The following is a 144179-nucleotide window of genomic DNA, read 5'->3' as shown; positions in this document are numbered from 1 at the left end:
TCCCCCTCTCTCCCTATTTATTCCAGTTCCCTCCCCCCATCCCCCTCTCTGATGAAGGGTCTAGGCCCGAAACGTCAGCTTTTGTGCTCCTGAGATGCTGCTTGGCCTGCTGTGTTCATCCAGCCTCACATTTTATTATCTTAAGATCATACCCGGCACACTTTGCAAGAAACGACATCATTCAATTCACTTTCCAAATCACTTGCAACATCTTCAGAACAATATTATATGATTTATGTACCAGGACGCACAAATCCCTCAATGGCACCGACCTCTGCGCTCCTTCTCCAGTCATATAATTTACTGCTGTTTTATCCTTTCGCCGAAATACAAACTTCCCAAAACCCACACTGTACTGTTTCATTTGCATTGCCGAAAGTTTGCTCATTCTCATCCCTTGTCTACAGCCCGTTTTAGATGCTCTGCCTCCACTTGACATCTTATTGGACGACACTGCTGGTGTACTAGCAAATTGAGCTCCAATCCTATCAGCCCTTGATCCAAAGCGGTAATCTAGTGTGTAAGCTGTTGTTGACCTCACACTGATCGCTGAGGAATTCCAGTAGTTGCAGATTTCCAAACTGAAAATAAATAATTATCTCTACTCTGCATTTCCTGTTAGCTAACCAGGACTCACTGTGTAGCAGCTGGGAAAGGTTGCAGGGCCTCTCCTGTGGTGTGCAGCTGGTTGTCCAGGTGTTTCTGTGCTCAGCAACACACCATTAGGGCTATTTGTTGTCAGATCATCAGGTAGAGGTTGTACTGTCAATGACTCTGATCCTTGAGCATTGAATAAACAAGCACAGAATATAGACTGACATTTGAGTAGAATGCTGCACAGTCAGAAATGCTGTCTTTCAGATGCAGCAATAAAACTAGTCTGCCCTCTCAATCAGGTGCCCAATTTTCCCCGGACATGTGTTGAGGAGGAGGGGAGATTTCCTATCATCTGGTCAACATTTGTCCCTTTAACAACACCATGAACACAGATAATCTTAATGATTAATTTTATTTTTGGCTGTGGGTGCTATGTGGAAAATTGCCACAATTGGTACCCAATAAAATTTTCAAAAATGTCTTTGATGAGTGATCTTCCAGATGTTTGCAAAATCATAAGGGGTACAGAAGTGGAAAGAATCAGGGTCTTTTCCCCGGGATGGGGGAGTACAAAACGAGGGGGCACAGCTTTAAGGGGAAAGGGGGAAGATTTAAAGGGACTTCAGGGGCAACATTTTCATGCAGAGGGTGGTGTGTTTATGGAATGAGCTGCCAGAGGAAGTGGTGGAGGCTGGTACAATTACAACATTTAAATGGCTTCATGATGAGTATACTTTTGGGAACAGTTGAGAGAGGTATGGACCAAATGCTGGCAAATGGGCCCAGATTTATTCAGGATATTTGGGCAGCGATGACGAGTTGGATCGAAGGGTCTGTTTGTGTACTGCGTATCTTTATGTCTCTCTGACTCCATGTCTGAATACGTTATTTTAATCCTGTGTAACTCCTGAGAGAGGAAAAATGATCTCCTATCTCATTGCCAGAACCATCTCATTGTTTGAATGGGGAAGTCCTTTCCCTCTGTAACAGCCTTGAGGGTTGGAGTGAGAGAGCAACACACAGGATACGAGCTGCAGTTGGCAAATTGGACCCTGAAGCCTGCTGCTTAATTCAGAAAGATCATGGCTGATCTGTTTGTGGCTGAACACCCCTTTCCTGTTTATTCCCAATAACGGACTCTCCTCTCCATGAAATGTCAGTTGATCTCTGCTTTGAATATCTTCACTAACCCAGTCTTCTCTGGTCCCTGGGGAGGAGAACACCACAGACTGCACAATATTAAAGAGAAAGATATATTCTTATCTCAATGTTAATTAGGAGATTCCTTAAAGTGTGTTAACCTCACAGCAGGTTAACTCCTCTTTCAAGAGCACAACAAGTAGGAGCAGATGTCGGCCATTCATCCCCCAAACCTATTCCGTATTCCAATTGACTCTGTTCTGTAAAGTATTTACCTATCTCAGCCATCACTGCTCTCTTAGGAAAATATTCCCGATACCTTCTGACCAGCCAATATAAGAAATTGGAGCAGAATTAGCCATTTGGCCCATCAAATCTGCTCTGCTATTTGATTATGCTTGACATGTTTGTCTTCTCACCGTAACCCTCGATCTGCTTATTGATCAAAACGTATCTATCCCTGTCTTAGAGACATGGCTGTGTGTGTGTGTGTGTGTGTGTGTGTGTGTGTGTGTGTGTGTATGTGTGTGTGTGTGTGTGTGTGTGTGAGAGAGAGAGAGAGAGAGAGAGAGAGAGAGAGTGAGAGATGGAGCAGAGAGAATACGGTGATACTTATCCTGGCAGAGCGGGGAAGGTTATTGTTGCTTGTCCTGTGTTGCTGGACTTTTCTTCAGACTGCAGATACTGCACTGAGCTGGCTGGTGAGCTCAGGTCATGTTCGGTGTGGCTTCCTCTGCTAAAAGAATGCTCCCCATTTGTACTAGGCCATCCATCAGGACCTCTGTGTCCCTTTCGACAAATCTTGGTGCAATTGCCCCTTATCTGTCAGGCTCGGGGTAAACTGTACAGGGTGGGTCGAACTGAGAAAGTTCAAATGTGTGCCCATTGGCTTTTTAAAGTTGGCACCTGCGCCAGGGGTCATGGGATACCTGGGCCATCCAGGCGATGGGAACTATTACCAGCCATGATGGTTGGGACAATCAGACTGGCATTGAATAGAAGGAATGGCATGTGCTGGGGTAGGTAGATACTGAGGGGAGTTTGATAAGATAACATCAGAAAACTAGCTCAGCCTCCTGCAGACTATCCCTCTGTCACACTCAATTAAAATATCAGTGAGAAAAATTATTGTTAGATTCAGCCCAATGAGCCAAAGACTGTGCTCACCACACTCTCAGTCACAAATGCAGAACAAAATGCTCATTCAAAACTCTCCATTATCTGAACTCACAGCAATATCCTATTCACACATCATTCCTGAAAAACTGACCCATGTTGCAAGATGCTACCAAAATGTCTACATGTCAGCATTCTATAACTTGTGAACACATCCTTCCATGGCACTGTCTCTCACCTCCCCCTCTCGTCTGGAGAGCAAACCCCTCCCATTTTTCATATTTAAACTGATGCCCCACCATCTCTCTCTGGCAGTGATTCTCACACCCATGGCACCCCTTGTCATGGCACATTCGAGATATTGAGCTGTAAATGGATGGGAGCCGCACATCCTGTCACTTCCAGCATGGGCTGCAAGTTTCCCCAGGCTGGGCAGCGATTTAACGCAGCGTTACCGGGCACTGCACTGGGGTGGTCTGTACAGATCTACACGCTGGGAGGGTAACTGCTCCAGGTTTACAGATCAGTTCAGTGGTGTTCACCTCACAGCCCCCCGTGCTGGAGGGATACCTGGTCCAGGTTTATAGATCGATGCACTGGGGTGGTCTGCACAGCTCCCCGTGCTGGACTGATATCTATTTGGCTGGTGAGGCCTGCACAGTGTCCCACTCTGGACAGATTGCCAGGTTGTATTGAGCAGGACACTAGCCTGGTCTGGACAGTGCTCAATGCTGAACAGATATTCCATCTGTGTTTGTGGTGACTGGGCTGGTTCCGTGAGGTGAATTGAGAATGTGAGATAACTGACCTCTTCAGCTGATCTGGCAATGCCTTTAATTTGTGTTTGCCAGTTGTGTTGAGTTTGGGGAGAGATTTCCACCGCGAGGCTGAGTGGGCCTCACCAAAACTGATGGGCAGAAGGGCCTTTGTGATGTGGATCTTTATGACACTATCACATTCTGTAACGGACATTCTCCGGAATGTTCTATAACTGACATTGTTTGTGAACGGTTGGATGCCAGTTAAATGAACAAAAAATAAGATCCCGAGGGAAAAGATCCCGTTCCAGTGAGATGGAGACTCTGTTCCAAAATCCCCTCAGGCAGTGAAAGGGGTGAATACATTTTCCCTGCGTTCATGTTTCTTCACAACCAAAAATTGGCCACAAATTAGACGAAGAGACACAAAATTCCAAAATTCCTTTTTGAATCCTTCAGGAAGGCAACGTCTTCAACCTTTATATCAGGAACTGTAAAGAAGTAACCTGTGCCTGTTCTCAACTGATCGAGTCTGTGGGAATGTTCTAGAAACCATCTGTTCCCTGGATGTTTATCTGTGTGTTTGGGGAGGGAGTGTTTCATGTGTTTTACGTTACGTTTCTTGTAAAAAAAAGAGACATTACTGTTTGTTATTTCAACTTCATCTTTTTTTTCAATAAATCAGTGATATGTTTGAAAATGTCACTGAGTCCTCAATCAAACTGGTAACTTTGCCTCCGGACTGATGTCTAATTTATTTATTTTCTTTCCTCACAGTTAACATAGTGACGATCTACGTCCTGCTTTATAAAGATTGTGGATTGTCTCCATGTGTCAGACGTTACCTGGGGGCCATGGCAGTGGCGGATCTACTGGTCATTATCCTCGACCTGATATTGAGACACATTCCCATTGTTTATGAGGAACAGTTTTATTTCGTGGAGTCCATCCCTGTGTGTAATATCCACGCCGTCCTGCTTTATGCAGCCACTGACTGTTCTGTCTGGTTCACCGTCACTTTCACCTTTGATCGATTTGTGGCCATTTGTTGCCAGAAGCTGAAAAGTAAATATTGCAGTGAGAAAACGGCGGCTGTGGTTCTGGGAACAGTGACTGTGCTGAGCTGTTTAAAGAACATTTTCTGGTATTTTAAGCTCACAGCTCGCTATTGGCTGGCGAACCTCCCCTGGTTTTGTAACGTAACAGCCGCTGTTCAATTCTCTCGTGCCTGGACCACAATCGAGTTCCTCCACCACATTCTAACTCCGGCTCTCCCATTTCTCCTGATTCTGCTGCTCAATGTTTTCACCGTCAGACACATTTTAGTGACCAGCAGAGCCCGCAGGAGACTCCGGGCTCACACCAATGGGGACGGTCAGTGTGACACAGAAATGAGAAATCGAAAAAAATCCATCATTTTACTGTTTGTGATCTCGGCCAATTTTATCCTGTTATGGTCAATATTAATGGTGTTTTCTATATGGTTTCGAATGTATTTGTTTGGGTATGACTCTGTGTATCTACATCCCTTTGTGCGGGAACTGGGCTTCATGCTGCAGCTCCTCAGTTGCTGCACAAACACCGCGATTTATGCCGTGACCCAGACTAAGTTCAGGCAGCAGCTGAAGAATGTGCTGAAATATCCCTTTACCCAAATTCATCAATCAATCAAATTCACTCATTAATCAATCCATCCAGGATTTTCTCATTTCAGTTCAATGTTTCAGCAATGAAGCAGCCTGTCGCTATGGTAACAGACTGAGGGTAGTGCTGGTTTATCCAACCTTATCCCACAGGGGGTTACAGGGAAACATGTCAATGTTTCTCTCAACTCACAGGCCAAAGAGAAAAGGCACCATCCCACTGACTGTAATTATTACTTCAAATTATAATTGATAAATATGTACATTAAAGACAGCCAAGCAGCAGAGTGAACTGTATCATTGTTGCTGTTCCTCCAGTTTCCGGTTGCCATCGATGTGGCACTGGAGGAGGCCTAGGATGGACATGTCGTCCAAGGGGTGGGAGGGGGAGTTGAAGTTGTTTGTGACTGGGAGGTGCAGTCATTTGTTGCGAGCCGATTGGAAGTCCTCCACAAAGCGGTCTCCGAGCCTCCGCTTGGTTTCCCCGATGTAGAGGAGCCCACATCGGGAACAGCAGATACAATAGACCGGATTAGGGGATGTGCGGTTGAACATCTGTTTGATGTGAAAGGCTTTTTTGGGGCCTGGGATATTGGTGAGGGGGCAGGTGAAGGGGCAGGTGTAGCACCTTCAGCGGTTGCAGGGAAATGTGCCGGTGCTGGTGGGGCTAGTGGGGAGTGTGAAGCAGACAAGGGAGTTGTGGAGAAAGCGGTCCCTCAAAGGGCAGTTGGGATAGAGAGGGAAATATATCCTTCGTATTCTCCACACTCCCCACTAGCTCTCATCCCAAGACCAGCGTACCCCCACCAATCCCTGCCTCCTTAATCTGCCCATCTTCCCTCCCACCTTTCTGTTCCTCCCACCTCACTGACCACCCCCACCACCACCTACCTATACTCACCTATACGAGCTTCACCCACTCCTCCTTGACCTGTCCGTCTTCTCTCCCACCCAATCAGCTCCACTATCTATCGTCTACCACCGCCGTCCCTCTCACTATTTATTTTAGAGCCTCCTTCCCCCTCACCCATTTCTGAAGAAGGGTCCCGACCCAAAGCATCATCTTTCCTGTTCCTCTGAAGCTGCCCGGCCTGCTGTGTTCCTCCAGCTCCACACTGTGTTATCTCAGACTCCAGCATCAGCGGCTCGTACTGTCTCTGAGTGAGTTATCTTCAATGTTCAGCGAAGTGATGGAAGGGAAGCGGACAGGGCTCTCAGGCATCACATTCTCAACAATAAGCTGCTCACAGACACTCACTATCTTCTAATGTTCACTGTCTTAGTTTGTCCATAGTCCCATTTTGCTTCTCGCATTAGATTTATCACCTTTCTTCGACACATTCTGGCAGGAAGGGGGCGTTCACCCACCATCACATCAAACATGAGCTTTCCTCATGGTGGGCCAAACTCGGGGGATGAGACAGTGAGAGGGAGAGAGGGTGGGGGAGGAGACAGATGGAGTGAGAGAGCAGGGGAGGCATTGAGAGAAGGGGGAGAGACAGAAGGAGGTGGGGGTTAGAGAGAGAGAGAGAGGGATCTGCGTCTCACTCCCGATTGTTCCCTCGCGTTTAAAATGAAACAATACCAGCCTCTGAGATAACAAGGCGCAGAGCTGGATGAACACAGCAGGCCAAACAGCATCAGACGAGCAGGGAGGCTGATGCTTTGGACTCGAACCTTCTTCAGAAAATGTCTAGGTGTCGGCCTGAAGCATCAGCTTTCCTGCTCCTCTGATGCTGCTTGGCCTGCTGTGTTCATCCAGCTCTGCACCTTGTTATCTCAGATCCTCCAGCACCTGCAGTTCCTCCTATCTCTGAACCAATGCCATCCTCTGCTGGTCTCCTGCCCCTACTGCACAGGGATGGGAGATGGTGAAAGCCAGCAGGGGTTCAGTCAGAGAGAGAGAGTAGCCCACAGCAGCATCAATACACACAGGCACAGACAGGCGCACACACACGCTTTCACACACACTCACAGTGTGCTGGTGTGGAGCGGATTGTAATTGTCCTAGGCTGGTCAGAGTGAAAATGCCAATGTTCAGAAATGTTTATGTTCCGTCTGCAATGTGATAATGATTGATCTTTTTGCAGTTTTCCGAGCATTATACACAATCATTGTAACTCTATTCAGGCACATCTGACTGAATCGTTTTGCCAGGAGACATGGTGAATGTTATTGCACTTGCTACAATTTGTAATGTTTTGTAATCTACTCTCTTAGATCCTCATTGGGAAAATAATTCAAAAGTGGAGGGGTGAGGCTAGCAGTGTGTTAATTTCTCATTCTGCTGATATCTCAGGGACAACACCGATAGATAAAAACTGCTCTCAGTCTCCAAAGACATTGTTTGAAGAAGGAAACATCAGTGTCACCTGAGAGATTTACAGGTTTTCTCCAAAATTATCTGCTGCTTGTGTAGTGGCCACCAGACAGTGGCATTGTATCACTTTAAACACAACAGGGAGAAAGAGACTCCGAGCTTTTAATTCATCACTTTTTAATTCATTCATTCAAACTTCCATCCAGTAAGTCCCACTCTGGCCAGGGATAGACACAGAGACACACATATGGCACACATCAACTTTGCAACTGTTTCACTTTAGCCGCAAGAGGGGCGGGCAGAGTAAAATGGGGGAAGGGTGATAACTCCATTTCAGAGGACTCACACCCCAAACAACAAAGAGCCCACTGCACAAAGGCACAGACGCAAGGACATGCACTAAAACACACACTTAGATGCACTAGCTCACACACACACAGAGATCCAAACACACAGATAGTTTGACAGAAATAGACACGCACAGTTACAGAGATATACACTTTTATACAGAGACATACACACAGATAGAGACAAACATAGTCACATATATACACCCATACACACACATTTATACACAGAAAAGCAGACACATACACACTTTAAACACATACTCACAAATAGACAAATATTCACATTTATACAAACACATACACACACAGGTACAGAGCCATACACACATACGCACAGACATGGCGACACACAGACGCATTTATGCACACACATGTCCACACATATACACTCAGACCCAGTCATGCAAAGACAGAAACACACAGATAGACACAGCCACACACAAACGCAAAAGCACACACCTCAAACACACAGAAGCACACAGACACAAAGCAACAAAATTACAAGGGTCTAGGCCCGAAACTTCAGATTTGTGCTCCTGAGATGCTGCTTGGCCTGCTGTGGTCATCCAGCTCCACACCTTTTTATCTTACACATACAGATTCCATGTGCAGTGACAGGCACTGCCCTGAGATTAACCATCTTTATGAAAGTTTTTGTCACTCAGATAATTCCCAGCTTTTATGAATGAAATGCCAATGAGAAATGTCCCTCGGCTACTGTCAGGGAGAAGGTGAATGTGTTTAAGAAACACATGAGCATTTGTGCAATGTACATACGCCCAATGGTGCAACAGATCCATGTCATCACTTGATGTCCATCTGTGAAACTGATTGATGTTCATTCTCAGAAAATCATTAAAAATAAACTTGCCAGCTGTACTGGTTAAGTTCAATCCCACTCACATCTTCTGTTTGTGTGAAAGTATTGTGTTCCCCTGTGGGATAAATCTGGCTTCCCTGGCTGCAGAAAACTCTGTTCGCTTGTCTGAATGAAAGGGTGTTGTAGCTAGTTTGAAACTGCAGCTTTGTATCCGTGTGGATTTCAGGCCTGGTGTGTGTGTGTGTGTGTGTGTGAGAGAGAGAGAGAGAGTGAAGGAGCGTGAGAGACAGAGTGGCTGTTTGAATGGGGAAGGGAGGGACAAACAGGAGCCATTGGATGGAACGTTTGAGTTGTTGCTTTCTCTCCCCCCTTTAATCTCACAAAGAAGCCTCTTACTCTGCTCCATACCGGAGGGAGGTGTATGTCAGGTAGAGAGAGCTGGGAACTGACTGGATGAACTGGGATAACAAAGTGTGAAGCTGGATGAACACAGCAGGTCAAGCAGCATCTTAGGAGCACAAAAGCTGACGTTTCGGGTCTAGATCCTTCATCAGATAAGTTGGATAGGGAGAGGGTTCCTTTCTGATGAAGGGTCTCGGCCCGAAACGTCAGCTTTTGTGGTCCTAAGAAGCTGCTTGGCCTGCTGTGTTCATCCAGCTCCACACTTTGTTATCTTGGATTCTCCAGCATCTGCAGTTCCCATGATCTCTGATACTATTTTAACCTCACTGCGAAGCCTCTTCCAGGGATGCCTAACCTGAAGAGGTTACCCTCCTCCCCTTGGACCAACCTCAGGGGCCACCTCCCCCTCTCTCCCGATTTATTTCAGAACCCACTCTCCATCCCCCTTTTCTGATAACGGGTCTAGGCTCGAAACATCAGCTTTTGTGCTCCTAAGATGCTGCTTGGCCTGTTGTGTCCATCCAGCTCTACACCTTGTTATCTCAGCCATACTTCCTGTTGCCATGTGGATGGAGCCAGGAGAGGTGTGTGTGCACACACGTGTGTACTGCTGGAAACTCATTGCCAGCTTTGAACCTTTACCACCCCCTCCCTGAAACAGCTTGAGGCTGAAGAAAGCCTGAGGAGCTGGGTCGGTCCCTCATGGGACAGAGGGAAAGCGTGAGAAACGATTGACAGAGAGAGAGAGCTGGGACTCACAGCAATGGGGAGGATCACTTCTTCAGATTCTGTCTTTCCTATCTCTGTCTCTGATTTTTCTGTCTCTCCCACTGTCTCTTAATCTGTCTCTCTTCTCGCTTTGTGTCTGTCACTTCCTCTTAAAGTCTCAGCAGTTGTCACTTTCCTGGTCCATTTCTCTCTCTCTCTCTTTCTCTTTCTCTTTCTCGCACCTCTGTTTCTGTCTCACACAGTCATCTCTTGTATTTCTTTATTTCATTCTCCCCTCCCTCACTGGTAACCTCTCATTTTTGTCACCTTTCCCCCGACCCCTGTTTTTCCCTTTATCTTTCTCTCTGTCTTTTTCCTCAGTCTTTCTCTGTGTCTTTTTTTCCCTCTGTCTGCATCAATGCCTCCCAGTTTTGCCTATCACTTTACACCCCCCACCCCAAGCGGTGTGTTCCCCATTCTGTCCTGCACTGTTTCCCTGGAATCTATCTCTTTCGCACTCTTCCCTGGGTTTCTCCCAATCTCTATCCTTCTCTCTCTCTCTCCCTGGGAGTTTCACTCTCTGTCTGCCTGTGTATCCCTATCCCTCTCTCACTCTCTCTGGGGTCAGATTTGGATTCAGTGCCAGAGTTGGGGGAGGGGGCTGAATAGTTTTTGAAGGGGGATGGTCCCTCTCTCCCATGTCTTTCCCCTTCCTCAGTCTGTCTCCCTCACCCTCACATTATTCCCAAATTTTGTGCCCGCAAAACAGTATCACCCCCTCAGATATTGCATTCACCCCGCAGATATATTTTGCCCCGACCTGCACAACATTGTTCCCGCAAATATTTTGTTTGCCCACTTCAATTGCCCCCAAAGTTTGCCCCCATTCCAATTCATCAACACCCCACGTTATGTCCTGTCAAATATTGACCCCCTCCAACAAATGTTTGCCCACTTTAAACATTCCCCACCCTGGCTTTTACCCCATAAATATGTTATCCCCCGCAAGACGGAGACAGAGTGAGATGAACAGAGAGGTAGGAAGAGAAACAGAGGGTTGGATAAAGGGGGACGGAAAGACCAGAGAGAGATGGAAGGAGAGGCACGAGAGGAACAGCGATAGAAAGAGTGTGAAACAGGTAGAGAGAAAGGACAGACTGAAATAGAGAAAGATATAGAAAGAGAGGGGGAAACAAGTCAGGGATAGAGACAGAGGGAGTAGAGAGCAAAAGAAACCAGCGAGAGAGACAAGACAAAACCCAAGGAAAGGAGGCAAGAGAGAACAATAAAGTCATGAGGTGAGAGAGAGAAGAGAGAGAAATTCCATACCGAACAAGGAAAAAGGCAGAGAGGTGGGAGTGGGGTATAAATCTGGAGTAGAAAGAGAAGGGCTGCAAGAGAGAGAGAAATCCCAGGGAGAGAACAATGAAGGACAGGTACAGAGAGAAATCGAAGGAGAGAGGAGCAAATAGATACCGCGGGCAGCGAGTGATGGAGAGAGGGGAGGGGGATGGTCACAGATAGAAGGAGCATCAGGCAGGAACAGTAAGATCCCATTGGGCAGAAAAAAAGGTGTGGAGGGAGGTGAAGAAGAAAAGTCGGAAACGGGAGAAGCTGAACGTTAAAACAGTTCCTGCAAAAACTGGGGGAAGGGGTGAGAGAGTTGGGGGAGGGATCTGAGGGGTGGGATGATGGTGAATGCTGAGCTATGAATTCTGTGGGGAGACAGAGACTTAGAGAAAGCTGTGGGAAGGACAGGCAACTGGGAATATGGAGGCAGAGAGAGAGAGGGAGACAGTGGGATCTGTGGGACCAGAGTGTGCAGCAGCCCCACATCATCCCAGGTTTCAGCTCCAAAATCAAATCTCCTCGGGGGCAGGTGTGGAAAGACACAGAAATGAAAATTGAGTAAATTAATAAAAGCATCAAAAGCACAGCAAGATCCCACAGAAGGTTGGACTTCACAACCTCACAGCTTCCCAGTCCCCCAGCAGAGCCCCTGATGTTAAACTGAGAGAACGGCGAACAGGAAGGTGTCTCAACCTGTCTCAGGCCTGTCCCAGTGTTTCTGGTTGGGGGGCGGGGTGGGGGGGGCGGGAGAAATGTTTACTCCAGAGGCTGGGATTCACACCCCCATCCCCACTCCCAGACTCTGTTTGTCTCCCTCTGTCTGTGCCCAAGCTTCAGTCTCTCTGAAATCCCCCAGGGAGAGAGAGAGGGGAAAATTGATCACATCAAAGCCAATCGCTTTTGAAACGAAAATAAAGAGGATCAAAACAAGAACCCATCACTGACTGTCTTCCAAAATCTCCCCAGTTTCTCAGCACTTTATCCCCATTTTAAATCCAGAGAATGGGAACAGATTTCATCTGGATTCGAGGGGCAAATGCTTTCTGACTGCCCCCAGGGTTGATTTTCTGAGAGGCTGGGCAATGACTCAGTGGGAGGAGTGAACCCACAGGGCCTGTGTCTCTCCCTCCCTCCGTGTTTAACCTGCCCCCTCCAGCTGGTTCCCTGACATTATGGGGTGGGGGCGTGTTGTAAAACAAAACCAATGCCCCCTCCCCCCCAGGCCACACCCATTCACCGGGCTCAGGCCCCGTGTCCATTCTGTCTGGGATTGGTGCTGTTTCTATGTGAAATATTAAAAATGAGCTTCCACTGGTACAGTCACCTCTCTGTTTCTCTTTCTCTCTTTCCCTTCTGCCCTGTGCTTTCTCTCTCTGTCCCTATCACTGTCTCTATCTCTGTTGAGCTTTCTCTGGCTCGATAATTGCTCAATGCCTCACTCTCTCTCTATTCCCTCTCTATTTGATAGTAATGCTCTCTCCTGCTTCACATTCACCACATGTCCCTGCAGATAGCCTGAGGGAGACATGGAGCCCAAAGGGATACACAGCAAGATCCCACAGACTACGGTATGCAGGATCCCTAATGGATTCCCTTAACAACCTGCAGGAGCCCACCCCACCACCACCACAGCACCCCCACAAAGGGAGGAGCAGACATAGGAATGAAGGACATTCTGTACAGCAGGATCCCACCTGCTGTCTCCTGCAGTGCCCCTGCACCGACCCCCCGCAGACTGAAGAAGCCTGAAAGTTTCAGTATCATTACCACCCACTTTCAGAAACCCTTTCCCCCACCGCCCCGTCTCATCTGAATTTGGAAAGTGTAGCCTCGCTACTGTACAGCAAACGGCTGCAGGCTGTTCCCACACAGCAAGATCCCACAGGCTGCATAGTGTGAAAAAAGGGCCTCCCCCACCAGCAAATACTAAACTCTCCCATTTCAACTTGGAGCTGGGCTCGGACTGAACATGGGAGTTAACTTCTCACCACCACCTCCCTCGATCCTGTACCTAGCCCTCCTAAACATGCCCACCATTTCTATCTGTTTCAGCTGTGATAACAAAGTGTGGGCCTGGATGAAGACAGCAGGCCAAGCAGCATCTTAGGAGCATAAAAGCTGCCGTTTTGAGCCTAGTCCCTTTTCTGATGAAGGGTCTAGGCCTGGAACATCAATGTTTTATGCTCCTAAGATGCTGCTTGGCCTGCTGTGTTCATCCACCCTACACTTTGTTATCTCGGATTCTCCAGCATCTGCAGTTCCCATATTCTCTGTTTCAGCTGTATTCCTTTTCCCTCCAACACTCCCGTCTTCACCCCACCCCCACCAACACACTCCCTGCTGTGCAATGTCCCACAAACAGCCAAATGTGAAAATGGCCACGCGTTGATGGAGGAGCTTAACTCGTCCTGAACACTGATGAAGAGGGAGTGGGGGTGGGTCATTAGACCCTGCAGTTTGTTACCCTTTCAAATGCTGAGCCTCTCCCCTGTCCCAGGCCCTGCACTGAGTGCCACCACCCACCCCCCACCCCGCCACACCTCCCAGAGATCAGAATAAGGTCCCAGTCAATGGGAACAATTCCCTCCATTCACCCCCAAAACTCACAGACAGGCCAAGAGGAGTCAAGAGGTGGGATTGGGATATGGGGCAGTGGGGCGAGGTCATGGGATCCTACTCTTGCTTTCCCACATCCTGGCATCCCCACCCTACCCACCCACCTCACCATTAAAATGATAATAAGTCCCAGCAGAGTTTCTCCCAGATATTCCAAGATGAAATGCAGGAGAGAAAACAGTTTGATGGATGGACAGCAGTATCCAGCTCACCCCTTCCCTCCCCTCTCTTATTGCCTTCAGCTCACCCATACACTTCATTCGAGTGGTGCCTGTACCTTCCATTTATTGATTGCTGCCTCGTGGCCCCATCTGAAACACAGAAATGACTCACAAAGCTTCACATAGGGTTAGGATTCCTGCTCTCCCCCAGCCCTCCCCTCTCCCCATCGCCATACACAACATCCAGAAGGGGTTAAAATTGGGATGAACAGACAACTGCACAGCAAGATCCCAACACAGTCTCACTGCTTTACAATAGAAGCACGTCAAAAACCCAGCTTTTGTGCTCCTAAGATGCTGCTTGGCCTGCTGTGTTCATCCAGCTCCACACTTTGTAACACTATTCCGTTATCGTCCGTATGTTTTTCCAACGGCCATTTAAACGCCTTTAAAGTTGGTGAGTCTACTACTATCGCAGGCAGGGCATTCCATGCCCTTATTACTCTCTGAGTAAAGAACCTACCTCCATCCTCTGTCCTACATCCATCACCCCTCAATTTAAAGCTATGTCCCCTCGTGCTAGCCATCATCATCTGAGGATAAAGGCTCTCACTGTCCACCCTATCTAATCGTCTGATCATCTTGTACGTCTCTGTTAGGTCACCTCCTCATCGTCTTCCTCTCTAAGAGACGGAAAAGAAACAAAATTTTGAAAGCCATGTTAGAAATGACTGCATGTGGTGCAGACCAGGGAGAGACAGGGGCAGAAGAGACTGAGAAAGAGAGTTTGATTCTGGGAGCCACACTGACGGCAGGAAAATCCCGAGAGATCCTCTGCAAATATCCCCACTATATTTCCATTCCTGCCTTTTGGGGCTTCTGCAGTCAGGTTCTTCGATGCTATTATGAGACCCGTGTTAAATATTTTCAAACTGCACTGACAGAACCAACAGGGCTTTAAAAAGGTTTCAAAGAACAAGGAATGGTAAAGCTTTGCTGCCCTAGAATTAACATCTCAATGACCAGGAAAATCCAACAAAAGACTCCAGTCCTGGGAATTACCATCTCTATCACACAGAGGCCTCCCTAATGAGCAGACTGAGGGACATTGCAATGTGTCAGAGGTGGAGTCTGCAAACCATTCACTGAGAAATGTATCAGGTTTACACTGTGTAGTGAGCAGCTCTCCCTGTTTGGTTGAGATTGTGCGTGTGTGTGTGTGTTTATTAATATTTTAAACCTTTGTTTTATCACCAGCTTATGATTTGTTTGGTAGTTTGATGTTGCTATGATGTTTTGTAACGCCGTGGAGGTGGGTTAGTGCAGATAGGCCTGGCCTCTGGTTGTGTAATTTTGCTGCAAAATGCTTTAGTTCGCCCTTTCAACTAATTTTTTCTCTTTTATCCCCAGGAATTTCTGGTTTGGAAAGCTACAATGTGAAGATCCAAAATGTCTGGGGCCAGGAAAGCTTTTAAAAAGAACTACTTCCTGAGGGATTAAGAGATAACACAATGTGCAGCTGGATGAACACAGCAGGCCAAGCAGCATCAGAGGAGCAGGAAAGCTGAAGTTTCGGGCCGAGACCTTTCTTCAAAAATGGGGGAGGGGGAGGACGTTCTGAAATAAATAGGGAAGCGGGGGAGATAGACAGAAGATGGATACAGGAGAAGATAGGTGGAGAGGAGACAGACTGGTCAAAGAAGAGGGGATGGAGCCAGTAAAGGTGAGTGTAGGTGGAGAGGTAGGGAGGGGATAGGTCACTCCAGGGAGGACAGACAGGTCAAGGGGGTGGGATGAGGTTAGTAGGTAGGAGATGGGGTGGGGCTTGAGGTGGGAGGAGGAGATAGGTTGAAAGACAGGTTAGGGAGGAGGGAAGGAGCTGGGCTGGTTTTGGGGTGCAGTGGGGGAGAGGAAATTTTGAAGCTTGTCAAATCCACATTGATACCATTGGGCTGCAGGGTTCCCAAGCAGAATATGAGTTGCTGTTCCTGCACCCTTCGGGTGGCATCTTTGTGACACTGCAGGAGGCCCAGGATGGACATGTTGTCTGCGGAATGTGACGGGGAGTTGAAATGGTTCACGACAGGGATGTGCAATTGTTTTATTGTGAACTGAGAGATGGCGTTCTGCAAAGCGGTCCCCAAGCCTCCGTTTGATTTCCCCGATGTAGAGGAGGCCACAATGGGAACAGCGGATACAGTATACCACATTGGCAGATGTGCAGGTGAACACCTGGTGATGTGGAGAGTCTTCTTGGGGCCTGGGATGGGGGTGAGGGAGGAGGTGTTGGGGCAGGTGTAGCACTTCCTGCGGTTGCAGGGTAAAGTGCTGGGTGTGGTGGGGAGTGTGGAGCAGACAAGGGAGTCACAGAGAGAGTGGTCCCTCCGGAAGGCAGATAAGGGTGGAGATGGAAAAATGTCTTTGGTGGTGGGTTCTGATTGCAGATGGCAGAAGTGTCGGAGGATGATATGTTGGATCGAGAGGTTGGTGGGGTGGTATGTGAGGAAGAGGGGGCTTCTCTTTTGGTAGTTATTGCGGGGACGCGATGAGGCGCAGGAAATGTGAGAGATACGGTCAAGGGCATTCTCAACTACTGTGGTGGGGGGAGTTGCTGTCCTTGAAAGACAAGGACATCTGAGATGTATGAAAGTGGAATGCCTCATCCGGAGCAGTTGTGGTAGAGGTGAAGGAATTGGGAATAGGGTGTGGCATTTTTGCAGGAAGGTGGGTGGGAGGAGGTTATTCTAGGTAGCTGTGGGAGTCAGTGGGCATGAAATGGATATCAGTTTCTAGGTGGCTGCCCGAGATGGAGACAGAGAGGCCCAGAAAGGAGAGAAAAGTATTAGAGATGGTGCAGGTGAACTTAAGTTTGGGGTGGAAGGTGTTGGTGAAGTGGATGAACTGTCCGTGCACCTCGTGGGAGCATGCGGTGGCGCTGATACAATCATCAAAGTAACAGAGGAAGAGGTGAGGTTTAGGGCCAGTGTAGCTTCGGGAGAGGGATTGTTCCACGTAACCGACAGAGAGGCAGGCATAGCTTGGCCAAAGCGGGTACGCACGGCCACCCCCTTTGCTTCCAGAGAGGGACAACATTGGCCAGATGCCTGTTCCCACTGCATCCCATGAGGGGCCTGCATGAGCCATATCTCTGTCTGACCCTGAGGTTTAATGTGGGTTATGCAGGAGGGCAACATGATAAAATGTGACAATGAGAGAAAGATTTGAAGAATGGAAAGAGTAGGACAAACAGGAGAGCCAGGGAGAGTATTTGAGATTGTGAATTAACTGTAATGTCAGATTCTGGGGTCACAGGAAATAATTAAACTGAGCCAGCATCACAGAAGGGAATAAAATCAGATTATCTGACTGCTGGGACACTGCTGCATGTGGGATCTTGTTGTGTATTATTGTCCCAGTGCCATTGTTACAGGCTGTGACTGTTTTAATCCGGTAACTCACCATTTCAAAGCTTTACAAAGGGACCGGCATGGAAACTCAACGCATCACCCGATATGTTTGTATTCAGATGTTGCCGAGAGACTGGCCGTGTGACAGAGAGGAAATCCCAGGATCTTGTTGCACTGTGTCTGCTTTGCCTTTCAACCATTCCTGTCTCTTTTTTTCTCCAAAGTGATTAGTAGATCCAAAGGGGAAGCGTTTTGGGCCCACAAAACATTGAACAAGGGCTTTCTCCAAAGCGGGAACATCATCCTGAGGCTTATTGGGCAGGCTGTGCCCCAGGGTTTGAAGCTTGGGGTTAAATTAATCGGGGCCTTGGAATTTGACACAAACATGGCTCCCCAAGGAGGAAATTAAAACTGTAAATGTGAAACCTCACAAAAAAATTGTTCTGATGTCAGGGTAATAATGTGTGAATGTGAAGTCGACATTGTGAGTGAGAGACAGGATTGCAACAGGGAGAAGGGCACGAGAGAAGAGAGAGGGAGGGAGAGGCATTTGAGATTCCTAAGTATCTGTCATCGTCGTGCCTGGGGATACAGAAAACATTTACCCTTTAACCAACATCATCTTGTTCGTGACACATTGCTGGCAGTGGGATCTTGCTGTGCCTCATTGGCCTGCAGCAATGTGACTGTCTCGATAATTTCCTCCTTGTAACCTTGCCTCATGGGTCAGGGATTGAAATTTCCCAAAGTTTTCCCCAATTTGAGCAGAGCCTGGCATTGATGAGGGATGGCTTGTGTGAAGGAGAGACATCAAATCCTAGCCTCTTGCTATGCGATTTCTTTAGCAGTGTCCTTCCTTCCCAGTTGCAATATTTTTTCCCCTCTTGCTCTGTCCATTTCTTTTGAAACTACAATGGGACAAGAAATCCTCTTGTACACAAGCTTCCTCCAGTGTGAGGAGCGGCAAGGGGGTCAGGTCTTGGCCAGAGGCCTGTTCAACAGGCTGCACACCGCGGGGCCCATGTGAGGTGTATTTATTTATTACTTCAAGATCTGAATTCCTCTGGTGTACCCTGGTTTTCTTTTAGGAGCCTCCAGGTAACTTTTAAAAACAAGTTTGAAGCCTGGGGTTAAAGTAACTGGAGCTTTGGGATTTGACAAAAACATGTTACTTCTCCTCCCAGTGAGTGTCTGACAGACAGGACTCCCCACAGAGGAAATTAAAACCATAAATGTGAAACTCTCTCCTAAGACTCATTCTCACGTCAGAGTAATGTGTGATGTGTGCAGGTCAGGATGAAACAAAACTGACAATGACATAAACAAAATATTGTTTGGCTATTTTACTTCATTCCCCTGAGTAACTGCGAAGGCATCTCTGTCTTTCTCTCTCTGTCTCCTCTCCTGAAACCTCTCCAGCTTCCTCTCATTGTTCTTTTTTTTGACAAACAAATAGAAACATCTCACACACAGCAACATGACCCATCATTATTTGAAATGGGGGAGTTAGAAATATTGTGCAATACAAGGTGATATTTTTCACGAAAAACACAGATGTAGACAAAAAACAGTGAGTGCGCGGGAGCGAGCGATAAAGGGACAAGATGTGTCTTTGTGGCTGTGCTGGAAAAGGGAGACAGGGTCTGGGGGAGGGGGCATGTTGTGGGGGAGAGAACTGGGGTCTCCAATATCTCTTCACTGCCCAGCTCCAATCACTTTGTTCTAGAAAGTGCCATCCACCAAATTACATCCTGGGATGGAGGGGGTGATTTTTGTCCCGAAGAAACTGATAGCCTCTTCCCTGAATGGAAATTGCAATTTCAGCACATTTTGGAGCAGGAAGGGGTGACCTGTAGGATCACACTGTGTATCAATGACCTGCAGCATTACTGGCACAGAATGCTGGGAAACAGTGCCCCGGTTTAGCAAAAACAGAATATTCTTAAATATCAAGGTCAAAAACTTTTTTAATGATAAAGATTGCAATGCACAAGATTCAATCTGGGACAGAGAGAGAGAGAGAAAAAGGATCAGGCATGAGGGGAGTGGGGAGGAACAAGTGAGAGAGGAAGAAATACAGAAAGATGAGATTTAGAAGGGAGTGAGAGAGAGCGGCATGAAAAGAGGTGGAGGGGGGAGAGACACAGAGAGAAGAGAGAAAGAAGCAAGTATTTTGAAGTAGCAGGATTGGTCCCTCTTTGTCAGCCTGGAGCCAGAATTGAGCCCTTAACCAGCATCAGTGAGACACACAATCTGTCTGCAGCCACACTGCTGCTTGTGGGATCTTGCTGTGTGTCAAATTACCTGCAGTGTGGCCTACATTGCAACAAGATGCCCAGTGTCCAAACGTTGTTTACAGAGCCTTCGCTATTACATTTTCTTTGTCTCTCTGTCTCACTCTGTCCATCTCCTTCTCCACACACCTTCCTCAGACTGGGGTCTTCCTCCCTTTCTCTCTGATCATATTCCAGCTCTTTCTTTCTCTCTTACTTTATCTCTTGCCCCGTTCCCTCTCGCCATTGCCATTCCTCAGTTTAGGCCTTCCCCATTCCCACCACTCTCTCCAGACCGTCCCACCATTTTAGACTGTCAATGCTGCAGTGTGACAGGCCAGCGTTACTAAATGGCAGGGGTGACAACATTTCAGTCACAGAGGTATAATTCAGAGACAGTGTTGGGGGGAAAGGGAGATGGAGACAGAGAGGAAAAGCTTAGAAAGGTGTGGATGGGAGTGAGATCGGAGGGCTGCGGGAGTGGGAGGTGGGGATGTATGGGAGGCAGGGAATAGATACAAGGGCTGTGGGTGGGGATCGCTAGTCATTGGGATCTTGCTGTGCAGTTGTTTGTTCATTCCAACTTTAGCCCCTTCTGGGTGTTGTATATGAAGATGGGGAGAGGGGAGGGCTGGGGGAGATCAGGAATCCTAACCCTACGTGAAGCTTTGTGAGTCATATCTGTGTTTCAGATGGGGCCACATGGCAGCAAGCAATCAATAGAAGATGCGGGTGTCAGGTTCGTTTTCGGAGACCCTCACGGACTTGCTGCAATAACAAGACACTGACCTGTTTAGAAAAACACAAATCCTTTTATTACCAAGCAAGTAAGCTGTGGAGAATTACTGTACTCAACCCAGCACAGAGTGCAGAGCCTCACAAGTAATTCTCCCCGAGCAGCGGACAGTCCCCGCTTTTTATACTTTACAAAGACATGATACATAAAACAGATGTAATGGGAGCTGCTTGGCCTGCTGTGTTCATCCAGCTTCACACTTTGTTACCCTGATACAGAAAACGATTTCACAACTTACAATGACATGATACATGAAACAATTACTACAACAGACAAAGACAGGATACCAAACAGTTATTACATCTACAACATAAAAGACCAGGATATAGTAACGATTGCTGGTGAAGTGGCTGCTAATGGCAGGAGGCGATTTTGAGTTGTTGTCTGGGACAGATTCTGATTTCTAGTGGCCAGTGTGTCTGGCTGGATCCAAATCAGTGCCCTGGCCCCTTTGCCAGCTACAGAAGTTACATGCTTCAGAGGTTTCACACCTTTACAAAATTTCCCCACCTAACCCTATTTCAAACAGTTTGATTTGGATTTTAATTCAGTCAGAAAGCTTAACACAGTGCCTGCATACCGATGTGTGAGAAGATAAGGAGTTACAAAAGCATTACACTGAATTCCGAGCTGGGCAGTAAGCTTCAGGGCAGTGTCTGCATAGCAATGTGTAGGTAGATAAAATACTTTAATTCATAGGAGTATAGACATCAATGGGATGTTATCCCAATAACATCTCACAGGCACCACTCGAATGAAGTGTATTGGCGAGCTGAAGGCAATAGGGGAGGGGAGGGGAGGGGAGGGGTGAGCTGGATATCCTGTCCATCCATCAAACTGTTTTCTCTCTTGCATTTCATCTTGGAATATCTGGGAGAAACTCCGCTGGGCCTTATTGTCATTTTAATGGAGAGGTGGGTGGGTAGGATGGGGATGCCAGGATGTGGGAAAGGAAGACTAGGATCCCATGACCTCCCCACACCACACCAAGTCCCAATCCCACCTCTTGGCCCCTCTCAGCCTGTCTGTGCGGTTTGGGGGTGAATGGAGGGAATTGTTCCCGTTGAGTGGGACCTTATTCTGATCTCTGGGAGGGGTGGGGGTGAGGGAGTGTGGGTCAGTGCAGGCTCTGGGACAGGGGAGGGGCTCAGTATTACAAAGGGGCAGAAACTGCAGGGTTTGACATCCCACACCCCCACACCACCCCCCAACTCCCTCTACGCCAGTGTTCAGGATGAGTTAAGCTCCTCCATCAACGTGTGGCCATTTTCACATTTTCCTGTTTGTGGGACCCTGCACAGCAGGGAGTGTGGGGGTGGGGTTGGGGTGATGATGGGAGTGTTGGGGTGAAAAGGAATACAGCTGAACAGGTAGAGGTGGGCATATTTGAGGGGGCTTGGTACAGGATGTAGGGAGGTGGTGGTGAGAGGCTAATTCCCGTGTTCAGTCCGACTCTGCTCAAAAGTTGAAATGGGGGAGTGTAATATTTGCAGGCGGGTTGAGTGGGGGAGGGGCCTGTTTACACATTGCAGCCTGTGGAGGCATTGGACCAGATTCTGACAAGGTATAGAGGGAGTCCCTCAGCAGTCCCACACATAGCTGCCGGTGGGATCTTACTGTGCACCACTGCAGCCTGCAGGTCACCCTCACGTGCAACACGAGGCTGTCCAAAGGGCCCTGGGCTGAGTCTGCTGATGGCCTGATAGTGAGTGTACTCAGTTGGTATGTCATCCTTCCTTTCCCCACCACTCCCGCAGCCCAGAGCCAATCCACGTCCCCTCACCCCTGCAACCTCCAAAATGTGACACTGACATTGCAAATGCCCACAAGGCACAGTGGGGAGATGGGAACACATGGCAAACGTGAGGCAGGAGAGGGCATTGCTACTGAAGCATGGAGGAAATGGAGAGAGTGAGGGACATTGATCGATTCTCGAGCAGGAGAAAGTCAACAGAGATGGATCCATGGATAGGGACAGAGACAGAGACGGGGAGGGAGAGAGACAGGCGACTGGACACTTTGGAAGGTTCATCACTAATATTTCATGTAGAAACAGCACCAATCCCAGGTGGAATGTGCATGGGGTTTGTGCCTGGTGAATGGGAGTGGGCAGAGGGGAAGATTGGTCATTTCTTTGTGTTTTTTTACTGCCTCGCCAGAGTGTCAGAGAACAAGCTGGTGGGGACAGGTTAAACACTGAGTGGGGAGATGGAGAGGGACAGAGACACAGGCTCTGGGGAGTGACTCCCCACCACTGAGCCACTGCCCAGCCTCTCAGGAAATAAACCCTGGGGGCAGTCAGAAAGCATCTGCCCCTTGTTCCCAGTCAAAATCTCTTCCATTTCTCTGGGTTCAAAACCAGGGGAAAGTACTGATAAAATGGGGAAATGTTGGAGGTCAGTCAGTGGTGGGATTGCCTTTGTTTCTGTTTATTTTGTTTCAAAACATCTTGGCTTTGATTTGATCAATTTCTGTCTGTTTGTTTCTCTCTCTCTCCCCCCTCCAACTCTCTCTCCGTCCCCCCCACCGCACCCCACACTCACCCATCTCTGACTCTGTCTCTTTCTTTCTGTGCTGGGGCAGGCGAGGAGATATCTGACACTGAAGCTTGCAGACAGAGTGAGGCACACAGATTCTGGCAGTGGGGATGGGGGATGTGTGAGGGGGTGTGAATCCCAGCCCTGGAGTAAATATCTCTCCTGCCCTTCCCCTCAAACAGAAACACTGGGACAGCCCTGAGGCAGTTTGAGACATCTTCCTGTTCCCCGTTCTCTGGGTTTAAAATCAGGAGCTGTGCTGTTGGTTGGGTGGGGAGGGTGGGGTGGGATGAGGTGAGGAGAGTGTGAGATTGTGGGTGTTCAGGCATGTTCAGCAGTGGGATCTTGCTGTGCTGGGTGGGGAATGTCTCAGATTGCTGAAGGCAGCAAGCGGTGAGATTTTGCTGTGCTTTCGGTGCTTTTTAAAAATGTTAATCCATTTTCATTTCTCTCTGTCTTACCTCCACCCCCAAGGAGATTTTATTCGGGAGCTGAAACTCGGGATCATGCAGAGACAGAGAGAATCAAATCATTCTGCAGTGAGGAATCGTCAGACAGGAGCTGGGACCAGAGAGAGAGAGACCGAGAGAATCATAATAAACCATCCTGTGTCCTTGTCATTCACTTACACAAACACATGCTCACAGGGGAAATGAATTATGGGGCTCAGGCAGTCTCTGGAGTTTGGACCACAAGGGGCTGAGCCCTGGGCTGGGGCTTGGGGGAGACAAAGGGGCAAAAATGGGGCTGCTGCACAGTCTGATCCCACAGATTTCACTGCCTTGCTCTCTGCCCCCATATTCCCATCTTCTTGTCTCTCTCACAGCTTTCTATAAATCTCCATCTCCCCCACATCCTTCAAATCTCCCACTATCCACTCTCCCCTTCAAATCACTTGCTCCCTTCCTGGGATTTTCAGGAACTGTTCCATGGTACAGTCTTTCTGAACTCTGACCTTCCCCATTCACCTCTCTATACACGTTCACTCTCTCGCTGTCCTGTGGGATCTTGCTGTTCCTCCCTGACGGTCATTCTATCTGCATGCCACCCCTCACTATCTGTCTGTTACCTACTCTCGATGGTATCTCTCTGCCTGCTCTACTTTCACTTGATTTCTCTCTGTCCCTCTGTCTCTCTCTCTTTCCCTATCCTTTCCTATTTTTTCCCAGGGATTTCTCTCCCTCGGATTTCCCCCTCTCTATCTGTCCTTTTCCATTCTATCCCTGGGTTTTCTCTCACTCTAAGCTGCTTTCTGTTTCTCTCCCTGAGTTTATTTCTCCCCTCTCTCCTACTCTCTGTCTGCCCTTTTTCTTGTTCTCAATGGGATTTCTCTCTCTGTCCTGTCTGCCCTTCTGTCTCTCCCTGTGGTATCCTTGCTCTGCCTCTGCCCCTGGGTTTTCTCTTCATGTCTCTCTCCCTGGGATCTTTCTCTCTCTACTCCCTCTGTCTCTCTCCCTTTCTATTTCACTGTCTCTCTCCTCAATCTTTCTTTGTCTGTCGTCTATTTCCCAGCCTCAGTCCATGTGTTTTTCTCACTTGTCTGTCCTTCTATCTTTCTCTGGGGTCATTCTGTCCCTTTCTATCTGACCCTCTGGTTCTCTCTCCCTATCTTTTCATCTCCCTCTGTCTCCGTCCTGCCCTTTCCACTCCCAGGGATCTTTCTCTGTCTCTCTCTCCTTCCCTCTCCCCACCCACCCTCACTGTCCCTCCCTCCCTGGGCTTTTCTGCCTGCCTGCACATTGGTCTCTCTCCCTCCCGGCGGGGTGTGCCACTCTGTCTGCCTGTATCTCTCTGTCTCTCTCCCTAGGGTGGATTTGTACCTTGAGCCACAGTGGAGAGGGGTGAGTAGTTATTGGAGTGGGGTCCTCCCTGTTTTCCTCTCTCCCTCTCTCTCTCCGTCTGTCCCTCTTTCTTTATCTGTCCCCCTCTCCCCATCACTTCACTATTCTTCTGTCACTCTATGCCTCTTTTCTCCTCTTGGATTTTCTCTCTCTCTCACTCCTCTCACTCCCTCTGTCGGTTCCCACCTCTCACTCCCCAGAGGCCCCTTCGCCTAACGGCACCTCTTTTCTCCTCTTGGGTTCGCTCTGCCCCTCTCTGTCTATGGCCCTCTCTCTCCATCACTTGTCTCACCCTCTGATCTTCCTGTTCCCTGCCCCACCTGAGTTTCACCTTTGCCTGCTCTCTCTAAACTGAAAGGGTGGGGGTTACCTGTCTCAATGAGGGGGGCAGGGTCTGCCTAGGGACCAGGATCTTGCTGTACTGTAAGGCAGTCAGTGAAAAGGCCCCTGAGTGTCTCGCCCTATGCCCTGTGACCTCTGCCCCCAGGGTGGGGGCAATGACTTGGTGATGTGGCGGGGGGATTGTCCACAGAAGGAAATGCAGAGGGCCATTTATATATAGTGGAGTTGTGGTCACGAAGGAACTGGGAGGGGAGAGAAGCTCTATGGGGGGGTGGCAGTTACAAACTGAGCGTTGAAACATTTTGTCAAGGGCAAAATATTTGTGGGGTAAAACTCAAGATGGGGAATTTTGAAAGGCGTTGCAAACATTTGTTGAGGGGACAATATCAGAAGGAATGCAAAGTGGGGAAGTCCCAAAATTGGGATGGAGGGCAAGCTTTGGGGGCAATATTGTGGAGAGTAACTGAAATGGGGAAATAACAATATGAGGGAACAATATTTGACAGGTCGGGGCAAATTACTTATCGGAGGGGAGTGCAACACTGTTTTGGGGAGACACAGGATTTGGAGATGGGGTACAATATTGTGATGGTCGGGAAAAAGTGGAGGACACATTTCTGGGGAGGTAAAAAGGGGCAAAACGTGGAGGCAGTAAAACATGTTGGATGGAAGATTTGGGCAGGAGGCTGAACATGGAGGAGAGGAGAGTGTGAAATGAGGATGGCTCAAAATTGCATGCCACAAAATTCTAGGGGTCATTTTGGCAGGGGTCATTTCAGGGGAGTGTATTGGGAAGCATACATTTCAGGAAGGCGTTTGATAAGGTTCCCCATGGTAGGCTCATGCAGAAAGTGAGGGGGCATGGGATCGGGGGAAATGTGGCAGATTAGATTCAGAATTGGCTGACCCTTAGAAGACAAAGAATGGTAGTGGATGGAAAATATTCAACATGGTACTCGTTACAAGTGGTTTACCGCAAGGGTCTGTTCTGGGTCGTCTTCTATTTGTGATTGCTGTGAATGATTTGGATAAAGGAGTGAAAGGGTGGATTATTAAGTTCACAGACGACATGAAGGGGTGTTGAGTTGTGGATAGTGTGGAGGGCTGTTCTAGGTTACAAAGGGACATTGATAGGATGCAGAGCTGGGCAGAAAAGTGACAGATGGTGTTGAACCCTGAAAAGTCTGAGGTGATTCATTTTGGAAGGACAAATTTGAAAGCAGAATAAAGGGTTAACGGAAAGATTCTTGGCAGTGTGGAGGAGCAGAGGGACCTTGGGCTTCATGTCCACAGCTCCCTGAGAGCTGCCACCCAGGTGGATAGAGTTGTTAAGTAGGCACTTGGTGTGTTAGCTTTCATTAATAGAGGGATTGAGCTCAAGAGCCGTGAAGTTATGCTCCAGCTATACAAAAGCCTGGTCCGGCCACATCTGGAGTATTGTGTCCAGTTCTGGTCACCTCATTACAGGAAAGTTGTGGAATCATTGGAAAAGGTGCAGAGGAGATTTACCAGGATGTTGCCTGGAATGGAAGGATGGTCTTACAAGGAAAGGTTGAGAGAGCTAGGGCTTTTCTCTTTAGAACGAAGAACAAAGAGAGGTGACTTGATAGAGGTGTACAAAATGATTAGCGATATAGATAGTGTGGGCTGCCAGAGACTTTTTCCTAGGGTGGAGGTAGCTGTTACAAGGGGGCATAGTTTTAAAGTGAGTGGCGGTAGATAGAGGGGAGACGTCAGAGGGAGGTTCTTTACTCGGAGAGTGGTTGGGGAGTGGAATGCATTTCTGGAGCAGAGAGTCGAGTCGGCCTCAGTAGGGACATTTGAGTGGCTATTAGATCGTCATGTGGATGATAACCTCAGGTAGGGGTGGAGGTTAGATAGGCCTTGGTTTTAGGGTAAACGTTTGGCACAACATCGTGGGCCGAAGGGCCTGTACTGTGTTATGTTCGAGGTAAACTCGAGGGGGTGCCATATTTGAAGGGAGCTACTTGTGGGATCTCACCGAGCTGAGTAGGGTAAGGGGAGGATGGGGATGCAGGAGGGAAAAGGGAAACAGCTGAAAGAGGGAGAGGTGGGTGTGGTGGGGGGGGGTGATAGGTACAGGATCTGGGGTGGGGGGGATAGGGGAGAGGAGGTTACTCCAGTGTTCAGGCGGAGCCCAGCTCCAAGTTGAAATGGGAGAGTTCAGTGTTTGCTGGTGGGGGAGGCCCGTTTTTGCACTTTGCAGCCTGTGGGATCTTGCTGTGTGGGGACAGCCTGCAGCTGTTTCTTTACAGTAGCGAGGCTACACTTTCCAAATTCAGATGTGGTGGGGCGGGTGAGGAGGGAGGGCTTCCGAAAGTGGGTGGTAATGATGTAGAAACGTTCAGGCTTCTTCAGTGTGGGGTTAGGGCTTTGCAGGGGACAGCAGGTGGGATCCTGCTGTGCAGAATGTCCTTCATTCCTATGTCAGCTCCTCTCCTTGTGGGGGCGCTGTGGTGGTGGGGGTATGGTCTCCAACAGGTCGTTAAGGGAATCCATTGGAGGTCCTGCATACTGTAGTCTGTGGGATCTTGCTGTGTATCCCCTTTGGCAGCATGTCACCCTCAGGGTGTCTGCAGGGACCCAGGCTGAGTTTTCTGACAGTCTGATAGTGGGTGGGGTGTATCATCCGTCCCTTTCACTGCACACCCCGCCCCCCCAGGTCAGACACGCCCCTCCCCACCACCTTTCGTCAAATGCCTCCCAGACCCAGCGGGGAGATGGGAACACGTGGCAAATGTGAGGCAGGAGAGAGCACTGCTGTCAAATAGAGAGGGAATAGGGAGAGAGTGAGGCATTGAGCAATTATTGGGCAAGAGAAAGCTCAACAGAGATAGAGACAGTGATAGGGACAGAGAGAGAGGGAGAAAGGGGAAGGGGTGGAAAGGAAAGAGAGAGAGAGAGGTGACAGTACCAGTGGAAGATCCACGTCTCATATTTAAGATAGAAACAGCACCAACCCCAGACAGAATGGACATGGGGGCTGAGCCCAGTGAATGGGAGTGGACCCTGGGGCAGGGAGATTGGTTTTGTTTTTCAACATCCCCCACCCCATAATGTCAGAGAACCTGCTGGAGGGGACAGGTTAAACACGGAGGGAGGGAGAGACACAGGCCCTGTGGGGTCACTCCGACCACTGAGTCATTGCCCAGCCTCTCAGACAATAAACCCTGGGGGCAGTCAGAAAGCATTTGCCCCTCAAATCCAGATGAAATCTATTCCCATTCTCTGGATTTAAAAGTCAGGGGGAAGTGCTGAGAAATTGGGGAGCTTTTGGAATTTAGTCAGTGATGGGACCTCGTTTTGATCCTTGTTATTTTTTTTTCAAAATATATTGCTTTTGATGTGATCAATTTACATCTCTCTCTCCCTGGGGGATTTCTGAGACTGAAACTTGGGCACAGACAGAGAGAGACAAACAGAGTCTGGGAGTGGGGATGGGGGTGTGAATCCCAGCCTCTGGAGTAAACATTTCTCCTGCCCCCTCCCCTCAAACAGAAACACTGGGACAGGCCTGAGACAGGTTGAGACACCTTCCTGTTTGGCGTTCTCTCAGTTTAACATCAGGGGCTCTGCTGGGGGAATGGGAAGCTGTCAGGTTGTGAAGTCCAAGCAGCAATGGGATCTTGCTGTGCTTTAGATGCTATAATTTATTTATTCAATTTTCATTTCTCTGTCTTTCCACACCTGCCCCCGAGGAGATTTGACTTGGGAGCTGAAACCCCAGATGATGTGGGGCTGCTGCACAGTCTGATCCCACAGATTTCACTGCCTCCCTCTCTCTCTGCCTCCAAATCTCAGCTTCCTGTACCTCCCACTGCTTTCTATAAATCTCTGTCTCCCCCACATCCTTCACATCTCCCCGTTCACCAATACCCCACCTCAAGTCTCTCCCGCAACTCTCTCACCCCTTTCCCCAGATTTTGCAGGAACTGTTTTAACGTCCAGCTTTTCCCATTTCTGAACTTCCCAGTCCACCTCTCTCGACACCTTTCTCTCCGCCTGATGGTCATCCTATCTGTGACCACCCCACTCTGTATCTCCATCACTCACTCTCCATGGTATCTATTTGCTCTCCTCTCCTTTGATTTCTCTCTGTACCTGTCCTTTCTCGTTCTCTCCCTGGGATTTCTCTCCCTCTCTCTGTCAGTCCTTCTCTCTGTATGCTGGATTTATTCCCCACTCCCACCTCTCTGCCCTTTTCCTTGCTCTGAATGGCATTTCTCTCTCTTCTCTCTCTCACCCCGTGGCTTTATTGTTCTCTCTCTGCTCCTTTCCTTGGGTTTTGTCTTGTCTCTCTCGCTGGTTTCTTTTGCTCTCTACTCCCTCTCTGTCTCTGTCCCAGGCCCGTGCCTCAATCCCTTCTGTCCTCCCAGATCCCAGTTCTTCCAGTCAGTTCCCAGCTCTCCCTACCTGACATACACCTCCCTCAGGTACAGAGCAGAGTAAGAGGCTTCTTTGTGAGATTAAAGCAGGATGTGAGGTGGTGTGAGAAAAAGCAACAACTCAAAAGTTCTGTCCAGTGGCTCCTGTCTGTCTCTCCCTTCTCCCCCTTAAACAGTCACTCCCTTTCTCTCACACTCCTTCACACTCTCTCTCTCTCTCTCTCTCTCTTTCTCTCACACACACACACACACACACACACACACACACACACACACACACACACACACACACCAGGCCTGAAATCCACACAGATACAAAACTGCAGTTTAAAACTAGCTACAACACCCTTTCATTCAGAAAAGGGAACAGAGTTTTCTGCAGCCAGGGAACCCACATTTATCCCACAGGGGAACACAATACTTTCACTCAAACACAAGATGTGAGTGGGATTGAACTGAACAGTACAGTTGGCGAGTTTACTTTTAATGATTTTCTGAGAATGAACATCAATCAGTTTCACAGATGGACATCAAGTGATGCCATGGATCTGTTGCACCATTGGGCGTATGTACATTGCACAAATGATCATGTGTTTCTTAAACACATTCACCTTCTCCCTGACAGTAGCCAAGGGGCATCACAGCACTGTCCCACTTTCTCATCGGCATTTCATTTGTAAAAGCTGGGAATTACCTGATTGACAAGAACTGTCTTAAAGCTGGTTAATGTCAGGGCTGTGCCTGCGACTGCACATGGAATCTGTATGTGTCATTTTGTTTCTTTGTGTCTGTGTTTCTGTGTGTTTGTGGTGTGTGCTTCTGCGTTTGTGTGTGGCTGTGTCTATCTGTGTGCTTCTGTCTTTGCATGACTGGGTCTGCATGTACATATGTGTGTAAAAATGTATCTGTGTGTCTCCATGTCTGTGCCTATATGTGTGTGTGTTTGTGTCTGTGTGTGTGTGTGTGTGTGTGTGTGTGTGTCTGTGCCTGTGTGTATTGACGCTGCTGTGTGCTGCTCTCTCTCTCTTTGACTGAGCCCCTGCTGGCTTTCACCATCGATCATCCTTGTGCAGTGGCGTGAGGAGGCCAGCAGAGGGGGGTATTGTTTCACTTTAAACACAAGGGAGCAATCGGGATCGGAGATAACAAAGTGTGGAGCTGGATGGACACAGCAGGACAAGCAGCATCTCAGGAGCACAAAAGCTGACGTTTCGGGCCTAGACCCTTCATCAGAAAAGTGGGATGGGGAGAGGGTTCTGGAATAAATAGGGAGAGGGGGGAGGCGGACCGAAGATGGTTTGCAGTGGGAGAGAGATCACCTGAGGTTGGTCCGGAGGGAGGAGGGTAACTTCTTCAGGTTAGAAAAGGCTTCACAGTGAGGTTAACATTGTATCAGAGATCATGGGAACTGCAGATTCTGGAGCAATCGGGAGTGAGACATAGATCCCTCTCTCTCTCTCTCTATATATATATATATATCCCCCACCTCATTCTGTCTTTGCCCCCCCTCTCTCTGCCTCTCCTGCTCTCTCACTCCATCTCTCTCCTCCCTCCCTTTCTCTCTGCCTCTCTCTCTCTCTGTCTGATCCTTCGAGTTTGGCCCACCATGAGGAAAGCTCATGTTTGATGTGATGGTGAGTGAACGGAAGGAAGGTGATAAATCTCATGTGAGAAGCAAAATGGGACGATGGACAAACTAAGACAGCGAACATTAGAAGATATTGAGTGTCTGTGAGCAGCTTATTGTTGAGAATGTGATGCCTGAGAGCCCTGTCCGCTTCCCTTCCATCACTTCACTGAACATTGAAGATAACTCACTCAGAGGCAGTAGGAACTGCTGATGCTGGAGTCTGAGATAACACAGTGTGGAGCAAGAGGGACACAGCTGGCCGGCAGCATCAGAGGAGCAGGAAAGCTGATGCTTCGGGTCAGGAGCCTTCTCCAGAAATGGGGGAGGGGGAATTAGGCTGAAAAATAAATAGAGGGGCGGCGGTGATAGAAGGTACATAGTGGAGGGATACGGTGGGAGAGAAGACGGACAGGTCAAAGAGGCGTGGATGAAGCCGGGGAGGTGAGTGTGGTTGGTGGGGATGGTCAGTGAGGTGGAGGGAGTGGATAGGTGTGAGGAGCGGGTAGGTGGGAGGAGCGGATATGTGGGAGGGAAGATGGACCGGTCAAGGAGACAGGGATTGGGGGTTGATGCTGGTCTTGGGATGAGATCTGGTGAGGAGTGTGGAGGATATGAGGGTTATACTTCCCTCTCCACCCCATCTGCCTTTTGAGGAACTGCTGTCTCCGCGATTCCTTCGTGCGCTCCACACCCCCCATTAACCCCACCAACTCCGGCATCTTTCCCTGCAACCGCAGGAGGTGCTAAATCTGCCCCTGCACCTCCCTCCTCACCCCCATCCCAGGCCCCAAAATACCGTCCACGTTAAACAGATGTTCACCTGCACATCCCCAAATGTGGTTGATTTTATCCGCTGTTCCCAATGTTTGCTCCTCAATGTCAGGGAAACCAAACGGAGGCCCAGAGAACGCTTTTTGTGAAACACCCACGCTCGGTTTGTGACAAACGACTGCACGTCCCAGTAGCGAACGAGTTCAACATTCCCTCCCACTCCTCAGACGACATGCCCATCCTGGGCCTCCTCCAGTGTCACATTGATGACACACGGAAACTGGAGGAACAGCAACAATAATACAGTTCTCTCTGCTGCTTGGCTCTCTTTAATGTACATATTTATCAATTACAAATTGAAGTGATAGGTACAGTCAGTGGGATGGTGCCTTTTCTCACTGGCCCACTGAATTGAGACAATCATCGAAATGTTTCCCTGTAACCCCCTGCAAGATGAGTTTGGACCAGCGCTACCTCCAGTCTGTTACCATAGCGACAGGCTGCTTCATTGCTGAAACATTGAACTGAAATGAGAAAATCCTGGATGGATTGATTAATGAGTGAATTTGATTGATTGATGAATTTGGGTAAAGGGATATTTCAGCACATTCTTCAGCTGCTGCCTGAACTTAGTCTGGGTCACGGCATAAATCGCGGTGTTTGTGCAGCAACTGAGGAGCTGCAGCATGAAGCCCAGTTCCTGCACAAAGCCATCTAGATACACAGACTGATACCCAATCATCCACATTCGGCCCCATATAGAATACGCCATTAACGTTGACCATAACAGGATGAAATTGGCCGAGATCACAAACAGTAAAATGATGGATTTTTTGCGATTTTGCATTTCTGTGTCACACTGACCGTCCCCATTGGTGTGAGCCCGGAGTCTCCTGCGGGCTCTGCTGGTCACTAAAATGTGTCTGACGGTGAAAACATTGAGCAGCAGAATCAGGAGAAATGGGAGAGTCGGGGTTAGAATGTGGTGGAGGAACTCGATTGTGACCCAGACACGAGAGTCATAAACAGTCATTGTTCCCACACAAAACCAGGGGTCGTTCGCCAGCGAATAGCGAGCTGTGAGCATAAAATACCAGAAAATGTTCTTTAAACAGCTCAGCACAGTCACTGTTCCCAGAACCACAGCCTCCGTTTTCTCACTGCAATATTTACTTTTCAGCTTCTGGCAACAAATGGCCACAAATCGATCAAAGGTGAAAGTGACGGTGAACCAGACAGAACAGTCAGTGGCTGCATAAAGCAGGACGGCGTGGATATTACACACGAGGATGTACTGCACGAAATCAAATTGTGTCCAATAAACAATGGGAATGTGTCTCAATATCAGATCGAGGATAATGACCAGTAGATCCGCCACTGCCATAGCCCCCAGGTAACGTCTGACACATGGAGACAATCCACAATCTTTATAAAGCAGGACGTAGATTGTCACTACGTTAACTGTGAGGAAGGAAAACAAACAAATCATAAACCAGCCTGGAAGCAAAGTTACCAGTTTGATTGAGGACCGAGTGACATTTTCAAATGTGTCGCTGATTTATTGCGGGGAAAAAAAGCTGATATAACAAATAGTAATTTCTCAATTTTGTTTGTGAAAAACGCAACATGAAACACAAGAAGCACTCCCACCCGAAACACACAGACACACATCCATAAGAACGGATGTTTTCTGGAACATTCCCACCTGCGCAGTCACAGGTCACTTCTTCACAGTTCCTGATACAGAGGGTGAAGACATTGCATTCCTGAAGGATTCTTTCCCAGTTCCTTGAAGACAAACAGAGTATAAAAAATTCTGTCTGTTTGTCTAAATTGTGGTCAATTTTCAGATGTGAAGAAACATGAACACAGGGAAAATGTATTCACCCCTTTAACTCCCTGAGGAAATTTTGAAACAGTATCTCCTTCTCCCTGGAAAGGGATCATTTCCCTCAGGATCTTATCTTTTGTTCAATTAACTGACATCCAAACATTCACAAATAAATTCGGTTACAGAATGTTCCGGGGAAAGTCGGTGACAGAATGTTCCGGGGAATGTCGGTTACAGAATGTGATGGAGTCATAAAGATCCACATCACAAAGGCCCTTCTGTCCATCAGTTTTGTTGAGAAACACAGCCTCGCGGTGGAAATCTCTCCCCAAACTCAACACAACTGGCAAACACAAACTGAAGGCATTGCCAGATCAGCTGAAGTGGTCAGTTATCTCACATTCTCAATTCACCTCACGGAACCAGCCCAGACACCACAAACCCAGATGGAATATCTGTTCAGCATGGAGCACTGTGCAGACCAGGCTAGTGTCCTGCTCAATGCAACCCGGCAATTTGCCCAGAGTGGGACACTGTGCAGGCCTCACCAGTCACATAGATATCAGTCCAGCACGGGGAGCTGTGCAGACCACACCAGTGCATCGATCTATAACCCTGGATCAGGTACCTCTCCAGCACGGGGGGCTGTGAAGTGAACACCACTGAACTGATCTCTAAACCCGGAGCAGTTACCCTCCCAGCGTGTAGATCTGTACAGACCACTCCAGTGCGGTGCTCGGTTAACGCTGCGTTAAATCGCTGCCCAGTTTGGGGAAACTTGCAGCCCATGCTGGAAGTGACAGGATGTGCTGCTCCCATCCATTTACAGCTCCATATCTCCAATGTGCCATGACAAGGGGTGCCATGGGTGTGAAAATCACTGCCAGAGAGAGATGGTGGGGAATCAGTTTAAATACGAACAAATGGGATGGATTGGATTTCTAGACAGAGACGGGGAGATTGAGAGACTGTGTCATGGAAGGATGTGCTCACAAGTTTTAGAATACTGACATGTAGACATTTTGATAGCATCTTGCAACATGGGTCAGTGTTTCAGGAATGATGTGTGAATAGGATATTGCTGTGAGTTCAGATGATGGAGAGTTTTGAATGAGCATTTGTTCTGCATTTGTGACAGACAGTGTGGTGAGCACAGTTTTTGACTCATTGGGCTGAATCTAACAATAATTTGTCTCAGTGACATTTCAATTGAGTTTGACAGAAGGATAGTCTGCAGGAGGCCGAGCTAGTTTTTTGATGCTATGTTATCAAACTCCCCTCATTTTCTCCCTCACCCAGCACATGCCATTCCTCTCATTCAATGCCAGCCTGACTCTCCCACCCATCATGGCTGGTAATAGTTCCCATCGCCTGGATGGCCCAGGTATTCCATCCCTGGTGCAGGTGCCATTCTTTAAAAGGCCAATGGGCACACATTAGAACTTTCTTAGTTTGGTGCCAGCCTACACGGTTTACCCCGAGCCTGGCAGATCAGGAGCAATTGCACCAAGATTGATCGAAAGGGACACGGAGATCCTGGTGCATGGGCGAGTACAAAGGAGGACCATTCTTTTAGCAGAGGAAACCACACCACCAGACCCACCGAGTATGGCCTGAGCTCACCACACAGCCCAGTGCAGTACCTGCAGTCTGAAGAAATGTCCAGCAACACAGGGCAACAATAGCCTTCCCCGCTCCGTCAGGATAAACAACACTGTATTCTCACTGCTCCATCTCTCCTTCTCTCTCTCTCTCTGCCTCTGTGTCTCTCTCACTCTCTCTCTCTGTCTCTCTCACACACACACACACCACCTCCGCTACTCCCCTACACTGAAAACATTGCATGGAATCAACATTGTCAACTGATTCAATCCGGACACCTCACCAATTCCCCCTCACCTACACCATCACTAACAGCAGGGCCATGCACATTCACCTTCATTCCAACCCTCCCTTTCCCTCATTCCAGGAGGAACAGCCTGGGATAGGACAGAAAAGGCCAAGCAGGGCGGTGGTGTTCCCCACATCAGTTCCCTCACCCACCTTCCCCCGCCGCATGGGGTGGACCCTGGAATGAGCTGGAGAGAACCAGGACGACCCGTGTGGAGATTCCAAAATATACATGTCCCACCGACCGAGTAAGCAGCAATGTTCAGTGAAGGGTAATTCTCACTTTAACCCCACTGTCAGTTCCATTTCCACCTGGCACAGCTTAGAAACTGTGTCCCTGATGCCATCTCCCTTTTATATCGAGCCGGTATAAATGGAATCCCCACGGTCTCGGTGGGCAGGAGGGTGGGCTCACAACACATCGTCTCCACCAGCTCCCAGGAAGGGAGCACGGAGTCTCCCTCCTACACCTCCTCCTTCAGACAGGTCAGATACTGAATCTAACCTGTAATATTTACTAGTCTCCCAACTTGTCCCTACATCTTCAATAATCAAGCATTGAAAATCTCACAGAGTCACAGTCCCCATGGAACAACTGAAAGACTGTCACACTCACTGGAGAGAGCAAATACTGATGTACTCTCATGGAGTGACTCAAATAATGAAATGCTGTCCACGGAATAACAGGAATCCTGACACACACCAGATGGAATGAATGAAATATTGACAAACCACAGAGCCAGAGAAATTCTGATAGTCTCCCCTTATTTGTGTAAGTATCGGTGTATTTGTGTACGTATCTGTGTGTCTCTGTGTGGGTCAGGTCTGACAGTCTCTGTGCTGTTTGGTGTGATGCAATGCCACCCTCTGCTGGTCTCCACACGCCACTGCACAGGCAGCAGCAGAGGATGAGGACCATCTGGGATTTATTCAGAGAGGGCCTGGGAAGGCAGCAGCTCACAACACCATCCAAACTGATTTCTTCCTCATGTACTTATCTAAATGTCTTTTAAACATGGTAACTGTCGGCACTTTCACCATTTTGTCTGGAAGTTTGTTCCATACACGAACAACTCTGTAAAATAATTGTTCCTCATGTCTTTTCAGATATTTGTTCCTCAAAAAATTAAATATCCCCATCATCTTGAAATCCTCCACCCCCAAGAAAAGATGACTAACTTTCAACTTATCTGTGCCCCTCAAGCTTTGTAAACCTCAATCAGGTCTCTCCGCAATCTCCAAAGCACAACTGAGAAAAGTCCCAGCCTGTCCAGCCTCTCTTTATAACTCAAACCATCAATTCCCACCGACATCCTGGTAAATCTCTGCTGTTCTCTCTCCAGATTAATACTATCCTTCCTATAACAGTGCGACCAGAAGTGGACACAGTTCTTCAGAAGATGCCTCACCAACGTACTGTACAATCTGAAAATGGCATCCCAACTCCCAAACTCAAAGGCCTGAGCGATGAAGACAGTAAACTGAGCACCTTCTTAACCAGCCTGTCTATATGTGACAAAGACTTCACAGAATTATACCTGACAGTCTAGTCTCTGTTCTGCAACACTACCAAAGGCCCTAATTTAAATTGTATCAGTCCTGCCCTTGTTTGTTTCACCAAAAACAATGTCTCGCATTTATGCAAATTAAACACAATCTGCCCCACCAAAGCCCAGTGAGTGATATTCCCACCACCACCCCCACACAACACTGACATGTTTTGAAAGACCCTCCCATCTCCAGAATCTCTACAAACTCCAGTCTGCATTTTCCCAAAGACCCTGAGCTTGGTTTGCCTTGTGTGGGCAGGAGGAGATGGGTGGAGGGTGGATTGCTGACCAAATGAGGAGACTAATTTTCTTCAGGAAAGAGGGGTTGCCATGGGTACCTGGATGGGCCCAAGTTTTGCCTGTCTCTTCATGGGGTACGTGGAACATTCCGTTTTCCAGTCCTATTCTAGCCTCCACCCACTAATCTTTCTCCAATGCATCAATGATATCATCGGTACTGCTTCTCTCTCTCATCTGGAATTAGAAAACTTCAGATATTTTGCTTCCAATTTCCACCCTGCCCTCACTTTCACCTGGTCTATCTCTGACCCCTCCTTTCCCTTCTTTAACATTTCTGTTTCCATTCCTGGGGAGAGATTGGCCACTAACGTCCATTACAAACCCACAGACTCCCACAGCTACCTGGACTATACCTCCTCAATCCCACTTCCTGTAAAGACTCCATCCCATGCTGTCAGTGCCCCCGTCTCGGTCGCATATGTTCAGATGAAGCCAACTTCAAAAAGGGATCGTCTGACATGTCCACCTCCTTCCTCAATCGAGGATTCCCCAGCTCCGTTGTCGACAGGGCCCTCAGCCAGGTCTGACCCATCTCCCACACTTCTGCCCTCATCCCTTCTCTTCCCTCCCGCAACAGCGATAGAGTTTCCCTTATTCTCAACGACCATCCCACCAGCATCCACATCCAGAAGATCGTCAGAAACCATTTCCGCCACTTTCTGCGAGCTGCCAGCATCAAACTCAGATCCCCCTCCCTTTCCTTGTCTGCCTTCTACAGGGCCATTCCCTCTGGGACACCCTGGTCCAAACCGCCAACCTCCCCACAGCCCTACGGCACCTTCCGCTGTAACCGGTGAAGGTGCAACACCTGCCCATTTACCCCCTCCCTCCCCAGTATCCAAGGACACAAACATACCTTCCAGGTGAAGCAACACTTCACTTGCACTTCCCAGAATCGTGTCTACTGCATTTGCTGCTCACAATGTGGTCTCCTCTACACTGGGGAAACAAAGTGTAGACTTGGAGACTGCTTTGTAGAACATCTACATTTTGCTCCCAAGAAAAGTCCCTGAATTACCTGAGATAATGGGAACTGCAGATGCTGGAGAATTCCAAGATAATAAAATGTGAGGCTGGGTGAACACAGCAGGCCAAGCAGCATCTCAGGAGCACAAAAGCTGACGTTTCGGGCCTAGACCCTTCATCAGAGATCTCTGATGAAGGGTCTAGGCCCGAAACGTCAGCTTTTGTGCTCCTGAGATGCTGCTTGGCCTGCTGTGTTCATCCAGCCTCACATTTTATTATCCCTGAATTACCTGTTGCCTGCCACATCAATGCACCATCCAGCTCCCTGGCCAACATCTCTGTCTCTGGCTTGCTGCACTGTTCCAGCAAAGTCCAATGCAAGCTGGAGGAACAACACCTCATTTTCCACTTGGGGACCCTGCAGCCCTCCGGACTCAGTATTGAGTTCAATAATTTTAGGGCCTAAACTCTCCCATGTCCCACACCCCACTGCACACACCAGGCCTTGTTACCACATACCCTGCCATTACACACTCCCTGTTGTCAGTCACTAACAGTCCCTATTAGCAACTACTCACCCTCCCAGCCTGATCGTTATTAACTCCTTTGTCTGTCCAACTTCTTTCTCGCTCTTTGCGCCCTATCCTATTGTTTACTCCCTACCCGACCCACCTCCCTATTTTCGGCAGACAAACTGACATTTTCCCAGCAGCCATAACTTCTGGGGAAGGGTCACTGGACCCCAAACATTAGCTCTGTTTTCTTTGGCCTTCACAGATGCTGCCAGACCTGCTGAGCTTTTCCAGCAACTTTGCTTTTGTTCCTCGAATATAGTTTGTTGCCTTGTAACATTTAATGGTTTTAGGGTAGGGCAGCCACACATTAGAGACAGGAAATCGTGATCTGCAATATGCTCTTTCGGGGTTGGAAATTATGCTCTTTGGTCATGTCTGGTGTTCAGTAATGTCTAATCGAGATTCTCTATAGTGCAGAATATGTCTGCAGAGTTTGTTTCGCTAACATTGAAGTTTACAGACAGAGTCGGAACTGCCAATGCTGGAGAATCGGAGATAATAAGGTTTAGAGCCGGATGGACACAGCAGGCCAAGCAGCATCAGAGGAGCAGGAAAGCTGACGTTTCAGGTCTGGGCCCTTCTTCAGAAATGGGAGAGGGGAACGGGATTCTAGAATAAATAGAGAGAGAGGGGAAGTCACATGGAAGATGGATAAAGGATCAGATAGATGCAGAGGAGAAGGACAGCTCAAGGAGACAGTGATGAGGCCGGTAGGTATGAGGTGGGGGTAGGAGTTGAGGTGGGAGGAGTGGATGGGTGGGAGAAAGAGCAGACAGGTTACAGGGGCAGGGACAAGCTGGGCTGGTTTTGGGATGCAGTAGCGTGAGGGGAGATTTTGAAGCTTGTGAAGTCCACATTGATGCCATTAGGCTGCAGGGTTCCCAAGCGAAATATGAGGTGCTGTTCCTGCAGCCTTCAGATGGCATCGTGTGGCACTGGAGGAGGCCCATGATGGACATGTCGTCCAAAGAGTGGGAGGGTAAGTTGAAGTGGTTTGCAACTGGGAGGTGTAATTGTTTGTTGCAGACCAAGCGTAGGTGATCCACAAAGTGGTCTCCAAGCCTCCGCTTGGTTTCCCAACGTAGAGGATGCCCCATCAGGAACAGGGGATACAATATACCACATTAGCAGATGTGCAGGTGATCATCTATTTGATGTGGAAGGTTTCCATGAGGCCTGGGATGGGGGTGAGGGAGGAGGTGTGGGGGCAGCTGTTGCACTTCTTGCGGTTGCAGGGAAAAGTGCCGGGGATGGTGGGGCTGGTGGGGAGTGTGGAGCGGACAAGGGAGTCAGGGGGAAGAGTGGTCCCTCTGGAAAGCAGATTTGGTAGTGGGGTCCGATTGCAGGTGGCGGAAGTGCCGGAGGATGATGCAATGGGTCCGGATGTTCGTGGTGTGGTACGTGAGGAGAAGGGGGATTCTGTTTTTGTTGTTATTGCGTGGAGGGGGTGTGAGGGATGAGTTGTGGGAAACACAGGAGGTCCGGTCGACAGGGTTTTTGACCACTTGGAGGGGAAGTTGCAGCCCTTGAAAAACGAGGACATCTGAGATGTACGGGAGTGGAATGCCTCATCTCGGGAGCAGATGCGGCGGAGGCGAAGGAATTGGGAATAGGGGATGGCATTTTTGCAAGGAAGGTGGGTGGGAGGAGGTGTATTCTAGGTAGCTGTGGGAGTCAGTAGGCTTGAAATGGATATTGGTTTCCAGGTGGTTGCCAGAGATGGAAACAGAGAGGTCCTGGATGGAGAGAGAGGTGTCAGAGGTGGTCCAGATAATTTTAAGGTTGGAGTGGAAGGAGTTGTTGAAGTGGATGAACTGTTCGAGTTCCTCGTGGGAGCATGAGGCGGCACCGATACAGTCATCAATGTACCGGAGGAAGAGGTGGGGGATAGGGCCGGTGTAGCTTCAGAAGAGGGACTGTTCCACGTACCCTACACAGAGGCAGGCATAGCTGGGGCCCATGCGGCTACCCATGGCCACCCCCTTTGTCTGTAGGAAGTGGGAGAAATTGAAAGAGAAGTTGTTAAGGTTGAGGATGAGTTCAGCTAAACAGACAAGGCTGTCAGTGGAGGGGGACTGGTCGGGCCTGCGGGACATGAAGGAGCAGAGGGTCTGCAGGCCGTCTGCATGGGGACTGCAAGTATGTAGGAATCGGGCGTCCATTCTGAAGATGAGGTGTTGGGGACCAGGGAGTTGGAAGTTTTGGAGGCAGTGGAAGGCGTGGGTGGTGTCACAGACGTTGGTAGGGAGTTCCCAGACCAAGGGGGAGAAAGTTGAGTCTACAAGGGTGGAGACAACGTCGGTGGGGCTGGAGCAGGCAGAGACAATTGGTCGACTAGGTCAGTCCGGTTTGTGGATTTTGGGAAGGAGATAGAAGCGGGTGGTGCGGGGTTGGGGAACCATGAAGTTGGAGGCTGTGGGTGGGAGGCCACCTGAAGCGATGAGGTTGTGGATGGTCTGGGGGATGATGTTTTGGTGGTCGGGGGTGGCGTCATGATCCAGGGGGCGGTAGGAGGAGATTTCAGAGAGCTGGTCCTGGCCTCGGTGATGGAGAGGTCAGTGCGCCATATTACAACGGCACCTCCCTTGTCCGTGGGTTTTATACTGAGGTTAGGATTGGAGCGGAGGGTGCAAAGGGCTGAATGCTCTGTGGGGGAGACGTTGGAGTGGGTGAGAGGCTGGAGAGGTTGAGGTGTTTGATGTCTCAATGGCAGTTGGAAATGAAGAGGTCAAGGGAGAGTAAGAGGCCTTGGGGTGGTGTCCAGGAGGAGAGAGAGAAGGGGTCAGTGGAGGGAGGGTTTCAGATAATAACCATGAAAGTTGGAAATCATAGCCAAGCAATTCAAGATGTTATTAGTTGATCTCAATGGCACAGAAATGCACTCAACATGCTAATAGTTGAGGCAAGTACCTTGCATTTGGTCAACACTGAAAAATCTTCCCTGTGTACTTCAGAAAAGTTAACCAGGATTTGATAAACCAAAACTCAGTTGACAGCTGGCAGGCAAAATGTGACTCAAAATCTGAACATGACTTAGGCCTTGTGTAATGGGTAGTGCCAATGCCTCTGTGCTACAGCTCTGGATTCGATTTCCGTCCTTGAACCTGTGGCAATGTCACTAGCCCCGGAGCAAAAGTTCTGGATTCAAGTGCTGCCAGTCACAGAGGTGTGTCACAGCCTGTCAGAACAGGCTGATGAGCAAATTTACAGGAGAGTAATGTTGCAGATTCAGGGGCCTTTGCAGTGTGGTGGCAGTGTCTCCACCTTTGGGCCCAAAGGTCTGGGTTCAATTCCCACAGCAGTGTTTCATAAAATGTCTGAACAAATTGGTTCAACTTTTTTCCAGAATTGTGACTTGATTGAGAAGGATCAGTGTTGAATTACAGAATTCAGGCCCGGGATAACAGAAAGCACAGCCATTCGTGTGGACTGGAGTAAAATGTGCACCTTATATATGTTTATAAAATCATGAAGGGCATGGATAGGGTGAATAGTCAGGGTCTTTTTCCCAGAGTATGGGGAGTCAAACATTAGAAGGCACAGGTTTAAGGTGCGAGGGGAAAGATTTTAAAAACATTTGATTGAACTGCCAGATGACATGCTAGAGGCTTGTTGAAACACCATTTTAAAGGTATCTGGATAGGTATATGAATTGGAATGGTTCAGAGGAATATAGGCCAAACACTGGAAAATGGGACTAGATTAATTTCAGATACCTGGTCAGCATGGACATGTTGGGCCAAAGGATTTGTTCCCATACTGTACATCTTTATGATTCATTCATTCAATTAATCAAGTTCACTTTGTAATCTTGGAAAGCCTTCCCTGTTGACAGTTGAAATAATCTCAGTGTTATATGTAAACTTGCTACCCATGCCTTCTATCATTTTCATCTAAATCATTTATTGAAATGACAACCAAAAATAAATCCAGCACCAATCCCTGTGGATCACAGCGAATCACAGGCTTCCAGTCTGATGGACAATCCCACATGACCATGATATTTCCTGCCATAAAGCAGAAATACACAGACACACAGACAGACACACACACACACACACACACACACACACACACACACACACACACACAGAGACACAGACACACTCGCGTCTTTAAGATAAAGATAGATACGTTTTGATCAATGAGCAGATTGAGGGTTATGGTGAGAAGGCAAGAGAATTATTTTGAGAAACTTGGCAAGCAGGATCGAACAGTAGAGCAGACCTGACGGGCCAAATGGCTAATTCTGCTCGAACTTCTTCTGCTGTCTGGTCTGAAGGTATCGGGAATGTTTTCCCAAGAGAGCAGTGATGGCTGAGATTGATAAATACTTTACTGAACAGAGCCAATCGGAATATGGAATAGGTTTGAGGGAATGAATGGCCTACATCTGCTCCTATTTGTTGTGCTCTTTAAAGAGGAGGTAACTTGCTGTGAGGGTAACCCACTTTAAGGAGTTGCCCAATTAAGATTGAGATAAGAATTTATCTTTCTCTTTAATATTGTGCTGTCTGTGGTGTTTTCATCCGCAGGGAACAGTGAAGACTGGGTTAGTGAAGATATTCAATGCAGAGATCAACTGACCTTTAATGGACAAGAGAGTCCATTATTGGGAATAAACAGGAAACGGGTGTTCAGCCACAAACAGATCAGCCATGATCTTTCTAAGTTGAGCAGCAGGCTCGAGGGTCTGAATGGCCAACTGCAGTTCCTATCCTGTGTGTTGTTCTCTCACTCCACCCCTCAAAGCTGTTACAAAGGGAAAGGAAGTTATAATGAGATAGGGGATCATTCTTCCCCTCTCAGGAGTTACACAAATGGAGCAGTCAAACATGGATTCAGAGAGACATCGAGATAGACAGCATCCAAACAGACCCTTCGGTCCAACTCGTCCATGCCATACAGATATCCCAAATAAATCTAGGCCCATTTGGCAGCACTTGGTTCATACATCTTTAAACTGTTCCGAAACATATACTCATCCTGATAATTTTAAATGTTGTAATTGGACCAGCCTCCACCACTTCCTCTGGCAGCTCATTCCATAAACACATCACCCTCTGCATGAAAATGTTGTCCCTTAAGTCCCTTTTAAACCTTTCCCCTCTCTCCTTAAAGCTGTGCCCTCTCGGTTTGTACTCCCCCACCCCAGGGAAAAGACCTTGGCTCTTTGCACATCTGTGCCCCTTATGACTTTGCAAACGTCTGCAAGGTCACTCGTCAAAGACTTTGTTCTATTTTGTTATGGGAAATTTTCCACACAGCACCTACAGCCAGAAATGAAATTAATTAAGAAGATTATCTGTATTTGTGGTGTTTGTAAAGGGGCGAATGTTAACCAGGCTGATAGGAAATCTCCGCTCCTCCTCAATATGTGTCCAGGGAAAATTGAGCACCTGATTGAGAGGGTAGACTAGATTTATTGCTGCATCTAAAAGACAGCATTTTTGACCGTACAGCATTCTACTCAAATGTCAGTCTATATTCTATGCTTGATTTTTTAAATGCTCAAGGATCGGAATCATTGACAATACAACCTCTACCTGATGATCTGACAACAAATAGCCCTAATGGTGTGTTGCTGAGCTCAAATACACCTCGTCTACGAGTTACACACTGCAGTAGAGGCCCTGCAACCTTTCTTGGCTGCTACACAGCAAGCCCTGGTTCGCTAACAGGAAATGCAGAGTAGAGATAATTATTTATTTTCAGTTTGAAAAGCTGCAGCGACTGGAATTCCTTGGGGATGAGTGCGAGGTCATCAACAGTTCACAATCTAGATTAACGATTTGGACGAAGGTCTGACAAGATTGGAGCTCAATTTGCTAGTACACCAGTACAGTCATTCAATAAGATGTCAAGTGGAGGCGGAGCATCTATAACGGGCTGTAGACAGGGGATGATAATGAGCGAACTTTCAGCATTGCAAATAAAACAGTACAGTGTGGGTTATGGGAAGTTTGTGTTTTGGGGAAAGGGTAAAACGGCAGTAAATTATTTAACTGGAGGGAGAACACAGAGTTTGCGTGCGAAAGAGGGAGTTGTGGGTCCTGGTACATAAATCAGATAAAGTTAATCTGAAGATGTCACAAGTGATTTGGAAAGGAAATGGAATGGTGCTGTTTCCTGCAAAGGGTGCTGGGTATGATCTTAGGCATATTTCCCTGCATTTCTACAGGACATTGCTGAGATTCTACCCAATGCACTGTCTGTAGGTATCATGCCCTAAACTAATAAAAAATGATGGCCTTTGAAACTTTTCAAAGAAGGGTCTCTATATAGAACAGAACAGTGCAGCACAGTGTAGGGTTTTCGGCCCACAATGTTGTGCCAGACCTTTACCCTAAACCTAAGGTCTATCTAACCTCCACCCCCACCTTATACTATCACATTTTTACATGTCTAATAGCCACTTAAATGCCCCTAATGAGGCTGACTCCACTACCCTCTCTGGCAATGCATTCCAAGCCCCTACCACTCTCTGAGTAAAGAACCTACCTCTGACGTCTCCACTATATCTACTTCCACTCACATTAAAACTATGTCCCCTCATAAAAGCTACCTCCACCCTAGGAAAAGTCTCTGGCTCTCCACTCTATCTACACCTCCGATCATTTTGTACACTTCTATCAAGTCACCTCTCATCCTTTGTCATTCTAGGGAGGAAAGCCCTAGCTCTCTCAACCGTTCCTCAGAAGACCTTCCCTCCATTCCAGGCGACATCCTGGAAAATCTCCTCTGCACCTTTTTACAATGCTTCCAGATCTTCCCTGTAATGAGGTGATCAGAACTGAACACATTACTCCAGATGTGGCAGAACCAAGCTTTTGTACAGCTGGAGCATAAACTTCATGGCACTTGAACATAATCCCTCTATTAATGAAAGCTAACACACCATGTGCCTTCTTAACAACTCTATCCACCTGGGTGGCATCTTTCAGGGAACTGTGGACATGAAGCCCAAGATCCCCCTACTCCTCCACACTGCCAAGAATCTTTCCGTTAACCCTGTATTCTGCTTTCAAATTTGTCCTTCAGAAATGAATCACGTCACACTTTTCAGGGTTATAATCCATTTGCCACTTCTCAGCCCAGCTCTGCATCCTATCAATGTCGCTTTGTAACCTACAGCAGCCGTCCACACTGTCCACAGTTACCCACCTTTATATCATCCACAAACTTACTAATCCATCATTCCACCCCTTCATCCAAATCATTTACAAACGTCACAAACAGAAGAACACCCAGAACAGATCCTTGTAGTACACCACTTGTGACAGAGCACCATGTTGAATATTTCCCATCCATTACCACCCTTTGTCCTATAAGGGTCAGCCAATCTGCCACATTTCCCCATATCCCATGTCTCCTTACCTTCTGCATAAGCCTACCCTGGGGAACCTTATCAAAGGCCTGGGTCAAATCCGCAGATACCACATCCACTGCTCCACCTTCATCCATGTGTTTGGTCACCACTTCAAAGAATTCAGTAAGGTTTGTGAGGCATGATCTAACCCTTACAAGTCCATGCTGCATATCACGAATCAAACTGTGCCTGTCCAAGTGATCATAAACTCTATCTCTCAGAGCCCTTTCCAATAACTTGCCCAGCACTGAAGTAAGACTAAGTGTTCTGTAATTTCTGGGGTTATCCCTGTTCCCTTTTATGAACAAGGGAATGATGTTTGCCTCTTTCCAATCTTCCAGCAATATAACCATGGACAGTGAGGATGAAAAGATCATTGCCACAGGCCCTGTGATCTTGTCCTTCACTTCCCACAGAATCCTTGGATAAATCCCATCAGGGCTGCATGACATATCTACCTTCAACTTCCTCAGAATTCATAGTACATCTTCTTTACGAACATCCACGTCCTCTAGCCTACCTGTTTCACAATGTCCTCCTCTACAATGAGGTCCCTCTCAGTTGTGAATACTGAAGAAAAGTATTCATTAAGGACCCCTCCTATCTCTTTCGGCTCTGTGCACAAATTCCCTTTACAATTCTTGATCGGCCCTACCATTCCTCTGTTCATTCTCTTGTTCTGCACATACGTGCAAAAAGCCTTGGGGTTTTCCTTGATGCTATCCACCAAGGGTTTCTCATGCCCCTTTATAGCTCTCCTAAGCCCTTCCTTCAGCTCCTTCCTTGCTAACTTGTATATACCGTCCTGTGATGAAGGCATTCAGTTCCTGGAGGATTAACAGTTTAGGCCTGAGAACGAGAAATGTTCTTGACTATGTAAGAGCTTGAGGTGAGTGTTAATGGTGAAGACCTGACTGATATTTCCTCTTGTATGGGAGAATAAAACTGGGGAAATAATTTTAAAAATAAAACAGTTTCTGAGGAAGGATCACTGAACCTGAAACATTAATTCTCATTTCTCTTCATGGATGCCGCCAGGCTGCTGAGCTTTTCCAGTAATTTTTGTATTTCTTTAGGAATAAGACACATTCTTGTTAACACAGATTATATATGTATTAAACATATATTAAACATGTTATTTTTATATTATGCAGGCACATATAAACATACCTTTATAACGAGTGCGGTCATATGTGGCTCTGTGTATTACAGCAGCAATGATACATCTACGTGGAGCAGGGAATGTGATGTACGCATATAATGGAGACAATGTTCAAGGAGACCTCACATGTTCCAGTTTGTGGGTTGGATAGTGTTATTGTGCGATTCAACTCAGAGGAAAAAAAAGTAACCTGCCTCGAAAGCAACAGCCTGTTGCTCCGTCTCTATTTCCTTGTTCCTCATCACATCAATGTATGAGAGCTGAAAATGCACCAATCATCTTTACCACTCATGGAGGATTCATGATGAGGATTAATTGTAATCTCCCACCAGCTGTAGCAAAGGGAATTCAGCCAAATCTAAGGGCTGCAGGAAGTAATCCCATTGCCAACAACTTGTGCGAACAGAATAAATTTTGCACCAGAATAACATTTGTGAGAATTGATCACATTTCTTTGTGTGTGTGTGTGTGTGTGCGTGTGTGTGTGTTTGTGAACTGCATGTGTCATTCTTCATTCCATCATAGTTTGAGTAAATTTGTTTTGATCATAAACATGTTGTTTTCGCAGATCAAAGTAAACTGCCTGACTTGCTCCTTACACTGATGCTGACACAGTCTGAGCCCTATATCATCGGCCACATCACCAACCTGGTTGCATTTAAAATTTGCTGTGACCAGTGGAGGAGTGGGACTCGAAAAGGAAACAATGATCAGCCAAGCCAGTGAACCATAGACCAGTGAGGCTGACATGAGAGCTGGGTAAGTTGTTGGAGGGGATTCTGAGGGATAGGATTTACATGCATTTGGAAAGGCAAGTATTGATTCGGGATAGTAAACATTGCTTTGCGCAGTGAAAATCGTGTCTCACTAACTTGATTATTTTGAAGAGGTGATAAAGAAGTTTGATGAAGGCAGTGTGGCAGACATTTTCTATATGGGCTTCAGGAAGGTGTTCGGTAACGTTCCGAATGGTAGACAGATTAGTAATGGGTAATCACATGGGATCCGGGGGGAGATAGCCAATTGAATTCAAAATTGGCTTGAAGGCAGAGGATTGTTTTACAGACTGGAGACCAGTGACCAGCGGCGTGCTGCAAGTATCAGTGCTGAGTTCACTGCTGTCCATCATTAATATAAAGGGTTTGGGTGTGAATATCAGAGGCATGGTTAGTAAGTTTACAGATGATATTAAAATGTGATGCAGTGGACAGTGGTGAAGATTATCTCAGAGTGCAATGGGACATTGATCAAATGGGCCAATGGGCCAAGGAATGGCGGATGGAGTTTAATTTAGATAAATGAGAGGCTTTGCATTTGGTAAGGTGATGCTGGGCAGGACTTAGACAGCCCTGGGGACTGTTACTGAATAAAGAGACCTTTAGTGCACACACATAGTTCCTTGAAGGTGGAGTAGCATGTGAGACAGGGTAGGGAAGGACAGTGATAGTGGGAACTGCAGATGCTGGAGAATCCAAGATAATAAAATGTGAGGCTGGACGACCACAGCAGGCCCAGCAGCATCTCAGGAGCACAATAGCTGACGTTTCGGGCCTAGACCCTTCATCAGAGAGGGGGATGGGGTGAGGGTTCTGGAATAAATAGGGAGAGGGGGGAGGCGGACCAAAGATGGAGAGTAAAGAAGATAGGTGGAGAGGAGAGTATAGGTGTGGAGGTAGGGAGGGGATAGGTCAGTCCAGGGAAGACGGACAGGTCAAGGAGGTGGGATGAGGTTAGTAGGTAGGAGATGGGGGTGCGGCTTGGGGTGGGAGGAAGGGATGGGTGAGAGGAAGAACAGGTTAGGGAGGCAGAGACAGGTTGGACTGGTTTTGGGATGCAGTGGGTGGAGGGGAAGAGCTGGGCTGGTTGTGTGGTGCAGTGTGGGGAGGGGACGAACTGGGCTGGTTTTGGGATGCGGTGGGGGAAGAGGAGATTTTGAAGCTGGTCAAGTCCACATTGATACCATTGCGCTGCAGGGTTCCCAAGCGGAATATGCGTTGCTGTTCCTGCAATCTTCGGGTGGCATCATTGTGGCACTGCAGGAGGCCCATGATGGACATGTCATCTAAAGAATGGGAGGGGGAGTGGAAATGGTTCGCGAGTGGGAGGTGCAGTTGTTTGTTGCAAACCGATTGGAGGTGTTCTGCAAAGCGGTCCCCAAGCCTCCGCTTGGTTTCCCCAATGTAGAGGAAGCCACACCGGGTACAGTGGATGCAGTATACCACATTGGCACATGTGCAGGTGAACCTCTGCTTAGTATGGAAAGTCATCCTGGGGCCTCGGATAGGGGTGAGGGAGGAGGTGTGGGGGCAAGTGTAGCATTTCCTGCTGTTTAAGGGGAAGGTGCTGGGTGTTGTGGGGTTGGAGGGCAGTGTGGAGCAAACAAGGGAGTCACAGAGAGAGTGGTCTCTCCGGAAAGCAGACAGGGATGGGGATGGAAAAATGTCTCACATTTGTCATGGTTGCCCTAATCAGTCAGAGCATTGGGTATAGGGGTTGGGATGGCATGTTGCTTCTGTACAGGACATTGATGAGGCCACTTTAAGAATACTGCGCACACATCGGTTGGCTCTGCTAAAGGAAAGATGTTGTTAACCTTGAGAGGTGCAGAAAAAAACAGATTTACAAGGATGTTCAAGGACAGGAGGGTCTGAACTGTAGGGAGAGGCTGAACAATTTGAAGTGTTTTCCCCGGAGTGTGGAGGCTGAGGGGTGACATGACAGATGTTTATAAGATCATGAGGGGCATGAATAGCCTGAATAGCCAAGGTCGGTTTCCCAGGAGAGGGGAGGCCAAAAGTAAAGTGCTGATGTTGAAGGTGAGAGGGGAGCGACTTAGAAGGAAACTTCGGGCAACATTTTCACGCAGAGAGAGGTGTGTGATCAGAAAGTGCTGTCAGAAGTGGTGAAGGTGTGTGCAATTACACAGCTAAAAAAGTATCTGGATTGGTACAAGAATAGGAAAAGTTGAGGGGGATATGGACCAAATATTGGCAAATGGGAATAGATCAGATTACATATCAAGTCAGTGGGGGCAAATAATCTGTTTCTGCGTTGTGTGACTTTCTGATTCCATCAGGTAGATGAGAAGAAATTTGAAAAGGGCATTTGGAGTGGGAATTCTCTTCCCTAGAGGTCTGTGCTGCCTTTGTGTTGACATTTATTCAGAGATACATTAATGAAATAGTTGACAGATGTTAAACAAAACACAATTTATTTAAACACTGTAGTCAAAGTAGAACCAAAAAAAAGGAATTTAGAATAACCTCGCTCTGGTGGATAAACTTATAGTATAATAGCTATAGCAAATATTACTAATTAACTGTTCCAGCATAGTAGCAGCCCATAAACAGACACTTTGGTCAGAAATAAAATTCAGAGAAGGTTCTCACATGCGGTTCTCCAATTCAGGAGGAGAAAATAATCATCCAAAGAAAATTCTGCAGTCAGGAGACATTCACTGAAGCTTCCAACTCCATTGAGACACCAATAGCTTCTGATGCAACAGAAAAGCAAAACTCAGAAATTCTGATCTGTGAGAGCTCGTCGCACTCATTCAGGCTGCATTTAAAAAAAACCCGAACCCTCTCAAGACTGTTTACTCAATGGTCTTAACTAGACAGCTTTGTGCCTCTCGTTCAATCCTTCTCTTAAAAGAAACCAAAATAAAATAATATCTTACAGTTACAGCAATGTCACATGAACACATCGAACTGTTCCTCAGGAGCCCAGGGTGGATCAATTCAGCATTTGGCCCTGCTCTACAGCCCCTTGCGTCCCTACATATGAAAAGGAGAAGGCCATTGAGACCCTACAGTCACTTACATGTAAACAGACTTAGGTAACATGACAAGCAAATGGAGCTAGGCTGTACAGATAGTCTGCTTCACGCTGGTCAACATGCCTCCATTGTTCATGGTACACATGCAGTACTTTAATGCAGTTTTACAGTAGTGTGGTGGGAAGACTAATGTTTTGTGCAAAATCACAAGTGGCATCCTCTGAAAATACATGCTTCCGTTCTCTATGGAGATCAGAATCTGGTTGGTCTGGCTAATGTCACAAAGAGGGTATTTGGGCTGCTGTCAGGATTGTGAACAACATCGGGTTCAGTGTAAGGTCACAGATTAATGTGGGGAGAGTTCATTCAGAGCCTGTGCTTCTCTCTGAATCACTGTGGGGCTCTATGTCATTTTATATGTAAAATCCACATGTATTTACATGGGTCACGTATGGGATTTCTCACCCTATCAATTTCTTTTGTGGATAAAAGAGTTCATCACCAACTTTGTAATTTTAATGCAGTAATCTCTGATTCTCTCACAGCACAACATATTAAACACTCACTTTCTTCACTCGCTCCTCATGGTACCATCATCTCAGGGATTAGACTGGTGATGACCATTTGTACCGTGTCTGTGGCAAGGAGTTCTTTCATTACAAAAGGGATCAAGCCTATGCACAGTGCCCATAAATAGTCTTTCATCAAGGCTGTACATGTGCAGACATATGGTTTTATTCATGTACATGAATCATCTTACAATGAAGGACAACATACCATTTACTTCCCACATGACTGATAGCGCTGCATGTACTAATTTTGGTGACCTATGATCAAGGACATGCAGGCCCTTTTGTGACCACAACACTTCCCAACCTCACATCATTTAATCATTACAAAATGAGATGTATGCTGTTGCTGGCCACATCCAAATAGTTTGTATGCCTTTTAAATTACTGTGGTCCAAACACTGATTCATGTGATACCCCATAACGAGCAGCATTCAGCCTGGAAAAGGGCTCCACTCTCTGTATTGCGTCAACTAAACAATTCTCAATCCATGTAGTATATTCCACCTTACCTCTCAACTCTAATTTTATTCACTCACCTGTGTGCAACCATATCAAAAGTACTCTGTAAATTCAAATACACCGCTCTCACTGGTTCTCATGTGTGGATACTTCAACTATTATATACATATTACTCAGTCGTACATGCACTGGGCAAAGGATCACAACACACAGGAATTGCCAAAACAAGTTGGAAAGTACATCAACTTCAGTCGATAATGCAGTTTTCTCTATTTTCACATCTCATCACCCATATTCTCTCTCTCTCTATCTCATACATACATGACATAAATCAAGTTAATGAATACTCCAATCTTTCTCCATGTTTTATCTCTCAAAGCTCCCTCTTTCAGTTTAAATGTATTGTTTGCATTTGGATGTGACACAATTACAACTGAGTGATGAAACTAAAAAAACATCATGAGGAAGGAACGGGCTGGAGTTATTAGGAATAGAATCTTAGGGAAGATGGTGGAGTAGCAATGGAAGACATTTCTGGGGATAATTTGGACACACATCTGAAATTTTTGGATGTTTCAATTAACATAAACTGCACAGGTTTACCAAAGATAACTTCCCTTTCCTGAATCGAAGTTGACTCTGCCAAGTCATATCATGATTTCCCAAGTGTCTAGTTTTTACAGCCCTCAAAAAAGGTTCCATATTTTTCTCATAACAGATATCAAGTTGTCCAAAATTTATTTTTATTTTGATTTCCCTCTCACTCCAGTTTTTTTTTAATGTGCGTTACAACAGCTACTTCCATTCTGCAGGAACTGGCAATTCCTGAATCTGAAGAATTCTGAATGGTAATCAATAATTCTTTCTCGTAGTTACAAGTTTTAAATGACATTTGGACAAGTTCATGAACAGGAAACAGTTGGAGAGATATGGGCCAAGCCCAGGCAGGTGGGACTGGGATAGTTTGGGATTATGTTTGACATGGACTGGTTGGACTGAAGAGCTGTCTGACCCTGTAACTCTTTCACAAGCTCTATTCCCACCTCCATGTAATCTCTGGGACATACCAGAGCAAAGTACCAAACTTCAGTTCAATTAGTTTTGAGCAGTTCCGCTTTATTAATTCTAATCTCCCACAGTTTCTCATTTTCACAGTCACAGTCCTGTAGAATTTCTGGAAGATTTCCTATATCTTATTCTGTGGAGACAGAGTAATGTATCCCACTCAGCAGTGGGTCAGTGGGGGTTGGGGTGAAGAGACACGGCCTCTGTCAACAAGTGAACACATCGGAACACTGCACTTAGGAGATAATGGACATGGCACCACTGCTACTTGGAAAGTTCTAGAATCTAAACAGTTCAATGAACTGTCATTTGATGGCCATCGACGGGTTATGCTGAAACCACTGACACAAAGCTGTAACCTCCTCATTTTAGAATCAAACTGGCTTCACACTTTGCAACTGGCATAGGTCGAGGTAGAGATAAAAATAAGAATACAATCAAAATATTAGTAACTGCAAGTGTGGCCAGAAGAGAGCTGCAACTGGAAAGGAGCAGATTATGATTTAATCAGAAACAGCACTGAAGCGGAAGTGAAAACTGAGGATATTATTAGTGATAAAGGGAATATTGTGATATAAATCAGATCAGGACAAAATGGGCCAATGGTGGTTATGAACACTTTTCTTCCTCCTCGGGTGTTTGTAAGTGAAGGTGAAAAAAACCCTGGAATAAGAGTTGAGTTTGTCACTGAAAGTGAATACAATAGTTTCCTTCGTTGCCAAATACAGAGCTTAGAAATTGAGTCGCTGGTCACAGAATAAATGAATGGGCAGAGATAGAGAGACTTACCGGGAACACCAACAATAGCGAGGATGGGATAGTAACCCGCCTGAATAACCATCAGTACAGCTTGTATCCACAATGTTAATGGTAACCAATTGATAGAAAGATAGTAAAGGCCAGAGGATAAACTCCTGTCCATTGTTGGAACATTCCAATCTATTCCTCTCAGTTTCTTATACATTGTTGTCACATTCCCGGCTGTGGTTCTGAGATTCTGATCCATCATTTGGAACATCCCAATCTGCTGGTCACAGATTCTGATCTCTCCACATCTCTGGAGCTGCTGATCCCAATTGTGTTGAATATGCCACAGCCACAGATACTGTGGGATAACGCATTGGGAGAAACCCCTTATTAATAGAAGAGGGAAACCCTCCAGTGACACAGTTAGTATCCATGGAGACTGACATTAATTCGAGTCACTGAACAAACAGCTCCCGTTAACCCCTTTCACTCTGACACTTTTAATGTAACAACAATACCTGGTTTGGGTGACATTGCCTGCTATTGGTCTCAATGCCCATCTCCAATTCATCTCACAATGATAGAGACAGAGGAGAAAGTTGATACTTTCTCTGCACAGGCTCGATGATTCTGCTGTGTTATCCACATGTGATGACGTATGTAACCATTTTCCTCAGAGCCAAATGAGAGGTTGTTATTTCACCGAAGTCTCCTCCACCACAACAACTGCCAATCCAAACACATCTCTGGCCACAACTGCCTGGAGAAAGGCAGGAAATGTGGGTTTTGCTGAACTTTCCTCTCACTGCACTAATAAATGAACATTTTATCCTTAACACAATATTTTCAATAATTTGCTTCTAAAGTTGCAAACAAATTTTTTGCAGTTTATACAGCCTTTCCTGACCAATTTTTTAGCCTGAGCCCAAAACTAAACATTACATTTCCAATTGCTTTGCTTATTGGGAGTAAAGGGTCAGAGACAATATCTATGTGAGTGATTAAGGAACAGTAAGGAAGAGGGGACAGTGGCTGTGCAGACTGGACAGGACTAACATGATATCGCCCATTAGGCAATTTCTTCTTCATAGATGGAATAAAATAAAATGCAGAGAAAGAGACAGAATAAATTTGGCTGAAGGAATGGCGACTGACAGGTGAAAAAAACACGATAGGTTGCAACGGAACGGAGGAGAAATGATTTTATATACACTGTTTAATCAGCGTATGTGTGTAGACATATAAGATTGTTCACATATGCTCAACACATTCAGGGTTATTATTGGAGATATGATGAACACAATATGGCACAGACGATGTGACCTTGTCTTGTTTGTGTCTTGTTAACATTGCATTCAGTGGAGGGAACCCATCTCCCCCATTCACAACTTTATTTACTCTCATTGTACATCTGCTTCTCTTTCAACACAATTAAAAGCCCATTTGTATTTTGCACCGCATCCCAACACCCTCTGTTTTCTGTTAGCCCTCCTCCACCTCTGGTAAGGTATTAAAAAGGCCATTTTCTGAACCTGTTCAGTTCTGAAGAAGGGCCTCGCTGGACTTAAAGCCTTAACTCTGTTTCTCTGTCTCCAAAGATGCATCTAGACCTGCTGAGTTTCTCCAGAAATGAATCAGCACATTACACCGAAAGCCAATTCTCAAATTAGCCAGACCAATAGATATTTGCAGATCTAGCAAAATGAGCCAGAGTGAAATAAAAATGTTACATCAAGATGCAGAATTGCCTGTCCACAAAGTACATTCTTGCTGTCAGAACTCTACATGCTTTTCAGCACCTGAGGCATGTTCTGCTTAGGGCCTGCCACAATATCTCTGCCTTTCCCTGGCATTTTAGCACTTTGATGTCTCAACTAGAACCTAATGTCTCACAGTGCTCCTGTCTTGCCTGGCTGTTTACTGCAGGCATAAGCCATGCAGCTTATCACTGTTATTACCAGCAGTCAGTCAAGGGCGAGTCAGCAGATGGTCACCAGTTACATCTTCAAAATGCTCCAGTAGATTTGTTGAGCCTGAATTATGATCATCAATCCAAGCTGACCCTGTCCATTCCTGCCATTGGAGGTCAGTTTGATGAAATTCTCAAAAAGTGTTCGGGAGTTTGGGAGGTTCAAGTCCATAGCTCTCTGAAATTGCAACACAAGTAGATAAGATGGTGAAGAATTTTGCTTTCGTGGTACACAGCATCAGGATATGGTCAACGTGGATGTCTGGTTCATAAGTGGCATGTCAGAGCATGCACTGTTTGTACGAGAATAACTATGGTTTCAACTATGAAATGGCCACAACTTGATCAAAAGAGAAAGTGACCATCAAGCAGTTTGAACTGTCAGCTGTCAAATAAATTAAGACAGTTTAACGTATTTGCAGGAGTTTTTAATTTTTTTAAAAAATTCATTCATGGGATGATCACATCACTGGATAAGAATGGCAGTTTCCTTCCCTGTAGGCCATCGGTGAACAGATGGGTTTTTCCAACAAAGGCAATGGATTGACAGTCATCATCACATTCTTATTTCCAGATGGATTCACACCTAGGTCCCCAGACCAGTATCTCAGCCTCTAGGGAAGTGATGGACAGAAGACTAAATAGAAAATATGTACTAGAAATCACACAATGTTTTGGTTTATGTTTCCGTCATGAGATCCATCACTGCTATGGACACCAGGTAAAGAGCTGACGAGACTGCAATGCTCCCAGGCAGAGTCACAGCGGTCACCAGGTTTCATAGCCGACGGGGAAAATGCAAATCAGGGATTATAGGACATGACTCAACCCAATCCTATGTTTGGATTTAAAACATTCCTTTGATTTTTATCCACAAACTGAAAGATTACATTGTTTCCAATAAACAAATGTCTGTGGGAGAGCAACAGAATCTGTCATTGTAAAGGTGTGCAGACCTATCTAACAAATAAAGGGCCATCGAGATCATCACAGAATTCCTACAGTGTGGAAGATGGCCATTCAGTCAATATCAACCCTGCAAAGAGCATCCCAACCAGTCTCACACCCTACCCTATCCCTGCATTTTGCACACAAGATACTATGGGCAATTTAGCATAGTGAATCTACATAATTTGCACATTTTTGGACTGTGGGAGGAAACCAGAGCATCTGGAGGAAACTCACGCAGACAGTGTCTGGGTAAGACAATCTTCGTCAGGTCAGTGCGGACTTGATGGGCTAAGTGGTCTGCTCCCACAGTGGAGGGATTCTATGATCTCCAGAAACAAGCCCAAAACACATGGTTTTTGAATCGACTATAACAAAGTGTGGAGCTGGATGAACACAGCAGGCCAAGCAGCATCTCAGGAGCACAAAAGCTGACGTTTCAGGCCTTGACCCTTCTCTAGGCCCGAAAAGTCAGCTTTTGTGCTCCTGAGATGCTGCTTGGCCTGCTATGTTCATCCAGCTCCACACTTTTTGTTATCTTGGATTCTCCAGCATCTGCAGTTCCCATTATCACTGATACTATTTTTGATTCTACTGTTAGCTATATTCAAACCAATCAACTTATTCAGAAATTTGCTGGTCGTTAACCAGGAACCAGGAATGTACCAGGAAATCCCTTTTCACATATCATGCAGGTGGATAGGCTTTAGTCAGTGTGAATGTGTCGATGTGTTGTGACAACGTGACTATTTCCAAGCTCTACCTTACACAACTGTTAGTGTGACATTTTATTCACAATACCAGCACCTTTAATTGAGCAGGTATCGGTAACATCTGTACAAACAGCCCAACACCATGGTTTATTTGATAGTGAGAGTGACAGCAATGTTCTTCAACTGTGGTTGTCTGCGAACTCGCTGGTGTGTTAACAGTTTGGATGACAATGAATCCCTTCCCACACAGAGCTCATGAAAGGTCTCTCCCCAGAGTGAACTCGCTGGTGTATCAGCGGGGAATTCGAGTCAGCAAAGCCTTTCCCTCACGCAGAACAGGTCAATGGTCTCTCTCCAGTGTGACTCTGGTGGTCAGTTTCTAGCTGGGATGGATGAAGAAATTCCTTCCTGCAATCTGCACATTTCCACACTGTCTCCCAGTGTCACTGCACTGGTGTTTGGACATTTCAGATGAATCTTCACAGACTCTTCAACACACACACCATGTGCATTTCTCCCCAATGTGAGTGCTGCTTTTTCCTTCAATGTTCAAAATCCTGAGAAAATTGGGTTGTGATAAACAAAGTGACCGTCAGACCTGGATGTGGGCCTGTTTAAATTCTCCAACTGCAGACTATACTTTCAAAGAGAAAGTAAGTAAGAAACCAGAAGGACACAGATTGTGAAACTGAGAAATTCTCTGGACATGTGTACAGCAACACTTGGGGAATATGCTGGATCACCATTAGAACAAATTCATTCATAAATATCCTCCAGGTAAGGGATCCAGTCAGTGTTTGCATCAAACTACCAAAAGAGAGAATTGGGAGAGCCAGCGAGGAAGGACAGTCATTGTATAGATCTGTAACTCCACCTTTCAATCCCTCTGAAAGAGTAAGAGCAGTGCAGAAGTAAAATTGTGGAAATCTGAAATGAAAACAAAAAAAATGCTTCATCAGCGTTGTACAGCACAAAACAATCCCTTTGGTCCCAGTTGTCCACGCTGACCAGATATCCCAAATTAATCTAATCCCATTTGCAAGCATTTGACCTATATTCTGCTACACGCTTCCTATTCACATACCTTTTAAATGTTGTAACTGTACCAGCTTCCTCTGGCACCTCATTCTGCACAGGCACCACCCACTTTCCCTTTAAAAAAAGGAAATTTGCTGGAAAAGCTCAGCAGGCCTGGTGGCATCTGTGGAGGAGGGGGAAAAAAGTTAACATTTCGGGACCGGTGACCCTTCCTCAGAACCCGAAACTCTTCTCTCCTCCACAGATGCTGCCAAACCTGCTGAGCTTTTCCAGCAACTTTGTTTTCTTTTCAGATTTACAGCATCTGCAGTTCTTTTGGCTCCCTTTTAAAGACTTTCCCTCTCAGCTTAAGCCAATGTTATTAGTTCTAGTCTCTAATTCAGGTTAGTTCTTCCCTAACCTGGGAAAACAATCTTGGCCATTCACCCTACACCCACCATAATTTTATTAACCTCTATAAGGTCACCCCTCAGCCTTCAATGCTCCAGGTAAAATAGCCCCAGCATATTCAACCTCTCCCTACATCTCAAAACTTCCACCTCCTGCAACATCCTTATAAATCTTTTCTGCACCCTGCCAAGTTTAACAGCATCATTCCTATAGCAGGGAGACCAGAACTGAACACAATATTCCAAAAGCAGCATAATCAATGTCTTGTTCAGCCTATAACATGACCTCCCAACTCCTACACTCAATGCACTGACCAATAAATGCCAGCACAGCAAATATCATCTTCACTACCTTCTGTACCTGCAATCCACCTTCAAGGAACTGTGCACCTGCACCCCAAGGAGTCTCTGTTGCATAACAGCCCCGAGGGCCTCATCAGTAACTGTTTAAGTCCTGCCCTGATTTGTCATTGCCATAATGCAAATCGCTCACATTTATCTGAACTAAGTGTATTTCTATCACTCCTTGGCCCATCAACCCATTGATTACGTTCCCATTGTACTTGGGAAGTAAACTCCTTTGCTGTCTACTACAACAACAATAATTTTAGTGTCATCTGCAAACTTACTAACCATTCCTCCAATATTCATTCCACATGATTTGCATCAATGATAAAAAAAGCAGTGGACCCAGCACCAATCCTTGCAGCACACTGCTGTTCATAGTCTTCCAGACTGAACCCGCTCCCCGCCCCCCACCATGATCCTGTTTCCTACCTTCAAGCCAATTTTGTTTCAAATAGCTAACTCTCCCTGGGTTCCATTTGATCTAATCTTGCTAACCAGTCTGTCATGTGGAGCTTTGGTGAATGCCTTGCTGAAGTCCATAATAGACAGTGTCCACTGCTTTGCCTTCTTCAATCTTCTTTGTCACTTCTTCAAAAAACTCAATCAAGTTAGTGAGACAAGATTTCCTACTCACAAAGCCATGTCTACCATCCCTAATCAGTCTTTGCTTCTCTAACCACATGCAAATCCTGTCCCTCAGAATCCCCTCCAGCAATTTACCCACCACTGACATCAGGCTCAACGGTCGATGGTCCTCTGGCTTTTCCTTAAAGAATGGCACCACATTAGCCACCCGGCCTTCTGGCACTTCACTAGTGTCAGTGATACAAATACCTCAGCAAGGGGCCAGCAATTACTTCCCCAGCTTCTCCCAGAGTTTGTGGGTAACACCTGATCAGGTGCCAGGAACCTATCCACCTTTATGCATTTTAAGACATCCAGCACCTAGATCTCTGTAATATAGACACTTCTCACGACTCATTATTTATGATTCCAAGCTCTCTCACTGCCATATCCTTCTCTGCAGTAAATACTAATGCGAATACTCATTCACTATCTCAGCCTGCAGTTCCACACAGACAGCCTTGTTGATCTTTAAAGGGGCCCCTATTTTTTCCCTTGTTGTTTTTATGTCCCAAATGAAGTTTCAGAATCTCTTGGGATTCCCCTTAACTCAATTTGCCAAAGATAGCTCATGTCTCCTTTTTGCCGTCCTGATTTCCCTCAAGTATACTCCTACTGCCCCTATACTTTGAAGGATTGACCCAAATCCTGATGTCAGTACCCAACATGTGCTGCCTTCTTTTTCTTGACCAGAGCCTCAATTTCTCCAGTCAGCCAGTATCCCCTACATTTACCAGCCTTGCCCTTCACGTGAACAGGAACATGTGCCTGGCTCTCCTTATTTTAGTTTTGAGGGCCTCCCACTTTCCAAGCATTCCTTGACCTACATATTACCTCTCCCGATCATCTTTTGGAAGTTCTTGCCCAATAATGTCAAAGTTGGCCTTACTTCAATTTAATGCATATTTAGAATTTTGAAATGTATAAGTTTTATATGTAAACTGATCACATCTGCCTGCATCTGGCATATACTCCTCTAAAGCTCTCTTATCTATGTCCCTATTCAAGTGTCTTTTAAACAATGTGACTGTACCTGTATCTGCCACTTCCTCTGAGTTTGTTCCACACGTGGACAAGTTCGTAAAAATAAAAAAATCCATGTCTTTTTAAATATGTATTTCTCCTCTCACCTTACATACATGTCCCCTTGTCTTGAAATCACCCAACCTTGGGAATAAACCCTTGCTATTCGCATAATCTGTGCCCTCATGATTTTATCAACCTCTAAGGTCACTCCTTAACCCATTATACTCCAGTGAGAAAAGTCCTAGCTTTGTCTGTCTATTTGATAATCAAGCTCTCCAATCCTGGCAACATCCCAGCAAGTCTGTTCTGAACTGTCTCCAGTTCAATAATAATGTCCTTCCTGTAACAGGGCAACCAGAGCTGCACACAATACCTCAAATGAAGCCTCAATGTCCTATACAACCTCAACATAACATCCCAACTCTGAGACTCAGAGGTCTGAGCAATGAAAGCAAGTGTGCTAAACAACATATTAACCACCCTGACTACTTGTCTACATAAACTTCAAAGAATTATGTACCTGAATCTCAGCATTTCTCTGTTTCACAACTCTACCCTGGGTGCAACCATCAATTGTTGGTCCTACCCTGTTCATTTTACCAAAATACAATATCTCACATTTATTCAAATTGAACTTCATCCTCCACTTCTCAACCCATTGACATAATTGATCAAGATCTCACTGTCATCTTAGATAACCTTCACTAACCACTAATTCTCGTATCGTCTGCAAACTTACTAATCTTGTCCCTTAAATTCGCATCCAAATCATTAATATAAATGAGAAACAAAAGTGGCCCCTGCACAGATTGCTGTGGAACACACTGGTCACAGAACTCCACTCTGAAAAATCCCCAACACCACATTCTCTCCGACAACTAAGCCAATTCCGCTTCCAATAAGCGAGCTCTTCCTGAATCACGTGTGATCTAACTTTACTCATTAGTCTACCACGTGGAACCCGGTCAAAGGCTTCACTCTCACTCTGGGAGGTGCTGCAAATCTGACCCAATTCCCCCGCTATTTGTCCATCATTCCTTGAAAAGTTAAATCCCAACTCTCTTCTGAGAATAACTGCTAAATCTGCATCCAGCTACCATTCAGACTGTTCCAGATCCTGGGAACTTGCTGAGTCAAACAAACAATCTTCACATTTTCACCCTGCATTATTTGCCAATTAGCTGAATGTTGTATTCTACGGTTACCAAACATTGCTACAATGGAGAATTATCTCGGCTTCTGTTAGCTCTCTCCAAGCCAGAGACCCACCATAATTTTAATTGACTTATGGGATGTGGTCTTTCCTGCACAAACTAATATTGATTGCCCATTTTTATTGGATTTGGAGAAAGTGGTACTTTCTATGACTGCTGCACTCCATGTGCTGTAAGTACACCACTGTGTTGTTATGATGATAATCCACCCTGGAGCCTCACTACCCTCCCGATTGCAGGAATCATACCTCAAACTTCACTACCCACCTGATCATGCCCTCGAGCCTCACTACCTGCATTACTGCAGGCATTACCATCGAGCCTCAACACGCTTCACATCTCTGGAATCCCTCTCCAGCCTCACTACCTGCCTATCGTTGGAATCCCCCACTAGCCACATAACTCACACCATCTATTCAGATTCCTCCAGTCTCACAAACCACCTCATCTCTAATCTCCTCCAGCCCACAAACTTCTTTAGCTCTATAATTGTCTTCAGCCTCACAAACCTCCCTTTGTCTGAGGTCTCCTCCAGCCTCACAATCTTCCCCATTTCTGTAATCTCATCCAAGCTCACTTTTCCCTATTTTTGGAATCTTCTCCGGTCTCAGAACCCTTCCTGTCTCTAATATCGTCCAGCCTCACAAATGGATGATACAAGAATGATATTTCTTTCCTCTAATACAATCCTTATTTTTATACATCCACTTGATGGCGGTACTTTCAATTTCCTGGGCTTCAGGCCCCTGAATTTCGAGGTAAACCGCATTACGTCTATACCTCACTTTTCTCCCGAAAATACTGACCAATCATGAGTCATTTGTTCTAATATCTCATATTCTGAAATGACTTGACATATTGCTGGGTATCCTCCTATGTGAAGAGTCTCGGAGGTCTACAGCACAGAAAAAGTCTTTGTGGCCCATCCAGCCTGTGCCAGTTAAAAACCACCACCTAACTATTCTAATCTAATTTTCCAGAACTTGGCCCATAGACTCTGCATTGGCATCACAAGTGTGCATCTATATATATCTTAAACGCTATGAGGATCTCTGTGCCTACCACCCTCACAGACAGTGAGGTTCAGTGCCATTGTCACAGCATGATGACATTACAGACAGGAAAAGAGACGAGCTGAGTCTGTGCAAACCAAAGATCCCCCACACACTGTGAAAGACGGGAGGGTGCCTGATCGGAGGCAGAGGAGATTTAACAGAATGGTTTGTAGGGAGAGGGTTTTTAGTTGCATGGTTAGGGCTGTTTTTATTATAATTTTGTGTGACTTAGACATTTCTGGTACATATTGAGAATATCCATCTACAATAGATGGACTTCCTCTCAATCTCTCTCCTCGCCTGGGGTGCAGTAATCTTCAGGTTAAACCAGCCCTATGGTCAGGTAGGACAATGGTGACTTTACCTTAGGCATAGTGATGCCACTGTGCCTCGGTGGTGTAGAGGGGAATGTTGCATGTGGTGGATGGGACACCACTCTGACACTGCTTCATCTGGAGGATGTTACCTTTCTTTAATATTGTTGGGGCTGTACTCATGCAGGGAAGTGGAAAATGTTCCAACACAATCCGGATGAGTGCCTTACACACAGGAAACAAACTGTCATTGGGTAATCAGGTGCTTGGGGAAACTAAGATTGATCTCCTTGTAACAAAGGATTTTGAGGGGACCTTTGATAGGAGGTGTTTACAAAAGATAAACATTAGGACGGCAAAATGTACACTCAACTGGCCATAAAAAAGGGCTACAGGACATATATTAAAAGTCGTAGGAAAGATCTATTGAGAGAATGGGGTAATAAGAAAGAAATTTTACATGGCAAATGGGAATGAGCAGGAACACAATACTCACACACAATGCGAATATCCAGGTCCTGATTGAATTGAGTAATTCTGTCAGAGTTTGGTGTTACAATTATTGAGCTTCCTACCTGAAAGTCCACTTGTAATATCCTGTAACACAAATTCATAAAATCCATCACTGTCAGAGTAGGAATCCACAACATCCCCTCCTCCTGGCCGAGGGTAACTGTGCATTGTTCCTGCTGCACATTATTCCTTGTGGGAGTCAGCAGCTGATTCGAGGGATTTCTATTTGGGTTTCTAGGAATTTCCACATTGGGGCTTCATGTCACTGAACAGAACAACAGGTGTTTGACACAAGGCAAAGAATGGCCAAGATTTAGTGAGATGCAGGCAGCAGGATTTGCTTCCTTTTCTTTCCTTCTGTGCTGCTGCACTGCCACAATGAGACATCAGCTTTTCCGGCCCAATGCAACTTGATGAACAAGTTGTCTCGATTCTGAGAAATGGGCAGTAAGCTTCTCCCAGTCATTTGAAAAAACACCCCTTAAAAAGGCAGCAATTACGTATGTGTCATGTTGCCCAGTGCTCCCAACAAAAAGATGAGAAGAATGAGGAAGGATCTCATAAAAAGGGATAACAGTCAAGTTCCATGAGGGTTAGAGTTTATGGAGAGATATTGATAAATGGGCGACAAGTCGGCAAATGGAGTATAATTTGGGAAAACGTGAAGTTGCTAATTTTTGAGGAGATGACCAAAGAACAGTGTTATTTAAAAATGTAAAAACTGTGGAAAACTGCAACACAAAAGGGATTCAGGAATAATTGTGCAGGAAGCATGAAGCGAGCATACAGTTGCAACAGGTAATCGGGAAGGGTCATGGGATGTTATCCTTATGTCAAGGTGTTTGCAGTAGAAGAGTTTGGAATACATGTCTTAGGACAAATGTACAACTTGCTGGCAAGACCACATCTGGAAGAATGTGAGCAGCTTTTTTGGTCCACTTATTTGAGCAAGTATATAACTTCACTGGAGGCATTTCAAAGAAGATGAACTAAGATGATCATTGGTTTGGAGGGATTATGTTTTAAGCTAAGACGAAACAGGTCTGGAATATACTAACTAGATTTTTTTGAAGAATGAGAGATGTTCTAATTAAAAATAGAGGATTCTCAAGGGAGTTGACAGGATAAATGCTGAGGAAATATTTCTCATCGTGGGAGCAGATTCTCGATAAGGCAGAGAAGAGAGGGTTCTCTTTTGGAATTGTCAAGCTTAAGGCAACACAGACATGGGTAAGGGGTTTCAGTCGCGAATGAGCTGGAGTGAGGTGGAGAGAAGGAGCATTTTAGAGATTGAAATTTCTGGCATTTGTGATTGAAATGTACGGTAAGATGTTCATCTTGAGACCAGATATGACAGCATTATTGAGAAGGGTGCAGTTCAGCCTCAGACAGTTCCCAATGAGAGGGATGGATTCAGTACAATAGTAAGGAAAAATAATTTGTAATAATAACTGAAGGCAATGTGTTTTACTATCACAAAGTGTTATTGGAGGAAATTTCAACTAATCAAGTAGTGGAAGCATGATAAGCAGTTTTATAACTGAGTAACAGTGGAGCAAAGTGATGGAGACGAGTTCGATCTGAACATTGTAGAATACATGTGAAAGTTAACACAGTGCTTGTGGAAGATCTCACCTCCTGGAAGTATGTTGGTGAGAAACAGCATGGGCCAAGGATAGATCCTGGAGGGACATTTACGACATGGATTTCAGACAGGAAAGAGAGATGGAGTGGGATTTTCCAATGACGGTGAGGTCGAACATTGGTTTTAAACAGAATGGGTGAGAAGGACATAACCGGAAAAGAGAAACAGACAGAACAAGTAACAATATCTGTGAATTGGCATGGGGGAAGAGGCAGGGAGGAGGAGGAGGAGGAGAAATAAGAGTTGGAATATTTGTAGTTTAGTGAGAATAGGGCAAAGTGTTAAGATGAGCTCTGATAAGGCTTGACATGAAACTGGACAAAGATGCAAGTTTAAGCCTAAAACGAGGAGCAACATGCTAAGCAATTTGGTTTGGTGGGCTTGTGGAAGAGAGGGAAGCAGCAGAGGCAGCTGATTGGATTGTCTCAATCTTAGTGACATAGAAACTGCATGTGTCTCCTTCACTTGCTGTTGGAGCGGAGGATGGAGGAGACAGGATGATGGACAGTGTTTTGCAAAGAAACAATGCCTGTGTTAGTGATATTTAAAAATGAGTGAACAAACCTGATGACTAACTTTTATCCAGAATGTTAAAATGTACAACAGAAGTCCAGGTTCAAATCCTATCTCAGCAGATGGTGGAATTTGAATTCAATAAAAAAAAACTGGAGGAATCAACTGGTTGCCATGGCAACAATTGCTGATGACAGAGTGAAAAAAAAATCTAATGTCCTTCGGGGAAAGAAATTTGCCAACCTCAGCAAGCCACTCAGTTGCAAATCACTGCAAAGTTTCAACAAAGGAATGAAGCTGGGTGGCCCATTTGGCATCCACCAGGGAACTAGGAAAGACAACTGCAGAATCAGCCCTATCGGCCCCCCAAACTCCTGCTTAATAATATCTGGGGGCTAGTGGCAAAATTTGGAGAGCCGCTTCAAAGACGAGTCAAGGAACAGTGTCAGACTCATGGAAACATACCTGGCAAACAATGACACACACCACTATCATTGTCCTTAGTGAAGCCCTGTCCCAGCAGACGTGACAGCACAGTGCTATTCTGACCAGATTATTTGACCTGGGAGTACTCAACATTGACTCTGACGCCTGGAAGTCTCATGGCTCCTGCTGATTACCATGTACCATCCTCCCTTGGTTGATAAATCAGCAGTAGTATTATCGCTAGATTATTAATCCAGAGACCCAGATAACATTCTGGGGACCTGGGTTCGCATCCTGCCATGGCAGATGGTGAAACATGAATTAAATAATGATCTGGAACTAAGATTCTCATGATGACCATGAAACCATTGCCAATTATCAGGAAAGACCCATCTGGTTCACTTATGCCCTTTCCGGAAATGTGCCATCCTTACCTGGTCTGGATGACATGTGACTCCAAACCCATAGTGATGTGCTTGACTCTTAACTGCCTTCCAGGTAATAAACGCTGGTCCAGCCAGCGATTTCCACATCCCAAGAGGGAATTTTAAGAAACAAAAAACTCCATCATGTTGAACAGCACTTGGAGGAAGCACTGCGAGTGTGAATAGCACTAAATGTACTCAATGTCCACATCAGGAGTAGTTTGCAGGAGGATTACCAATCAGGCTGGTCGGGTCCTGAAGGACAAAGCTGCTTGGCTGGGACTGCAGCAGGTGCTGACGCACCAAAGGGGGAAAATATAGCTGATCTCATCATCACCAATTTCCCAGCTGCAGAGGCATCTGTCCATGACAGGATTGTTAACAGCAACCACCGCACAGTCCTGTGGAGACAAAGCCTCATCTTAAACTTGAGAATACCCCCCATTGCATTGGGTGGCACTAACTTCGGCTAAAAGGGACAGACTTGGAACAGACACAGGAGCTCAAAACCAGATATCTATGAGGCTTTGAGAGAGACTGCAACAGTAGCAGACCTTCTCCAGCACAATCTGTAACCTCATGGCCCAGCATATCCTAGAGACACCCATTGCCATTGATCCAGGGGACCAACACTGCTTGAACGGAGAGTATTGGAGGGCATGCCAAGGGCAGCACCAGGCATACCTAAAAATAAGGTGCCAACCTGGTAAAACCACCAAACAGGACTATCTGCATGCAAAATAGCATAAGCAGCAAGAGTTAGAGCTAAGCCACCCCATAACCAATAGATCAGATGCAAGCTCTGCAGTTCTACCACACCCAGTCGTGAACAGTGATGGACAATTAAACAACTCACTGGAGGAAGAATGCCAAAAATCCCCATCTTTACCCGACACAGGAGCCCAACCTCTCCTTGCAAAAGACAAGTCTGCAGCAATCTTCAGCCAGAAGTGCCAACTGGATGATCCATCTCAGCCTTCTCCAGAGGTCCCCAACATCAGAGATGTGAGTTTTCATCCAATTTGATTCATTTCACATAATATTAAAGAAATGAATGAACAGTGCAAAGGTTATGGGCCCTGGCAACACTCTGACAATAGTAGCGATGACTAGTGCTCTAGAGCTTGCTAGCATCCAAGCCAAACTATTTCAGTCCTGCTACGGCGCTGGCATCTCCTAACAATTTGGAAAACTGCCCAGGTCTGTTCAGCACAAAAACATTGAAAATCCAACCCGACCAATTTCCCCTCAAGCAATCTACTCTCTATCATCAGTAAAGTACTGGAAGGTGTTGTCAACAGCAGTATTAAACAGCACTTACTCAGCAGTAACCTGCTCAGTGACACCCAGCATGGGCCATGGTGGGCACTCAGTTCCTGATCTTATTACAGACTTGATCCGCAAATTCACAAACAGCTGAATTCCTGAGGTGAGGTGAGGGTAAACAGCAGAGCCCTGCACAAAAACCACGTACTTCCACTTCAGTGACAATGACTGACAGTGACACCTTAGTTTCAGCTCATCTGCTGAACCTCTCATCTATTCCTGTGTTACCTCTAGGCTTAACTATCCAAACTCACTGCCAGTCGGCCTCCCACATTCAATGTCCCTGTAACCTCAAGAATACCTAAAGTTCTGCTGCACACAAGTACATTTGTACCAAGACCTGTTCACCCATCACTGCTGTGCTCCCTGACCCACAAAGGCTCCTGTTTATAAGCAACAATTTAAAATTCTCAGATAATAAAATGTGAGGCTGGATGAACACAGCAGGCCAAGCAGCATCTCAGGAGCACATTGGCCTGCTGTGAAGCTTTTGTGCTCCTGAGATGCTGCTTGGCCTGCTGTGAGCTTTTGTGCTCCTGAGATGCTGCTTGGCCTGCTGTGAGCTTTTGTGCTCCTGAGATGCTGCTTGGCCTGCTGTGAGCTTTTGTGCTCCTGAGATGCTGCTTGGCCTGCTGTGAGCTTTTGTGCTCCTGAGATGCTGCTTGGCCTGCTGTGAGCTTTTGTGCTCCTGAGATGCTGCTTGGCCTGCTGTGAGCTTTTGTGCTCCTGAGATGCTGCTTGGCCTGCTGTGAGCTTTTGTGCTCCTGAGATGCTGCTTGGCCTGCTGTGAGCTTTTGTGCTCCTGAGATGCTGCTTGGCCTGCTGTGAGCTTTTGTGCTCCTGAGATGCTGCTTGGCCTGCTGTGTTCATCCAGCCTCACATTTTATTATCTTGGAATCTCCAGCATCTGCAGTTCCCATTATCTCTGATACTAATTTAAAATTCTCACCCGTGATTTAATTCCTGGCTGTGACGAGCCCTATCTCCCTGCACACACAACCTTCAAGAGTTCGATAACTCATTTAGTTCCAGACTCCAACAATGTGTTTAATCATCCCTTCACTATTGGAGGCTGTTTCTACAGTTGCCAGAAAACGTGATCTGGAATTCCCCTGATAAACCTCTTAGGTTTGCTTTCCTTGAGAGAGTCAGGAAAACCTGTAGATATGGTAACTTTTTGGTCACCTGACCTAATATGGCCTTACGTCAAAAGTTTGTTGATAATATTTTTGTGAAATTATAAAACATGATAAAAATACAAATAGTTTGTTGATTTGGACATACACCATTAGCTCTTCAGTATCGCTAGATGAATGATCTGTAACTTCTCAAATGGAGCATTGTGAGAGCACCTTTATCATACAAACTGAAGCAGCACACGAAAGTTAAACATCACCTTCTCCACAGGGAACAGGGCTTTGGCAACGATCGCTGGTATCTGTGGAAGGAGAAACACACAGTAAATGTTGCAGAAGTGCAAAATGAATGACAGATAAAAACGCTGTAGAATTTGGTGGTCTGAAATGGAAGAAAAATACACTCTCTTTCTGGGAAAATATTTCCTGACTGTGAAAGATACCATTCAAAAATTAATCTGGTAAGAGAGCAGCACATGGTCAGGGGGTGGGCAGCAGTGGAAAATTTATTTACAAAAAAGGTACAAGGAAATTACAGTAAAATACTACAGAGATCAAATCTATCCATCATTAGAGACTGAAGAGATTAGACACCGACAAAGGTGATCAGGGAGCACAGAAGTGAGCAAGAGCAGTGTGAGCTGCTATGATCCAACAGTCTGGGAAAAAAAATCCATAAGAAACAAACATTTCTCTTGGATAAGAGATAATAGGAACTGCAGATGCTGGAGAATCCAAGATAACAAGGTGTGGAGCTGGATGAACACAGCAGGCCAAGGAGCATCTTCGGAGCAGGAAAGCTGACGTTTTGGGCCTGGACACCACTTCAGAAATGGGGGAGGGGAAGAGGATTCTGAACGAAATAGGGAGAGGGGGGAGACAGATCAAAGATGGAGAGAAAAGATATTTGGAGAGGAGACAGACAAGTTAAAGAGGCGGGCATGGAGCAGGTAAAGATGAGGAGAGGTGGGGAGGTAGGGAGGTGATAGGTCAGTCCAGGGAGGACAGACAGGTCAAGGGGGTGGGATGAAGTTAGTAAGCAGGAAATAGGGGTGCAGCTTGAGGTGGGAGGAGGCGATAGGAGAGAGGAAGAACAGGTTAGGGAGGCAGGGACAAGCTGGGCTAGTTTTGGGAGGCAGTTGGGGGAGGGGAGATTTTGAGGCTTCTGAAATCCACATGGACACCATTGGGCTGCAGGGTTCCCAGGCAGAATATGTGTTGCTATTCCTGCAACCCTTGGGTGGCATCATTGTGGCACTGCAGGTGGCCCAGGATGGACATGTCATCTGAGGAATGGGATGGGGAGTTGAAATGGTTCGCAACTGGGAGGTGCAGTTGTTTCTTGCGAACTGAGCGTAGGTGTTCTGCAAAGCAGTCCCCAAGCCTCCGCTTGGTTTCCGCAATGTAGAGGAGGCCACAACGGGTACAGGGGATGCAGTATACCACATTGGCAGATGTGCAGGTGAACATCTGCTCGATGTAGAAAGTCTTCTTGGGGCCTGGGATGGGGGGGGGGAAAAGAGAAGAGGGAGGAGGTGTGGAGGCAAGTGTAGCACTTCCTTTGGTTGCAGGGGAAGGTGCTGGGAGTAGTGGGGTTGGAGGGCAGCGTGGAGCGGACAAGGGAGTCACGGAGAGACTGGTCTCTCCGGCAGGCAAGCAAGGGTGGGGAGGGAAAAATGTCTTTGATGGTGAGGTCGGATTGCTGATGGCGGAAGTGTCAGAGGATGACGTGTTCGATCCGGAGATTGGTGGAGTGGTATGTGAGGATGAGGGGGATTCTTTTTCAGTTGTTATTGCAGGGATAGGGTGCGAGGGAGGAGTTGTAGAAAAATGCAGGAGACACGGTCAAGGGTGTTCTTGACCACTCCGGTGGGGAGGTGGGGAGTGGAGTTGCGGTCCTTGAAAAACAAGGACATCATAGATGTACGGGAGTGGAATCCTGGGAGCAGATGCGGCAGAGGTGAAGCAATTGGGAATAGGAGATGGCACTTTTGCAGGACGGTGGGTGGGTGTGAGATGTTAATGTGATAACATCCCATTAATTTAAAGAAGTATAGAAATCAAAGTCTTTCATCTGCATTTGATTCCTATACAGAGACTTTGACTTATAGAAGTAAAGTCTTTTATCTACTCACATCGGTATGCAGACACTGCCCTGAAGCTTCCTGCCCAGCTAGGAATTCAGTGTAAAGCTTTTGTAACTCATCTTCTCACACATCGGCATGCAGACACTGTCTTACGTTTCCTGACTGAACTGAAATTAGAATCAATCTGTATCAAATAGGGTTAGGTGGGGAAATTTTGTAAAGGTGTGAAACCTCTAAAGCATGTAACTTCTGTCGCTGACTAAGGGGCCAGGGCACTGACTTTGTCCTAGCCAGACACACTGGCAACTTGAAATCACAATCTGTCCCGGACAACAACTCAAAATCACCTCCTGCCATGAGCAGCTACTTCACAAGCAATCGATACTATATCCTGGTCTTTTATGTTGTCCATGTAATAATTGCTTGGTATCCTGTTTTTGTCTGTTGTAGTAATTGTTTTATGTATCATGTCATTGGAGGTTGTGAAATCGTTTTCTGTATCATGTCTTTTGTAAAGTATAAAAAGCAGGGACTGTCCGGGGAGAACTCCTTGTGAGACTTTGCACTGTGTGCCGGGTTGAGTACAGTGATTCTTCACAGCTTGTACTTGCTTGGTAAGAAAATGATTTGTGTTTTTCTAAACAGGTCAGTGTCTTGTTATTGCAGCACGTCCGTGAGGGTCTCCGAAAACAAACTTGACAGGTGGGAGGAGGTGTATTCTAGGTAGCTGTGGGAGTCAGTGGGCTTGAAATATATATCGGTTTTGAGATTGTTCCCCAAGATGGAAATAGAGGACCAGGAAGGTGAGAGAGGTGGTTAGAGATGGTCCAGGTGAACTTAAGGTTGGGGTGGAAGGTGTTGGTGAAGTGGGCAAACTGTTCGAGCTCCTCATAGGAGCACGAGGCAGCGCCGATACAGTCATCCATGTACTGGAGGAAGAGGTACGGAAGAGGGATTGTTCCAACAAAGAGACAGGCAAAGCTTGGGCCCATGCAGGTACCCATGGCCACCCCCTTTGTCTGTAGGCAGTGGGACGAGTTCACCGAAGCACATAATGGGGTCAGTGGAGGGGAACTGGTCAGACCTGCAGGACAGGAAATAGCGTAGGGCTTTGAGGCCATCTGTATGGGGTATGCAGGTGCTAATGTGGTATACTGCACCGCTGCACCCGTTCTGGCCTCCTCTATATCAGGGAAACCAAGCAGAGGCTTGGGGACCACTTTACAGAACACCTACACTCAGTTCGCAATAAACAATTGCTCATCCCCACCTCCCTAACCTACTCTTCCTCTCACCTATCCCCTCCTCCCATCTCAAGCCACACCCCCATTTCCTACTTGCTAACCTCATCCCACCCCTTTGACTTGTTGGTCCTCCATAGACTGACCCATCCCCTCCCCACCTACACTCACCTTTACCTGCTCCATCCCCACCTCTTTAACTTGTCTGTCTCCTCTCCACTTGTCTCCCACTCTCTCCCTGTTTGTTTCAGCATCCCCTTCCCCTCCCCCATTTCTGAAGGGTGTGGGCCCGAATACGTCAGTTTTCCTGTTTCTCTGATGCTGCCTGTCCTGTTGTGTTCCTCCAGCTTCACCCCCGGCCCTTTTAAAGTTTCAAAGCTGTCGCGCATGCGCCCCGCGGATCACTGCCCCCAATAAAGATGGTGACGGTCACACGGGCCGATCGCCATCTGAGGCGTTGATTTGTTTTCTGCAAACGTGAGTCTGGGAGTTTCAAATGGGTGTGTTTTCCGACGTGCACTAACTGTTTGTAAAACTTCCAAACCCATACGAATATCACTTCCCTCCAGCTTTCTACCGTTTTGCTTTCTTTACTGTGGCCTGCTCTTACCTCAATTGCACAAATCTTGGTCTCAGCGAAGGATCTAGGCCCGAAACGTCAGCTTTCCTGCTCCTCTGATGCTGCTTGACCTGCTGTGCACATCCAGCTGCACACCGTGTTATCTCGGATTCTCCAGCATCTGCAGTTCCGGTTATCTCAGCGACTCTGCACCGCACTCGTGGATGATCACGTGGTTTTCACTGATCCCGCCCTCCCTTCATTCCGATTGGGCGATATCCGTCCGGTCATGCACGGCACACCTGTGCTCCTATTGGTCGCGCACTGACATCAATCAGCCAGACTTCACCGTGAGCTGGAGCATGCGCAGTGCTTTGTGTTATTGTTGGAAGCAAATGAACGTCGTCGCAATGTTGCATTTTGAGACGAATGAGACTGAAAACCGGATCTGTCTTTTTACCTTCACAGATGCTGCCAGACCTGCTGAGCTTTTCCAGCAACTTTGCTTTTGTTCCTGATTGACAACATCCCAGTTCTTTTGTTATTTTTTAATAAGTCGCGATTGAAAAGGCTTCCTGCAGCTCAAAGCTAAAGGTACTCTTGATACCGCTCTGTCAGCCAATAGAGAAATAGCGGTGAAATAAGGGTAATAAATACAGGTCTAGCAGTCCTCAGGTAAGATGTAAAGGGAATAATTATGAATATGAAGAACATCACGTGGTGAAGTGAGGTGAGTGTTGTTCATATGAACTGTGATTGGGCAGAGAGGGAGGTTAATCAAAAAAGAACAAGCAGAAAAGAGATTCTCAAGAAAGGTCTGTGCAATGGAAAGCAACGAGAATCAGAAGATAAAAGCCCAACACAAGAAAAAGTTTGAAGACCGTGGCTGCAGAAACTCCAATAAGTTGTTTCACTGCTCTACTGCCTAGTTATTGACTTAAGCAGTATAATCCACATTCAACTCTAAGTAGCTGTCTGAGTTTGTCACTGTAGTTTACTTCATAACAGATAAACTCCACACTTTGTCTCAATAAAGCTGACAGTTGGTTCACCAATTAGTTCTGCTGCCAAGTCCGTTCTTGTTTGAAAAGGGGTATAGATCACATTTAAATAGACAATGAAAAATGTCAATCCAGGCTGGGAGCAAAATTCTACTCCCTCGCCACTGACTCCATCCCTGCCCCAGGTAACTGGCAGGTAACACACTGGTCACAGTCAGGGTGCAATATTTCACCCCAAGATGAGCTTCTAACCACATTACTCACCCCCACACTCATTATCACAAAGACCACATACAATTTCAACCTCAACAGCATCTCAGGTCATCTGCTGCTGAAACTCTCATCCATTCCTTTGCTACCTCTCGACTTAACTCCCCAAACACACTCCCGGCCGGCTTCTTAATACTACTTCCCTGAAATCTTGAACTGATCCAAAAATCTGCTGCCCATGTGTTTATTCTCACCGATTTTAACATCTTCAAGTTTTGTCATTCTGTGCTCACTAACATAAACATTTTCTCAGTGGCAAAGCACCAAGGTTTTGAAATTCATATCCTTATTTTGAAATTTTGGCATCACACCACTTTCGTTTGATAGTCCCTCCAGCTGCAAACCCCTCTGAGATTTATCTGAAGAAGGGTCACTGGACACAAAACAGTAATGCTGCTCTCTCTCTCCACAAGCACTGCCAGATAAGCTGAGTTTTACATCAATTTCTGCTTGTGTTACAACTTTCAAGCATCTACTGTCATTTTGCTTTTTCCTTCAAGACATTTGTTCTCCCTGACTTCCAACCTCCTGTGGATTTCTGGTTTTAACTCCCACCTTTTTCATGTTTTCAGTTCCTAAGGCCATAAGCTCTTGAATTTACTCCCTAAACATCCGTGGTTTTCAAAGTCCCCTTGTTTGTTCAGGATATTCCTTGAAACCTACTTCTTTGGCCAGTTTTGGGTCACTTGTCCTAATAAGTACCTGGTATCAAATATTGTTTTGTGACAACCTTGTGTAATATGTCAGATCATTGGATTGAATCAAAAATGTGAAAACATTTAAATTGTTCTTTTGGAAAACATCACTAATCCTTCACGATCATTTGGGAACTCGTTACCTAATATCATTGCAAGTGCGACTTCACCACATGACCTGCACTGGTTCAGAAAGGTCAAACATCAAGTTCTCCAGATGTAACTGAGGATTGGCAATAGTTACTGATACCTTTGGAGAGTGATCCAACGTTCATGTATCTGGATATGGTGAATGAATAGACAATAGGTGCTGGAGTAGGCCGTTCGACCCTTCGAGCCAGCACCACCATTCATTACGATCATGGCTGATCATCCACAATCAGTATCCTGTTCCTGCCTTATTCTCATAACCCTTGATTCCACTATCTTTAAGTGCTCTATCTATCTCTTTCTTGAAAGTATCCAGAGAGTTGGCCTCCACTGCCTTCTGGGGCAGTGCATTCCATATATCCATCGCTCTCTGGGTGAAGAAGTTTTTCCTCGACTCTGCTCTAAATGGCCTACCCCTTATTTTTAAACTGTGTCTTCTGTTCTGGACTCACCCATCAGCGGAAACATGCTTCCTGCCTCCAGAGTGTCCAATCCCTTAATAATCTTATACGCCTCAATCAGATCCCCTCTCATCCTTGTAAACTCAAGTGTATACAAGCCCAGTCGCTCCAATCTTTCAACATATGATAGTCCCGGACGCCATTCCAGGAATTGAGCTCGTGAACCTACGCTGCACTCCCTGAATAGCCAGAATGTCCTTCCTCAAATTTGGAGACCAAAGCAGCACACAATACTCCAGGTGCGGTCTCACCAGGGCCCTGTACAGCTGCAGAAGGTCCTCTTTGCTCCTGTACTCAATTCCTCTTGTTATGAGGCCAGCATGCTATTAGCTTTCTTCACTGCTTGCTGTACGTGCATGCTTGCTTTCATTGACTGATGTACAAGAACACCTAGATCTCGTTGTACTTCCCTTTTACCGAACTTGACTGCATTGAGATAGTAATCTGCCTTCCTGTTCTTGCCACCAAAGTGTATAACCACACATTTATCCACATTAAACTGCATCTGCCACGTATCCGTCCACTCACCTAGCTTGTCCAACTCACCCTGTATTCTCATAACATCCTCCTCACATTTCACACTGCCACCCAATTTTGTGTCATCAGCAAATTTGCTAATATTACTTCTAATGCCTTCGTCTATATCATTAATATATATCGTAAACAGCTGCGGTCCCAGCACTGAACCTTGTGGTACCCCACTGGCCACTGCCTGCCATTCTGAAAGGGACCCGTTTATCACTACATTTTGCTTCCTGTCAGCCAGCCAATTTTCAATCCAACTCAGCATTTTGCCCCCAGTACCATGTGCCCTAATTTTATTCACCAATCTCCTATGTGGGACTTTATCAAAGGCTTTCTGAAAGTCCAGGTACACTACATCCACTGGTTCTCCCTTATCCATCTTCATATGGACATGTTGCAGAACCTGTTGGGTAGGAGAAGTTCAGAAACAGAACAGCGATGGCTTCCTTCTGACTCGAGAGGGTCTAACTTTACTTTTTAATTGAAAAATCTTCAGGTTCATTTATAGTTCTTCACGGAGTATGAATTGTTGAACTTATTCAGCTGCATGTGTCCAATAAATTTCTTCAGATGTGAGGTCAAAGAAATTCAAAACTATTCCTCATCCTCCCACAGACTTTCTCTCACTGTTAAGGTGCCTACTCATGGACTTAGGGGATCCAGGTACATGATTATTTGAAGTTTCCATCCCATTTAAACAGTGGTTAAACAGTCTTTTGGCACGGCAGCCTTCATTGCTCAATTGTTTCAGTTTCGGAGTTGGGAAGTCATATTGAGGTTGCACAGGATGTTGATGAGACCTCTTCTGGAATACAATGTGCGGTTTCTGTCACACAATTACAGGAGGCATATCATGAAGCTGGCGAGCGTTAAGAAGAGGTTTACCAGGATGTTGCCTGGTATGGAAGCTTTGATTTATAAAGAAAGGTTGGATAGACTTTGACTTTTCTTGCTGGTGCTTAGGAGGTTGAGAGGCGGCCTGTTAGAAGTTCATAAAATAATGAGACATGTAGATAGTATGAATTGTGGTCGTCATTTCCCAAGGATGGGAGATTTCAAGACTAGGGAATGTTTTTAAGTTGGGAGGAGATAATTTAATAAAAAAAAATGCAAGGCAGAACTTTGCAGTGACTGTGAACAAAGCAATGGCAAGTTCCAGCAGAGAAACAGGTGGCAAAGAAACAGGTGACAGCCAGGCATGTGAGGGCTAATGTGTTTCGTTTGCAAGTGACATTCACCGCTTCACAAAGTGGAGAACGTTGAAGTACAGCAGCGACGGTGATTATTTTGCAGGATATTCACCTTGCAAATGGTTTTTCCGCCAGTATCCCTGATTACATCGCAATCGACAGGATGAAAGCTGCAGCAAGACGTGTGGAGCCAGTGGTGTAATTGATACGGCATCTGATTTTGAATTGGAAGTTTGGAATATTGTATCCTCTCTCACTCGAGTGAAGTTGACAGCTTTTCTACCCTTGCAAATTGACAGACACTCCCGAAGAGGAATGTCTGGCCAACGCTGTTTTTGTCAGGTTCCCAGCAGCTTAAGTGAATGGATTGCTGGGTTTTGGAAATTGAAAATTGAAATTAAAAGGTAAATGAGTAACTTGAGTGTGGGGCTACTTCAGCTCATTGTATATTTCATATCCCACCTCATGGCAACAGTACCCATTGTCAGGAGAAACTGCATGTGTTCCACACAAAGCTGCCTTTTGCTGGGAAACCTTGTGTACAGCAGGAGAAGCGGGTAGAACACTGTGTGTATAAGACTGACACTGAGCCACACATTAAACGGTAAAGATAACAAGTAAAGTTGGAAACTTGCTCGCCCAGCTGGCTTGTTTTCGTTCAGACTTTTCGTCACCACGCAAGGTAACGTCATGAGTGAGACTTCCGAAGAAGCGATGTTGTTCTCCTCCACTTGAAATTTATCCTGCCCGGTCTGTTCTGGCAACTTCTGTCATTTCGCATTCTGTTCTGTATGGGTTGTATATGGGGTCCAATTCTTTATGTTTGCCGACTGCATTATGGATTGAGAACCATGCCTCTAGGAATTCCCATGTGTGGCTATGTTTGGATTGCACTACTACGGTTATGTTGTCCCAGTTAAACTGATGGCCTTCATTATCCGGGTGTACTGATATTAGGGAAAGTTTGTCATGTCATTTTGCTGCCGGCTGATGTTCATGTACACTGACGGCTAGTTTCCTTCCTGTCTGTCTGATATAATGTTTGTGGCAATCGTTGCACAGTATTTTGTAAACACTGTCAGTTCTGCATGTCGTGGGTATGGTGTCTTTAATCCTTGAGAATGTTTGTCGTAGCATGGCTTTGGGCTTGTGTGCTACCGTAATTCCTAGTGGTCATAGGAGTTGTCAGTTCTGATATGTTCTTGATGTGTGGCAGTGTGTCCAGTGTGTTCGGGCATAATGTGTCCTCTTCGTGTTGCTGTTTAGTCAGTACCTGTGGATGAAATTGCAGGGATAGCCATTCAAAGCGAAGATTTTGTATTGGTGTTCTTCCTCTTTCTGCATAGTTCTGGGTCATTGCAATGAGTGGTGACCCATTTAAATAGTGTCCCAACACAGCTTAGTTTGTGTTCCACTGACCTGAGTTAGTTGCCAAATTAAAAATATCCGAGCCCCTCAAGGCACTGACCCGAGTTGTGATGTGCAAAGGACAACACACAAAGGAGGATCCTTGTGTGATTGATCCAATGTGATCTGTATGCCAGGGTAACAGTGAAGACTGGTCTTCAACACCCACATTGAACCTGGCTCCACTTGGCCTCCAGTCACCTCTCACAAACTACCATTGCCCTTCACTTTTCCTGACCTCCCCTCTATTCTTGTTTTAAACTGATTGCACTTCAGGCAGTTTCAGCTGGCATTGCTGCTGTGGAACTGTAACATGGAGTGAATTGATTTTGACTGATCAATGACATAATTCTGCTTCTCAAGATCAGTCAATATTTCAGATTTATTACTTTAAATGATAACCATGAACAGGCTACGACAGTGAAGGCACTGAATCGTAATCTCTGGACCAGCAGGAAAGATCAGTTTATGGCACTCAGGACACTGTCTGATTCGGCCTTGCATTCTCCCAACCTTCTGCACATGATGCCCCTCTGCTCTGTTGCGGTTTTGTTACGTCTTGATATATAATAGTCTCCAGTTATCTATTCTTTTGTTATTTCCAATACATGAGACCCTCTTTCCATGTCTTGTGCCTGGCTGCACAGCTCAGTGGTCAGAGCACTGTTCTCAGAAACAAGTGGTTGTGAGTTCGAGCCTGTGATAGTGTTTGTGCATCCCCTGCTTCAAAGGGCAAAAAGAGCCCTTTAAAAATTATCTGAAATTATAACAGTATCATTTCCTCCACAGACCAGAAATATGTGTGAATTTCCACATTGCTGTTTGTCCTTCCACTTGAGGAGGAGCATTTGGAATGGCAGGAAGCAGCTGGCATCAGTGATGTTTGGCTGGAAGTACAAGGTGAAGCAGGAAAACTGTAGGTGAGCAATGGGGGAGGAGCACAAACCCAGGGCATCCATCAAATACTTCCATTTGTTGCTGTAAATAGGTTCTAGTTTTGGAGTCTGGAGTGGGACAATAGAGCCAAGTGAGTGAAGTTCTGCTTTCTGGGGGTTGCTCTCTCCGAAAGCCTCTGGCACTCTCGGTGGAAGGTGTCCTTGTTAGTTTCCTTCTGTGGGTGAAAATGAGGTTCACTTCCCCGAGGGGGCATGAGCACAGTCTTCACACCTCAAACTTCAGTTTTGCTTGTTGATTCCTCAAAGTGTTGACCCAGAAACCCGCACAGCACACACTTCATTGGGGAGACAATGGCCTGAGGTTGTTATCACTGGACAGTTAATCCAGAGACCCAGATAGTACTTTGGGGACTTGTGTTTGAATCCAGTTGCAGCAGACGGCGGAATTTGAATTCAATACAAACCTGGAATTAAGCGTCTAATGATGAGCATGAATCTGTTGTCCTTTAAGGGAAGTAAATTGGCATTCTTGCTTACATGTAACTCCTGACCCACAGCAATGTGGTTGACTCTTAACTGCTCTCTGGACATTTAGGAATGTGTAATAAATGTTACCCTAGCCAGTGATGCCCTCATCCCGTGAATGAATTTAAAAAGTACGTCAGGAATTCCTCCTGTATGCAATGATAACTGATTTGCTTTGCCCAATCTTTATGCAGACTGAAGTCACTGGACTCTTGAAGTCAGTGACCTTTTATCATAATTAGAGCTCTCCCTTTCTGCTGGTGTCTTCAATTTCCTTTTTAGTGCCTTCTGCTAAAATTACCACACGAGTTAACTGGGGTGTATATACATCGACCACTGTCAATTTCTGTCCCTTGATGTTTCTAAACTGTACCCAGACTCCATTTCACCAGAACTAATATCCATTGTCATTACCATATTAATTTTATTCCGTAGCCAGTAATGCTAACCTACCTCCTCCTTCTTGTCAGTCCTTCCAAGAAACTGAATATGCCTGGAGCCCAGCTTCAGACATTGTAGATATTTTGGTTTCTGATTTACCAAAACATCCTGGATTCTGGAAAAATCTGAGTTCAGTAGAAATTAGCAGTTGTAACACTGCTATGTAAGAAAGAAGGAGGAGCAAAAATAAGGAATAAAGCCAGTTAACATGATTTCAATCAGTTGGGAAAGTGCTTAATAATGTCTCTTCATTAAGTATGTTTCAGCAATGCACTTAAAACAAAAATCGTATCATCTGATTAAATCAACGTGGTCAATCCAGAAGAAGACATTCCATGATGGAGACAGGGCAGTTGCAGGTAAGTTCAAGGTCACCCTGGGGCCAGGCATGTTTGACAATTTCATTCCTTTTTGATAGTCAAACAAGTGAGGTCGCAAAGAGGAAACCAACAGCTGCATAACACCTGGATTCCCAAGAGGCATTTTGTAGGGTGTCACACTGGTGGCTAATAGATAAGAGAAGGGCTCTGGAACTGAAGGTAATGTATGAGCATGAATAGAGAGTTGGTGAACATGCAGGACATAACAGGAAGTGTTGTTGTGACTGTGATGAGAGGAGTGCAAAGGATTCGAAGGTGAATATAAAGGTTAAATTAACTTCAGGGATGTTTTTAAGGGACTTTCAGGACAGATGAGACCATCCATCCTCTTGACAGCTGACCAGCCAGTCTGGCCACCAAATAAATTAATAGATGTATTGGTCACATGTGGGCAGGCCTCCTGGTGCCTTCACCTCCATGGGCAATATACCAGGAAGGCTGTTCAGGGAAGATGGTGAAGATGGGAAACTGCATCCATGACATGATGCCCACATTTACAAACAAGCCCTCCCCACATGACAACCGCGTACACGGAGATGAAGTGGAAAACAGCAGGTAACTGCTGGAACAGGTTTTGTGTTCTTTCTCAGGAAGGTTTTCTTTCAAAAAAGAATAAGCCCAGTGACGTCACAATGGTTTGCCTGTGATGTCATAAACACAAACAAGAATAAACAATAACTGCTGTGTGTCTTCACTTCATGTTGAGACAACGTGAGGTGAACATTGCAGACTTGTAGCTCTGCAGTTTCAAGTGCGAATCGCTTATTTCTTTTCTCTCCCTCATCAGTGTAATTAGAACTAACACGAATTGAAGCGGAGGGAAAGGAGCAATACCTTCGTGGTATCACTCTTGGTTGTGAGAAGAGTTTTGAGGTAATTTGAATTCAATATATACTGGACACTATTTGTAAAGAAATTGGATTTTAGTACGAATTTCAAAGACGGGAAAACTGGAAAAATGATGTGAATTTGGGGTAACCCGATTGAATTAATGTGTGTATGTTGTGGGTCGCAATGGTTCCAGTACTTGCCAAAACCAAAATTATATTGGCCACATTTTTGTGTCCGCTCTTTGATGGAGCAAAATGTTTCTTCTGGTCTTTGCTGAAGGTGATATTAGCAGGAAAAATGTTCATCTCGATGACCACAAGATCCCATTATCACAACAATTCGCAAAAAAAAACAAGAATGGAATTCTCCCGTATAAATCATCTACTACTTATCCCTCAGTGAATGTTGTTTCAATGGAAAAGCTAATCATTACCAATTGTTATTGATGAAAACGTGCTTTCTGCACATTAACCAGTGCCTTTCCGACATTACAGCAGCCAAAAAATAGTATTTAGATGAAAAAGGCCCTTTGGGAAATCATTCCAGATGTTCAAGGTGTTGGATTAGAGCAAAGCTTTGTTGAGTTTCATTTTGAACTGAAGTATCTGAAGGGTGATGTCCTGGCTGCTCAGCAGACAAGTTAAAATGTTAAATTGTTGAAGGAAGACCAAGTAGACAGTGAAGGCGCAAATGAATATTTGACATATGTAATGAGGCTGAAGTCAGCATATTTTTTGGTCTAGTATTTAAGTGTGATCGTACTCTTTCTCTTTTCATGTTGAATTTGGTTTTTACTTTTATGGTGTTTTCATTTGTCTTTTAGGTTTGACGATACTTCACCTTTCTCATTCCTCAGACTCCAACCCACTTTGATTCTGAAAGGTATGAGTTATCATTAATTTTTCACAAAGCACAAGCTTCAATCCAGTTCCTTGTCTCCCTGTGTTCAGTCAGGCACCGACTCACTTATTCCAGACCTCACATGGAAATTTGCCTTTCGAGACAATGGGAACTGCAGATGCTGGAGAATCCAAGATAACAAAGTGTGGAGCTGGATGAACACAGCAGGGAACTGCAGCTGCTTGGCCTGCTGTGTTCATCCAGCCCCACACTTTGTTTTCTTGGAAATATTCCTGCTCCTTTGTTCCATTTTCTCATACTCATCTGTGACATATTAAATTAGATTAGATTCCCTGCGGTGTGGAAACAGGCCCTTCAGCCCAACAAGTCCAAACCGCCCCTTGAAGCATCCCACCCAGACCCATCTTCCTTTCACCCACACACCCCTCAACACTACGGGCAAATTAGCATGGCCAATCCACCTAGCCGACACATCTTTGGACTGTGGGAGCACCCAGGGGAAACCCATGCAGACACGGGGAGAATATGCAAACTCCACACAGTCAGCCTGAGCCTGGAATCGAGCCCGGGTTCCTGGCACTGTGAGGCTGCAGTGCTAATCACTGAGCCACCGTGCCTCCCGTATCCGACGAGATTAAAACAGCAGCGGTCCATGACACCTGTGAAAAGTAGTAGTTGTCAGCCTTGCATCAATGACAGCAGCCTGACCCTGGAGTCAGACAGTTCTCAGTGTAATATCACTGAGCACAATGAGGACTGATGTGGCAGCCCCCTTTTGCGACCTTGACAGACTGAGCAATAGGTGACCCGACATCTAACTGATGTCTCTACAGTTTCCCAGCTGTTTTCTCCCCACTCCCCACACCGGGTTCGGTCTCCCACTGGGCTGACTGTGTCCCACTCACTGGACTGCAGAAGTGTGGACTCTGAGAAGCTGACTGCCTTGGGTGTCCATCTGGCAGAGCCCATTACCCTGTATTAATGCCAGAGACTGCTCTTGGTGAACCTATCCTGCATGAAGGCAGCCTCCCTTGCTTTGACTCTGGGTTACTCCCTTTAGATTCTGAGACAGTGCTTCCAGGGTGTGTAGAGTGATTTTTATTCATATATTGATGTGAAAGCTTTGTTGATTTTTATTTTGAGTGGCCGAAAAAGTCTGAATCCTGACGTCCATGTTGGCTCAGTTAGGATTTTAAAGTTGTGTTTTCTGAGCAAGAGCAACATGATATCAGAAGATCAAACAGATCATGGACACATGTAACTACACTGAAGTCAGCATTTTATCTTTTTTGGTCCAGTATTTAATTTTTTTATGGCAGTCTTTCTCTTTACATGTTGAATTTGGTTTTGTCTCTCATGATGTTTTCATTTATCTTATAGATTTGACTGTTGTTTCCGGTCAGTCAGCTTGCCGAAGCAGTCAGATTTCCGTCATACTACTCAGAATAAAAATGGTATGTACTGCCCTTGCTTTTTCACACACAACAAATTCCAATCCCCTGATTACTTATTCTTCATATTCCTATATACCATCCAACACTCACTCACTCGCACATTCTTCCACGATGTGCAAGATGTTTTATATATTTGGTCACAGATTTGTCCCGTTTCATTTTGAGGGAGCTGAAATGTTTGAAGGCTGATGCTCTCATCTGCTCACTTGGCCTTTTAAAGTTTCAGTTGTTCTAAGGAAGAGCAAGGTGATATTGAAAGAGTAAATAAACATTTGTGTTCACCATGAGGGTTTGCCCTTATCAACTTCTCCCCGTGCCTGACATGCTGGTTAAACAATCACCAGCTGTCTGTCTCTCTCTTGCTCATGTGAGCACAGCCCAATGATGTGGTGTGGTAATGGTGACTTTTTTTTCGAAGGTGGGTCACTTTGGAACAGACAAGCTGGGTTTTTTTGTGATAATCACTGACTGTTTATGTCAGGAAATATCTATTGCTGCACTTTTCAAATCCGAGCTACGTCCGATGGGTGTGAAATCTGGCGACAGACGTTTTTCCAAAAAATGTTGTCCATTGGAGGTTCTGAAGTTGGAGTCTGTTGGGTTCATTCAGAACTTCAAGACTGCCATTTATGTTATGCTAGTGTATTCACAGTAAATGGATAAATGGAGTTAAGAGAGAAATACATCATGATGTGATACAATGGAGCAAGCTCAAGAGACCTTATTCCTATGAATTCAAAAAATATAGTTTAAGTTCTGAGATATTCAGCAAGCAAACTGTAAGACAAATGGAGTAACAAAAGTCCGCTATGTACTAGGATAGAGATCTGTTCAAACTTTTCTAATTGGCATTAATTAAGTAAGCGACATGTGCAAATTCTTCTTTTCAATTTTAGACTGAGATAGAATAGTCACCCAATTTACATTCATGATGAACATAGAGCAACGATATAATCATGAAGAGGAATTGTGTCCCTTGATGTAGTGTAGTGGGGGTGGTGAAAATAACTGTCATGTTTTTCATAAATTTTTGACAATCATCATGACTAGAACTAACTTAAGCCACAAACTGGAGTGTGTTAATAGGGGTTAAGAGTGGGCATTAGATGGTGTTTCAATCACTGGCCACTTTCCACTGCTCTGCCACATGCTGTGCCTGGCAACCTTCAGTGAACAAAGTCCAAATTTGAACCAGATTTGCAAACCAATTCCTGAATTCGAAACAAGAAAAGAACATGTCATCTGTCAGGCAAGCTAGTGTGTTGTGGCATTTTGACTACGAGAGGAAAATAAAACAATGTTCATGTGGAACTCCACTTAATATTTGAAACCTGAATGTGCACATTTCAGTTGATTCTCTCCGCTGCATAATTAACTTCAACTCTTCCATCCTGCTTTTATTGACATATTAATATCTGCTTGAGAGATTTCCTCCATGCCTGTTGATTGCTTGCTGACTGCATGTGTACAATATACTGAGAAAACACACCAGTTTTGATTTATCGCCGCAAAAACTGTGCGTTGAGGGACCGTGATTTACTGCGCTCGATAGTATTTTTGTTTCCTTTTTGCTGGCATTGTGAAAACTTAGAACACTGGAGGGCACATCCTTCCATAGATATCCTGCCCTTTCTTCTGTTACACCGTGCAATGAATGGGAAGGAAAGGAGCGGGATGAATGATTATGAAGTAAATTTGAGTAGGGGAGCTGATAGCCTCTTACCACAACAGCAGAACAGATGGAAGGAATGAGTAGTCGGGTGAGAGAAAGGAACAGAAATTTCACCATTAAAAATGTTGAAGGCAATGTATTGACAGCTGGTAGCCTTTATTTTAGTAATGTATTGCAAACATTCAATAGTTTTGCTCTTTTAATATTTAAAGATGGACATTACATAATTTCTCTTACTGAGATTGTCATCATGGTCATAAAACATCAATTTATTTTTAATGTTATTTGTCTAACTGGATCAAAATATGATGACACATAAACAATTTGAGCTTCAAAATCTCCCCTTCCCCTACCGCATATCAATACCAGCCCACCTGGTCCCCGCCTCCCTAACCTGTTCTTCCTCTCACCTATCCCCTCCTCCCACCCCAAGCAACACACCCATTTTCTTCTGTCTAACCTCATCCCACCCCCTTGACCTATTTGACCTCCCCAGCCTGACCTATCCCCTCCCTACCTCCCCACCTACAATCACCTCTACTGGCTCCATTCCTGCCTCGAAACTTGTCTGTCTCCTCTCCACCTATATTCTCCTCTACCCATCTTCGATCCGCCTCCCCCTCTCTCCCCATTTATTTCAGAACCCTCTCCCCCTCCCCCTTTTCTGATGGAGGGTCTAGGCCCGAAACGTCGGCTTTTGTGCTCCAAAGATGCTGCCTGGCCTGCTGTGTTCATCCAGCTCCACACTTTGTTATCTTTGTTTGAAGGTTATGCTTTTCTGCAGTCATGCATTTTTATACTTGTGTGGGGTAAAGTTCTTAAAACGGCAACTTCATTTAATTGAAACACATTTTGTACAATTTTCTATGACTTGGAACAAGTCTTGGAAATACATTTCCTGTGAATACAGACGATTCATAATTCTGACAGAACCGGCCAGCTACTCTGGCAAAGTTGAGAGGTTCACATTGGATTTCAAATTTCAAATCAGGCTTCTTCAAGAGTGCTCCAATTCCCTCCTTTGCTGACATGCTCCACCCTGACCCCTGCCCAATCCCAAAGGTATATTCATCTGCTGACATGAAGGAAACTGAATTTGATATAGGGGTGCTTGATGTGATTTGAACTATGAAGTTCTTTGTGAGAGTTCTTAATTTCTTTTGCACACTCCACAGCATCAAGTATGATAACCCTTAGGCAGCACATTGGAAGAAACCTTGCATGGCATGAGTTGTGGAACAAAAAAAAACAGAGGTTTCCTTTTTCTTCAGTTTCTCCCTCCTTCTATTTTCCGCCAAGTCAGCAAACATTTTACGCCTCTCTGCTTTCCTTCCAGTTATGTAAGCTTGCTTTCAAGAGTAATTAGATTCCTCAAAACAATATTGTTCAGAAATGTGAAGTCAGTGATATTGTTAGCAGAGAATTCAAACAGGATTGAAGCCAGACTGTCATGTTTCCTGTTGCTTGCTGTGGCCTCGAGCTGTAGACAGAAGTTGCTGCACATAATTCCACATTTTCTCTGTTGTGGAAACTTTCTGGCCCGTCTGATGACTGGATTAAAGTAGAAATTGAGAAATAGTGGGTAGTCAGCTGGAGGGATTTAATATTAAATGTTTATTTACTTAAAATGATGGTTTAATATTCTTGAGATCGATACAAAATAACTCCAAGGCTCAAATTTCTGTTTTGCATGAATCTAGCTGGCCATGTTTCTGTGATGTTTTGACTTTAACTTTGTGTTTTTTTTGAATGGTTCAAGCAATACATGAAGTGACCAGCTGCTTTATCATTGGATTGAACATATTGTATCTCCTCATCAATGGTATTCCCCTCCAACCCTTCAATGCTCATATCTTTGCACTTCTAATTCCGGCCACTTTGATCTTGCCTGCATGCTTGATCTTCTTTATTCTGTCATTGGTGTGTTCAGCTACCCAGTTCTGGGACACTGTTCCAAAACATCTCCTCTTTGTCCTCAAAACCAATCTTTCTGACCAAGCTTTTGGTGACCTGCCCTAGTTTTAGCTTCATGAATCTTGGAGCGATTTTTAAATGATTATGTAAATGTGAAGCATTTTGAAATATTTCTACCATGTCAGAGATCTATACAAATAAACATTGTTCCTGCATCACATTTACTTTTTAAATTTGTATTCTCTGTAGGCATCAGGAGATGAGCTTCCATCCCATCTCACTGTCGATACCCCCAACGTTCAAATTCTTAACTCTGAGACCTCAAAAAGACTCGTCGAAAATTTTGTAATCGCTCTCATGAACAAGGAGCGTTTCTACATCCGCACATTCTTTTCGACATACAAAGCATATACCACTGCTGAAAGTGTGTTGTACATCCTCCTGGACAAGTGAGCATAAATCTTATGAGCATCTCCTTTGTTTAATGGTAATGATAGAAAAGTATGTTCTGTCGAGTAATTTTTGTTATTAATCCTTCTGGCAATGAATCGCTGAAACTAGCCGGATGGAAACAAACTCTCAGTAAACTGAGAATCTCCATCCAACCCTCAGTAAGGGAGACGATTTTTTGTTCATTGAAGACACGAACTTACCTGCACCCCAATCCCTTGGACGTTAAGCTCTGCAAATTTGGGCTTTAACTTTCATCCAGTTTCATCAGAAAAGTCCACATTTTTTAAAGTATTCTGGAGGATTTTATCCTCCACACAGATGGTTTTATCCTCCACCTTCTGCCTAAAATGTCCAGATTCAAATTCTATCTCCTATGTCATGTGTCATAATAAGTTTGAATAACTTGATTAAAAGTAATTAGACTTGAAGTCCTTCATAAAGAGAGACTGCAGTGGGACTGATGAGCTTGTTTGTTTGCAACAAGGCAAAGCAGTCCTTCAGCTCTCCTGTTTTGTGCCCCCATCGCTTTCCAATATCCCTGATCCCAAATGGTGGCACAAATCATGTTTAAGCAACCCGCTAGTGATTTGGGACAGAAGTGAATAAAACATACTCACAAAACATAATGCTGAGACAGGTGGCAATGTATTTTTGATTATTTTTTCGCAATAATGAAGCGATCGAGAACCAGTACAATACAACGATTAAAAAGTGTGGTGAATGTATTAGGACAATGTCTAGACCTTGGTATTAAAGATAAACAGTGACGTTGACTTCCTTCAATGCTTTTTATGTAGTTTGGAGCTTCCTACAACTATGTTTGGAATGTTTAAGTTTCTGCATGTAGTGAATGGAAAAATGTTATTTTAATTGAAAGAAGCCTATCAATTGTCTGTAGTAACAAAGTGTGGAGCTGGATGAACACAGCAGGCTAAGCAGCATCTTAGGAGCACACACACTGACGTGTCAGGCCTAGACCCAGCTTTTGTGCTCTGACGATGCTGCTTGGCCTGCTGTGTTCATCCAGCTCCACACTTTGTTAATTCGATTCTCCAGCATCTGCAGTTCCCATTATCTCTGATCAATTGTCTGTAAGTCTGTGTTGGGCATAACAATCAAAGTTTGGAAGCTGAGTTCAGGGTGAGGAACCTTCATTGCAAAACTGAAATGTTGGTCAAATGAATGTCTGCTTCCAACTGAAATATGCAGGAATACCACAATTTTGTAATAATGGGTGAAATGTTTTTCAAATGACATCAGTGATGGTTTCTCTTGTCACCTCAGTTTTTATACATTAGTTTTTTGCATGTTGGGTGAGGATTGAACAGTTTATGTACTTCACAAATGATGTTTTGGGGTAATTTATCAAAACTCAGTTCGGGAACAAAGCGATTCTCACCACTGCTGACCTTCAATTGATGTATCTCTGACATTAGAGGGATATCCCTGGGTAGGAAAATTTTCCCAAATGTGCTATGGTTATAAAATTTGAGAAAATCAGCAAATAACCAGAGATGATTAGATTTTTCTTCAAAGCAGTAAGCTGATGAGCTGGCTTTCATGAACCCAATGGGTTGCAGAAATCGATCCAGCTGGACCTTTCAAAAGTGAATTTGGGTTTTTCTTTTTGCCTGTTGCCAAAATATTCTCTTTCTTTGCCCAACTAAATAAATGTTCCAGCAGAATAATTCCAGCAATAAGCTTCTGAGTTTTTAAAAAAAGATGACCCATACTTGCCGTAGAATTTGAAACATCACAGCTCACTCATGTGTCTCATGTTATCTCTCAGAGGTGAGATAGTGGACAACGATTCTTCGCAGGTTATTACTTTCTTATTTGCTTTTGTGTTAGGCTGGTGGTCATCTTAGATGATGGTATTCTTTTAAAGGTAAAGCGAAAATTTCGTAAAACCAAGGAATCTCAGCAAACTGTGGTTTGTTGAAATTTGAGGAGTTTGGTTCTCATTAAACTCTAAGGTAGCTATGGTTAAGACAATCATCTGTTATATTTACTGTCTCCTCCTTTCACAATGTAGCTGTTTATTACTTTGGCTGCTTAGATCTCTAACTTGTCCATTGTCTTTTGGTGAAAGTCTCCATCTGCAGGGAGATTCTTGGAGTTTTTAAAAAGTCACCAACAAAATGGCTTCCATGCCATTCAAAAGTTCAAACCCATTTTACCAATTGGACAGATTTTGTGTTTAAGATTAGTGTTTGAGCCAACCATTTTAATTCGGCTAAAAGATCATCATAATTCAACGGATGTTTATAGCATCCGTTCACCTTACACGCACCCTACATTTCAAAATTTTCCTTTATCCGTGGTGAAAGGGAGAAACAGTCTGACTAGATGCTACAGTTATTTTGGTGTTCTGTAATTAGATCCAGGGAATTCATCTCTTTTTACTTGAGTGTTCTCATTTACTGAGGTTTTTATTTGAGACAGAGAATTAACTTGAGTTCAAAATGGTTAGGATCGTATAGTATGAGTATAATTTTAAAAATCTGTTCCTGCCCAAGTTTTCCAAGTGTTGACGATCAGTCCATGACTTCTGAAGGAATGAATTTATGACTGACAGATTTGGTGACGTGACAAAGATGCGCTCAAAAATTAACCTTAGAGGACTTCAGAATACTGCAGAGAAATATAGGTTTAGCAAGTCGTCAATGATCTGACAAATAGAGTTGTATATGGTAAATTTGAAGTCCATTTTGGCAGAAAGAATAGCAGTTTTGTTTTTATTGAGGGAGATTGCATTGCTCTGAGATACAGTGGAATCTGGGTATCCTCGTGCATGAATCACAAAATGATCGTGTACAGACATGTTAAGTAATTTGGAAAGCAATTAAATGCAGAGCAGAGCTCTGAAATATTGTAAATGCAAAGATAAACAGATACTTGTTGAGGGAGAGGAGGTGAAAGGTCATTAGGAGAGGCAGGAATGTAGATTTGAAGTTACGATCAGATGAGACAGAACCACATTGAATGCTTTACTCTTCCCTCCTTGTATGGGAAGTGGCAGGTATGCTGTAAAATGCCAAATTGGAGTTTCAATGCAAAGTATTAACAAACTCGGTAATCAAGGCTTCAAATGCCGAAATCCTGAACCTTCAGATGTTTTTCAGTGGCTGAATGCAAATTGTAGATTCAAGCTTGTTTAAAATCACTTAGTTTGTGCTGTCTGACCAATTGCAGATATGGAAGCTTTGACACCTCAGAGGCAGAAGAGATTCCAGTAATCGATTCAGTGAGCACAAAGTAAGCTTCAGTCTAATGTGTGACTTAATTAAGTTTCATCCAAAATACAACAATGTTAAAAAACCTGCTGGCACTTCCTGTAAGATCTATGGAGGGCCTTCCTCCCACAGCAATGCAGCAAACACTGGACAGCAGCAGTCACATTAACAAAGTTGCTTGATTGTATCAAAAATCTACACAGATTTTGTTTGTTTAAAAAGAAAAGTTGTATCAACAGAAAAGATCCAAAAGTGTTCAGTGAAAAATTGCTCATCCATTCACTATTCAGATCTCCATTTGTCACCAAACATTTAGATAGCTGAGCTCTGAATTAAGGATACAACATGTTGAAGAATTGAGGTTCCTACCTTCTCCCCTCCCCTCAGTCTGCCTGTGGTGTCTTTCAAATCTCCTGTGAAGGTTTTGAAGAAAAACCTACTCGCAGTACATCTGGAGGGTGATCTATTTTATAAAAACAGTTGACCAAGAATGAAATCGAGGCAGAGCTGCAATCTTTTCTTTGCTGTCATTACGGTTGGTATTGCTGAGCTGAGACAAAAGAGATCTGCAGGCCAATGTCCACTGTAGGAGTTGAGGAGCTCCAATATTTGCCAGAGAGACAGACATGTGCAGCTCTGAGCTGGTGACTTAATTCATGCCCAGTGCGTCGTTAAGCCGGCTACTTTGCCCACCGCTGACAATACAGTATAATGGTGCAGAAGAGAGTTCAGCTTTCCTCCTGAACTCCCCTCCACTTTACCAGGAATGTCATGTCTCAGGCCAAGGCCAGTTGACTTGGGACATTCAGCCCTGTATGTACAGACAGTATCTGAAGTTCTTCATTGGAAAGTTGGTTGCCCTTCTATATTTGGGCCAGGAGCTCTTTGTTTGAGATATTTTTAGACTTTACAACAAATATAAAATGTTGAAGATATGAATCTGTTACATCCTTCTGTCCCTCTCTCTGTCTTTACAACCACACTCCAGTCTCACGGTCTTATCCTGTAAACTATCGTTCAGGGTTTTGGGGAGACCAATCACCATATTCTGTAGTTGCGTCTTGACCCGTTGTTAGAAAATTAGCTCTCAATGGCATGAAATGCCGACTCAATGTCTTTCAGGTGTATGGAGATAATTTTCTTGTGGATGTGGATGTTTCCTCAAATTTACTTGATAACACTTTTCGGACCATTTGCAGATCACCTGACGGTGCAAACTACAAGGTAGATGGGAAACCATGCTCTCTAAAATCTGTCATGAAAGAGTAAATTTGAATACAATATGTGGTTAAGGTTTGCTTTATTCAGAGCACAAGGAATACAAAGGAAACTACCGATGAGCTAAGAATTACTGGGTACAAGTGTTTGTTTAAAATGACATTCTTCACAACTAATTTCAGCAGCGGAAACAATGCTAACATTCCGAGCTGTGAGGAGCTTGAAAATCCAATTCCTCTAGAGACAGTTGCTGAGATCAGAAAGTAAGTATTGATCCAATGCGTGAGGAAATGATGCTTGAATCAGAATACAACTATGTGAAGGGCAAACTCTGGAGGCCGCCATTTTCAGGAACATTATTTAGAGACTTTCTCCTGAAACTTAGCAGCATCTGTGGTGAGAAAGCAGAGTGGGCATTTTGAGTTGAGGTTCCCATGTTCAGAACTTCGCATCTCTGAAGACGTGTCGCTTGGCTCAACTTGAACTCTGTTTTCTGTCTGTAGATGCTGCAAAACCTGTTGAGTTTCTCCAGCAATGTCTGCTTTTCTTTCAGCTTGTCGGCTTCTGTAGTTTGTTCTTTTACATTAAAGAAACAGTTGGCTGTTGTTCTAATATTTGCTCTGTTCTTAGTGTTGTAAAAAGAAATTTTAGATGGAAGATTGTGGTTCATGCTGCAGGCCTCCTGCTGGAACTGCAACCTGGAGGCCTTGGCCGATTCCAGCGGTGACCAACAAAGAGATCATTGCCGGGTTACTCACCAGTTGACGGTTTGGCTCAGTTTTGACAGCTGCTAGTCCAGTGAAAGGGATGGCAGATCAGCACCTTTCTCAGCCCTACTGTTAATGCTGATTGTCACTGAGGTTGTGTAAGTGGGCGCCATCAGGAAAGTGAGGGAGGCAGTCCTTAGATGTCAGGGAGAGCCCAGGTGAAAAAGAGAACTGGCCCATGTCACATAGCTTTGCAATGTGTAGGTGGTAAACTCCCTCCCTGCCATTTTCCTAATACTCCAACCTCCAATTTAATTGTCAGCGAATGATTGGCCATGCATTAACACACAGTCTTTAATGGAATATTTCTTTTCCAAACATTGGACTGTGCACTGCCGGTAAATATATTGAAAAACTTGACTCTCTAACTCTGTTTGCAGTGTTATTGCATGTCCCACCTCCCCGCATCGCCCAAAAAAATCCAGACCATTGTGCTTTGAGAACTTGTGTGAAAGTTGAAATCCCTTCTTCCTTGCAACTCCCCCAGCTCCTCTTCCAGACTCAACTCCTGTCACTTGCAAACCACCTGTTAGAGCTTGGAAGGGAAAAACAAATCTCGATCTATTGTAGTTACATACATCAGAAATGTTGCCTGTTTAACAAATCCAGTTGAATAGGACTTGAAAACTTGAGAGGGCTTGTCATCTGAAGAGTGGTTGAGGGTTTTGGTTCAGTTTAGGATGGAGTTTAGAAGGATGGGAGGGAATTTTATTGGCACTTACAGAATACTGAGAGGCCTGGAAGGATTGTACATGGAACAGAGAAGATGTTTCCACTAGGAGGAGAGATTAGGACATGCGGGCACAGTCGCGGAGTGAAGAGGCCAACCTTTAGAACTAAGGTAAGAAAGAATTTCTTCAGACAGGGAGTGGTTAATCTGAGGAAAACATTGCAGGAAGCCGACGTCATTCGGACTATTTAAGATAGAGAGAGAAATGGGTTCTTGATTAATAAGGGGATCAAGGGTTTCAGAAGAAGGCTGGCGATTGGGCTTCAGAAACATCACAGCCAGAATTGAATGGCAAAGCAGACTGAGGAGGTCGAATGAGCTAATTCTGCCCCTATATCTTATGGTCTTATGGATTTGACACTAAATATTTCAATGGTCCTTTTGTGATGAAGCCACTTCTGGGTGCAAGTGCTTGTTTGAAATGTCTTTAATTTTTGCCTTATATAGTCAGGAAGGCAAATGCAATGTTGGCATTTATTGTGAAAAGATATGAATCTAAAAACAGGGCTGTACCTCTGAGGCTTTATAAGGCTCTGGTCTGGCCGTACTTGGAGTACTGCGTGCAGACTTGGGCCCATATCTCAGGAAGGATGTCCTGTCCCTGGAACATGTTCAGAGGAGGTTCACGAGAATGGTCCAGGGAATGGAAACCTTAAAATATGAGGAACGGTTGATGACTCTGAGACTATACTCATTTGGAGTTTAGAAGGATGAGGGGTGATCGAATTGAAACTTTCAGAACACTGAATGGCCTCGACAGAATGGTTGTTGGGAAGATGCTTCCATTGGTAGGAGAGACGAGGCCCCGAGGGCACAGCCTTAGAATGAAGACAAGACCTTTTAAATTGGAGATTTGCAGAAACTTCTTCAGCCAGAGAGTTTTAAATCTGTGAAATTCACTGCCACAGAATGCTGTGGAGGCCAGGAAATTTAAAACTGAGACAGATAGGTGCCTGATTATCAAGGGGATCAAGGGCTATGGGGAGAAAGCAGGAGAATGGGGTTGAGGAACTTATCAGCCATGACTAAATGGCAGAACAGACTCAATGGGCCGAATAGCCTAATTTCTGCACCTATGTCTTACGGTTTTGTGGTCTTAAATAATTGCAGGTCTAAAACCTTTGACAGCCCAAACTCTGAGAAAGATGAAGAACCAGGTTCACCAAAAGAGACAGCAACAATTTCAAAGTAAGTTTCATCCTTCTGTGCTTCATTCATAATACATACCATGAAAAGAAATTGCTGTGAATATAGTAGCTCTTGAAAGATTATATCGCCATTCGAGACAATAAAAATCACATTAAAGAAACAGCTTTAATCCCTCCGAGGCCATTGCCAGTAATTAAATCAATGACACATTTCAGCCTTTGATCGATAGAAAACATTCAAAAATGTTCAGTGAAAATTTGATTGGCCCTCAACATCCAGACCTTGTGATCTAACTTGCAACAATGCTAAACTGCGAAACCTCCCACCCCCCCTCAAATGCACCAGCCGATGTAACTGGAGTGTCCTACATATTTTCTCTGAAAATTTGGAAAGCAAACCATCTAGTGTAGTCATTCATCTGGACTTTGACCAAATGAGGACTTGAAATACAGAGCATTTTGGGATTCAAAATTTATTTTCAATGTTTACAAGTCATTTGTAGATGCAAATCCTTTCCTTAATTTGTGCTTCATGAGCACTTGCAGCTGCAGATATTTTGGCCGGAGAGATTGTCGGGTGGGTGGGAATCAAAGTTTGCCAGGCATCTGTGTAACCATGAGGAAGCAAGTTTGATCAGAAGTACTTTTGATGTGTTTTAATTCTGCAATTTGGAATGCAGCAGTGTGAAAAGGGAATGATGGAGTATCATTGATTTCAAAACTTTTTGTGCAATGTAATGAATGCCACTCCAGACTATGGCAGTCACATTAAAGTGTCTGCTGGACTGCTTTCCTAGAAAATTCATGGTAGAGATATTTACCTTAAATGATAGCATCACCATTGAAGCATCCAAAACACTGAGATGGGAAATTGTTTTCAGATCAATATTGAGGTTATATTTCTGGACAATGTGGCTCTGGTAAAAATACTAAAGCAATGGGTTAATCTCCTCTACCCCACCTCAGCACTTCTCTGTGTTCCTCCTTCCTACTTCAGCTGCACCCTCCCCACAAACTTCCTCCAAGTTCATTGAAGTGTCCTCCAAACGTCTGTGACATTTGAAGAAATATGTTATCAATTAAGAATGTGACCTGCTCCCCGTGTCCGAGCCTTGGTATTTCTCCCATACAATATTGCCATTGAATAATTTGCATTTTGAATTATCTAAATTGGCCATTTGCCATGTGTATCCATGGAGTCAGGCAGAGACCTGGAATTAATCCTGAGCTTATTCTGTCCAGGTCTTTAAGGAAACTCAGAACTGTTAAAAGAGCAGGAAAGAAAAATGATTTTTTTTCAGCAAAACAGCCACTGGTGACTAATCTGACCTTAAGCTTCAGTGAATTTGAGCAATGACAAATTCCTACATCAGTGCTCCGAATCAAACTTTGAGTTACAAGCTGTGCTTGTGAGGGTTGAATTGTCAATAGTCTGTAAAGAGCTTGAGTTTCTTTGCCAGAGATGAGGAAGTTAAACTTAAATCCTCTCTTTTGGGATGTTTATTGTCTGTCCCAGTGTAGAGGTTCTTTATTTGACCTCTTTACTCCTCATCTACCCACTGGCTCCCCCTCACAGCCAAAATAAGATAAGAGTGCCAGAAATTAAAAATGTGATCATGTGCACAAGTAAAATGATTTATTTGGTGTTTTGTGACCAGTTGCAGCTGTGAAAATGTTGACATGTCACACTGTGTAGTGGGTGGAAACCTAAGTTTGTCAGAAACTGAAGGAGTAATTGACAAGTAAATTTGATGTGACGACAGATTAAACCTGTTGTATGGTATTTGGGATCTAATACTGTGAAAGGAAACTGTTGGGATTTGCTGTAGGATTATGTCAGGGTTGCCTCAGGAAGATACCCCAATTGGCAGTGCAGTGAGCACCAATCCAGACAACAGCAATCACATGAAGCAACTGCTTCACTGCTTCTGCAATGTTTGGCTTATTTTAAGAGATGGAATAATGTTGAATTAGCATAAAGCATTCAAAGCTTTTCAATGGTAGACTGAAATTTGCTTGTCTTTCAGTATCAAGTTCTTGCACAGCGCAGGAACGGCTTTCAACAAGGGTGAAATACTGAAGAAATGGTTTTCTCTCCTTATTGCCCTGCTCTGTCTCTTCCAACCCACACCCCAGCACTGCCTCAGTATGAAGGCCTGTGGGCATCCTGTGGAAGTCAAAAGGACCCCTCTCTCAACACTGTGATTTTTTGTTGTTGAATTGGGTTGGATTTAATTCTGGACGTGTTTGCCTGTTCTAAATGACTTAATTTGTTCTCTTCGATCAATTGCAGTTCTGGAAATGTTGACAGTGCAAATGGTGAGGAAAATGGAAGTTGTGTTTCTTCAGGATCCAGCGAAATAATTGCTGAGTCAGTTTAATTGCATGCATGACAAAGTGAATCATTATTCAGAATATGACAAAGCGGTAGGAAATAGCTGGGGAGCTAGCAGTTTGTGCAATGTTATACAGCCATCAAATGGTAATAGCCCAGAGACAATGATTTGATGTTTGTACCAGCTCTCAAAGAGGGACTTGCCTACGTTCGCTCCTAAGTCCTTTTACTGTGTAATACTGCGAAACCTCTCCTTTCGAAAATTGTAGTTCACTTTTGAAGACCGCAATTGAAGCTGCATCCACCACACTATTCGGCAGAGCTTTCCAGTTCCTGAATAGGCTATTGAAAAAAAAAATTCCTTGTCACCATTGGTTCTTTTTGCTGATCATCTCAAATCAGTGTCCTTTTCTCCTTAAGCCTTCTGTCACAAGGCACCGATTGTTCTTATCCATTCTAACCAAATCCCTTATGATTTTGAACACTTTTAAAATCACTTCTTAGTTTTCTCCAAGAGCAGCCCAAGCTCCTTCAGCCTCTCCACAGGGCTGTCTAGTTTGTCATCTCTGGTAATATTTTTTGGGAATGTTTTGTGCACCCTGTCAAATCCCTTCCTGAAGTGTGGTTGGTAAATACCAGAGTTGAGGGGAAATCAGGAGGTTTTTGTTTAATCATGATTAGTCAGAACATATTTGTTTTTCATACAATGCTCCAATTTTTAAAGTTCAGAATCCTGATGATATCTTCAACCTGCACTACCACTTCTATAATTATTGTGCACACACATACACACACACTATCGATCAAATATCAGACATGGATCATTTCAGGAAGCACCATATCATAAGGTATTTATTTTGGCTACAGAAGAGAGGAAGGAACAATCCAGAATAATTTTGATTTGGAGGAGGTCCAACTTCAAAAGGAGCAAGAAGGCGTTTGCAGCAAGTAAGTTTGAACACAAGTTCAGGCAAAACTGTCATGAAACAATAGTCTGTCTTACAGCAGGAGGTTGTTTAGTGACAATCTCAGAGTGTTCCCACAAGCAGGAGAGAGTGGCACATGGTACAAATGATGAGGATTATTGATGACCCCAATGTGTACAGAGTGAAATATAGGTACTTCAGAAGGGAAGTGTAGAAGGAAAGGAGACTGGCAAACATTTTCAGGTGCCTTGCAGCATTCAGTCATCTCTTGCTAAATGTGGATTTGCATGCATAAGAGATTTAAAGGACCCACAAAATATTGTGCCATATTAATGCAGTCAGAATGATTTCACGGGCAATACACACATGTTCTAATTTTCAAAATGAAAAGAAAAGAGATGTGGAAATCCAGTGTGTGACGTTCATTCTGCTTCCCCGACATTTACATTAGATTTTCTTTTCTCGAAGATGAACTTGTGACTATTTTGGGCTCTCCTATTTCCTGCAGGAATCCTTGACAACATCCTGTGATGAACTTGTTTGTTTACAACAAGGCAAAGCAGTCCTTCAGTTCTCCTGTTCTGTGCCCCTATCCCCTTCCAATATCCTTGATCCCAAATGGTGGCACAAATCATGATTAAGCGCCCCGCTAGTGGTTTGGGACAAAAGTGAATAAAACATACTCACAAAACATAATACAGAGACAGGTGGCAAAGTATTTTTGATTAATTTTTCGCAATAATGAAGTGATTTTGACCCAGTACAACACAAAGTTTAATAAGTGCGGTGAATGTGTTAGGACAATGACTAGACCTTGAGATTAAGGATAAAATGTAACATTGACTTCCTTCAATGCTTTTTATGTAGTTTGGAGCTTCCTGAAACAATGTTTGGGATGTCTAAGTTTCTGCATGTAGTGAATGGAAGAGTGCTATTTTAATTGAACAAAATCTATCAATTTCTGTAAGTCTGTGTTGGGCATAACAATAAAAGTTTGGAAGCTGAATGCAGTATGAGGAGCCTTTTTGCAAAACTGAAATGTTGGTCAAATGAATGTCTGTTTACCACTGAAATATGCAGGAGTACCGCAATTCTGCCATAATGGGTTGCATATTTTTCAAATGACATCAGTGATGGTTTCTCTTGTCACCTCAGTTTTTTTTAATACATTAGTTTTCTGAATGTCGGTGAGTATTTAACAGTTTATGCAATTCACAAATGGTTTTTTGGGGTAACTGATCAAAACTCAGTTCAGAGACAAAGCGATTCTCACCACTGCTGACCTTCAATTGATGTGCCTCTGACATTATAGGGACACCCCGGGGATGAAAAGTTTCACAAATGTGCTATGCTTATAAAATTTGAGAAGATCAGCAAATAACCAGAGGTGATTAGATTTTTCTTCAAAGCAGTAAGCTAATGAGCTGGCTTTCATGAACCCAATGGATTGCAGAAATGATCCAGCTGGTCCTTTCAAAAGGGAATTTGGGTTTCTCTTTTTTCCTGTGGCCAAAATATTCTCTTTCTTTGCCCAAGTAAATAAATGTTCCAGCAGAATAATTCCAGCAATAAGCTTTTGAGTTTTAAAGAAAAAGATGACCTATACTTGCCCTCGAATTTTAAACATGACAGCTCACTCATGTGTCTCACATTATCTCTCAGAGGTTCAATAGTGCATAAAGATTCTTCGCAGGTTATTACTTTCTTATTTGCTTTTGTATTGTGCCTGTAGTCATCTTAGATGATGGTATTCTTTTAAAGGTCAAGCGAAAAATTTGTAAAACGAAGGAATCTCAGCAAAATGTGGATGTTGAAATTTGAGGATGTTGGTTCTCATTAAGCTCTGAGATCGTTCTGGTTAAGACAATCATCTGTTATATTTACTATCTCCTCCTTTCACAGTGTAACTGTTTATTACATTGGCTGCTTAGATCACTGACTTGTCTATTGTCTTTTGGTGAATGTTTCCATTTGCAGGGAGATCCTTGCGAGGTTTTAAAAAGTTGTGAGGGGTAGGTCATGCCTTACAAACCTTATCGAGTTTTTTGAGGATGTGACTAGTAAGGTTGATGAGGGTCAAGCTGTGGATGTGGTGTATATGGACTTCAGTAAGGCATTTGATAAGGTTCCCCATGGAAGGCTCATTCAGAAGGTCAGGAGGAATGGGATACAGGGGAACTTAGCTGCTTGGATACAGAATTGGCTGGCCAACAGAAGACAGCGAGTGGTAGTAGAAGGAAAATATTCTGCCTGGAAGTCAGTGGTGAGTGGGGTTCCACAGGGCTCTGTCCTTGGGCCTCTACTGTTTGTAATTTTTATTAATGACTTGGACGAGGGAATTGAAGGATGGGTCAGCAAGTTTGCAGACGACACAAAGGTCGGAGGTGTCGTTGACAGTGTAGAGGGCTGTTGTAGGCTGCAGCGGGACATTGACAGGATGCAGAGATGGGCTGAGAGGTGGCAGATGGAGTTCAACCTGGATAAATGCGAGGTGATGCATTTTGGAAGGTCGAATTTGAAAGCTGAGTACAGGATTAAGGATAGGATTCTTGGCAGCGTGGAGGAACAGAGGGATCTTGGTGTGCAGATACATAGATCCCTTAAAATGGCCACCCAAGTGGACAGGGTTGTTAAGAAAGCATATGGTGTTTTGGCTTTCATTAACAGGGGGATTGAGTTTAAGAGTCGTGAGATCTTGTTGCAGCTCTATAAAACTTTGGTTAGGCCGCACTTGGAATACTGCGTCCAGTTCTGGGCGCCCTATTATAGGAAAGATGTGGATGCTTTGGAGAGGGTTCAGAGGAGGTTTACCAGGATGCTGCCTGGACTGGAGGGCTTATCTTATGAAGAGAGGTTGACTGAGCTCGGTCTCTTTTCATTGGAGAAAAGGAGGAGGAGAGGGGACCTAATTGAGGTATACAAGATAATGAGAGGCATAGATAGAGTCGATAGCCAGAGACTATTTCCCAGGGCAGAAATGGCTAGCACGAGGGGTCATAGTTTTAAGCTGGTTGGTGGAAAGTATAGAGGGGATGTCAGAGGCAGGTTCTTTACGCAGAGAGTTGTGAGAGCATGGAATGCGTTGCCAGCAGCAGTTGTGGAAGCAAGGTCATTGGGGTCATTTAAGAGACTGCTGGACATGCATATGGTCACAGAAATTTGAGGGTGCATCCATGAGGATCAATGGTCGGCACAACATTGTGGGCTGAAGGGCCTGTTCTGTGCTGTACTGTTCTATGTTCTATGTTCTATGTTCTAAAATGGCTTCCATGCCATTCGAAAGTTCAAATCCATTTTACTAATTGGACAGATGTTGTGTTTAAGATTCGTGTTTGAGTCAACCATTTGAATTCAGCTAAAAGATCATCATAATTCAATGGATGCTAATAGTATCCATTCACCTTACACACATCCTACATTTCAAGATTTTCCTATATCCATAGTGAAAGGGAGAAACAGGCTGACTAGATGCTACAGTTATTTTGGTCTTCTGTAATTAGATCCAAGGAATTCATCCCTTTTTGCATGCGTGTTCTCATTTACTTAGGTGTTTATTTGAGACAGAGAATTAACTGGAGCTCAAAATTGTTCGGATCACATAATTCCAATATAATTTTAATAATCTGTTTCTGGCCAAGTTTTCGAAGTATTGACGAACAGTCGATGACTTAGGAAGGAATGAATTTATGGCTGACAGATGTGCTGAAGAGACAAAAATGCATTAAAAATTAACCTCAGAGGACATTGGAATACTGCAGAGAAAGAGAGGTTGAGCAAGTCGTCAAAGATCTGACAAAGACAGTTGTACATGGGTAAATTTGAAGTCCATTTTGGCAGGAAGCATAGCAGTTTTTTTTTGTTGAAGGAGATTGCATAGCTCTGAGATACAGTGGATTCTGGGTATCCTCGTGCATGAATCACAAATTGCTTATGTACAGATACATTAAGTAATTAGGAAAGCAAATAAATGTTTTCATTTTATCATGAAGGAACTTAAACACAAAATTAGGGATCACTGGTGAGCCCATATCTTGAATGTTTTTCTTTGTGGTGGTCAGCCTTATTTAAGGATGGAACTAAATATATGAGAGGCAGTTCAGAACAGGTTTACCAGAATAATACCGAGCCTAAGTGACTTGCCTCACAAGGAAAATTTGTACAGACAAGGCTTGCATCAGTCGGTGTTTAGGGCGGAAGGCGCAATGTGATTGAAAGAAAAAAACCTGAGCATTTGTACAGGGTAGATATGCAGACGGTGTTTCCTCTTACAGAAGAGACTAGAATGAAGGGCGAGTGTCTGAAATTCAGTGGTTGTCAACTTAAAACAGTGGTTTTTTAAATATCTCAAAATGTGGGTATTCTTTTAAGTTTTCTTCCTGAAAAGATGGTAAAAGCAGAGCGCTGGAATACTGTAAATGGAAAGATAAATAGATACTTGTTGAGAGCAAGGGAGTGAAAGGTCACTCAGATAGGCAGGAATGTAGATTTGAAGTTACGATCAGATGAGACAGAACCACATTGAATGTTTTACTCTTCTCTGTTGTATGGGATGTGGCAGGTATGCTGTAAAATGCCAAATTGGAGTTTCAGTGTAATGTTTTAACAAACTCGGTAATCAAGGCTTCAAATGCCGAAATCCCGAACCTTCAGATGTTTTTCAGTGGCTGAATGCAAATTGTAGATTCAAGCTTGTTTAAAATCACTTAGTTTGTGCAGTCTGACCAATTGCAGATATGGAAGCTTTGACACCTCAGAGGCAGAAGAGATTCCAGTAATCGATTCAGTGAACACAAAGTAAGCTTTAGTCTAATGTGTGACTTAATTAAGTTTCATCCAAAATACAACAATGTTAAAAAACCTGCTGGCACTTCCTGTAAGATCTGTGGAGGGCCTTCCTCCCACAGCAATGCAGCAAACACTAGACAGCAGCAGTCACATTATCAAAGTTGCTTGATTGTATCAAAAATCTACACAGATTTTGTTTGTTTAAAAAGAAAAGCTGTAATAACAGAAAAGATCCAAAAGTGTTCAGTGAAAAAAATTGCTCATCCATTCACTATTCAGATCTTCATTTGTCGCCAAACATTTAGATAGCTGAGCTCTGAATTAAGGATACCACATGTCGAAGAATTGAGGTTCCTACCTCATCCCCTACCCTCAGTCTGCCTGTGGTGTCTTTCAAATCTCCTGTGAAGGTTTTGAAGAAAAACCTGCTGCTGTCCATGAACACACTAAATCTGGAGGGTGATCTTTTTTCATAAAAACAGTTGACAAAAGGACGAAATAGGGGCAGAGCTGCAATCTTTACAATTGTCATTGCCGAGCTTATAGAAAAGAGATTTGCAGGCCAATGTCCACTGCGGGAGTTGAGGAACTCTAATATTTACCAGAGAGACAGACAGACACAAGTGGCTGTCAGCTGGTGACGTGATTCATGCCCAGTGAGTCATTAAACCACCTACTTTGCCCACCTCTGACAATACAGTATAATGGTGCAGAAGAGAGTTCAGCTTTCCTCCTGAACTCCCCTCCACTTTGCCAAGAATTTCATGTCTCAGGCCAAGGCCAGTTGACTTGGGACATTCAGCCCTGAATGTAGAGACGCTATCTGAAGTTCTTCACTGGAAAGTTGGTTGCCTTTCTATATTTGGGCCTGGAGCTCTTTGTTTGAGATATTTTTAGACTTTGCAACAAATATAAAATGTTGAAGAAATGGATTTGTTGCATCCTTCTCCCTCTCTCTCTCTCTCTCTTTACTTCCACACTCCAGTCTCATGGTCTTATCTTGCAAACTACCGTTGGGGGTTTCGGGGAGACCAATGACCATATTCTGTAGTTGCGTCTTGACCCGTTGTTAGAAAATTAGCTGTCAATGGCACAAAATGCCGACTCAATGTCTTTCAGGTGTATGGAGATAATTTTCTTGTGGATGTGGATGTTTGCTCAAATTTACTTGACAACACTTTTAGGACCATTTGCAGATCACCTGAAAGTGCAAACTACGAGGTAGATGGGAAACCTTGCACTCTAAAATCTGTCATGAAAGAGCAAGTTTGAATACAATAAGTGGTTAAGGTTTTGCTTTATTCAGAGTACAAGGAATACAAAGGAAACTGCCGATGAGCTAAGAATTACTGGGTGCAAGTATTTATTTAAAATGACATTCTTCACAACTAATTTCAGCATCGGGAACAATGATAACATTCTGAGCTGTGAGGAGCTTGAAAATCCAATTCCTCCAAAGACAGTTGCTGAGATCAGAAAGTAAGTATTGATCCAATATGTGAGGAAATGATGCTTTAATCGGAATACAAAAATATGAAGGGCAGCTGCTGGAGGTCTGACATTTTCAGGAGCATTACATAGAGGCTATCTCCCGAAACTTAGCAGCATCTGTGGAGAGAAAGCAGAGTGGGCGCTTTGAGTTAAGGTTCCCCTGTTCAGAACTTCACACCTCTGAAGAAGTGTCACCTGGCTTCACTTGAACTCTGTTTTCTGTCTGCAGATGCTGCAAAACCTGTAGAGTTTCTCCAGAAACATCTGCCTTTCTTTCAGATTGCCGGTGTCCATAGTTTGTTTGTTTTTACATTAAAGAAACAGTTGGCTGTTGTTCTAATATTTGCTCTGTTCTTAGTGTTGTAAAAAGAAATTTTAGATGGAAGTTTGTGGTTCATGCTGCAGGCCTTCTGCTGGATCTGAAACCTGGAGGCCTTGGCCGATTCCAGCGGTGACCAATACAGAGATTGCTGCCGGCGTTACTCACCAGTTGACGGTTTGGATCAGTTTTGACAGCTGCTGGTCCAGTGAAAGGGATGGCAGATCAGCATCCTTCTCAGCCCAACTGTTAATGCTGATTGTCACTGAGGTTGTGTATGCACTGTCCCTGGAACGGGTTCAGAGGAGGTTCATGAGAATGGTCCAGGGAATGGAAAGCTTAAAATATGAGGAACGTTTGAGGACTCTGAGACTATACTCATTGGAGATTAGATGGATGAGGGGTGATCTAATTGAAACTTTTAGAATACTGAATGGCCTGGACAGAGTGGATGTTGGGAAGATGCTTTCATTGGTAGGAGAGACTAGGACCCGAGGGCCCACTTTTAGAATAAAGAGGAGATCTTTTCAATTGGAGATTTGGAGAAACTTCTTCAGCCAGAGAGTGTTGAATCTGTGAAATTCACTGCCACAGAAGGCTGTAGGGGCCAGGTCATTGAGTACATTTAAAACTGAGACAGATTATCAAGGGGATTAAGGGTTATGGGGAGAAAGCAGAAGAATGGTATTGAGGAACTTATCATCCTGACTGAATGGCAGAACTGACTCAATGGGCCAAATGGCCTAATTTCTGCTCCTCTGTCTTATGGTCTTATGGTCTTAATGAATTGCAGGTCTAAAACCTTTGACAGCCCAAACTCTGAGAAAGATGAAGAACCAAGTTCACCAAAAGCGACTGCAGACATTTCAAAGTAAGTTTCATCCTTCTGTGCTTCATTCATAATACATACCATGAAAAGAAATTGCTGTGAATATAGTAGCTCTTGAAAGATTATGTCACCATTCGAGACGATAAAAATCACATTAAAGAAACAGCTTTATTCCCTCCGAGGCCATTGCCAGTAATTAAATCAATGACACATTTCAGCCTTTGATCCATAGAAAACATTTTAAAATGTTCAGTGAAAATTTGATTGGCCCTCAACATCCAGACCTTGGTGGTCTAACTTGCAACAATGCTAAACTGCGAAACCTCCCACCTCCCCTCAAATGCACCAGCCGATGTAACTGGAGTGTCCTACATATTTTCTCTGAAAATTTGGAAAGCAAACCATCTAGTGTAGTCATTCATGTGGACTTTGACCTAATGGGGACTTGAAATACTGAGCATTTTGGGATTCAGCATTTATTTTCAATGTTTACAAGTCAGTTGTAGATGCAAATCCTTTTCTTAATTTGTGCTTCATGTGCACTGACAGCTGCAGATATTTTGGCCGTATAGATTGTCGGGTGGGTAGGAATCAAAGTTTGCCAGGCATCTGTGTAACCATGAGGAAGCAAGGTTGATCGGAAATAATTTTGATATGTTTTAATTCTGCTTCATTTGGAATGCAGCAGTGTGAAAAGGGAATGATGGAGAACCATTGATTTCTTCAAAATTTTTGTTGCAATGTAATGAGTGCCACTCCAGACTATAGCAGTCACATTAAAGTGTCTGCTGGGCTGCCTCCCTCGAAAATTTATAACAGAGACAGTTGTCTGAAATAATAGCATCACCATTGAAGCATCCAAAACACTTAGATGGGAAATTGTTCTCAGATCAATATTGAGGTTATATTTCTGGACAATGTGGCTCTGGTAAAATTGCTAAAGAAATGAGTTAATCTCCTCTACCCCACCTCAGCACTTCTCTGTGTTCCTCCTTCCAGCTCAGCTGCACCCTCCCTACAAACTTCTTCCAAGTTCATTGAAGTGTCCTCCAAATGTCCGTAACATTTGAAGAAATATGTCTTCAATTAAGAATGTGACCTGCTCCCCATGTCCGAGCCTTGGTATTTCTCCCATACAATATTGCCATTGAATAATTTGCATTTTGAATTATCTAATTTGGTCATTTGCCATGTGTATTCATGGAGTCAGGCACTTTCACAAGTCAGAGACCTTGATTTAATCCTGACCTTATTCTGTCCAGATCTTTAACGAAACTCAGAACTGTGAAAGGAGCAGGATAGAAAAATGATTTTTTTTTCAGCAAAACAGCCAATGGTGACTAATCTGACCTTAAGCTTCAGTGAATTTGAGCAAAGACAAATTCCTACATCAGTGCTCTGAATCAAACTTTGAGTTACAAGCTGTGCTTGTGAGGGTTGAATTGTCAATAGTCTGTGAAGAGCTTGAGTTTCTTTTTCAGATATGAGGAAGTTAAACTTAAATCCTCTCTTTTGGGATGTTTGTTGTCTGTCCCAGTGCAGAGGTTCTTTATTTGACATCTTTACACCTCATCTACCCACTGGCTCCCCCTCACAGCCACAAATCCCAATGTTGATAAGAGTGCCAGAAATTAAAAATGTGATCATATGCACAAGTAAAATGATTTATTTGGTGTTTTGTGACCAGTTGCAGCTGTGAAAATATTGACATGTCACACTGTGTGGTGGGTGGAAACCTAAGTTTGTCAGAAACTGAAGGAGTAATTGACAAGTAAATTTGATGTGACGACAGATTAAACCTGTTGTATGGTATTTAGGATCTAATACTGTGAAAGGAAACTGTTGGGATTTGCTGTAGGATTATGTCAGGGTTGCCTCAGGAAGATACCCCAATTGGCAGTGCAGTGAGCACCAATCCAGACAAAAGCAATCACATGAAGCAACTGCTTCACTGCTTCTGCAATGTTTGGCTTATTTTGAGAGATGGAATAATGTTGAATTAGCATAAAGCTTTCAAAGCTTTTCAATGGTAGATTAAATTTTGCTTGTCTTTCAGTATCAAGTTCTTGCAAGGCCCAGAAACGGCTTTCAACAAGGGTGAAATACTGAAGAATTGGTTTTCTCTCCTTATTGCCCTGCTCTGTCTCTTCCAACCCACACCCCAGCAGTGCCTCAATATGAAGGCCTGTGGGCATCCTGTGGAAGTCAAAACAATCCATCTCTCAAGGCTGTGATTTTTTGTTGTTGAATTGGGTTGGATTTAATTCTGGACGAGTTTGCCTGTTCTAAATGACTTAATTTGTCCTCTTTGATCAATTGCAGTTCTGGAAATGTTGACAGTGCAAATGGTGAGGAAAGTGGAAGTTGTGTTTCTTCAGGATCCAGCGAAATAATTGCTGAGTAAGTTTAATTGCATGCATGACAAAATGAATCATTATTCAGAATATGACAAAGCGGTAGGATATAGCTGGGGAGCTAGCAGTTTGTGCAATGTTGTATAGCCATCGAATGGTAATAGCCCAGAGACAATGATTTAATAATGTTTGTACCAGCTCTCAAAGAGGGACTTGCCTACGTTCACTCCGAAGTCCTTTTACTGTGTAATACTGCGAAACCTCTCCTTTCGAAAATTGTAGCTCACTTTTGAAGACCTCAATTGAAGCTGCATCCACCACACAATGAGGCAGAGCTTTCCAGTTTCTAATGATGCTATTTAAAAACAAAATCCTTGTCACCATTGGTTCTTTTTGCTGATCATCTTAAATCAGTGTCCTTTTCTTCTTAAGCCTTCTGTCACAAGGAACCGATTGTTCTTATCCATTCCAACCAAATCCCTTATAATTTTGAACACTTTTAAAATCACTTCTTAGTTTTCTCCAAGAGCAGCCCAAGCTCCTTCAGCCTCTCCACAGGGCTGTCTAGTTTGTCATCTCTGGTAATATTTTTTGTGAATGTTTTGTGCACCCTCTCAAATCCCTTCCTGAAGTGTGGTTGGTAAATACCAGAGTTGAGGGGAAATCAGGAGGTTTTTGTTTAATCATGATTAGTCAGAACATATTTGTTTTTCATACAATGCTCCAATTTTTAAAGTTCAGAATCCTGATGATATCTTCAACCTGCACTACCACTTCTATAATTATTGTGCACACACACACACACACACTATATATCGAATATCAGGCATGGATCATTTCAGGAAGCACCATATCATAAGGTATTTATTTTGGCTCCAGAAGAGAGGAAGGAACAATCCAGAATAATTTTGATTTGGAGGAGGTCCAACTTCAAAAGGAGCAAGAAGGCGTTTGCAGCAAGTAAGGTTGAACACAAGTTCAGGGAAAACTGCAATGAAACAGCAGTCTGTCTTACAGAAGGAGGTTGTTTAGTGACAGTGTCAGAATATTCCCACAAGCAGGAAAGAGTGGCAAATGGTACAGATGATGAGGATTATTGATGACCCCAATGTGTACCGAGTTAATTATAAGTAGTTCAGAAGGGAAGTGTTGAACTAAATGATGCTGGCAGCTAATGTTAAAAGGGAATCCGAATGTCATCCTCCATTGTGAGCAGTGAAAGGGTAGCGAAAGTGGGGCTAATGGTCATAAATCACTGTTTAATCTTCACAGAGGTAAGGGCCTGGCTGCGATACTATTCAGAAGAAGTTGATGCCCAATTCACGATGAAAAGTAAATAGTTGAGACAAGGATGAGCTGAGGTTGGACAGCATTTTAGAAATGTGAACATTAAACAACTGCAGATGCTGGAAAACTGAAACGAAAATTGAAATTGCTGGAAAAGCTAAGCAGGTCTGGCAGCATCTGTGGCGAGAAGGCAGAGTTAATATTTTTGAGTAATTTGAGCCACTGAGCTTTTACAGCAATTTCTGCTTTGATTAGAACGGCTGGTTGTCCCTGGTGTTGGTAACTCAGAAGGAAGTGAATTGTAGACAACTGAGGATACTGAGAAAGAAAAAAAATAGCTTGAGGCTGCAGTGGCACTTTGCACAACAACCTCATCCTGTTTGAATACAGGGGGTGGTATCAGAGGACTGGAGGATTACAACATGTACTATGTTTATGTTCAAAAGTGTGTGGATAAATCCAGCAACTAGATTCATCTTATTGGCGGGACAGCATCACAGGAACTGTAATCCCAGTCTCAAGCAAGAATACTTGGGGAGCATATGGGCTAACATTTTATGCTGACTCAGAAATCTTCACCATCTGGTGTGTAACCTGTTTAATAAAACCATCTGATGGAGGCTTGTCATTCTGAATCTTCAATTTTCATGGGTATTTTAATGGATTTAACTGAAGATGAAAGGGTTTGCTTGAGGTGTTTTAAATTGTTCTTGATGTTCAATTGCAGCTGTGAAAGTGTTGAGTCCAAACACTGTCCGAATTCTGATGAAATTCAGAATTTAAGTTCACCGGAGAAGGGAGCGACAGTCAAGAAGTGAGTTTGATCCAAAATGTGACCATGTTATGCTTCATTTGCAATACAGTAGTGTGTAAAGGGAATGGCTGGAGAGCTGGTGGCCATAGGTTGAATTATCAGAAATCTCTTCATGAAGGCAGAGATGTTTCCATGCTGTATGACTCTGTAAGACATACCACAGAAACAAAAACTCGGATATCATTCCAGATCATGGCACATCGATGAAGAAACAGCTTCTGAGTTCTTTGCATATTCTCTCCCTAATTCTGAGGAACAAGCAATACAAAGCACAAGCAGCAGTTGCGTGTGAAGGTGTTGAGTTTATCTCAGACTGAAATTTCTGGACTCGTAGCAAATGTAAGCTATTGAAGAAGTGGCTTCACTCCTTGCACCTGCTCCTTTCCCCTGTTACCACCAGCCACCACCACTGCTGGTGAGCTGCTTTGGCCCTCAAGGGCATTTCTGGTAAACTTCCTGAGGAAATTTAAAGAAGGTATTCACTATTTTATGCAGTTTTACATTTAGAGTGTGACCTTGTTTCATAAAGTTAGCTGATCACGGCTTAGGATGCTGAATTTTGAGACTTCATTTCTTATTTTACGGCTGGCAAGCAATTGTAGACCCAAACACCATTTTAATTTGCTTTTTCTTTTGTGGTTTATGATCAATTGCAGAAGCATAGACTTCAACAGATCAAGCTTTCTAGAAGAATATAATTTCAGTCCTGCAGAAAAGGAAACACTAATGAAAATGTAAGTTTGATTTGACATGTAGTGAAATTGTATTTTCAATGTGAAATTTAAGAATGTGAGAAGAATTGCTGGAGAGCCAGAAAGACCTGTAAAATAATGTAGAGCCTTTGTCATGAAGATATGAGGCACCCAGAACAGGATGGCAAACGGCACTCCAACCCATAACAATCACATTCAAGAAGCTAAATAATAACTGAAAGAATCACGGACACTGCAATTCAGGGACAAAAACAAAGTTGTTGGAAAAGCTCAGCATTTCTGGCAACATCTGTGAAGGTAAGAATGGAGTTAATGTTTCAGGTCCGGGTGACCCTTCCAGTTCTGAGGGAGGGTCGCTGGACCCAAAATGTTAACTCTGTTTTTGCATTAAAGAAGCTGCTTGTCTTGCATGTCCAATGATTGCATTATTCCCAGAGATTGGCTTGTTTATATTTTTCAGTGTAAATCATCCAAAATTCTTTGTCTTTTGGAATTGTTTGTCCTACATGATCACGCTTTTGGGGTTGTTTATCTCAGATTGTCATTAGTCTAGTTTGTGATAATGATGCATTATTGCAGGAATGGTTTTCCTCTTCACACCACTTTATTAGAAGTTATCCTGCAAACTTCCTGTGAATAGTTGAAACCGAATGATACCGCTATCTAGAGCAGTCAGATACTTGGCAAGTGGTTTGTTTGTGGTGTCCTGACTTTGGTAGACCTCCCACTCCGTGCTGCTGTTGTACATTTTGCACATAATCGATCTTGAATTAATACTTCCTGAATCTATGAAATCCAAATGATCTTGTGAAATGATTTTTCATGTTTGAAGTTTGTAAACTAAGTGCTTTCAAAGATATTTGACTGTAGAAAGCATCGCACAAATGCATCTCTAGCTGGAATTCTAGTTATTTTTGAGCTGTACCAGATTGCTGAGGTTGTTTTACTGCTCTGAATAAGATTAGATTACCTACAATGTGTAAACAGGCCCTTCGGCCCAACAGGTCCACACTGTCCCTTGAAGCATCCCACTCAGACCCATTCCCCGAACACGAAGGGCAATTTAGCACACGGCTGATCCGCCCAGCCTGCACATCTTTGGACTGTGGGAGGAAACTGGATCACTTGGAGGAAACTCACTCAGACATGGGGAGAATGTGCAAACTCCTCACAGACAGTCACCCAAGGCTGGAATCAAACCCGGGACCCTGGAGCTGTGAGGTGGCAGTGCTAACCGCTGAGCCACCATGCTGCCCTGCATGACACTTTGGCTGCATGGGGTTAAAGATGGGATTATTCTTCTTTGTCTGGCCATTCGATTAAACTCTGTGCTTTTTGATTAAGACAAAAGAACATTTATCCAATAGATTTGAGTGCTGGACTGGACTTGGGGACTTTAAAGTTTGAGATTCTTACCTTTATATATACAGTGATTTATTTTCTTTTGTACATGGTTTGCTTACTCATTTATTTTGTTTTCTTGAGTTGATATTGTTTGTCGTTTTTACAATCAAGAAAGCCAATGCCTGAAGGGCCAAGCACAGAAAAATTACTTGTGAGCAAATACAAAGGCAAATTTTTGCAGTATTGCATTGAGAAAAATGGTCAATTTGAGGGAGTGAGGATTTTCATGGAATATTTTTACTTCAGATGCAATAGCAAGCGTTCACAACTGGGCTGCACTGAAGTTCGAAATAAAGCTCAAACAATTTATGAAAAATGCAGCAAAGGAAAAATCCCTCTCGTTAATCAAACAAATAGGACACAGTTGGCCAGGCAGCATCAGAGGAGCAGAAAAACTGATGTTTCGGGTCTGGGCCCTCCACCAGAAATTTTCTGAAGATCGGTCCAGACCTGAAATGCCAGCTTTCCTGAGCCCCTAGTCTGCTAGCCTGCTGTGTTCATCCAGCTCCACACCTTGTTATCTCAGACTGCAGCATCAGCAGTACCTACTAACTCAGAACACAGTTGGGATGCCTTGTGCATTGCTATTCACTCTAACCCACCCAGTTGTCTTTTTGGGTAAATGAAACAAAGTTTTAGAAATCTAAGCCATAGGGCTTGGTGGTTATCCGGACATTTTTCTCCAACACCTAGCTATTCATGTCTGGATGAACACAGCTAATTGTGGATACCAAATTGGTCCTGATTAATTTCACAATATTCCTGTGCCAATGTCTCAAGAGACATATAGGGATGAAGTGTATAAAGGAACCTAAATTATCCTGATCCCCGATTGAGGACAGTGTAATCCTCATGAAAGTAATGTGCTGGTTTGGTATGTTTTTTGGTATGTTAATCTCCTTTTAAATTCAAGTTTTTTGGGTTGAGTTCTTTTTCTACAGAATAGTAGCTTACAACCTGTCAGTTTGACATTGAAGAAAACACAGATATTGAGGGGTTGAGTAAAAGCATGGTTTTAAAGGAACATCTTGAGTGAGGGCAGAAGAGGCAGGAATCTATCCAGTGAAGTTGTCATCGGTGAAACAATTAATCTCAGATGCGCAAGTGGCCAGAATTGAAAAGAAAGACAAAAGTGCACCCGTACATAATTATTTCAATTCTGGAACGCTCTAATACTTTAAGAATACACTTCTCTCCAGTGCCATTGGAATCTAAGATTATGTTGTGCTCGCTTTAGGAAATGATCCTTTTAGATGGTGGAAGGCTGATAATGAGTAATTAAATGAAATGATGTTGTACACTGCAGCTGATTAAAGGTTTCAGATTACTCGGTGGGGATGTAGTAACTTGTTAATGAATCTATTGGAAACAGAGACTTTAATTCTAGTGGGACGACAGAAAAGTGTTTTGGGTCAAATTTTGGACTCAGCACAGTACTAATTAAGTTCTACCATATTGTCAGCAGGGTAGAGGCTCTTTAGCTCAGCAACTTATTTCCCAGCCATGAAGGCTTTCAGTAGGAAATGGAATTTTTTGGTTTTGTGATCTTTTGAATTGATTTTTCTTTATATATATTTTTGGAGGGTTACTGTTCGAGTGTTTGTAATGTGACCTAGGCATTTCTGAATGATTCAGGACCAAATGAGCCCAGGCAACTTCCTTAGGTCATGTTTCCAGTGTGTTTCAGTTAGTCACTGTTTCCGAGAGGTAACATAACAAATAACATTTCCACAGCCTTGTCCCTCCATCTCTGCAATTTCCTTGTGTCCGCTTCGGACGTTTCTCTTTTTTCCTGTCCAGTTTCACTTTTTTGCCTATCCCAGATTATGTTTGTCCTGTTGTTACCAGCCATGGTTTCAGCTGTTGAGACTCGAAAATCTGAAATGCACAGTATGCTTTTCTCCATTTTGTAAAAAGCTGATGAAAAACTTCACCTTTTATCAAGCTTTTCATGATTCTTCTGACCTCACTGAAAAACAATCTCTTGACATTTCCAAAATGAGTCACTTCATTTCAAAATTTGCCATGTTCACTAGTTAATATCATACAGCACCTTACCAGTATGGGCCAGCTGTGTTTTTGAATCATTGCAAAAGAGTACAACCTATGCCAACTGATCTGAAAGCAGATGAAGTCAAAATAGCCCCTCCAGTGTGAACTATTTCTAAGTCGTATATCTTTCTCAAACAACAAGAGGCTATTGCTGCATATGGCACTGTGGCTGCCTAGCACTTCCTACACCAACCACTGTTTAACAGGAATGGAGCTGGTGAAGTCTGAATCAAGCCCCAATGTCTGTGTGTAATGTTTCACACCATGTAATTTCTGTGCTGTCATGATCTATTATGAACGGGCTCAAATAGGTGATCATCGGTTTCAGTGTAGGGCTGCAGATAAAGAAATTCCAAATTAAAAACTAGAACAGCACTTTCAGCGTAAAATGTTCCATGTAAATTGGCGATGCTAATCAAACAAATGTTTACTTTTTGGAGTCTTTGGAAAGTCAAAGTTTTCTCCTACCTACTGCATTATAGACCATAGCTGCAACTCAGTCCATCTCCTAATTCACAACAAGACTCATCATTCTGATGTTTGCTGGCCCACGTTGTCTCTTGGTTGACCAATGTCTGAACTTTAGATTTTTTTTCGAAAAAACTTTCAATTCTTGTGTTCACATCCTTTCATGTTCTTATTTTGCTTTAGTCTGGAATTATTTTAGGTCCCAAACTTTGCCTGGAACTTTTCTGTTCTACCACGTCCAGTGTGCTGTGTACTACTTGATTTTTTTCATCAGCCCACCACCGTTAGTGCTACTTCCTGCAGATATATAGTTCCTTCTTCTAGACATCACCATCTCTCGCCTTTAAGAAACTCATGAAAAGTCACTATGACCAAATATTTAGTCACCTGTTTGAATATCTCCTCCTTTGTCGGTTTTTGTCTGGTTAATCTGCTGTGAAGTGCCCTGGGGAGTTTTTCTGTGCAAAGGGTTCGATTTCAGTGATGTGATGACTTCTCTGTGCAGCTGATGTCTTGTTGCAAAAAAGTAACCATTGATTTACCTGTGAAATAATGCTACGTGGCCTCTCAGTATTAGCCAGACAGTTAAAATAAGTGAATTGAAAGCTGACTATGTTGGAGTATTTCATTATTCACCTGCAACTAGACCCAATTTATCCATGTTACCGAGGTATCCAAGTACTGGCAATGCAACTCCCAGAACAAACGCAAACAAATCATCATTATCCTTGTGTTTTTCTTTGTTCATCTGATTTGTCCCATTTGACTTTTATAAAGAAGATTTTTTGTTAAAGCTCACTTTCTCTTTACTAGTAAACTCTAAACACGAAGAGGTCCTGCTGGTGTAATAAGTAACCTCAGACACATGTGAAATCACTTTATACGTGAGCCTTAAGCTTACCTGTGCAATCTACAAAGAAGAAAACTTGGAAACATGGCCAACTTGCAGTTTCCATCCATGGCCAGCGTAATTCTAACTTGGACAGTCATTTCTTCATCATTGGGTCAAAGTGCCACACAGCCCCCCTCTGATGGCACAGCAGGATCACCATTGCCATGTGCACTGCAGCAGTTCAAGATGGCAGCTCATCTCCTGTGTGAGCACGATGACCCCATATTCCAACTTTAATCTATTGCATTGACATTTGTAGAATTAGAAGCTTTTTCTCCCCCACATGTTTTGCTTCCCCGATGAACAGTTGTTAACTCTGACTTTATTTCCAGTGCTATTCCTGAAATTCTCGAAATCTGGCTGGAGGAGTCTGCCGAAGACTTTCGTCAAGTTCCAACTTACTCTTGTCTCCGGAAGGTACTTTCCTACTTGAACCAGACAGTGCCAGGGTCAGATGCTGAACATCGGGCCCAGAAACTCCTGAGTCGGTTTTTGGCGGAGGAAACAGCGGAGAAAGAGATGTTTAGTAAGATTTACAATTATGTTGCAAAAATGTGGTTTTAATTCAGGGTGCCTCCCTACAAGTTTGTGTGCGGCTTGCCCCTCTGTCTCAGGATTTAGTTCATTTTGGTTTCCTTTGACAAGCTTCAAAATTACTTGCAAATTTTTGGATAAACGAAGTGAATTAAAATTATTGCTGAGTGCTTACCCCTGTACTAATTGCATGATGTACAAGACCAAATTCTGCATAGAATTGATACTCTCATATGGTCCGATAAGACCCAGCAGCATGTAATGCGACTTTCTGGACAATTTCCTTTTGAAATGTTTTCGTCAATGACATTTTATTTTATAATCTGACGTAATAATTTTGCAAGTTATTGTGAAACAATAGATTGTGATTCAGAATATTTCCTAAAGCCAGAAATAGGGATGGGAATCTGTCATTAAATACAAGTTCTTTTGCAATTGAGATGCTCCCAACAAGAGGATTTCAGTGCAATATCATATTACTTTCACCAAATCTAGATTTAGAAGTATGAATATTAGATAACTATTGGAAACCAATGCACAATTTCTAGTCACAAGTTCGTGAGATATTTTAGAGCAATGTGAACTTTGGGCACAAAATACATGTCTATCTTCACTTGCACAGAAGGCTACCGTAGAAGAGTCAGATTCTATGTGGGAGAAGAACACGACCAAACCATCGAACAAGTTGACGAAAAGCTCCTGTCCTACCCATCACGCTTCATTGCAGAGCAGCTGACTTTTATGGATGCTGTGAGTAAACAGGAGTCTGGCGGCCAGTCATTCTGAATAAGATGTTTCAGTCAGCAGTCGGCATCTGAATCTCTCTGTATTGTTTAATGCTATTACTGCTCCACCAGTCATTATAACTGAATTCCCTTCAAAATGCAGTCTTCCAAGATGTTAAAATGTGTTGTTTGACGTGTGACTTCAGTATCTCGCTTGAAATACCTGCCAACTAAAACTTCAGCACTTGTCATTTGTTTTGAATGAACGCCATGTGAAATAAGTGACCCGAGAGAGCACTGAAAATCCTTTGTAACTTAGTGTTGAAACTTTACAAAATGAATAGTATTTCAGGGTAAAAGTTTAATTGTTTCATCATAACAGTCACTGTTTCTTCAAGAGTCCACTGATTTTGTTTGTAGTATCCAGGATGGCAATTTTGTTGTTTTCCCAGAATCTTCTGGAGTGGGATCAGCCACGGGGTATTCCAGTCTAGTCTCCAAGGTGGCTTGATGCCTACCTCTACAAAATGAGACTCTTGGTTGCTGAATCAAAATTTGAGTTATGTCAAAGTCTGGTCATAGGCTTAGGCTTGAAGTGAAAGTTTAGTGGTCTGTATGACAGCATTGGGTGTGACTCTAGAATGTAAGTAGTCCTCTAGGTCTCAAAAATCCTAAGCATATGTTCATGTTCAGAACAGGGGTGCAGCAATCTCATCTGGAAGTGACCAGTTTGTCAAAAGTAGGTTTTGGTTATGGGATAAGAGATAATGGGAACTGCAGATGCAGAAGAACCCGAGATAACAAAGTGCAGAGCTGGGTGAGCACAGTTGCTCCGAAGATGCTGCTTGGCCTGCTGTGTTCCTCCAGCTCCACACTTTGTTATCTCAGTTTGTTAAGGGGCAGCTGCTTTTCTGCACAGAGTTCCAAAGGTAACTGTCTGTTTTGACTGCAGTCTCTGTTGCATATGTGTATGTATACACCGACTGGCACTTAGAGTCTAATCATGTGACATATTGATGACAACAGCCATTTTTGGTGGGAAGCAACCTAGCTGGGTGTCTGTTGAGGAATGTAGCTGCTTTTCTTTTGTTGAACCATCGAGATCTGCAGTGAGGGTTGTGAGTCTTTGTCAAATCAGTGGTTTTACCTGGTGAATATTAAAGCGGTTTTTTTGATCCTCATTGCTAGTTTTTTTCTTTACCATGCAGAGCCAGGGGGCTGAAATGTTAAACAGCAGGAGTTTTATTATGTAGTTTACTGTCGAGGCAGCAGGGTTAGCCTAAGCTATTCCTTGCCGGAAATGATCGCTGACATCATTGTGACGTGATCAGACTGTTAAAAGTGAGAGCCCACCATGCTTGCATAAACATGCAACAGTTTCCCTCTCGATGGTTTCTGAGCACTCCTTTCTACTGCAGCCTGTCACAGCCAACTCTGGCTTTGAAAGTGACGAAACTGACAAATTTCTCCATTCTGAATGAGTTTACGGGGATCCGAAGGAGCTATTTGCCGGTTGTGTTAACTTTCACTGTCGGAGCATAATTGTTGATGGGAGTTGCTCATCTTGAAGAGGGAGACAGAAGGACACAATGTAATCTGAATGACCAGTTGACAAGCTTGGACGTTTGGCAATATTTGTGTTCAGCATGAAACCAACAGTGGTGAAGTGTTGACATTGAGGCCTGTTGAACCAACAGAGGGCCAGGCTGCCATTGTGTTCTGTCAACCTGCCTTGGTGCGAGAAGTAGACATGATGCAGGGCCGCTATACTGATGCCCAGCCTGTCTAGCCTGTGGGCCACCAGGGCTGAGCATCTGTAGCAGTGACTATTGCCAGCAGAGCCATGCATTGATGGTGTGCGTGGAGCCAACAGTCGGAGTTGGGTGGAGATAACCAGTGATTTTAAATCTAACCTACAAATAGGAAGCAGATGACTGAAAATTCGAGGGTTTTGATCTGTCTGAATAGCCAATGTGCCCTTGTGCATCAATGTGAGTATTTTCTAGCCAGTCGTTGACAATATAGCATGCAGTTTTAATGTACAATTGCAAACTAGCAGGACGAATGTACCCATGGATGGACAAATCTTGTTTGTCGTTCATTGCTTAAAACATGGCACGACTGACACCTTTAACCTTTGTTTCCTTTTTATTTTTGATCAGGATCTTTTTCGGAAACTTGTGCCCAGCCAATGTTTAGGGTCCATCTGGTCTCAACGAGGGAAGGAAGAAAAACAGCATCTGGTATCAACCGTCCAGGCCACCATGACACAGTTCAATAATGTTACAAAATGTGTCACCAGCACCATATTAAGACGCCAACAGTTGAAACCATGGCAGACGGCTAAAATCATTGAGAAATGGATTGATGTTGCCCAGGTACACTATTCTTTATTGGTTTTTAGCCTTTGTGACATGTTAAAGTCCACAGTGCATGAAACAACCATGGTGGAAGAGAGCAAGCCATTAACACTATGTGTTGATATGTCCAAGGTTTGAAAGCCTCTTGAATTGGTGAGCAGAATACTTTTCTGAATAAGAGTTGAATGCTTCATGGAAAATCCTAGCATTCATAATTTCTGTAGTGCTGGCTGCTAATAGCTCTTGCCTCAGTTTACAGTTGCATTGAAATATTAATGTATTTTTTTCTCATCAAAAATATTTATGTGGATAAAAAAGGCAAACTGATTTCAGATTTTTACTGGCCCTTCAAAAACGAAGTTAGTTATTGGGCATTACATAGTGTTATTTGCCTCCCTTCCAAGCCGTAATCAGTTTATGAAACAGTGTACATTTTATTCCCAATGTTCTGCATTCTGTATGCCTACATGACGGCACTTCAGTAACTTGCCTGGTTGTCTGTTTCCTATGTGTTTGCCAAAGGAATTTGTCTCAGCATGTTAGTCAGCAATCGGGAAAAGAGTGAGGAAGGGCTGTCAGATCTGATACCAGGTTTGTACTTGTCGCCAACATGTGGCATGCCCACTCGTACATTTGGAAAGGATCAGGATAGGAACCGAGTAATTAACTAATTAAGTAAAGGAAGTAATTGATTCTTACTGATTTTATAATCCAAAATTGCACTGGATTTTGCAACAAAATTGTACTTTCAATGTATTTTCCCGTATACACGTGACAACAAAATATTCATTCATTCGTAAGGTTTGGAATGAAAGTTCACAATAATTCTGTTGCCAGCTAATTTAGAGAAGTCTGGTTTGGGTCTTGGCAACACTGCCTGCATCAGTTTTGACTCGTTAAGAGTCTTGAGGCATTAATGGGACCTTGATGGGGATTTGAAAGTCTGTCTCCAGTTTCACAACATGGAGCAGTTCAACCGAATGTAGGCTGACTCCCAGTAGTAGACATGGATGAAGGAGTTGCTGACATATACACTGGTGTTATCAAAGGCTATTCTGAAGAGGAATCACCACCTTACTTTGATCACTTGGCTGACTTTTCTAGTTCTGATTTTGAGTTTTTACAATAGTTGACAAGGAGTGGCTTCCATGTTGAAGTGCCCTCCATTACTTCCATTTTACTGCAGCAGCTTTATTTCCCTGAAGCCGGAAGACTATGGGCTGGAGAACCTACCTGCTGGCCTTAATCAGATAAGGCTCTTATGATTATGCCAATTGACGCACCTCTAAAGAAATCCCAAATGGTGTGATCACCCTGCCCCTCCCTGGCCTTCCTCCCCAAGCAGAATTGGCTTTGAGACCTGATAACAAACACTCGCAGGCTTCCTCCTCATCTCCACCACACCCCAAAGTACACATTTGGGAGGTTTGATTTGATCCAGTTTTCTCCCTACCTCCAACAGGTTGGGGGGGTGGTGGAAACAGATGAAGGACATTCAGCTGCTAATCCAGGTAAGATTAGTTAACTCAGTATCAATAACGTAGTGATTCATAAAAGTAGACCCAATTTCCTGATTTGTCTGTTTTCCCTCGAATGAGTATCTCACGTGACTGGTCCTGCCCTCCTATTCTGTCAGATAATACAACCTATCATTCATTTATGAGCTAAATGTGATGGATATAACAAAGATGATTACCCCGCCTCCACCCCCTACCTTCGCGACTTCTACCACTCAGATGTCCATGTCTCAATCCTACTCATTTTAAGCTCTCCTTTGGTGTCAGTAATCATATCTAACCAGTCACAGGCTGGCAGCAAGGGAACTGAAGAGGTTGTCTCAGAGGGATACAAAACGAATATCAAGGTTTGAGTTGCCAAGAATCATGGAATTCTTTCCCTCAAAAAGTTTGTTTGTTAATGCTGTTATTTTCTCAGCAAACATTTTTCTGATAGAACCTTTTTAAAAAGTCTGAGGTGTTGGGTAATGGGGAGTCACTGCTTTTTCCACAGAACTCACGGCTTTTTTTCTCTGACAGGAATGTAGGATTTTGCAGAATTTCTCGTCAGTGCATGCTATTACCACTGCATTGCAATCAAATAGTGTGTTCAATTTGAAGAAGACTTGGGCAGCCGTGTCAAAGTAAGTCATTGTTCAGAAAGAGCCATGTAATTTTTATTTAATAAGTATGAGGTAGGAAATTGCAGGTTTGACCTCCAGGTTTACTTGCACAAGTGATCTTCACACGCTCGGTGCATTAACAGGATTACCAGAGGCACTACAGTGCAATCCTAACAATTGGTTAATTGGCAGAATCTTTCATCCTTTCACAAAGGAGCGAAGAGTTAATTTGTTTAATTGGAAAAAGAAAACTGTTTGGCAACTTGAAATATTTAACTATCGTGTTCCAAAACTGATCTGCTGTTGGATGTAACGTAACACAGTTTCCTGTGGATATGCTGTGATGGGGTGATATAAGCCGGAGGTTTGTGTGGGATGCTAAAATACAAAGACAACAATTATTTTAATCTCCCAAGAAAGCACTCTATAACACTTTGAAGTGCACACCTGTAGTTTATGTTCGTGTGCCTCAGACCATTTGATCATGGTTGTGTTTTTGTAGGCAGCTTGGGAATGAAATCTCTCTTGCTGCAATGAGATTCACCAAAACGACTGCACTCAAGAGCTTTTGCAGCACAATGGCAGTATCCCCATCCCTGGGTTTCAACAATCAGGGTTCAAGTTCTACCTGCCCCAGAGATTGCCAAAACATTTCTGAACAATTGGGTTAAAATAACTATACTTATTGTAAAAATGCTTCACTGCCGTTCACTCTCTGTATTACTTGCTTATTTGTCAGATTCCGTATCAGCTGTTTGTTATCTTGACTCTATTCTGTCAAGAGTAATTTGTCTCATTCTCTTGACTAGGAGCAGTAAGACAACATTTGAAGACCTTTCAAACAATGAAGAAGATAACTTTGTAGCGAGTAGAGAGCTGCTAATGGAGGTAAGGTGTTGCACTTGGCCCAGTGTGACTATATTCAGGGCATGATCAATAGTTTCTAGTAAAATATCTGCAATGAACTCAGTTGGTGACTGAATGCATACAGATTCTGTCAATCAATACTGCAACAGGAGTATATGTATTGCAGTCCAGGTGGTCTGGCTTGGCTCAAGTCTTCCAAGATTGTTTTGTCATGATTCTTATAATTGCTGATGATATTGCAGTTAACATTTTAATCGACATCTAATTTGGTTATACTGCAGTGATGCAGCCTTCATAGATTATCTTTCTCAGCGTTCATTATCTTGGAAATTTGAACTGAAGCAATGTCTATGATGCAGTAATGCAGCCTTCATAGATTATCTTTCTCAGTGTTCATTATCTTGGAAATTTGAACTGAAGCAATGTATATGATGCAGTGATGCAGCCTTCATAGATTACCTTTCTCAGTGTTCATGATCTTGGAAATTTGAACTGAAGCAATGTCTATGATGCAGTGATGCAGCCTTCATAGATTATCTTTCTCAGTGTTCATTATCTTGGAAATTTGAACTGAAGCAATGTCTAAAGTGCGATATGTGCCAATTTCTTTTTCTTTTGCTTTGTACACCTCAAGGGCCTTGTAATTAATAAAAGCCAAGGCAAAACATTAAGAGATTTAACTGGTTCTCATAAGTGTTTTTACTCAATTACCATGTCTTCCTTTTCTTGTTCTCTGCAGTCAGAACTATTTGCTGCGTAGGAATGGAGAGATATTCATATCTCTTTGTTCAGTATTTCAGACATCAACTATCTAGTTTCAACTAGCTTGGACGAAAACTGACAAGTTTCTAGCCATTCCTCCTCACTCCTTTTATCATGCTCTTTGTCCACTCATTTTGCTCCTGAATTTGACAAAATAACAGAATAATTGGTCAGATATAAATATTTTGGTGCCACTTTACCAAACTAGTTGTCCAGCTCAGAAAATAGTCAACGTTTTCTTATTCTCTAAATCATTCTTAGTTGGAATTGAAACACTTTCAAGCTGGTATTTGAAGAGGGAGAAATGCAGTAATCATGCTAGCATGTTGTCAGTTTGACAGACACTCCATTTTTCAAACTGCTCAATGTTCTAGTTGCAGTGAACTATCTTTTTACATTGCTTTCCAGATGTTTGCCCCAGAATTTCTACTGCCCTGCTGTCACACTTTGTTTATTGTGTGTTGTGATTGGTGCACTGTACAGAATTTCAACATATTTTTCTGATCTAGATTGAATCTAAAAGTAGGTTTGCTTTTATAATCAAAAATGTGTGCTCTGCATGATGATTGTTTTTGTGGTGCAAAATTCTGTAAGTATACAGGGGAAAATGTGAGTTCATGATTGGACAGTTGTATAACTTCCATAAAGCTTTCTCCCAGATTATGCAGTGAATTACAGTGCATGGTTTGCTAATCTTTCAGCATCTTACACAAATGTGCTTTGGCAGTGGTGCAGGGCACCGCAATAGTTCTTGCTGTGAGTACATTAATGTTCAAGACACAAAAGCTCCAAGTGTGAACAGCAGGTTCACAGATGACACAAGAATTGGAACGGTAGTAAGTAGCAAAATGCCTTAGTTTTGAGGCACACATTGTTCCAGCTGTGGCTCAACTAATGTTATTTACAGTTCCATCATTACCCCATTGCTGTTATATTCAGGCAAGTATCCAATATTTTACCAACTTATCCACAGGTCCTCCTGCCTTCAAGAATATGTTCATGCACACACCAAAGTCCTTTTGATCCTCTGTCATCCAGACCCAAAACATCAACTTTCCTGCTCCTCTGAAGCTGCCTGGCCTGCTGTGTTCATCCAGCTCCACACCTTATTATCTCATTGAACATATATTCTCCTGACCTATTAGACCCCCAAAATGCTTCACCTCACACTTTTCTGGATTGAATTCTATTTGCCTCTGTTCAGGCCTTCTAACCAGCCCATATGCGTAACCCGAGAGACTAAGGCTTTTTGCTGTTCACAACCGTCCAATTCTTGTGTCATCTGTGAATCGGCTGTTCATACTTGGAGCTTTCGTGTCTTCAACATTAATGTACGCACAGTAAGAACTATTACTGTACCCTGTGGTATGCTGCTGGATGAAAGCATCAAGTTGCTGAAAAGCCCTTCAAAAATCACATTTACTTCCTGCCGCAAACCCAATTTTGGCTCCAATTTGCCAATTCGATGTATCTCCTAGGCTCTTAGGTTCTGAACCAACCCACCATCTGAGACCATTAAATTATTTCTTCGGGTAAGAGAGGTGTCTAATGAAAAGACCTTGAGAAGAATTGTATTCTTGAGTTTAGAAAAAAATGACGTTTAAACTTGTTGAGACAAAGTTTTGGAGATCTGGTGAGGTAAATTGTTTTTATCTTCAAGCGAAATTGCATGTTACATAGAAAATTTCCAATCTCCAAATGATGAGGTTACACAAATATTGAGTTTGGTTTCCAGTTCACAGATGAGGGATCAAACGTTGAACTTGCCTGGCCTTTATAGATCTAACGTTGCATTCCACTGTATAACTGTCTAAAATTTTGAGTCCTAAATTTTGATTCTAAATAGATTTAGTTGTATGATCAAGGGAATAAATAAGACATGGAGTAGTAATTTTGAGAAATAGGACAATGAGTTCACAATGGATTAAACAAATTCACCTCTCTTTTTCTAGGATATCGTTCAGGGAATTGTGCCGTACCTGGGAACTTTCTTAACAGAATTTTCAGCACTGGATTCGGCTTTCCCGAATTACCATTCAGTAAGTCTCTCTTACAAGATTTGGATTCCTTATTTGCTGATGAGCGCTATTATTATGGTTTCATTGCAAGCTGCTTGTAGATGAGAATCAAAGCAATAAAAAAAATGAATGAGTTTGATTAATAATCCCAATCAGAATAATTTGATGCTTTGTGCTGTGAATCAAACAATTTGTAAACAAAGGAACATGCAAATCACTTTGCAGTTAATTGAATATGGGTTTAGTTTTTCAAAAGGTTGGATAAATTGCACATCATTTTTATTCTGTACAGGTAAATTGGTTACCTGGATGTCACTGCGTATTGAGCAGTTGAACAGCTGAGAATGTCTTCAGCTTGGTACTGACCTACTTGACTGGAGCAAAGGGCTCTATGTAGTGTCCAAGATATGACCTGGTGGTATGACAGATCATTTGTGATTGGCCTTTGACGATATACTAAAATGGAACCAAGTTTACAGAGCTTGTATTTCACTTCTGATCTTTTAAATTTCATGATCTTGTTGTACTGTTTGACCTTTGTACATTTGAATTAATTTTCTTTGTCCTTGTCTATCTCTTACAGAATGGCTTGATCAACTTTGACAAGAGACAAAAAGTTAGTACTGAAAATTGCACTGTACAAAATGTTTGGAATTGTATGAAAGGGGAAAAGCATGCTTTTCAATCTTGTGCTGCTTTATTTGCTTGATGGGGGTGTAGGGGGAGTCCCCAACAGCATCCTAAATGTATATGGTCACTAATAAATCCAATAAAGAATTAAGGAGATGCTTTGTTACTCAGAGCAGCCAGAATGCAGAAGCTGCTGCTACCAGGACTCGTTGAGAGGATGAGCACAGATGTATTTGAGAGAAAGTTAGATGTCAGAAAGGACACAGCGGCATATTTAGAGTTTGAAGCAAGGTGGGAGAGGTGTATAGATCAGCATGGAGCAGTTCAGTCAAATAGCCTGCTTTTGCGCTGCTAATGTGCTACAATTTACCTTTGAACAGTCACAGCCACGCACAGGATATGCTAGGCGTTATGTGAGTGAAGATGTTGTTCAATTAATCTCAGTGTCATGGAAGCTATTTCATTATTGAAGACACTGGATAAACAATCTCTCCATATTAGTATTTTCCTTTAGATGAGAGACATCATTTCGTCATGGGATGTCAGAAATTGAGGGAGTGCACCTGTTTGGATTCTCACTGACTGGGCAGTATGTTTTACTCCATATTTCTGAATTTGGTAATACCAAATTCTCAAACATCCCTGTTGTCATGGCTACTGTTGAGGGTATCATCAAATCCCTATAGTGTGGAAACAGGCCATGCAGCCCAACAAGTTCATAGGGCCACTCTGAAGAGGGTCCCACCCAGACCCATTCCCCATGTCTAACTCACTGAAGCTAAATATCCCTGGGCACTACGGGCAATTTAGCGTGGGCAATCCACCTAACATGCACATCTTTGGACCTTGGGAGGAAACCAGAGTACCCAGAGATAACCCACTCAGATTGTATTTTCATCTTGTACTGCAACATTCAGCAGGCAACCTGAGAATATGAATTTGAGAGGAATTTGACCTTATGGCAAACAATGAATTCTTGCTTACAGAGCTGTAACTTGAGGTCCCTATGAATAGAATAGGTTCCGATCAGAAGCAGCTGATGCTGAATTTGCCAAACTGGGCCATGTGATGTAAAATCAGCTGGGTGGCAAAATAGGCATCCAACGCTATGTGACTCCAATTCACCAGCTCGGAATGTAATCTGTCAAATGGCCCGCCATTTGTCGTGGCTGATGTGGATGTAGTGAAGTGTTTCTTTTCACTGACCTGTTGAAAACTGGCTGGCACTTTACAACTTGACAGTAACATGTTGTCAGAGTTTGACTGAGAAAGGTCTGCCCCTTTTTACATGTCAAATTGTGACAAGATTCAACCAAGAAGCCACTGTGGTTGAAAGAAAATAGTCCAGTAACTTCGAGCTGCTCATGGTCCATTCAATTTCATGGTGGTGCAACCTTGAAAAATTAACTCAACATTTTCACCGTCTGTCTTGGTATCAGTTACTATAGATCAGCCACTTATTTTGTACTTGGCAGACTTCCTTTTGCTTGGATGAATGATCTTTCATAACATTTCTTGTCTTCACCCTAAATCAGCTTATGGTTCTTAAGTGAATCATTTTTTAAAATAATCCATCTTTGAAGCACTGTTTTGGGAATTAGTGTCCTGAAACCATCCTGGATAATCTGTACAGAAATTTATCCTTGAAAAGTCACATTTGTGTCATTTATTTCCAAAGCAGAAATATTTTTGTGACATGATGTACTGTGCACTTTGAATAAAGTTATCGATGCTGTTCAAAATACCACAGACTAGGATTTAGCAGGAGCAATTATAGCAGTTTAAACTTGCCTTAACAGCTCATTATTTATTTGTGTTCTTTCAGGAATATGAAATAATTTTGGGTATCAAATCCCTGCAGTTTGCTTGCTCATCTTACACCCTTCGTCCAAACGAGAATTTTCTAGACTTGTTCTTTATGCAACAATACTTAAGTGAGGATAGCGAGTACGTAACTGGTATTGTAGGAGTGTGCAGGTAAAACAGTTAAGGGTTGTGTGTGAAATCTTCTCTCGTTATAATTGCTGTTTAATGCTAGTGAGCTGCCAGATTGTTTACTGTCTTCCTTTTCCTTGGTTTCAAAGTTTTGACAATGAATTCTGACCGATGAGGATAAAGCCAGTTGCTCAATGAATCAATTCTGTTGTGTTGCATCAAAATGCGTTTCATTGGTATATAATAGTGCAGAGTATACTATCACTAAGCCAATGATTGCAGGAAAATGCAAAAAACTTGATGAGTGACCAATTTTAGCAACATGTCCAAGAGCTCCTATTGTGGGTGCACCTACAAATCCAGATGTAAATTGTACCAGTTTTGAGAAATGTTTCTTTTCCTTCCAATTTCTTTTCAAACACATAATCCTATTACTAACATAAAATTAACAATAACCCTACACAATTGGTCAGCATTTTAAAGTATCTTTCAATGGTTGCCTAAAAACATCATTCCCTCATCTCGAAATAGCCACAGTATATTTTTAATAATGCAACCAAAAATAATCTCCAACTGATAAACAAAACACTTTGCCATTCCTGGACCAGAGTTGATTAAGGAACCAGATTATAGATCACTGAAACTATTTTTTAGTTTTGACAGAGCAGGCTTTGTAATAATTACATTGTTTGAAAACAGTTTGCTTCTTCATAAATTGATGGGCAGAAGTTCTTATTTAAAATGTACCTGATGTAGCAATTTACATTCCTGCTTTGAAAATCAAAGCTCACTATTAAGCCCATCCTCAGGCTATGGATGACCATGTGCAGCAAGCACCTGGCATTATCGTCAGTTCCATCAGTGGCACAGTCAGTATTGGGCCAACTTCAAACATGGTATTTATTTATAACAGTAATTACAAAATGTTACCGAAATTCACTTTGCATGGATCATAAGTTATATTTAAAGTTCTTTTGGACCTCTCGGATAGTTTGGTTGATTTTCGGACGGTTTGTCTGAAAATATCAGCAACAGAAAGTCTGGTCAAGAGATATACTCCTCATTTTACTACCTCCGAGATGTGGCATGTGGTGTTTTAGTCACCTGAAGTGACTGATTCATGACTACCTTTCATTGCTTGACATTGTCTGTACATTCACATGACAGTGTGGATGAGGCCCAGAGAAACTCCTGTATAACTTTACAACCTATTGTATCACCTTCGGCACTGGAAGTTTGATTCTCATGTTTTCCAGTTAACTTTTTTCAAGCCCAGTCCTTGTTAATTTTTTCTGTACCTGCTGTAGAAGTTCGAGCATTTTGTTCAATTCCACGTGTTCTGCAAAAAGACTGAGGGGGTTATCGTCTTGGTAAAAAATTAAGCAAAGGAACCGCAGATGCTGGGAATCAAAAACACAAAGAGAAATTGCTGAAAACATTCAGCAGGTCTGGCAGCATCTGTGGAAAGAAAGCAGAGTTATCCTTCGGGTCTGGTGACATTTCTTCAGAACTCTTATTGTCTTGATCTGCTGTTCATAAAGCAGAAAAGATCGATGTGCCTACAGTGAGAACTTTTGTCGCTCATTACTCAAAGTAATGTTCAGTGTTCTCCTGCCTGAAAACACGTGCCTTTTGCAAACAAAATTATCATTCTGCAATTTCAAATCTATGTAAATGATTGATTTTGCCATAAATAATAAGAATATTGAACAAAAGCATCTGATTCTTTTTAAATGAATCTTGTCTGAAAATGTTTATTTGCCACCCTGCAGCTCCTCTGAACTCGAGAAACCGCCAAAGCCCAAAAAGAGTGTGTTTAAACGCCTCAGCTGGTAAGTATCCCATGTTAAGCACCGCAAATATCTCATTATTTCCTTTATTATTGGGATGAATGGACAGAAAGGTAATTACATCTGTTCCTTGACAAATAGAGACATTTGATGTGTGGTCATTATTGCTTCATTGGAGTGAGATTTTTAGTAACTGTTTGAGTAATTTGAGATGATGCAAGGAGTGGTGCTGTTATTCTCACCTTGTGCATGTGTCTCGTGTAGACTGATTGATAGAGATTCTTTGCTATGACCATGAGTGTAGAATGTGGACCTGTGATGAGCTTGGTATTGCCTAGCGATTCTCATTTGTCCAGAGAAGTTTCTGCACCATGGCTAAATTTCACCGGAATAAATTTGTTTATGAGAGACAAGTAAGCAAAAAAAGTGTTACAGTGAATTAAATTTGCATATTTGTGGGCCTGTATAATGAAAACTAGCAATGTTTAACAATTTTGAGTGAAAAATCAGATTTGTGTTCTACTTTGTGGGTCAGCAGGCAGCAGAAATATCTTCTGTTGAAAAATTATCAGACATGCTTCTCACATTTGAAGCTCCACCTCAAAATTACTGTCTCAATGGAGTCAAGTTCGGTCAAGGAGAAGCACACGAGATCTAGGCGTTCTTGTACATCAGTCAATGAAAGCAAGCGTGCAGGTACAGCAGGTAGTGAAGAAAGCTAATAGCATGCTGGCCTTCATAACAAGAGGAATTGAGTATAGGAGCAAAGAGGTCCTTCTGCAGCTGTACAGGGTCCTGGTGAGACTGCATCTGGAGTATTGTGTGCAGTTTTGGTCTCCCAATTTGAGGAAGGACATCCTTGCTATTGAGGGAGTGCAGCGTAGGTTCTCAAGGTCAATTCCCAGAATGGCGGGACTATCATATGTTGAAAGATTGGAGCGACTGGACTTGGAGACTTGAGTTTAGAAGGATGAGAGGGGATCTGATTGAGACGTATAAGATTATTAAGGGATTGGACACTGTGGAGGCAGGAAGCATGTTTCCGCTGATGGGTGAGTCCAGGACCAGACGACACAGTTTAAAAATGAGGGGAAGGCCATTTAGAACAGAGTTGAGGAAAAATGTCTTCACCCAGAGAGTGGTGGATATATGGAATGCTCTTCCCCAGAAGGCAGTGGAGGCCAACTCTCTGGATGCTTTCAAGAAAGAGATAAACAGAGCTCTTAAAGATAGTGGAATCAAGGGTTATGGGGATAAGGCAGGAACAGGATACTGATTGTGGATGATCAGCCATGATCATAATGAATGGTGGTGCTGGCTCGAAGGGCCGAATGGCCTACTCCAGCACCTATTGTCTATTGTCTATAAAACTCAAATCTCTTTCCATGTAGGTGACATGAAAGTATGTGTTTGTGTTGTTGTGCATACATGTGTAAAGACTCCAAAGTTATTGTTTTTGATAATTTTCCTGAGTTGGGGATATTATTTTATATTTCTGTTCAATAGGTAAGGACTGACCGGAACTCAGCAAAGTCAGATTTTCCACCACCTACCCGTGTAGAGTTTCAGAGAAGCAAAACCATGCCTTGTTGCTGTGTTGTGCCTTGCAGTGATCTGGACTGTGACATGTGACTATTGTTATATAGAAACCAAGAAAGAGAAGGGAAACACTTATTCACTTCCTAGGATATCTTCTCTTTACATGAGTGTGGATGTTACATGGATGTGATTTAGGCTTCCGTGGCTTAATTGTGATTCTCGAAGTGCAGGCAATCAACGTTGCAGCATTAGTGTGCAATCTCACATTTCAGCAGCCATCTGCTCTTGCTCCCTGCACTATTTAATGCCTAATATACCAACAATCGGGATTTTCAGTGTAGGAATTTTTTTGTCATTGCATCTGCTGTACTTCTTTTGGGAGTTTTGGAAAATTTTCGATGTTAATTATGCAATATAAATGCAAATTGCTGAATAGAAATCCTAACGTTTGCAGTACCAATATACTGAAGGCCAAATTCAGAGTTCACTGTCCTACCTTACAAAGTGTTGTATACAGTTTTCTATCAATTATCAATGGTGTTACTTTGTTTTACGTTTTATTTTTAATAAACTGCAGCTTTCAGGATGAAATTACATACACATTAGCATGTGGCCAGGTTGGGGGAAATTTTCCACCCTGTGGGTATTCAAATCCACATTTTGCCTTTCATGAGATTGAAGTTGATAGCAGGTTGAACAAACACTGCAAAAAGCCCAGATTCTTGTGCCATTGGAATATGCAAACATTGTAACCTATTCATATACTCCCTAACTATTAGACAATGTAACGGTGTTCAATACTAGTAATGCGAGCTCTTGGTATGAGTGTGCCACTATTAATTTCTCACAGGTCAAATGTGGCGCGCATCAAACTCCTGGTACTCTCATCATCAATATACCTTCATTCTAGTTTAATTTTTTTAAACAGTTTCTCTAGAATGCAATGACATTTTCATGTTTGTTGTGTCCCCTTTCCCTTGTGCAGCCTGTTTTCAAAGAGAGGTGTTAAAATACACAACACTCAAACTAAAAGCTCTGAGCAGCGAGCATCCCTTCAGAATGAGGATTCAGACGACAGCATTACCGCAGCCAGCATTTTATCAGATTCCAGCCACTTGGAAATGGAAGAGCCGAGCACTTCGCAAAAAGCGCCGGAAAAGGTGAGACAGTGAGGCACTCATCACGTAAAATATGTTGTTCTTGGAGACTCTGGTTTGTCTAATAATGTCCAGACAGTTTTTTTCTTCTTTCTTTCCTTCCTTTCTTCTGCCTTCCTGCCGTCTTATTATCCTGACTACACTTTGGCAGTCAAGAGGATACAAGGGTACTCAGTGATACCGTCCCAGCCACTGGAGCTGGATGGCTGCCTAGCCAATCTCCTTCGCCTTTCTTTTAAGAGCTATTAGCCGAATAGCCATTTTGATGTTTCAGCCAGACTGAAATCCTTAAAGTGAATGCCGTTCCACCAAGCATCTTCATACCTGGCTGCTGCCAGCAATTTTCCGTCCCAAGTCCCACTTGCCAAAGTTGGGTTACTTGCTTTCAGAACGAAGGCAAGACAGCTGTGCAATTCCCAGCCAAATTCAACCTTTGTGCTGGTTACTGAAGCATTTGATTCCAGAAAAGGTGTTATTCGCTCACGAAGTGAGAGCTGATTTTATTTGTTTTTTTTGAGTTGTGCTGTTGGCTTTGTTTTGCTTAGATATTTTATATGATTTTATACTAATAGCCAAAATATTTCATCTTTAATTTTTCACAGCATGTTTAATTTCTACACAGTAAATTTTAGTGCATGGGGTACATCTGTCGCAGCTTGAAGCGCACTGCCCACAAAAACAGTATTTAGAGTATGTTGGATAGGTCTTGATCCAGCAATTGCAACAAAGTAATGCAGCTCTCTGCATGGAGTCCTCGTGACTGCACGTTTTCTTTTTCTTCAATATTTGGGCTTTGAGCTGTTGATTAGTGCGTTCTGTGCTGAAGACCATTGTATCTTGGGAGATTATCAAAGTTGTGTTATGGTTATTGTTTACAGAATATGTCTAGGACTTGTCCCAGGGATATTTTCATAATGTATTCCCCTAAGAATTGGGCTAAGTATTATTAGGTCACATTTAGGTGTTTTGGAGTGGTATTTCTTTGTTTCAAAATACCCTCTTCCTTTTTATGGATTCTCCTGTTTAGTGTTGTGACTCCCTGTATGTTAATCATAAACTGAGAGCTGCAGTGACTTGGATGATTTCATTCTGGTTTCTTTAGTTCTCTGCTGTATGTGGTTTGCTGCTGCTGTCTGTCTTTCTTTCTGCCAGTGGTGCTGTGCCGCACACATTCTGACCTGCACAATGCACTGGTTGGCCCATTCGCAGTCACCTGCAATTCATAAATGTGTTTTAACTTCAAACAGTATAGTTGTATTCAAGATTTCTGTGCGTAGCAGGGTGAAGTGGGCAAATAAATATTTATGTAAGCATGTTCACATACTGAGTGCAAACTGAAACCCCAAAGGTTTATCTGACAAACTTAGAATTGAAGCACCAGTTTACATGGTCAAGTGAAATGACCACAATGTTATTATGCTGAAGGAAACTAATTAGTAATTTATGGGCATGCTAAGTACTGAATTGTTGATGTTGACTGAACAGCTAGTAAACACAAGCGGGAGTATAATTCCTCAGAAGTGATCTTTACTGGTAGAGGAAAGAACTGCAAGTTAAATATTTCACAAGACAGCAACGACCAAGAATTCATGTACAACATAATGTTCTTGCAATTAAGCTGTCCTGAGCAGAATGCCTTCACCTTTATGGGCAGCAGGACAGCATATTTTGTGTAATAATAAATATAACTGGAAAGGGGGAAGTATCTAATATGCAACAATTGACAAACGTTTTCTTAAACAAAATAATTATTCCACAGCCATTAAGATCCGTGGATACTGCCTCCTCTGGAGGTTTATCCAACAGTGGTGCATCAGCAAAATCAAATTATGACAAAGCCAAGTCTCGTAGGCGTGCAGGTTTGGGCAGCTGCTGGTGTGCAACACGTCGGAGGGACAACCGCCAGAATGAGAAAAGCTGCCTCATCCGAGTCAGATTAGAGGAGGACAGAGCACAAGAATTCAAAACTATTTTGGTAAGTCCCTGGACTGGTTGCTCTCGTCATGCTCGGTCCAAATAATTGCCATTGCTCCCTGCCAGTATCGCAAGAGGAATTTTTATCCCAATTATTTGTTGCGATGCAGTCATATTCAGTGTGTATTTTCCACATTGCTGAAGCCTTTTTTGCTCTATGAGAGTGCTTTGACCATCATTTTGATCCTGTTTTGTAATGCAGTAGCAATGTTTAGGTTTTAGGCCTGAACACATTTTCCTTGCATTTCTCCTTTAAGTGTACATGGCAAGGTGCAGCGCTCTGTTGCCCCATTTTGGGGACTGGCTGATAACTATTGAAGAGGAAATATCACAAATTAACACGCACCATTAACTGTACAATAAATCAGCAAGGAGGTACCAGATCTTCAGTTAGCTGACCACAGGCACTTTGGTCCATCTGTAAGCCAATCGAGTAATACTAACAGAGATATTGAATATTTCTTTCCTGGCTTTGGCTCATGTGAAATTTAAAAGGCTGGTGCATGGAAGAAAGCACATCAAAAATGGGTTGGAGAAGAACATAGAACATTACAGCACAGTACAGGCACTTCGGCCTTCGATGTTGTGCCGACCTGTCATACCAATCTGAAGCCAATCTAACCTACACTATTCCATGTACGTCCATATGCTTGTCCAATGACGACTTAAATGTACCTAAAGTTGGTGAATCTACTACCGTTGCAGGCAAAGCGTTCCAATAGCAAGAGTGCAATCCAAAACAGAATAATTGCCTATTGGCTAGTTCAGGGAAGTCGAAGGAATATTGGCCAAATTAGAAGGCACATAGGTTGTTTTGTTTGATCATGCATTTTCCTTGACAGGATCAGTCGTACTCTGATTGTGCCTCCACAGAGGTCAGTGTGATGTGTGGAAATTGCTTCTAGTGTTTAAATATTGTTAACAAACAGCGCCTCTTTACTCTGGTGAAGAGAACATTTGTTAGCTTGTCAGTGAGTTGGAGATGGGGCAGAACCAGCCTAAGATCTGAGGCAGAATTTGGATAAGCAAATGGCAAACAGCTTGTTTAGATTGAACATCTATGAAACACAGAAAACAAAATTCTCAACCAAAATGACGAAAATGTCTCCTGATGAATGTGCAACAAATTGTTGCCAACTAATACAGTCATGAGAGGCCAACTAGAAAATCGTGGAATGTTATCACAAAGCAAAACAAAAACTTGAGTTATTGTGTCTGTGTTAAATCTCAGTGAGAAGTAGCCTAATTCGCCACCCATCTCCCCCACCACAACCACCATTGCCCTTTTTAGCCCTGCCCTGCAAATTTTGCTCCATGCAATTATTCAGTTGTCTTTAGAAAGTTATTTAATCTGCTTTAACCACCTATTCGTACATTGCGGTTTGGAAAAAGCAGGATTCTTTTTTGTTTTTGCTTTTTCTCCCCACCAATGACCTTAGATTTTGACCTTGGTACATAGTGTCAGAAGGACCAGTGAACAGTTTCCCTCATTTACTTTAGTTAGCCTGAGCAAATGACTGTTCTTCATGATTCTATGTTCTAATCCTTACCCAATTTTGAGTCTATACCGCCACTGCCCATTTCATTCCACAGGCTTCAATTTTGCTTGCACACTTGTGTGGCACTTCTTCGAACATAATTTAGAAAATCCAATTTATCACCAATGAATCACTAAAATTAGTGATTAATCATTTAAAGTCTGAGCATACAGAGTGGAAAAGGTATTGGTTATTCAAAAAAGATCACTTTTGGGGATGTTAGTTAATGTAAAATAACAAGGTGTCGAGCTGGATGAACAGAGCAGGCCAAGCAGCATCAGAGGAGCAGGAAGGCTGACGTTTCGGGCCTAGACCCTTCCTTAGAAAGATAATGTAGTTCATCTAATCTCTAGTTGTGTAATATTTGACTCTACCACTTATAGAATTGTCGAGACGTACCGAACAAAATATCCCCCCAAACCTTTCCTATTTATGTACTTATTCAAATGTCTTTTAAACATTGTAATTGTGTCTACATCTGCCACTTGCTCAGGAATTTAATTCCACTACATTTTTTGGATTTTTCAGATTTGCTATCCATTAATATATTTAATATGATCTTTGCTTTTGACTGGGTGGCAAAAGTAGTTTTTTTAGCCATGAACTATAGCAAAATTAAAGTAGAATTAAGTGTGAGTTTACTCAACCAGAAAACATTGCAGTTCTCCAGAAGAAACAGAAAATTTACTGGTGCATTTCATCTTCCAGGTCATTGCTCAAACTTGAGCTGAGAAAAGCATTCTCCAAATATAACAGAGAATTAAACAAAAGCAGACAATTGCCCAAAAAACTGGTCTTCTCAATATCCTGCCTATCAAATATTATTCCTGTACAGTCACATTATGATTAAATATTTGCACTGTCTTCAAATCACAAATTGCTAACTGTTTCAAACTGTTAAAGCAATTTTATGAATAATTTATATGAATAAGCATAACATTAGGAAATGTCAGACTTCACAAACAACATTGAGCCATTTGCTGTAATGACAATAAATGTTAAAAGCAGGCAAATTGTATGGGGGTAACAAAGTGGGAAGCTGGATGAACACAGCAGGCCAAGCAGCAGAGCATCTCAGGAGCACACAGTCTGGCCTTTCAGGCCTAGACCCTTTTCTGATGAAGGGTCTAGGCCTGAAACATCAGCTTTTGTGCTCCAAAGATGCTTCTTGACCTGCTGTGTTCATCCAGCTCCACACTTTGTTATCTTGGATTCTCCAGCATCTGCAGTTCCCATTATCTCTGATACAATTTTAACCTCATTGTGAAGCCTCTTCCAGGGATACCTAACCTGAAGAAGTTACCCTCCTCTCTCCGGAAAAACCTCAGTGGATCTTTCTCCCACTGCAACTCTCTTGTAATCTCTTCAGCCTTGAAACAAAGCTTTTCTGTTGAAGGATCTGTGCCCGAAACATCAGCTTTTGTGCTCCTGAGATGCTGCTTGGCCTGCTGTGTTCATCCAGCTCCACATTTTGTTATCTTGGACTCTCCAGCATCTGCAGTTCCCATTATGTCAAATGGTATGGGGGTTTTGGGTGGGAGGGGATGGAAGTGGATTATTTAAATTATGAATTTCGTCATTAGTTACTTGTTTCAAACTGTGTGTATAGGTAAACTTGATCACTGGGCTCTGTTTCCATTCAAATTCCAACCTTTACTGTTCACAGTAACTGTGTTATGGAGCATCGAATGCAGATTTTACAATAACTGTCCTACCAGATATTATTTCATTAATGTAACTTTTACAGCTTACAGTGTAATGTCCCAATTAGTTTTCTGGGTGAAAGCAGCAATATTTATAAGCCCTTTGGAAATTGAGGCATTATATATTTCATTTGGTGTGTGTGTCTAATGCATTAATGAAAAGTGAATGTTGTTTTAATTAGGTGACTAATCAAGATCGTGTATCTGAAGTTCTCAACAAAGCCATCACCGCGCTCAAATTTGAACCCGAGCGTCCTCAGCAATTTGCTCTAGCACAGATCATTGAATCAAATAAAGGTGAGCAGTGGAAATTGCTTCAATTTAAGTTAAATCTATTTCTGAACAGCATAACAACTGCAAGGGAATTGATATTTTCTTTTGATTTCACCAAAAAGCTGCAGATATCTAAATTTGTATCATTGAACATACCCAAGCATGTTCAGCAGGATTCAACTCTGAGGAATGTAAAGCCAATAAACAACTAATACCTGCACCTAATAAAAGCAAATTATTTCATCAGATTGCCCTAAAGCCAAATCAGAACAAAGAACCACAAATGCTGGAAATCAGAAACTGCTGGAAAAGAACAGCAGCAGTAGCAGCACTTGTAGAGAGAAGTCAGGGGTAGTGTTTAGAGTCCAGTAGCCCTTTTGTAAAACTACCTAAAGCCATATTGAGTGAAGGATGTACATCGGGATTTGGGTGTGGCATTAAATCCTGAATTATTCGCATTGTTAGCACATTGTTCTGCTTTGTTCATTCTTATTTTAACTGGTTATTCCAAAATAAATGTTTCCTGTTGCTGAAATTAATCTGTTCTTCCCCTCTTTTTGGCCCGTGGCTGAGAGACCAGAAACATGGTTGGGGTCACTGCTGTCAAGTTGCAAATCTGTCGCAACCCTCCCCCAACCATTTCCTGGTGAAAAGTAGAAACGAGGTCTCATGGGTTTAATTCTGCTGTGGTGTAAAACTTGCCATCCAGGCTGTGTTAAGCAGAATGCCTTATGAAAATGAAAGGTCCCAATGCCTTTGCAGCATGCTATCCCTGTCAGATTTCACAGAAAAGAAAAATCAGTTCCCTGGACGTAAGTCTCACTGACAAAGCTGGAATTTATTCTGCATCCATCATAGCCCTCAGAAAATGGCCATTCACTGGATCACTAACTCGTGTTTGATTTAGGTGCCCTCAGTGGTGTTAGTTTCATGATTCCAACACAATGCTGAAGGAGAGGATAGCTTTTCTCAGTGTTTTCGCATTGATCACACTGCACCTTTTTGTGTTTGATGCTGGTATCAGCAGAAGTGACCATGTAGCTGCTGGGTCATTCGTGAATCAATTGGGGTTTTGCGTTGTTCTGTAGTAAGGAAAATCTGACATCTTTACCTGGGCTACTGTATGCTGACTCTTCACAGCCTCATATGTGGCCTAATAAAGCCACTCAATTGTACAAACTGTCATGAAGAAGGCATGTGCCATCGGACAGTGAGAGGTTTGAAATGGATTTTAGTCTTGACCAACAATGCTCATCCTGAGAATGGGTCTCAGATATAATGGTTTTCAGTTATTGAGTTTACCTAATTTGGTATAACTCCAAGATTTTCTCTTGTGTTTTGTAATACGTTCTGAATCCTTGCAGTACATTTGTTCTGTTCCTCCCAGCCATTGATATTTCCGTATCCAGGAAGCAGTTGGACCTGTGCACAATTAATATGATGAAAACACGTGTGAATAATAATGTGCTTTCCCTCTGCTTTTTCAGTGCTCATACTTCCGGCCGATGCCATCCTGTATTATGCAATGAACAAGAAAGTGAATCATGACTTCATCCTGAGATTCACTGAAAGAAGATCTTCATGTCTATGCAAGTTTTAGCTGTAAGGAACATAATGTTTCATGGGACTCTGTTGGATCTAAAATCTCTGCTCAGTACCAAAAACCCTGCAATATATGAATAAATTACTTTGGCAGTGTTCTACTTTAAATTATTGGACAATTTGGAGAGAGTGACTTGACTTCAGACAATTGCTTAACATTAACTTTTGAGTCCAGTGCTTGTTTGTCCTTTTCAAACATCTTGCACATCAGCTATTTTTTCTGGAATGCTGGAGAATTGAACCCTGCCACCGGTCTTCTATGAACATCACAGTCATGTATCAATTGGTTGGATGAGAAAAAGAATCGTTTACGTATCAATCTTGTTGACCAATTGTGATTGAATTTGCTTGGGTTCCTCAATGGTTGTTTGGTTAAAAAGCAAACCAGCCATTTGTTCAGCCAATGGCAGGATGATGAATACTTCAACTGAAGTGTTTGGTTTGGCCTTTAAACTCTTCAGCACTCCATTCCTGCCTTCAATATTTTTATTTCTCCAGTGGTTTAAACTAATTTGGACAGAATGCCATTGACATGCCTTCAACAAAGGGTAACTACCAGAAATAATAGAGTTGTTTATTACTGCCAGTCATATTGCACTTGTTTGAGACCTTAACTGTTTTTACTTAATGTTCAATTTTACAACAATTTAACATAAAATTATTGTGTCATAGTGGGACATATGAGTGAGACTGTGTGAGTGAGAGTCAGAGTAAGCGATGTGTGAGTGAGACTGTGAGTGTGTGTAAGAGTGAGACTGTGAAGTTAGAGTAAGACTGTACGTGTGAGTGAGACTGAATGACAGTCAGTGTGAGACTGTGTGAGTGATACTGAGAGTTTCTGTGTGAGTGGGTGTGAGAGAGTGGGACTGTATGAAGTCAGAGTGAGACTGTGAGTGAGAGCATGTGTGCGAGTGAGACTGTGAGAGAGAGAGTCAGAGTTAGATTGAGAGAGAGAGAGAGAGACTAGGGATTTGTATGTGAATGAAACCGTGCATTTGTGAGAGTGAGACCATATGTGTGACTAAGAACATGTGTGAGTGAGAGAGTCTGAGTGGGACTGTGTGTGAGTGGGTCTGTGGGTGAGTGAGTGAGTCTGTGTGTCAGTGAGTCAGAGTGAGACTGAGAGAGAGAGAGTAGGAATTTGTATGTGAATGAGACCATGCATTTGTGAGAGTGAAAACATGTGTGTGACTAAGAACATGTGTGTGAGTGAAAGAGTCTGAGTGGGCCCGTGTGTGAGTGGGCCCGTGTGTGAGTGGGCCCGTGTGTGAGTGAGTCAGAGTGAGACTGAGAGAGAAAGAGTAGGAATTTGTATGTGAATGAGACCGTGCATTTGTGAGAGTGAGGCCATGTGTGTGAATAAGAATGTGTGTGTGAGAGAGTCTGAGAGAGACTGTGTGTGAGTGAGACTGTGTTAGTGAGACTGCGAGTGATCCGATGTGAGTGTGACTGTGAGTGAGAGTTTGAGTGACACAGTGAGATTAATTGAGAATGTATGATTGAGTGTGAGACTGAATATTAGTCAGACTGAATAAGATTGTGTGAGAATGTATGAGTGAGAGAGCATGTGTAATTGAGTGAGTTTGAACAAGACCATGTGTGATTGAGACTGTGAACTCAGAGTGAGATTGTGTATGAGTGAGACTGTGTGAGTGTGAGAGGCAAGGTGTGTGAGAGTGAAATCGTGGGAAGTCAGAGTGATACTGTGTGTTTGAACCTCCAAGTAAGACCGTGTGAGGGTGAGACTGTGTGCGAGTGAGTCTATGTACGGGTGAGACTGCATGCGAGTGAGACAGCGTTATGAGTGAGACTGTGTGTGTGAGACTATGTACGGGTGAGACTGCGTGCGAGTGAGACTGTGCGCAGGTGAGACTCTGTGTGAGTGAGTCTCTGTGTGGGTGAGACTGTGCACTCAAATGAGACTGGCTAAGAGTGTCAGAGACAGCCTGTGTGAGTGAGACTGAGTTGGTGCGTGAGAGTCAAAATTGGGCATGTGTGTTATTGAGCCTGAGTTTGTGCATGTGACACAATGTGAGTGTCTGTGTGGGAGGGAGTCAAATTACATGTGTGAGACTGTGTGAAGTGAGAATGAGACTGTATGTGTGAGACTGAGACCATGTGTGTGAGTGAAAAAGTCAGAGTGAGACTGTGTATGCGTGTGACTGAAGCTGCAAAGTCAGCGTGATACTGTATGAGTGAGAGCGTGTGAGATTAGATTGGATTCCCTACAGTGTGGAAACAGGACCTTTGACCCCACAAGTCCACACTGCCCCTTGAAGCATCCCACCCAGACCCATCCCCCTACAACCCACACACTCCCAAACACTACGGGCAATTTAGCGTGGCCGATCCACCTCACCTGCACATCTTTGGACTGTGGGAGGAAACCGGAGCACCCAGAGGAAACCCACGCAGACACGGGAAGAATGTACAAACTCCACACAGACACTCACCGGAGGCTGGAATCGAACCCGGGTCCCTGGCGCTGTGAGGCTGCAGTGCTAAACACTGAGACACCATGCCACCCTTGAGATTGTGCTTGTGATACTGTGTGAGACTGAGTGTGAATGAGACTGTTTGAGAGTGTGAGGGAAGGGAGTCAGTCCATGTGTGTGAATGAGTCCATACTTGTGAGTGAAACTGAGTGTGAGTGAGGCTGCGTGAAGTGTGAGTCAGACTGACTGAGTGTGTGTGTGAGCGACTATAACAGGCTGAGTGAGAAATTGTGTGTGTAAGTGTGAGACTGCGAATGAAACTGTCAGAGTGTAAGAGTGAGGGAGTGTGTGTATGAGAGGATATATGAGAGTAAAGTGCAAGCCATCTCAGGGGAAAAAAAAACTAACAAACTAACCATTTATCCAGACCATTAGGTGGGATGATGAGTACTTCAGCTGGTTTGTTTGGCTCGGCCTTTAAAGTCTCCAGCCAACCTTTTGTTTCCAGAGGCTTTAACTAATTCTGCATTAAAAACCCATTGATGTTTTTTAACTCACTGCAACTGCAAGAAATAACAGCACTGTTTATTATTGCCAGTGGTATTGCACTTGTTTGAGACTTTAATTAATGCTCAGCTTTATAATGAATTTATTTTGAATGGTTATATTGTGAGATGTGCGTGCGTGTGTAAGAGAATATATATTTGTAAAGTGCAAACCATTTTGGGGATAAAAGGTATTTAAAAGATGTACAGGGGACCAGATCACCTCAGACATGAATACTGTAAGACACTTGTTGTTCCTAGTTTATCTGCTCATGTTCCATTACTCAGACCTGTCATTGTTTCAAGTGGGTCTCATTGGTTAACAGCCAATTTGAAACTCATTCATTGACCTTTTCATCTTCATGCAATCACATCTCACGTGCAGGACAGCGTTGGTTATGTATATTCACTTTTCAAATGGATCCAAAACAAAAATCCATTCAAAGTAGCAAAATATCAGGAATTTTTAACAGTATTTGAGTCTCTGTCAAATTCACATTTGCACGATGTATAAATTAACACCAGGAACAACAAGCACTTTAACATTTCTGGTATTCCTTTCTTCCACAGGCAATGTTCGAGCCTCCTTCCCAATGTGAATCAATGAGCTCTGGTGAGGAAGGGCTTTAGAGAGCTCACCGCCCTGATTTTTGAGAGGTCATATGTATTTTATTTCCTTCTCCTCCTGTAAATCGCTTGGTGCTCGACATAGGATTCACTAATTAGACATTTACACATAACCACTTTAAAATTAAAATGGTTCACCATCGAGGCTATGCCAACAATACCAGCCACAGGTAGAAGAGAAAATCATCTGAGTTCTTTGTCTAAGTTTGTTTCTAAAAATAGTGTTCAGTAAATGTTTTCAATGTTCTTACATTTGTTTTAAATTAAAAAACTTAAATTGCAATCTTTTGTTTCATTCTTTTGAAGTAGAAGACAAATTCTAGGCTGAGGGAGTATACTTCATCTCTAATTAGTGCTGCTTCACTAAATATAACCTCCTATCAGCAATTTGTGTT

At 43.7% G+C, this 144179-nt stretch overlaps 1 protein-coding gene and 1 long non-coding RNA gene across 6 annotated transcripts; one reads left to right on the top strand and one right to left on the bottom strand.

The window, feature by feature from the left end:
* Window positions 1-50853: 50853 nt before the first annotated feature.
* LOC132209118 (uncharacterized) lies at window positions 50854-74012 on the bottom strand. 4 transcript variants are annotated; one of them, XR_009445211.1, is made up of 5 exons: window positions 73809-74012; window positions 70131-70172; window positions 64383-64483; window positions 51307-58805; window positions 50854-51120 (listed from the first exon to the last, which is right to left on the bottom strand). It is a non-coding gene; the product is annotated as an uncharacterized LOC132209118 (long non-coding RNA). The 4 variants fall into 4 exon arrangements; XR_009445213.1 differs by having other exon boundaries at window positions 50855-51120; window positions 54291-58805; window positions 73809-74011; XR_009445212.1 differs by lacking the exon at window positions 50854-51120 and having other exon boundaries at window positions 56624-58805; window positions 70087-70172.
* On the top strand, window positions 73600-132975 carry LOC132209117 (ral guanine nucleotide dissociation stimulator-like 1). Of its 2 annotated transcripts, XM_059644290.1 has the most exons (19): window positions 73600-74351; window positions 83353-83411; window positions 84771-84844; window positions 88680-88879; window positions 95945-96022; window positions 98276-98353; window positions 106632-106709; window positions 108990-109067; window positions 111036-111122; window positions 111779-111856; window positions 116984-117177; window positions 117808-117935; window positions 120073-120288; window positions 122307-122410; window positions 123199-123277; window positions 125971-126057; window positions 126620-126652; window positions 130374-130433; window positions 132916-132975. In XM_059644290.1, the coding sequence occupies exons 3-18, from the start codon at window positions 84842-84844 to the stop codon at window positions 130380-130382; spliced, it is 1530 nt and encodes a 509-aa protein (XP_059500273.1). In that variant the 5' UTR covers window positions 73600-74351; window positions 83353-83411; window positions 84771-84841; the 3' UTR covers window positions 130383-130433; window positions 132916-132975. The 2 variants fall into 2 exon arrangements, with proteins under 2 accessions (XP_059500273.1, XP_059500274.1); XM_059644291.1 differs by lacking the exons at window positions 73600-74351; window positions 83353-83411; window positions 84771-84844; window positions 98276-98353 and having other exon boundaries at window positions 88768-88879; window positions 92079-96022.
* The last annotated feature ends 11204 nt before the right edge of the window (window positions 132976-144179 follow it).

This window comes from Stegostoma tigrinum, unplaced genomic scaffold (genome assembly GCF_030684315.1).
Source record: "Stegostoma tigrinum isolate sSteTig4 unplaced genomic scaffold, sSteTig4.hap1 scaffold_67, whole genome shotgun sequence".
Classification (NCBI taxonomy): Eukaryota; Metazoa; Chordata; class Chondrichthyes; order Orectolobiformes; family Stegostomatidae; genus Stegostoma; species Stegostoma tigrinum.
The sequence above is the reverse complement of the archived record's forward strand: the minus strand, read 5'-3'. Positions and strand labels throughout refer to the sequence as shown.

What these genes read in the sequence shown, in the direction of transcription:
- LOC132209117 (XM_059644290.1), top strand. An exon ending in GCGACTGCAGACATTTCAAA is followed by an intron (nt 106,710 to 108,989) that starts GTAAGTTTCATC and finishes GATCAATTGCAG; the next exon opens with TTCTGGAAATGTTGACAGTG. An exon ending in AAGGGAGCGACAGTCAAGAA is followed by an intron (nt 111,123 to 111,778) that starts GTGAGTTTGATC and finishes GATCAATTGCAG; the next exon opens with AAGCATAGACTTCAACAGAT.